The 143096-nt window shown below is 44.0% G+C and overlaps 4 protein-coding genes and 1 long non-coding RNA gene across 12 annotated transcripts; 2 read left to right on the top strand and 3 right to left on the bottom strand.

Moving 5' to 3' along the window:
* Window positions 1-64795: 64795 nt before the first annotated feature.
* UPP1 (uridine phosphorylase 1) lies at window positions 64796-75010 on the bottom strand. Of its 4 annotated transcripts, none has more exons than XM_083407962.1 (8): window positions 74123-75010; window positions 72651-72713; window positions 70880-70997; window positions 70499-70657; window positions 68417-68531; window positions 68102-68311; window positions 67398-67544; window positions 64796-66369 (listed from the first exon to the last, which is right to left on the bottom strand). In XM_083407962.1, the coding sequence occupies exons 2-8, from the start codon at window positions 72695-72697 to the stop codon at window positions 66230-66232; spliced, it is 936 nt and encodes a 311-aa protein (XP_083264088.1). In that variant the 5' UTR covers window positions 72698-72713; window positions 74123-75010; the 3' UTR covers window positions 64796-66229. The 4 variants fall into 4 exon arrangements, with proteins under 4 accessions (XP_083264088.1, XP_083264089.1, XP_083264087.1 ...); XM_083407963.1 differs by having other exon boundaries at window positions 74137-75010; XM_083407961.1 differs by lacking the exon at window positions 74123-75010 and adding an exon at window positions 73062-74080.
* Window positions 75011-78314: 3304 nt separating this feature from the next.
* Window positions 78315-96960, bottom strand: LOC310661583 (uncharacterized protein C7orf57). 4 transcript variants are annotated; one of them, XM_083407944.1, is made up of 10 exons: window positions 96719-96960; window positions 95831-95887; window positions 94092-94289; window positions 92937-93057; window positions 92634-92790; window positions 87366-87413; window positions 85954-86054; window positions 84333-84448; window positions 83488-83638; window positions 78315-79120 (listed from the first exon to the last, which is right to left on the bottom strand). In XM_083407944.1, exons 2-10 carry the CDS (start codon window positions 95883-95885, stop codon window positions 79078-79080), a joined length of 990 nt encoding a protein of 329 aa, XP_083264070.1. In that variant the 5' UTR covers window positions 95886-95887; window positions 96719-96960; the 3' UTR covers window positions 78315-79077. The 4 variants fall into 4 exon arrangements, with proteins under 4 accessions (XP_083264070.1, XP_083264072.1, XP_083264069.1 ...); XM_083407946.1 differs by having other exon boundaries at window positions 83621-83638; XM_083407943.1 differs by lacking the exon at window positions 96719-96960 and adding an exon at window positions 96320-96469.
* LOC310661700 lies at window positions 87430-92180 on the bottom strand. Its single transcript, XR_014504079.1, has 2 exons — window positions 91828-92180; window positions 87430-88731 (listed from the first exon to the last, which is right to left on the bottom strand). It is a non-coding gene; the product is annotated as an uncharacterized lncRNA (long non-coding RNA).
* On the top strand, window positions 96517-113362 carry SUN3 (Sad1 and UNC84 domain containing 3). Its single transcript, XM_083407889.1, has 13 exons — window positions 96517-96632; window positions 98608-98748; window positions 99535-99632; window positions 100640-100730; window positions 103486-103541; window positions 105529-105617; window positions 109146-109174; window positions 109836-110007; window positions 110483-110567; window positions 111052-111167; window positions 112059-112226; window positions 112758-112850; window positions 113124-113362. Exons 2-13 carry the CDS (start codon window positions 98633-98635, stop codon window positions 113238-113240), a joined length of 1230 nt encoding a protein of 409 aa, XP_083264015.1. The 5' UTR covers window positions 96517-96632; window positions 98608-98632; the 3' UTR covers window positions 113241-113362.
* Window positions 113363-113556: 194 nt separating this feature from the next.
* HUS1 (HUS1 checkpoint clamp component) lies at window positions 113557-125819 on the top strand. Of its 2 annotated transcripts, XM_083407979.1 has the most exons (8): window positions 113557-113648; window positions 113734-113861; window positions 113946-114122; window positions 114796-114903; window positions 116119-116193; window positions 117717-117816; window positions 124243-124362; window positions 125532-125819. In XM_083407979.1, the coding sequence occupies exons 1-8, from the start codon at window positions 113597-113599 to the stop codon at window positions 125612-125614; spliced, it is 843 nt and encodes a 280-aa protein (XP_083264105.1). In that variant the 5' UTR covers window positions 113557-113596; the 3' UTR covers window positions 125615-125819. The 2 variants fall into 2 exon arrangements, with proteins under 2 accessions (XP_083264105.1, XP_083264106.1); XM_083407980.1 differs by lacking the exon at window positions 116119-116193 and having other exon boundaries at window positions 113590-113648.
* Window positions 125820-143096: the final 17277 nt, after the last annotated feature.

Below are 143096 nucleotides of genomic sequence, written 5' to 3'. Positions count from 1 at the left end.
TGAGTGGTTGTCTGTGGAGACTCACCACTCTTCCTGGGGTATGCGGTTCAAAGGCAGACGGAGGGTGTGAAAGTGTGACTGTGAATTCCAGCCAGTGCTTAGAGGGGTAAAGCAACATGTAGAGGCTTGATCTCACTATGAAAAAACAATTCCTTTAATTTCCACAAGCAGAGGTGACTTGGTCTGGCATGTCTCCTTGAAGGTGCTGCCAGGATCCCTAAAAATAAAACAAAAAGTTGTGCTGCTTCTGCACAGGTCGAAACCTTTTCTGTTCAAGGATCCCTGAAGGGAGACTTGTCAGGTTGCGTGACTCAGCAGCAGCTTCACTGCTCCACATGACTGCTGCTTCCTGCCTCAGACCCACTCATGCGACTCAGTAAGCTTCCTTGGAGTAGGCAGGATGCCCTGAAGATGCCTAGGAGACATGAGGACCACCAAGAAAGCAACGGGGAGACAAGAGGTTGCCCTCAGGACACCCTGCCTGGCTCCAGCCCTCTCTTGTCCCAGCCTCCATCGCCCCATCCTTCAGCAAACCTCCCAGGGACAAGCCTGGAGTTGGGTGGATCCCCATGCTCCCACAAAAGTACCTGACTGGAGCCTCTCTGTTACACTGGCCCTGTTATACTGCCACCCATTCAACATGCAGAAGACCTCATAGCAGACCTTTGTATTGTGAGGAATGATGCACAGCAATAGCCCCTCAATGTCTGGGCTTAGCAATTATAATAGTGTAGGGTTGAGTCCTGAAAGGTTTGATTATACTTTGCTGGACCCAACACTAATAACTGGAATGCACAGTAGATGAATCAAAAAGTTGATAACCCCCAAGTTGATGAACAACCCCCTCCTCAGTTGACAATCTCCTGGAAACCAGCTGGCTGCAGTCATGGGATGTGGCCTTGAGTGGCAGCTACACTCTCATGACCTGTCCTGTCCCTTTGACCCTGGAGGCCTGGCTCATGGGGCATAATACACCTGTTAGCTGACTTACCAGGATACATGTTATCATTATGAGAGCTGGAGTTGCTGTTGGAGAGAACCCAGGACAGACCAGGAGACCTTGAGAGGGTGCTATGTATCTGCCAGCTCCAAGCGGGGATTTGGGGGCAGTCACTGTCTGTCCTGTCTGAGGCTTCTCTGGTAGGAAATGGAACATGAGAACAAAGCACCCTGGCATGGGCTTCAGTAGCTTGCCTTGCCTGCTCTGAGTAAGCTCTGTGCTTGTGTATTGTGCACATGGAAGCTGACAAAAGCTTTGCCCGTAAGTGCGCTTACTGATCTCAAATCCAAAAGAACCCCTGCCTTTGGCAAACAAAATCTTTGGCACAACAGAGGTACGTCACTCTTTCAAATCCAACCAAAGAATAATGATGAAAGAAACTTCCGAGGAGGTCTCAAAATAGTAAATCTATTTAAACCACAAAGGGTATGTTAAAGAACATTTGTGACAATCTTTTTCCAAAGATCAAAAAGCGGTATCCATCTAGTCCCAATTATCTGCTTACAAGAAAGAGAGAAATTGTATAGATGTATAGCAAGAAGAGAATGCTTCTTTGGCAATAATCTTTAAATATCATTGGAAAGGACCAGCCCCTTTCAGTGTAATTGTCCACTTAGCTCTGAAGCTCCTTTTCAGAATGAAGCTTCCTGTTCTTCCACTTAGACTGAGTTGTGGCAATTCTGTCACAATAGCTTATTACCGTTTGAACTCTTGACTGACTTGCAGCGGGGGGAGGCTTTTGAGAAATTGCTAGTTTCCTGCATCTCATCCTTAAAAACATTTCCCATCACGTCAGGGCTGGAAGAAAGCCTGTATATGTAGCTTTGTGGAATTGCTTTTAATTTTTAAAACCCTTTGCAACAATTGCATAGTTAACATTGATTTTAATGATGCACACTTGGGAGCCATTCATAATACCTAGGGAAATGATTGCTTTGGCTTCTTTCTTGACTGCACCACTTCAAACTGTGTACATTATGTGGAATTCTCTTTAATAATGCCATGAAACCAGTGGGTGAGCAAAGTGTCCTCAGGATGCTGATAATATCCAGTTCATTTATCCATCCATCTATCCTTTCACCGCCTGAATCAGGTGAAGTTGTGCAAGTGCTGGATTGATCCCTGGATTCAATAATGGGCAAGTTGAACAGAGGCTGAATGGGTCTGGTGACTCTCATGTTTGGTGGAAGAGATCACTCCCAGCTGCCACACACACACAAAAGAACAGTTTCACAGCTTTTTTCTGGATTCAGTTTGTCAGAGTTGGCTCTGGATTGCTGCAATATAATCTACATGTGGCTGCCTTAGAAAAGCACTCAGAAACATCTATGGTTTTGTTCACGAAGAGTCGGACACGACTGAACGACTAAACAACAAGATTGCTGGTTACAGGGAGGGCACGACTCCTTTGTTACATCAGCCCCACTGGCTACCTGTCTGTTTGCAGCAGAAATTGAAAGTACTAGATATGACCTATGACCCCTACACAAATTAGGTCCAAACTATCTGAAAGACTGTATTCCCTCATGTGAACCCTGCCACATTTTCAGATCTTCAGGGGAGGCCCTTCTTTCGATTCTGCCGCCTTCACAGGCATGCTTGGTGGGGACACAAGGAAGGGCCTTCTTGGTGGTGGCTGCTCCCAGACAACTTTGGAACTCCCTCCCCAGAGAAGCCAGACTGGCTCCCTCTTTGCTGTCGTCCGACCAGCAGGTGAATACCATCTTGTTCCAACATGCTTTTTGGAACTGACTGCTTTTAATGGAAGGGCTGGTGCTGTGCTGCTTTTACTGTAATTATCCGTTTGTTTTTAAATATATACTGGTCTGCAGGGGCGTCATCTCTAGGGGGTCCTGGGGGCCTGAGCGCCCACAGATTTTGTTGCGCATGCTCAGGATCCACATCGCAGGACCCCCGACACAACTCCCAAGTGCCTCGCGAAGCACTGGAAGTCACGTACGAGGCCTTGCAAGACCTCACAGATGCTGTCTGAAGCCTTGCGAGGTCTCAGAACCTGACTTCCTGTGTCACCAGAATTCAGGTTCTGAGGCCCCGGGGAGCGTGATATCATGATTTCACTTCACGCGCGCTGGGCACCCATAACCTGGGGCCCAAGTTGGCCCCCCTGCTGGTCTGGTTCTGGCGTAGTGCATCAATCTCTTCCTGTGCATCCTCCCCCCACAGGCAAGCTTCAGTGGCTGGCATCTGCTCAGTCTCCTCCCAGGTGGAATGTTCTAGGGGTTGCACTGACCTTGTGAGATGGGACAATCCTGGGGCTGGAACATCTTCGTTGGTCTCAATGAGCATCTGACATCTGGCTCTGGAACCTCATCAGTCTCTTCTTCATCTTGTCAACAGTCTCCTCCCCTCTGGTGCTTCCTCTTCTTGGAATCTGCTCCTCTGCTCCTTCCTGTTCAGCATCTGGGTAGGAGGTGTGGCAGTGGAAGGCAGATCTGGACTGCCAGTTTATGAGGGCTTGTGTTTCTTCCTCTGATTCCTCAGAAAAGTCTACCACAGTTCCTCTCTTGTCAGTTTTCCCATGTTCATCAAAATGCTGCTTGCCTCTTGGGGGACAGCAGAGGTTGTGGTCCTGGAGAGGCTGCAGTGAGCCAGGGGAGGGGGGTCCGTCACCCGCATGGCCAGCTGACATCATCACTGGCCTTGGATCTCCCACACAATTCTGTTTGAATTGGCCATTCATGGCCTTTGATGGGAGAACTCTCACCAGTGTAAATGCTGGCCCCACTTGGTACAGGCAGGGCAGACGGCAGACAGACAACTCCGGGTTGCTCAAAGGTGAGCAGGCAGCATGTGTGTTTGGCTTCGCTGTGGAGTTTATTCGTGGCCATAGTCAGGGCCAGGAAGGAATTTGTATGCAGACAAACTGGGCCAGTCTTTGGGTTTTGACTTCCTCACAACAATTGTCACAACTTCAGCAGAAAAAGGCATAAGGTTCGACTCCACTAATTTGGAATGAAATTCAGGTCCCCGCTAAAGAGGTCCAGAGGGAGGGTTCTGTTTCTTGGTCCACATGGGGGGAGGGGCATAGAGCCCCCTAATGGCATGTTGGCAGGATCACCTCATTTTAGGTGCATCATAGGATGATCCCTAAACCTAGAATCAGCCCTGAAGGATGTTCAGCAGACAGTCTGGTTGATTTAGGATACATACCCAATCTCATGCCAAAGCCTACTACATCTGTAATCAATAAAATTGTGGCCAGTTTAATCCCAGACTGTTTAATTGGTGTTTGTTTGATTGTTTCTTATGTGCTAGTACTGTCGATGGCTGAGCAGCTATCTAATTTATCGTGGGCAGGGCTCTTTTTAGTGTTTTTTATTCTTCAAAGAGCTAAAAATCATAAATCAGTTTCAAAGGGGGCTCAGCAGCTGTCTCTTTGGCATTCTTGGCATTTATCTATAGAGGTTTTAAACTTTATTCTAAGGATTTAAGAAAACCTTTAGAACCTTTTAAACTTTTCATTGTTCTACCACCACTTAACATAACTGCTTATCACTGCCTGCCAACAAACAAAATACAAGCTTATTTGCTTGACTGTTTGCTTGCTTGGAAAAAGGGGGAAACGAGCTTGAGGAGATGCTAGCAGATACCGCTGTCATACGTATGAGACATTTTGTAGTGCTGGCTGCCCAAGCTCAGCCACTGCACATGCAAGCAGATAAAGCCCACACGAGGCTCCAACAGAGACTAATTACAGACAGAAGTAAACCTCTCACAATTTAATCTAAACTCCATTATGGGCAGCCAAATTTCAACTACAGCTCAGGGAAATATAATTAATCCTGATGCCATGGATTTGGGAAACGAAGGGATTCATCTAAGAGCTGAGATACAAGAGTCCTGGCATGAAAATCTTCCCTGCAATTGGCCCTCAGACCCAGAGTTTCTGAAACGGAATCTGGCAGACCTGCTAACTGACTCTTTAAATTCTACCCCTCCCAGGACAAACAGTATGCCAATAGTATTTTTCTGGTGCTCTTGATAATCCAGATAGAGCATCTGCTGGTTATAACTACATGATTTTGAAATACATGGGCTATCTATCAGTGCAGACTAGCCAGAACATCCTCATGTGCTCTATAACACAAGAGATTTTAGGTCTGAGGGCTGTTTTGGATTCCATAGTGACCCTAATAGAACTAAGGATGCCATATGAATTTTGTGAGAGAATCAGAAGCAGCCCAGGCTGATAAACCTGGAACTGGACTGGTTAGGAGTGAGAATGGGAACATCTCCGCCCATGAGCTCCCCACCCCATTCCATCTAAGGAGAGATAAACAAGACTGGTAGTCCATAGTTGGGGCTGAAATTTCAGAATGGATCTTGGGGTTTTTTAATGAAGAAACTTCCCTAACCAATTCCAACTTCAGCACCATCTCTAATGGCTCTCCAGTAGGATAATGCCTAGGATGCAATCGGCTTCTGGTCTTTGCTCCTAAGGGTCTCGTGTAGGAACTCCAGATGGATTGGTTCTCCAGGAAAGTCAGGTTTTAATCACCATACTTTATTGCATGAGGAAAGGACTTTAACACATTCTAATTGTATTACCATCTTCACTTGGCCACTAATAGGTCCCGATAGCAAGGTTTCTGGAGGTGCTACAGGACATTTGAGCTACAACAAGGAAAGACTGGAATCCATTAATGAACATAAACTGCTTCTGCATATACCCCACTAGGTCTAAGCTACAAAGAGTCATAGCCAACCTGAGATTTATTAATAGTCATCAGGCCCAGTTTTTTTGGAGCCTGTTATAGAAATTGGATGGGAGGAACAGTTCCTCTGCATAAAATCAACTCCCAGAAGAATTGGATAATTTTTTTATCAAGGAATTGCAAGCTTGTGTCTAGTGAGAAGACCTATAAATCTAAATTTCAGAAGGCTATGTCCCAGAGTAATTTGTCCCTTAATCCTTATTTTGAACAGGACACTTGTGCTTCTTAGGTATAACCACCTGATAATATCCCCATAGGGTACTTTCAAGGCCCACAGGCTAGATCTAATGTCCAAAAGTATAATTTCAGAAGATTTCCTAACATAAGAGAAATCTATTTGAAATAATCAGTTCTTCTCAAGTCACAATCTACAGAAGTTGTCCAAAAAGAGGGACCTTATATTAAAAGGATCAAATAAAAACCAGTAGTTGTCGATTCCTGATTGGCCCATAAGTAACAGGTATGCTTCATGGTATTTCCCTTACCTTTCCCGCCCTGACCTGGCCACAGTGATCCATGCGATGGTCACCTCCAGACTTGACTACTGTAACTCGCTCTACGCAGGGCTGCCCTTGAAGCTGTCCCAGAAACTCCAGCGGGTGCAGAATGCTGCAGCGAGGCTCCTCACGGGGTCTCTGCCATGGGAGCATATTCACCCAGTACTTTTCAAGCTGCACTGGCTCGTACCCACGGGACCGCCTCTTCTGGTATGCCCCACGGAGAGCCTCAAGGTCCATAAATAGCAACACCCTAGTGGTCCCGGGCCCTAAGGAAGTTAGCTTAGCTTCAACCAGAGCCAGGGCCTTCTCAGCACTGGCTCCGGCCTGGTGGAACGCTCTGCCTCATGAGACCAGGGCCCTGCAGGATCTGATTTCTTTCCGCAGGGCCTGTTAGACAGAGTTGTTCTGCCTGGCCTCTGGCTTGGAGCCAATTTGATTCCCTCCCCCTCTTTCTTTTTCCTTTTACCTCCTGTGATGAGGCTGCATTTTAATATTTTAACGTTGTATTTTAATCTTGTTTTTAAGTTGTATTCATTCAACTTGTTTCTATTATAGGTTGTTAGCCGCCCTGAGCCCGGCCTTGGCTGGGGAGGGCGGGGTATAAATAAAATTTATTATTGTTGTTATTATTATTATTGTCAGATTCTTCTGCAGATTGACTAACGATTGATAAGGAATCAGCCCAGGCTCTAAAATTCTTATCTTGGAAAATTGCAGGCTGGAGAAACAAATTATTTGACTTAGGTTTTAAAAGGTACTTACAAACTGTTGACATGGTGTGTCTGCAGCAGACTTGGCTTTGTACTCACTAAAGATATTCTAGAATTAGGGGTATGCAGACATAATTTTCACAAGCTTTCTTTTCATTTTTCTGCTTAAGCTAAATCAACCTCAAATTTTGCTTTAGGTAGGGATATGTTGAATTTGGTCAGGGGTCCCTTTACCTTTATGTTGAATTGGTTTCTCCCAAATACATCTCACTGGTCTAACAGAAAATAGTTTTCTCTCTCCCTGAAACTCTGATATTTAGTTGAAGTGGGAGCCCTACAAAGTCCCTTTGGATTTACCCTTCAGACAAAACATAGTAGTAATTGTGAGAACAAATAACCAAGCCTGCTTGTATCCCTAACCCCACATTATGCTGTGTGGATCCTTTTATCCATAGTCACTGCATTACAAACATACGGGACTCACTTCAATTGTTTGAGGGAATGAGCAAGAACCGCGCAGCCTCGCTTTGGATTCAAATAAAAAGACAGCTATTTTTTACAAGTGTCACAAACTGGCATTAAAGAGTCAGATGGCTTTGCAGCTTGAATCAACAAAATGTGGTGTTTTCTGATGAGTAAAATGATTAAAGCAGACTTGCACACTGGCTGCCCCCGACCCACACTGCCTGAACCAAGAGCTGACCAAGAGGCCAGGGATCTTGGAGGGAAGCAGGCCTGGGGAACCAGAGGCGTGCCGGCGGCAGTGCGCAGTGCGTGCCTCGGGGCACTGCGTTTCAGGGCTTGCCCACACTTCTGTGGGCCTCACCACTTTCCCCTGGGAAAACTCACTCTTTACTGTTGACTCTGATCAACTGTTCTGTAGTAAAATACCACAAGAAGGGGAAAAAGAAACTCACTCTGGAGCTCTTCTTTGAGAGGCATGTTTTTCCTGCTACTCCAACACAGTACAAAGGTTTGGGCTATGTGAAGGCAGAAAGGCAGTGAGATTTAAAAAGTGCATGAGAGAGAAATTAAAGGAGTGAATGCTAATAATTAGAACACTTCACATACATAGGAACATAGAAACACTATGTCTGCAGAGTTGCAAGCATCTGTAAATAAAAGAGTTGTGGGGGCCTTTTGCTCGCTGTTCAAACCTTGCTAAGCTTGCCAGCCCCTTTCCCTCCATGCAGCTGCAAACCCTGTTGGGCTAATTTGTTGTTTGGAAGTGTTTTTTGCATGGCCAGGCATTAAGCGAGTGGAGGATGATTGTCCCCAGGAGCTCTGCCGCTCCTCATTTCATCACGTTACATAACAATTTCATATTTTAAAAGCCCCCGTCTCCAGCAGCTTTCCTCTCTTTCCTGCCCCACTCCCTATGCCATAGTTTCTTCCAGGTGTGGTCGACCCACTTCCTGTTCCCTATCCCACCCCCATGCCAACATAATTTTCCATGGGTACCTAGTTTTAATGCCTTCTGATTATTTTGCATGGCTTGTGGATGCTCTGCGTAGCCAGTTTCCCTTAGAATTGTAATATTGCAGTGTGGTATATCTGCTCCACATTATCATTTGGAAAAGAAGTTGGTTGCAGGGACAAAAGCAAAGCTTTGATGTTAATGGCAAAGGACAGCCTCAAACCTAGCAGCTACTCGATGTTTAATGCAATTCACCCTTCAAAACATATAGTAAACACATACACATATTCTAGGTTGTTTTCCCTCTGTGTTGTAGGCACTCACCGTGTGTCATGTGAAGAGACCCTGAGCAGGCTGGTGTTCGTGATGGAGAAGACTTGACCCTACAGAAATGCAGCAAGAGGCAGACAGGTGTTGTATTAATGTCAGGTGCAAAGGTGAGGAACCCAAGTGGGGCACTCTCAAAGGAAGCATGGCGACTGGCCCAAGTCTCTCAGTTAGTCACACAGCTCACAGGCTTCCCAGAACTTCCCATTCTCTCGCATCTGAGGAATCTTTCCCCCAACTCACTGGGTTGCCACCATGGCCTTGAAGAGGGGGACCAACAAAGCAACGCAGCTGCATCTCGTGCCATCATTTTCAAATAGTGAGAAAAAGTTTATTCCTCAGGCAAACTTCCTACCCAGAAGACAGAGTAAAAAGGAACCACCTTTTTGGACAAGGACTGACAGAAGGCCACATTTATTGACCGAGGGTCTAAGCGAGCTGTGAGGGGTTAGGGTGAACTGTGAAAGGATAGGGAAGGTGGTGGGGGCTGATTTGCTCATTTAATATAGTTTTTAAGGAAAGGCTGGAGCATGCCCTTTAAAAATAAAACCCTCTTAATGTCAAAAGTACATGTCAAGTAAACCTGACCCCAAAATTAAGGTCAGTGTTTCCTTGCGGTTTAGGCGGCGTCAACACCCAGAGAGTAAAACTGCCACCACCCCTGTTTTGCCTAGATTATGATAGAACTAAAACTATGGCATTTCCCATGTATTAAGAAAGGGTTTTGGATACTGCAAGTGATAAAAGTGATTATCAGAGTTCTATATCAGAACCATATTACGTATATACATGAATCCATGAGGCTTTCTGGCCCCGTGATGGCTTCCTTCCTGGGCAGATCTTGAACAGGTGTCCTGTCACCATCATGGACAGGGACACACAACCATTTATCTGAATTAGCTGCATTGTTCCTATTCCAAGCTGTAAAGGTTTGTCAGCAGTTTTAAAGAAATGCTAAGGATTACTCATTATATTTTTTTCTCTATTTGATCACATTTTAACTGTTAAATGTAATGTTGGTGGTGTTTTTCCATATCTTAAAAAAATCAAATGGTTTTGTTTTTGGAATCTGAGAGTCTGTGGACCATTAATAAACTTCATGTACCCTTGTATTCTCTCCTTGCATACTTGATGTACTGCCAGTAAATTGAACTGACATAAATGATTTTGTCTTCAAGAGGACAGCTCTTTTTGGCATCAGCATTGTTGACACCCCCCCCCCCATTCTTTGCCCCATTTAGAACCAGTGGGCATTTTTTCCTTCAGACTTAATTGCTGTCAGAGGCAGGTTTGGCATGATGTGCAACTTTTCCGGCATCTTCTAATCCAAAAGAGTTATTTATTATCCAGTTTTATACCTGTTGTATGAGCTGTAAAAATAATTATAAATACATTTTGAGATAAGCAACACAAGTATTCATACATAATAAATACATCAAGGGCCTCTAAAACATACGGATTTTCTAACATCTGGGTTGAAAGTCATCAAAAGCATATATTATCCTACAATCTCAACGTGACAGGATTACATTGCATAAATGTTTATCAGGTTCAAGATGACTGGGGGGAAAGTTTTATTGTTTTTGACAATTTTTATAGACTGTTAATGAACAAAGTATTTGAAGTGTATTCTGTTGTGGTTGACCTAAAAATCAACCATTTGTCTAAACTCTAAAACCTTCTCTGAGAATGAACCTTACTGAAGCACATAAATTCAGCTTAAATGCAGCATACGTTTTTAAAACTGCAGTAATCAGATCCATTGTGTATATATTTTATTTTATTTTTGCTGTTCACAGGACCATCATTGCTACACTGAATTTTACTTTCATGACATTTTTGCATTTGAAATAGAATTAAATATTGATTTGCAACCCTGTGCAATCTTGCAAAAATCAGAATATTTACCTAAAAATGTAAAAATAGAATGTTTGGGACATCAATGTTTTCATATTTTTGATTTTAGCAGACAAGAAGAAATTCTTATTAAAAAGAAAGAATTAAACTCTTTCGAGCTGTCAAACTGTGTCAGATGCCTTGCATGTTATCTTAATGGAATTGGTCTTCAATTATAGAAATACAGTTAAACACCATCTAATATGGCCTGACAACAATCAAATACCATGAAATATCACAGTGAAATGAAATATAATTGAATGTTAAATACCAGTATGCCTGAAAACTAATACTGTAAAAGATCACATATAAAAATGAAATATCACTGAATGTAAAATACCAAAATGAATTATGCGCTGAATATTCAACAAATGTTCAGTGAATATTTTACAACACAGAACAGAACTTTGGGAAGCAAATTTACTTCCTCTTTGCACCTGTTAATCTTCAACTTGCTCTTTACCATTAGCCCTGACGATGCAGAGCACCAGCCTCTGACACTTGTCTTGTTGCTTTCCTGAGCAGCAAATTTAAGACCTGCATTCAGCACATCTCTCCAGCAATCCATCCCTCCAGCCCTACTTTGACTCAGCCCAGTCCCCGGGATCAAGGAGGTGAAGCACAGGAAGCACACTGCCCCTTCGTCCTCCAAACTAAATTGAGGGGGATGCCATGCGTCTCTGACACACTGCCTCATTTACCCTTTCCCAACCCATTGTCTGTGTTTCAGTTGGCTTCTGCGGCTAGCAGTGCCTATTCCCAGCTTAGGCTTTGTTTTCCAGCCATCGCTGTTCCTGGATGGGATAGCTTGGCCTCCATTATCCATGCTCTACTGATCTCCCACTTAGACTACTGCAATGTGTTCCACATGGAGTTGCCCTTGAGGATGGACTGGAGGTTGCAGTTAGTACAGAACGTGGTTGCAAGGTTGATAAGTGAGCCATTCGGATGGGACCATGTGTCACCCATCTGGAAAGCTCTGCACTTTCTGGTGCAAGTTTACAAAGCCCTAAATGACTTGGGACCCAAATATTTCCAGCCCTACAATCGACGGGGGGGCCCTGTTAGTGGTGGCACTCTGACTGCTGCATGGTTTGCAGGGATTGGGAAAGCAAGCAATGGAGGGACAGAAGGAAACCTTGTTTCAAGTAACAATGTGCTTTATTTATAGACATTGTTCATCCAAAACAGATGCGATTAACTTTTAGCAATAGGAAATACTGAAGACTGAGTCATGCCCACACATAAGGTCACCATACAGTCATCAGTTTATGTTCTCATCAGTTTCTGTTTTTGTTTTTGTTTTTTTATTTAATGGCTCTACTTTAGAAATTAAGATAAAGGAGTAAAAACATGGAATTCTGTTTTGAAGCAGCTAATTGCCATGTTTAATTGCATGGTCAATAATAATAATGAAATATTGTGCCATTTAAAGTTTACTAAGACAAGTCTTTCAGTGGTATACAAGTTCTGGTGGGCAACTAATAGAAAAGGAGGTGTGATAAAATGACATTTTACTAAGAATGGAAAGTTTGACTTGGCTTTTATGTGGTGTGCTAGTGATGCCCTTTAGTAAGGAAATTTCCTCAGTTTTTCTGGAGTGCAAGACATGCCACAGTTTTCATTTGTTTTTGTTTTTTAATAATTGCTGTTCAACAGACCAGTAACATCCTCCTGGAGGTACTCAGACACATTTGCTCTTTGAAGTTCCTGAGTGACATATTTCTCACTCAGGACGCCTTTTTCAGCTGAAGCTGAGCCTTCCAGCAACCCCTTTTGGCTTCACATGGGATGTGGTGAAACTGGTTGAAATAAGGGCAGATTGTGGAATTTGCCCCTATTCTGGTGTTATGAGGGTCATCTAGTCCAGCCCGCTGCAATGCAGGAATCTTTTGCCCAGTGACCACTGAGCACATGTTTGCACTTTCCTCTTATACGAAAGCTGTATGTTTGTGGTCCTATGCACACATCTCTCAAGCAATGTGCTCAAAACATTTGATATTTCTGTGGCTTCTGCAGAGCTGCCCCTGAATTGTTCCTCCCAAATTTCTATGAGATACAGTGTCATTTGCTGCCAGTATGATGAAATGCCTCTGTCACAGCATCCACAGCTTGCAGCAGTATTTTCCAAAGTGAACAGGAAAGACACCTTGCTGTAGCCATTCCTGGAAATGAAAATAAGCAGGTTCACTGCAGGGGACCAGAATGGAAGAGAGGAAGAGGGGTTGTGTTGTGCACTCACAAAAAAATGACATCAGAGGCATCTCTGAATACTGAATAACTTTAGTTTCAGCTGAATCAAAAGAACTACCACTTTTTGTACCTTTTAATTGGATTTATTGCATTTTTTCTGCTTAGGGAAAACCTGCACAATTTAGGAGGGGAAATTGGGAAATCTTCAAATACACGTGGATTGATCCCACAGAAAAAGGATTATTTTGGGGAGTGAAATGCTAGGTGTATCTTTCATGTTCACTTTGCTGTGCCTTCTGCAAGTCCTCATAATACTGCCATTATTAAGTGCTGAACATACATGTGTGAACTGAGCATCTTCCAACATCCAGACATCACTCTTACAACCAATTTTGACATCTGTTCCTCTGTGTATTCTTTAAATATCATTAATTTTAATTATGTTTATTATGCTCAGTGAACAGATCAAATAATAGCTGAGCAATGAATATAACAAATAATTGGTGTCACTCTCACTATTCAAAGACAGATGCAAGCTTGTTCTTTTAATTCTCAGGCCCCCATTATAAAGATTCAGATGGTTCTGAGTGTTCTCTTGGGAATTAGTAATTAGACAGAATTTAATCACTAATAATAATGTACAATATCATTGCAGGAGGTGCTTCTCACTAATAAGTACAGCATTTTGAAATCTGGCTGGAAGATTAAAGTAAAATTGAGCATTTGGAAAATAATGCATTTTGCCCAGTGTGTTGTACTTGAACCAAAAGTATGGTCTCAGATACCCTCGGGTTGAAGCATTCTGGCTACCTCTGGATAGTGGTTGTGAAGATAATGCTGATGTATGACACCCGAAGCATCGTGCATATACATGGTATATTGTAATAAATAAATACATGTACTGGCTTTTGCCATTTTCTGCTTTGATAATTGACAAAGTTAGGTAAAGGTAAAGGTACTCCTGACTGTCAAGTCCAGTCACGGACGACTCTGGGGTTGCGGCGCTCATCTCGCTTCATTGACTGAGGGAGCCGGCGTACAGCTTCCGGGTCATGTGGCCAGCATGACTAAGCCGCTTCTGGCGAACCAGAGCAGCACACAGAAACACCGTTTACCTTCCCGCGGAGCGGCATCTATTTGTCTACTTGCACTTTGACATGCTTTTGAACTGCTAGGTTGGCAGGAGCAAGGACAGAGCAACGAGAGCTCACCCCGTCGCAGGGATTCGAACCGCCAACCTTCTGATCGGCATTGGACAAGTCTGATTCCAGCCTGTCTCCTGAAAGGCATTCAGGCATATCCTGAGTTTGCATAAAGCAAATTTAGTTGCCAAGTACAGTCTATTTAACTCCTTCCATTGGGGCCATCAAGATAGTTGCAAAGCAGGGGGCAGACAAAAGATCGCCAGTTCAGTCCCAGCCCACTAGGGTGATTTTCATTCAAACACTTAATTTGCAAGACGGGAGAGTTGAGTAGCTGGCAGGGAATAGATTCAAAAGCACAGTAAAACTAATTGCTTATACCAAGGTCCCCCTTCCCTCGCCACCGGCATGCCTTGACCCCAGGTTCAAAATAGGCAGTTAGCTCTTCTAGCTCCAACAGGAAGAACCTGCCCAGTGCTTCCCAAGGAATCAGCACACACCTTAAGGACAGGTATATTATTTTTCTCCCCCACCTCCATTTCTTAACTTGCTATTAGTGTGGGTTCGCTGGCAAAATTGCCAGGTCCGTGTTCTATAGGCTTTGAAATAGTTAGGAGTTCTGTTCCTCTCCAGATAAAGTCATGTATGTATGGTATGATTTGCTGCCTGCCTAAATTGTAATTTTGCTGTCTGAAACAACATGTATGTATTCTGTCATATTCATTTCGTGTAATAAACTAAGCGTTCTTTGTTGATGTGTGTAGCAGATCCCACCGCTAACTGCCCCCAGTTAAACCTGTGGTGAACCTACCACACGGTAAAAGTAAAGGTAAAGGACTCCTGACAGTCCTGACCATTAGGTCCAGTCGCGGACGACTCTGGGGTTGCGGCACACATCTCGCTTTACTGGCTGAGAGAGCTGACGTTTGTCCACAGACAGTTTTTCCGGGTCATGTGGCCAGCATGACTAAGCCGCTTCTGGCGAATCAGAGCAGCGCATGGAAACGCGTTTACCTTCCCGCCAGAGCGGTGCCTATTTATCTACTTGCACTTTGACATGCTTTTAAACTGCTAGGTTGGCAGGAGCAGGGACCGAGCTACAGGAGCTCTCGTGGGGATTCGAACCGCCGACCTTCTGATCGGCAAGTCCTAGGCTCTGTGGTTTAGACCACAGTGCCACCCACGTCCTTCCCACACGGTACACCAGTTAATTAAATTTTTTAATTACCACAAGTTATACTTTGGGGGGGGGGTTGTGTGAGGGAAAACTTAAGTAATTTGGAGACTTGGGTGGAAGTTGAACAAAGAAGAAATGTTTTATTTACAAAACAAAGTTGGTTAAACAAAGATGGGTCAGGATATGCTTTCTTTCAGGTAGAAGTTAACTTACTTAAACTAAATATCAAGACATCACAGGCTTAAACACAGTAGTATATGCATAGCTTTTCTTAAACTTCAGTTGCTAAATATCAGTTGTTACACTTCAGGTAGATGTTCAGATTTCTAGAATAGGTGGTAAAATGCTTAACTCAGTTTCTGAACTTCACTCTCGTTGCTTCACCTAGTTATGACAGACATTGCAGTTAAATACTTCTGACACAGCACAGCTTCCTTCTCAGCTTGTTAATTTGGTTCAGGAGCAGGGGGCACTTTTGGTCAGTGTTATGTACTGAAGTTCCCACCCTGGGCCAGCAGGGGGATACTGTAGATAGTTTTCACTCAGGTCCACATATGCAAATAAAGGTTCGAAAGTGACGTTCAGTGATTGGATAGTTACAGAAAATGGTTACAGTTGCGTTGTAGTGGTGCTCTATATAAGCAGGCTGGCTGAACCCTTCAGTTCAGTTCTGTTCTGGCCTGTGAATAAACAAGAGCTGTTTGAAGAATCGCTGTGTCGTCTGATATGTTCACCCACAACTTAACAGTCAGTTACCCAACCTCTTAACAATCCCACTCCTGAGGTACTTTCAAATAATACAACAGACCCATGAGATCTCCACAGCCTTCTTAACTGGACTTGGGTTCTTCTTCTCTTTCTAGAAGATGTCTCCTCTCCTGACTGGAAGGAGATCCAATGAGATGGTATCCTCCTCACAGTGTCACCTTCTTCTGGCTCAAACTCAGTCCTCCAGTTCACTGAATACTCTCCCCAGAGACTCAACATGGTCTTCCTATCTAGGCTACAAGGCTCCTTCCTCTAGCTATAGATATTCTCAGAGCGGATGTTAAACTCAAATTTGAACTAACTCTCTCTGACAAACCTTATCCTAATCACTATCTCCCATCTCAAATTAAGCCCTCAGAAATGGCTCCTTTTATTTTCCACTCCCAATTCTGAATTTTGTATAGATTTCCAAGAACCTCAAGGAGCTGCACAGGAACCGTGGCTCCTCTCAGTCTCTGGGGCCACCAATTGTCATTGTCAACTGGTATGATATGTTTTAACGTTTTGTTGACTGCTAATAAATAAAGTGAGCTTAATTATAGGAGGGCCCTGTTTTCATCCACATTGTTTCAATGGGGTTGATGGGAAGATTTAAACCTCTGAAGCTATGACTGCCATGGGGGTGAATGCGCCCACTCCTCAGCTGATCTGCACTGTACCCTCCTTGTTCTCATATCTTGCAGAGAGCATTATGTGTATGAGGTCTGCCACAGCAATTATTTCAGTTGATTTGCATTCTCCCCACTCCCTTGAACATTACTGAAGCACATGTATATACTGATAAAAACAGCAGTGATGTGATTTTTTGAAAAATAAATACGTGTAGCAAGACTCTTTTGGGGTGGTGTTTTATCAGTGCACAGGAAGGAGCACACCTGCACATAGGTGCGACATTACACAAGAATAATCTTGCCATGGATTATGCAATAATAAACTAAGCAATAATATCATGCTCACCTAATAGCATCTATAACATGGTGGACAGAAATGCAAATAAATGGAAGGAACTGAAAGTTGTAGCAAATGCTGCCTGCTCTTCCTATGCTGAAGGAGACCTCATGCAGTTCCCATGGCGAAGGCCTCACCCAGCCAGGATCAGGCCTGCTGCTCTTCCACATGTTGCCATGGAAGTTGGAATGGATGAGACCCAACCGGGAAGGGGGTGACCCCCGCAGCTGCTTCTAAGTGCTTGAGAAATGTGATGTCGCCCTTTATTCACAGTCATGAAACAAACCTTTAGTGTGAAAACCCTGGCAGCTGAAAAGAGTACATATCAAGCAGGCATTGTACCTCCATTATTAGTACAAAATTGGGATGGAAATTTGGTACTTTAAAAAAAAAAACATTTCATAGAAACTTGAAGAGAGTGGCTTTAATTTCTTGGCCTAGAATTTTAAAGTGAAAATCGTATGACTGTAAGACAAAAAAAATCAATTCATTTTTCAAATTAACTCATTTTTTTAAAAATGGAATAGGTTTTTTCTGAAGCTTGATAGCTATTTAAGTGTCACTGAGATATTTTCTTAGAACATGTGAAGTTCTTCTCACAGTTAATAAATAGGAAGGTAGAATTCCCCTTGCCTTTGCCCCATGTGCTTCTGAATAGATATATATAGTTTAACTTACAATGTCTATTCCATTTTTCAAGCACACACTCGATATGTGTGTTATGTGGGGGGAGAGGATCAAACTACTCATGTTAAGAGCAAGGCATAGCAATTAAACCTATACAAAAATAAAATAAAAATAAAAATCCGAGTAACGTTAACCAGCATAAGAAAGCAACTTGCCTCCAAAATAATTTCAGTTTCAAGGGGAAGGGCTGTAGCTCAGTTGTACAGCACCTGATTTGCATGGTTCCAGGATCAATCTCCAGGCACATTATTGGGCAAAGACTGGTTTGGGGGGGGGGGAGCAAGTTTGTTGTTCAGGGACTCCAGATCAGCTTTTATTGCACAACCTGAATTTGCTGGTATATGGTTGAATCTCATCTGAAAATAGCAGCAGTCTGAAAGTGCCCTGAGTCTTCAGTCCAGTCTTTGCATTTCACACATCCTACTCATTATTGATAGTAAACTAATAGATCAAAAATTACCAGGTTGCTCTCTGTTTCATTATATATAGGAATTATTATAGCTTTATTGCATCTTAATGTGATTCTTAATAATTTGTGAATAGCTATAAACAAGGCTACTGTGGTAGACAGCTGAGCTAGACCAGAGTCTGGTAGTGCAATTCCTCAGAACTCCACCAGAGGGCTGGAGCTTCTCTTTGATTGGCTACCAATATAGCTAGTCAGAGGGGGTGGAGCCAGCACTTTGAGAGGGAGTATAAAAGGACTCATTTCTGAGAAAGAGCTCAGATGGAGAGATGGTTGAAGAGAGAGCCGGAGGGAGAGAAGGAGAGCTGGTTCTGGTTTGTGTGCTCAGGAAAATATCTACAGCTAGAAAAAGGAGCCTCTGAGCTTAGACTGGAAGACAATGTGTAGTGTCTAGGGAAAGTATTCAGACAGGAGGGAACTGGAGGGCTGAGTCTGAGCCAGGAGAAGTAGAGCTGTGAGGATAGCATCTCCTTGGGTCTCCTGTCAGTCATGAGGGGAGAGAAGAATCCCAAGCCAGCGAAGAGGGATGAGGGGACCCCCGGGTCTGTTATCCTGCTAGAAGTACCCCAGGTGTGTGATTGATATATGGTGGGGAAACTGACAGAATGTAGTGCCTTGTTTAAGAACCAAAATATTAAGCTGAAACGCCTACGTAACAAAACTGGAAACAAGCCAAGCATTTGCCATCTAAAACCTAAAAACCTGTAACATCCGAGGAGTAATAACTGAAATAAGCAACTGAACCAGCTATTCTTTGGGGAAACAGTGTTATCTACCACTACTTCTAGAAGCAGGCATTGCTTCCATAATCACCGAGAGGTTGCAATACTGCATCAATTTTCTCTACTAATTGGCTTGTCACAAATAGATCTCTGAGCCTGCAAATTCCTGCTTCCTCTCAGCTTTGGGACTGCATATATGTCTCTAGGGACAGGGGAGAATTTTGATTACATTTACATTTAAAGGCAAATCTACTGAATTCATACTTTCTGAAACAATATATACAGTGGTACCTCAGGTTAGACGCTTCAGGTTACAGACACTTCAGGTTACAGACTCCGCTAACCCAGAATTAGTACCTCGGGTTAAGAACTTTGCTTCAGGATAAGAACAGAAATCGTGCGGCGGTGGCACAGCAGCAGCGGGAGGCCCCATTAGCTAAAGTGGTACCTCAGATTAAGAAGCGTTTCAGGTTAAGAACAGACCTCCAGAACGAATTAAGTTCTTAACCCGAGGTACCACTGTAAACTAAAACACCATTATCCTTCTCTTAATTTTGCAGTGTACCTAATTCTCCAGCCAAGAAATGTGAATAAAGATGCAGATACTAGAACAAAGTGTTCATAAGAATGCATATATTAGTAAAGATTGCATACAAAAATGCATTATATTAGAGGAAATTGCTTTGCAAAACTGTATACAGTGGTACCTCAGTTTTTGAACAGCTTTGTTCACGAACAACTTGGAACACGAAAATTGCAAAACCGGAAGTTGGTTCCAGTTTTTGAACTTTTTTTCGAAAGCCAAACATGCTCCGTTTTGAGTCCCCCTGTGTCTCCTGTTGCGCTGCAAATTTGCATCCCCCCCCCCCACATTGTAATTCAAGCCTTCTGTTTCTGATTATAGTGTTCTAAGGTGATATTTGGAGCTTATATTTGGTGTTTTTGTTTTTGCTATTTATTTTGCGTTTTTTGTTTTGAGGCTTTTTCAGTTAATTTGTTTTTGTGACTGTGTGGGTTCAGCTACTGATTGATTGATTGATTGATTGATTGTGTGACTGTGGAAATGGATAAAAGCCCCCCATCCAAAAAATGACTATCATCAGTGCAGGTAAGAAAAAAAAAATATTATAATTTTAATTATCTACAATACTCTTTTATTTAATTTATAGTACAGTACATTGTTTATTGCTTTCATTTTATGGATCAATGGTCTCGTTAGATAGTAAAATTCATGTTAAATTGCTGTTTTAGGGGTTGTTTTTAAAAGTCTGGAACAGATTAATCCATTTTGCATTACTTTCTATGGGAAAGCCCACCTTGGTTTTGGAACGCTTTGGTTTTGGAACAGACTTCTGGAACAGATTAAGTTTGAGAGCCAAGGTACCACTGTATACTAGAGGATATTGCATCAAATTTGTTTAGGAGTAGAAATTCACACTAAAATGCTGGTAATTTTCTATGATTTAGTGAAAGTCATTTCATCATTTAAAGATGTCCTGCTGTGAACCTGAAAACAAAAACAGGTGGTGATGGAAGAAACTGAAAGATAGTGGAGGAAAATTTGGTCCTCAAACTCTAATTAGAAGGGAAACATCTGTTGCAGTGATGAAAGCTACACTGTTTGAAAGGATGAACTGAAGACCACGGGATGTTCGCTTATACAGATGCTTGCCCTTTTAATGTTTGGAAGAAATAAAAGAGTCACCTGGGGTAGGTGGAAGGGACATTTTCGAAAGAGGCAGAAAAATACTTTATTTCTCTTTTCTGAGAGGCAGCTGTCATTTCTATAGCAGCCAGTTCCTGTGGCCCTCCTGTCTAATTGTTACACTCTGGGCTGATGAAGAAATAAGAAGAGCCTATGTTAATAAACCTACAGAAATGTCATTTGAGGTATGTTAATAGTTTATAAAAGGCATTTATTCAAACCCACCTGAACTAGAGAGATGATGAAGTAGCACACTATGCCCTTTCAACTGCCTTGGGAGCAAATAAATAAATAAATAAAATTGTAGTGGAATACTTTATTTGCACATTTATACAACCTGAGCCTACTATGGAAGGGCCTACAGTATCAACATCCCAGGAAGGTCTTTCTTCTCTCATGGTCACAGCCTTGGAGTCAAACAGAAATTGAGCCTCTCTCTCTGGTTTCCTAGCCTGCTGCTTCTCCTCTAGTTCACATCACTCCACTCTCTGATCTCCAACTCTGCCTTTGCCCTTCTCACTGAGTTGAGAGAGGGGCCCCAGCCACCTGCTTGATGCCAGAGTCCCTTCCGCTCTTCCCCTCAATGGCCCATCACCCAAGCTATTGCCTCACCAGGAAGCTGGCCCGGCTCTTCCAAGAATTCCAAGGCATTCTGCCTGCCTCGCTCCCCCTTGCAAACCCATAACAATATTTTAGAAACTTTGTGTGTGTGAATTTTAGTGCAGATTTTTAAAAGCCCTTCAGACGTATGCAGAAGAGGGATTTACAGATGAATGCATGTGAGAGTGACGCCTACCAGAAATAAACTAATCTAGTTCTCATTCCCCAGTTTTGCTCCTTCTGTTTGTGGTTCTCTAACAATGCTTCAACTCCTGGTCCAGAAGATTTTATTTCTGGCTGTGCTTTATACCTTCCCACCCAATATTAAATCCAACGCTTTGCAGGATTCTCAGTCAGGCAGAACCCCTCAGAAGGCGTTCAGTTAGTAGTGTCATTTGCCTCAGACTGAAAGAGGCCAGCCCTTTGTGAGGATATGTGATCATCTATCCATATAATTATAGGCACCGTCCTATTGGATCCCTTCTTCAGCCTGACAGCCTTCCTCCGCAATCCCTGCCAGCGGTCTGGAATATTTATTCCACGCAGCCTTTTAAACAGAAGCCTGGAGTAATTGCACCTACTTATGGAGATTCAGTGTCTTTCATTTGTGTTCAATTACTAAATATTTCTGACTCACTGATTGTGAAATTATTCAAGAATTTTGCATACACACACAGTCAGATGGCATGATTTTGATGGGTTCCTGTGTAAAGGTTTCAAAACATCCTGCCCCCCCCCCCCCGCAACTGCTGACACTTTTGAAATTTCTTCACTGCTACTACAGAGCCCTCCAAGCAGTCTCTTTCATATAAAAAAACCCCTGTTTGTGAACCCAGAAGGTCCCACACTGAATTGCAGCTGGGGCTGCCCTTGTGTCCATGTCAAGAAAAGGTTTCAGCAGGAAAGTTGCACCTTGACTTGTCACATGCAGCGAAGTCCGTGCTGGTTCACCTTTTCAGGCAACATGGAGCATTGGGGAGCTGAGATGTCAGGGAACCCATAAATGGTGAATGATCCATGTGGAATTATAACATTATCAAACTGACTTTTGAAATTTACTTTAAAAAATGTAATTGACATGAAATCTTCTTTGTAAAACTGAAGGGTTTATCATCTAAACAAAAGCTGCAAGCTCATTGATCTCCGATGCAAGGTAGCCAGTCTCCCCCCAGCTTCCTGTGCTTCAGTTGCGACATGCCCGAGGGCGGGGAGCGCCACGTGGGGCTAAGGAAGCCCCCTGTCTGAAACTTGGAAAGCTGGTGCCAGTCAGATACCAGTCAGTACCAAGCTAGATGGATCCTTTAGTTGTGAAACAGGCATTGCAGGGGGGTGGACTGGATGACGCTCTGGGTCCTTCCAACTCTACGCTTCTGTGATTTGATGATAAGACTTGGTACAAGGCAGCTTCCTGGGGAGCGATGTCATGAGGTAATTTCTCCCAGATCAGGACCTTTGGGCCGCCTGCCAGGCCAAGGAGTGCTGGAGAAATGTCCAATGGAAAGCAAATCCACCCACTGCAGTCTCAAGGTAACCTCAAGCTCCCACCACCAGCATTAGAGGGAAATTCTGGGGTGTCCTGAGAAAGAGGCCACATAGGGGAAGCCCCTTTCATGGGGAAAGAGCACTTTCAAGAAACTGGAGGACTGGAAGACAAGATTGGAGAATGTGTGTGGCATTCGACTAAGTGTTACTCAGAGTAGACCCACTGAGATTGATGGTGTTGACTTAGTCATGTTCATGAATTTAAATGCGTATCCTCTGAGTATAGCTTAGCTGAATAACACCCCATGTGTGGGATAACTAAAACATGAGAAATAGGGATGGCATCACAATAAAGGGAGCAAAGAAGATGAAGCGGGGGTTCCCCGGGCTCCAGCCCCCAAATGGAAATGGTTCTGAATGCGAATCCAGCTGAAAGTGATGGCCACTCAGCTGGCAGAGGAGCCCTTTTAGGATCGTGACCCACAGCTATCAAATCCTGGAGGCGCAAAATGCAAGTGATGCCACAGACTCCCTTAATAGGCTGTGCAGTCCTTTCCTTTTTCAGCCTGTTTTAGACTGGTGAGACCAAACCACTGAGGGTCTCCTTTGTGACACTCCGCTAAGCTCCATAGAATTTTTCAGATTTCTACCTGCTGAGGATTTGCCTATAAAACCCATAAAATGTAAAGAGGTGCAGCCAGAAAGATTAAAAGATTCAGTGAACCCAATTTAAAAGGGAGACTTGAAACATTAGAACTCTGCGCTCTTAAAAAAGAAAAGACGGTGACCTCATTTCCAAATGCTAAAGGGAAGGAAAGGGACAGATGCTGAAGATGAAATGAACTTGTGTCAGAGGCAGTAACCCGGGGCAGACTCTAAAACTTAAGGAGGGCTTAAAAGCAATGAGGCAAAGATTCCCTCTGGGGATTCTCCAAAGGTCTAAACATGCTTGAATAGACACATTTCAGATTTCTCATTGGCTAGTTGTCACGGACCCCATAGGTATCCATTCTCCTTCTGCCTCTGAAATGAAGCACTAAAGCATTAGGCAGCATAGGAATGTGCTAAACAGTCTGTTTTGTAACTGCAGTCTAACTGCTCTCATTTGCGCAGAGCTGTTGTTTCTTTCAGAGAGGAGAAAGGAATATGATTTTTAAAACTAGTTGTTCCCTATGTGCACACTCAAGGGTTGCTCCCAACGCTTCAGGCCTCAGACACCTCTAGAACCATCAGAGATCATCGTGCTGTCCGAAAATGTGTGTGCAGTATAGTGTAAGAACAGTTCTGTCCCAATGCCTTCAATTCAACTTCACTAACATGGGACCTTGAAATTCTGGATCCCATCCAAAAAAACCTGATGCCAAAGTTTTGTGCTAGTTTTGTGCCATTTTGTGCTGCGAACCCTGCCTTTTGTGCCATCCCTCAAACTGAGAAATTGACAAAGCAAATCAGGCTCACAAGTTAATGGCAAAAATTCCAATATTGTCTGAATGGCTCCAAACAGGTGCCAAGGTTTTGTGCCACAAACCCCACATTTTGTGCTGCCCTCCCCCAAACTGAGTAATTGACACGCAAATTTTACACTTTTTCATGACAAAAAGAAGAAAGTGAAGATATTATTACTTGGCACCACCATTGTAATTCCTTCTTTCTTGCTTGCCTCCTCTTGGTAGTGTTCTTGTGCTTCAGGTGGGGGGGGGGGAGAAGCCCCATGTGCCACCACAAGACTCCTGCCGCCCTTCTATGAGCAGCTCACATGGGAGGACCCTCGCTGAGCATCAGTGGGACTGGGAGGACAGTGATTGACATACCTACGACAGCTTTTAATTTCTAATGTTTTTGATTTTGCAATTGGGAGGGTGCAGGATCACAACTCCAGTGCACTGCTGCCACTGCTGCCCAGCATAGCAGAACCACAGAAATGGCAGGCCTGGGTCAGCCCAGCTCTACTTCTGGGCACATTTGTTCCTATATATGTGTTTAATAAAACAAATACATCTATTCTAAACACTATCTTCTAAATACTAATGCAGTTTTGATTGCTAAGTTATTTATAATGCATTTCTTATAATCTACTTAAATGTTTTATTACAATCAAGAGGTATAATGAATTTTGTTAAATTAATAAATAACAGAAAAAATAAAACATTTCATGCTTTTTAAGTCTGGATCAGATTTCTTTTGGAACATATCTATATCACTCCTCACTCCCACCCCACCACTGCCAAAGGGCCATTTATTCTGGGAAGAAAAACCTTGGGAGAGAGGGGACTGGATTTTTTTTAATGGGATCTATATTTCCAGAAATATTGCAGCTCTGTATTGATTACATTTTACTTTGCTTTAGTGTTCCTAAATCCATTGATCTTGCTAAAGAAGACCAACATGTTTTACACAAGGATCAAATGCACTCCTTGTTCTTCTGACTTTCTTTTTACAGGACACCCAGGAAAGAGAAGTTTGGCTGCTGGCTCAAAGTGGACTCTCTCCCACAGTCCGAGTTATCCAACATTACCGTACAGGACTGTCATGGGGCAAACAAAGCACATCGCCACAATACAAGGTGCTTTTCTTCTGCTCTGAACCAGATTTGCTCTGGATAGAGGATAAAAGGCAACCTGTGCTGTTTTAACAAGAATCTTCCATTCCCCAAGGTTTTTCTTTTTATGGTGTCATTAGAAGATACTCAGGAAAAAACCTAGATCATTAATGGATCTGGCTGGGGTGGGGGAATCAATGGTCAAATGTTGCTTCTGCGTATCTCCATTGACATTGGAGCAATGGCCAGGAGCACTTGGGACGATGGGGGCCACTTTGGGGGGTGGCTAGCACCATGGTAGAGGGGGGTGACCAAGACCTCTGAAGCTGAGACCAGTCTTGGCATCTGAAGCATGGTGCTTGTTGCAGCCGCAGTGCCTGCTGGGATCTGCACTGGCTAACTAGCTGCTTCCTTCACCACCACCATTACTGTGGCAGCCAGATTAGACTTGGAGGTCAGCTTGGTGGATTTCCTGGCGGGGACCTTCTTCCTTGGCCTTGCTTCCAGGTCCCCAGGAGCCTTTTGCTCCTTCCTCTTGCAAAATGCCCAAGTCCTCATCTGAGGCAAGCCGCTGAACTGGGGGGTACTCGGGGGTCTGCTTCACAGCTCCTACTCCCTCCTTTTGCCTAGCCTTTTTTAATCAACAGGAGTGAGAACTCTGAAACGGTAAGAAAGTGCAGCGCAGTTACAACTCGCACCAGCCGGGTTAGCAGGCCTTCCAGTCTCGACAAGAAAAAGGGCTAAAAGCTGAACTGACAAAAGAAGAGAAAAACCCTGCAATCTGCTACTTGGTGCAGTGAAGAATGGCACAAAAGCGCCACAGTTGCTAGGCAATAGCCAGGAAAGAAGCAGCAAGCTTGCAAAACACAATGCCATTAGAGGAGGCAAAGGAAAGGGCTCTGATACGGAGAGCCACTAGAGGAAAGGCACACACCTGCCAAACTCAGTCCCCCCACCTGCCACATCAAGAGCTATGGGCAACTTTGGCTGAGGCACACCCGCCTGCCAGAATGGTCCCAGGATACAGAGGCATGAACTCATGCTTGGGGCTGTGGAAGCCTGCAGGGCACACCAGAGCAAGCCTGCTTGAATATGTGGACTTGAGGCAGGCTGGGCGGAAGGGAGACCACGGGGATGGGAGACTGAAGGGAACTGACCCTTTAAGGTGCAGGCAAGCAGGGCGCACAACCCACTCACAGGCCCAGCACCCACTGCCTGCTGCCTCAGCCACTTGCAGCTCTTGCTCTCCAAAGTATATTATTATTATTATTTATTATTATTATTATTATTTGTAGTAGTATATATCAAATTTCTGAACTGCCCTTCATCCAAGAATCACAGGGCAGTTTACTATATAAAAACACAGAAATACATAACACAGTATCACACACACACACCCCCGCAACAGTTTAAACAGCCATAGATTTTCACCTGGTGCCTAAAGATATGTCATGAAGCTGACAGAGGAGCCTTCCTGGGGAGAGTGTCCCACAAATGGGAGGGGGCACTGCAGAAAAGGCCTATTCTCATGTCTGACTACACTCAGTTTTCCCTTCCCTCTGTATCAAGAAACTCAAGAGGGCATGGCCACGTTCCCTCAAGTTCCTAGCACTTCCACTTCATTGACCAGTTCCTCCCTGTTGGTGAGGACCAGGTCCACGACAGGTGATCCCATTCTGGCTTCTTCCATCTTCTGGGAAATGAAATTGTCAGTGAGGCAATTGAGGGATTTGTTGGCAGAGTTTGAATTCCAACAGATATTGGGGTGGTTGAAATCTCCCATGACTGCTATATTTCTCCTTTCTGCATTGCAGCAGGTTGGACTGGATGACCTTCAAGGTAGCTTCCAACTCAACTCTATGATTCTAGACTCTGCTATGCCAGTAGACTGCTAAGCTACTTGTGTGACATTCTGAGGATTCAATACATACCTGGAGCAAGCCGTGTGGGACAGAACAGGCTGCCCCCTTTCTCTGGGTGACTTTGTGGGTCCTCAGGTGATTGGGAAATGCCAGGACTTCCTGCAGGCATTCCCATCCAACTTTGCTGCGCAAATTTGCCTTCAGACATTATTTTCCACAGCACCAGGCAACCTGGCAGCAGCCCTGCATTTAGCGTTGTGAGGAGACAGGTAGTGGCGGGCAGGCAGGCAGGCAGCCCCTCTCTTGTGAGACTTCCACCGCGCTGCCAGGGGAAGCCGGAAGCAGCAGCTGAGGAGGTGGCCTGTGGAGCAAGAGGAGGGGATGGGGAGGGACACAGAAGGGCGGCGCTTCAGTGGCTGCCGCAGCGCCGCAACCGCCTCATGTCGGGCTCACTGGCGGCATGGAAGATAATCTTTCTCCCTCCCTCCCTCTCGCGCGGGGAAGGGCCAATGGAACTCCTCGCGCCAGGACGACGGCAGCCCCGATGTGCTGCTTAGCATACCCTCCAACCAGTGCAGCATTTTAATTTTTATAAATCATTTGTCCACCCAATTCAAATTTTTACTTCAGGTTTTCTGTCAATCCTACCAATGTATGCAACTCTTTACTTTTCAAATAAATTATAAACTTCCCCCATTCTTTATTAAAGAGGTCCTCTTCCTGGTTTCTAATTCTGCCTGTAAGCTTTGCCATCTCGACATCGTTCATCAGTTTTGTCTGCCACTCTTCTATGGTCGGAGTTGTAGACCTTTAGGATCATCTAGTCCAACCCCCTGCAAAACACAGTCGCAGCAAAAGCAGCATTGTTCCATCAGTGCCGGATTTCTGCATAAGCAAAGCAAAATCCCTTATTTTGGCTGCTGATCCCTTTTATCAAGGCTGCTGGTCCCTTATTTTCAGCTATGACAGCTATGACACTCACCACATTGGTATAAAGAGCTAGGCTCATCTGCACATGTGTATCTTTCCTTTCTTTCAATATTCCTCAAAGTTGTTAAAATGGCTTTTTATTTTTATAAAATCATCTTCAGGTGGAAGTTCCCCCAAGGACTATCTTTCAGTTTTAAAAGAAAGAAAATAAAAATAAGATCAGTAGAGGATAAAGTAAAGTTTTTCTTTAAATACGAAGAAGGCTGATGGATTATATGGAATTGGCAGAAAGGACTGGCAGAATCCGGGACCAGGGAGAAGAGTCGGTGGAAGAAGATTGGAAAAAGTCTAAAGACTATTTATAGAAATATTGTAAAACTATGAATGTTAGAAAAATGTTGGAATGAAGTTACATGGCTTTAGTAGAAATGTTATAAGGAATTAAGTGTAAATAGATTAATAGAGTATTAAAGGGAAAAATAAGGTTAGAATGTATTAAGATGATTACAGGATAGAAAACAGAGGAAGATGGAAAGGAATTGCTGAAATAATTAATAGAAGTGGAATACAAAAAGGGAGGCGTGAGGAGGTCGTGGAAATAAGTGAATGAAAAATAAGATATTGAAACTGTTAGATGTGTTAGATGTGTTTGATGTATTTTAAATTGTTTTTGTATTGTATTGTATTGTATTGTTTTTTTCTCTCTTCTTTTTTTTGGTCTTTTTTATTTTACTTTTTCTTTGTAATTGTTGGAAAAGTAATAAACATTATTTTAAAAAAAAACACCAAAGTTGTTAAAATGCCATGATAATATTAGGAAGAAGAAATGCTAAGCTTTAGATGTTGACTTTAAATAAATGAATGGGAATCTCCAAAATGCAGGGCAACAAAGGCAGGGTGTGAATTTGCTTGCTGCTGCTAAATCAATTTAATGGTGGAGGAAGTATATGGTCTAATAGAGCAACTGAAAGTATCAAGGAGCACCCCAGGGACAGTGAGTGCCTGAGGCATGAGTTGTGGCTGCCAGAAGAGTCTTTAATGAAAGCAGTTCCCTGGGTTGTGTGCTGCTGATCGCGGCAAGATGTGTTCATTGTGTTTGGGAATTAAGAACTTCTAAAGTCACTCTAGACTGCCTTTCAGGTTTCTAATTGGAGCAATAACAGAGAACAAGTCAATGGAAAATGACATATGTGACCAAGTTAGGGGACAGAAAATGGAGAAAATCACCATGGTTGAAGAAAAAAGTCAGCACTTAAGACACCTAAGATCAATAAGACTTAGTCAATGCATGTCTAACTCTACCTAAGTGCAATATAGCAAGAGCAAGTCATTACTAAGTCCTTGTTCCACTGATTTCCTTGGGGCTGTTTTATTAGGGCACAGCCCTGCCAGGAAGATTTGCAAGCAATTAAATAAAATATCCACACACACCCCAAATTAGCCAAATCTCAAAGCCACACTCTTTCATATCACCTCACTCCTAGGGGCCCAGGTCCCTTTGCTCACCCCCCCCCTTTTTTTTAGGTCCTCTCATCTAAAAAGTTGGTTAGCATTGCTATATTTCTTTCTTTTCCACAGTTGCATTTCCCAACAAGCCCTGTAAATGAACTTGTAAAGGGTTGCTGGATGGCAAGAGAGCTGGGAATGGGCAAAAACCTCTGACATCCTTTCTTGTGGCTCTTGTGACTGGAGCAGAGAGAGGGGGGTGGGGAGAAAGAGAGAATGCAAACTGCTTGCTCTAGACTTCTGGGGAGACATCTCCTTTCTGTGCTGGTAGTAATGTGCAGCTACATGGCTGCTTGCTGTAAGAGAGGAATTCTAGGAATGTATTTCTGATAAGCAAGGACTGTGTGGATCTCAGAGAAGGTACTCAGTATGTTGAAAATACTAAAAACACAGCACCAACTGTTGGTGTCATGCAGCAACTACTGAATGAGCAAATGAAAGAACCCAGAGCATAAAATGGACTGGACAAACGCTGGAGAAAGCATTCAACCATGCTCTTCCTCTATATATTGTTACAATTAGTTATTATTAAGAGCTTCCACTGGTCATTTCCCTGATTTCAGCTAAACAGATCTCCTTAGCTGAGTTTTAATAATAGGTGGAATGAACTCATTCTGTTCCACCCAAACTCCAGAGTGGATAACAGGATCCAATTACATCTGTTGCTAGTCACGTCTTTGAATATTGTCCTTGAGATCCTCAAAGGTGCAGAAATAGCAGCTTTGAAGGCAAACAGTAGCTGGGAACATGAGAGAGAATGACACGTGGCTATAATACAAGCATCGTGGTATTATTATTTTTTTTGTATATTTTTATTTATCTTGAAGAATAATAAAAATGTCTTTAGAAGTACAGATAGATATTTCTTATATTTGAGTCAATAGCAGTTATTGCAAAGGTTGAGAAATGCAATGCATCAAGTAAAAATAGAATAAATAATTATTTACACACACCCCCACAAGACCTCCCCCAACAATAAAGTCTTTTTTGTTGTTGGCAAGTCATACACAGTGCACTCTGCAAAATAACATTTCAGCAAAACTCCAGCATTCTGACATTAATAAGTTAATTATAATGAATACATGCTGGGGGGGGACCCCACCTCTAAACTCTATTCCAGCCACAGGTGACAAAACAGAACTTCCTGATGAATCCCAACTCAATGGTTCCACACAGCAGCCTCCCTTTGAAGCTGCTTTGCTGAAGGAGGGTCACCTTAAGGTCAGTTACAGAGTTCCACAGAAACCACCTTCGCCTTGTCAATTGTCACATAATTATCCCTCTCAGCTCTATTTTGTACTTTGTATTATTTTGAACCCCCTCACTCCTGCATCTTATTTGGCTCTGTTTGACAAGTTGGGCCTGCCTCACGAACCAAGGCTGAATGGAAGCATGTGTGCTCAAAACTGCTTGCTCCAGTTGTCTGGGCTCCGTGAGGGTCAGACAGCCACTTTGCCTGCCTGCCTCATCCCTCCAATGGTGTGCAGGCAAAGCTATACCATCCCTGACCTCCACTGATGTCCAGGAATGCAGGTGCCCAGGAACCGTTTTTATTCCCCCCTAAGTGTGGCATTCCTTTCATAGGTCTCAAGCTCCTGAACCGATACACAACTTAATGCAGCTGAATTCTTTTTGTGTTATATCTGTGATAACTACTTTTATGCATACAAGTCATTACCTAATATTGCAGGAATTAAGTGATGTGTGAACATCATGATATCAGGAGATCCTTGGAAACCAAATTTAATTTCAGATTGTTACTCCTAACCTGATTCTCAAGAAAGGAGTACAAGGAAGTGGACAATATCCTGTTTAAATATGCTTAAATTGTTATAACATCTAAATTCCCATTACTGTACTTGGAATATAGATGTCGGGTGAGCAGAACACAACAAATTCAAAAGGCTAAGATCTAAAACTAGATATAAAATGTATCTTATCTGTCCATTAGCAATACCTTGTAGAGTAGGCCAAGTCTGACCCTCAAGCTAACTCTTAACTATGGAGATCTAAAACCCCATCAAATTAGGAATTTCAAAGCACAGACTAAGCCTTAACTCAAGCGCTTAAGGGAGACTATTGCTATGATAAAAGGAAGCTCTCCAGAGCTCTTCTTGGTCTGATTCTTAGCAAGTTTTACTTTGATGGTTGATGAAGATCCCAAGACAATGTAGCCCTTTTGTACAATTGCTCGGTCTAAAAGTATTGGGACTTTTCTTTAATGTTCTGAGTCCTGTGCTCTATTTCTGATAATTTTATCTCCTCAATTAAAATTGCAATACATGGGGTGGTGCAATGATGCATCTTTCATTCTGTGATGACATTTTTGTTTTGTTCCTGTGTGTGGGTTGAATGCACAATGGCAGGCTAACTGTGTGTGTCAGGTGCTGTGAGGCTTAAACATGGAATCTGTGGGACAAGTGCCAGTTCCTTCCCCCGGCAGGTCAAGTCAGGTTGCAAATGCCATGGAGCAGAATTCTTTTGTGCCACTTAGGGCTGGCGTACTACTAACTCGTTCTGGAGAAAACAGATCAGTAAGGTGGGCTTCCTCTCTGTGAATCTAGAACATGGTTTCCCCTGCCTGCCTCTCCTTCCCGCCTGATGCCCTGCCCCCCAACAGACATGGATTGCTCTGGGTCATCCGGCCCGACCGGCAGTGATCCATAGCTGTCTGTACCAAATTCATACAACTCCCCAGCCCCTCTGAATGTGCCAGATTTGGCTTGGGACCTGGCTAAATCCAGTGCACAACCCAAATAATCATGGTGAAGCTTTCCCCATAATGTGTTTCCAAATGAGAAAAGGTTTAATCTGTTTAATTTCTCTTTAGAAATAATAATGATAATTTTATTATTTATACCCAGCCACTCTAGGCGGCTTCCAGCAAAATATACAAACATAATAAAATGTCAAATATTAAAAACTTTCCAGTACAGAGCACTTCCCAATACAGGGAATAAGACCGAAGCAGGAAAAGTGCATTAAAGAGGAGGGGGAAACTTCTTGAGAACCTCAGAGATCCTATCACTTGGTGTCCAAATTCACATCAACTCTGGCTTCATTTGTTGGTCTAATACTATAAATCACTGAGAAGCAGGAGCAAACAGGCTTGCTCATTTCACAGAAATTACTTAGAAGAGTACCTGCATATTTTGTTTCATATCTTTATTGTAGGATGCCGAGAGACCTAGCCCCTTTCCTCTTTTTTTAAAACAAAAACAAAAAAACAAAAACAGGTTATCAATGAAAACTTTCATGCGCACGGGCTGGCAACCCCTGCCTCAAGCAACATAAGCAGAGTTCCACTACAGAACATTGATGTTTATTTGTGAAAATGTTTCATATTCCGCAAAGAGAAGCACATGCGCTGTCATCTGAAATATACTCAGTGGGGGTATTTGGGAGGAGACCCATTTCCTGCAGGTGACTATTGCAGCATTTCTAGAACCACTTAATGATTTTCAAAATATTAAGTGGTTTATAAATACATAGAGATAAACAGATAAGTGCAAGAGCTTGTGCTTCGAGTCATCTAAAAAGAATAAAAATTGAAATCGTTGCTGATCATCCTAAACCTGCTGATTAGAGTTAGGGTAAGGGTTATAAGGGATGTGGGTGGCGCTGTGGGTTAAACCACAGAGTCTAGGACTTGCCGATCAGAAGGTCGGCGGTTCAAATCCCCACGAGAGCTCCTGTTGCTCGGTCCCTGCTCCTGCCAACCTAGCAGTTCGAAAGCACGTCAAAGTGCAAGTAGATAAATAGGTACCGCTCGGGCGGGAAGGTAAACGGCGTTTCTGTGCGCTGCTCTGGTTCGCCAGAAGTGGCTTAGTCATGCTGGCCACATGACCCGGAAGCTGTAATCCTGCTCCCTCGGCCAGTAAAGCAAGATGAGCGCCGCAACCCCAGAGTCGGTCACGACTGGACCTACTGGTCAGGGGTCCCTTTACCTTTACCTTTTAAGGGTTATAAGGGCCACTTTTCCACAGAATTGTATGTCTGCATTTTGCTGATGGAAACTGCAAATTGGGGCTGTTCAGAGTTTCCTTCCAATAAATTAATAATAATAATAATAATAATAATAATAATAATAATAATAATCTTTTGATCGGTAAGATTATCCTATTGATAAGAAACATTCTCCAACTACCTTAACATTTATTCATACATCACAAAAAGAGTTAATGACCATTACAAAAACTTACATCTTCATAATATAAACTTAAAATCAAACAAGTTGGTTGTTATCAGGGATAACATACACCATAAGAAGCACAATGGTGCTACTATTGCTTCTGAACCTCTTATTATTATTGGCACTGATATATTGCCACAATTTTTGCAAACAGCATATGGCTAGAGGTTAGAAATGTCGGCACGTTGCTGCGAAGGTGAGAAATCCCATATGGTGTTGATGTAGCAAAGTGCACCTTGTCAAGCTGGGCTAGAACAAATGTTCCCTAAATCCGTACTTGATTAATTTTATTGATTCAACCCTTGCAATACCAAACATGAACTTCATGGCCCACATGGAAAGTTTTTTGAAGTTTTATGCATGTAACACGAAAACAATTATCCTTGCAGATTACAGCTAATCAATTTGCAATAGATTAAGCAGAACATGTATGTCAAGGTAGTTTACAAAGAGGGTTACAGAAAAAGAAATTGAGGACTTCTCCTGACTACTTGGGACACACATCTGCAGGATGAATTGTTGGTAAAGGAGTCTAAAGTAATTCCTTGTTGTCTACAGGATGCCTGCAATAGTCATTTGCTATGCTGCTTTTCTGTTGTGACATTTTGGTACATAATATAAAGTAGGTCCATTCCTTCTGGTCTGGCAGAAGCACATTGTTTACTCCTTAAAGAGAGAAGTGCCACAAGTAAAAAAGGATTTCAGAAGATTGTGTGATTTTCTGAATGTCTACAAAGAAAATCTCCTTGATCAGGTAAAGCACGTTGCCACTCTACAGTAATCTTTGAACTTTGGTCTTGGAATCTCATTTTCAGTGATTTTTAGTTTGAGTGCTGCTGTCAGACTTTTAGTTTCTCTTACAAATTCACTTTCTAGAACCTCACCAGTTTCCTGTGGAACAGAATATGTTGCCAGGGTCATTTTTTTGGCCCACCATTGTGACTGGTTTACTGGATCCCTGAACTCTTCTGGACTCATAACAGGACATTAAACTTTTGTGTATATGAAGTCCTCTGGCTTCTGCCAGACCACAAGGAATGGACCTACTTTATATTATGTACCAAAATTGCTGCATGCATGGATCCAGGTTTTTAAAAATGGGTGCCCAGATATTCTTGCCAACCATCTTTGGGAGCTCTCTGGTGGTTATAGGTTGCAAATGAAATTAGAGTTCTTCTGACCAGCTCCATATTCTTGAGAATATCATTGGATGCAGCCTGTTGGATTCTAGTTTCCATGAAACAAGACTTGGCAGACTTGGAGTCATGAGCCTGTACAAGGGATATGAAGGACCTGGCAGGGAAAGCCAGCACCAAAATCCCTGTAGACAGTTGCTGAAATAGGAGGGAACCTGACCACAAGGAAGGACGTCTGGGTGGAGAAAGAACTTTTCAGCCGTTTACTAAATTCTTGCAGTCTTTTTATGTTCCATTCTCTTTGAGAGTATTCTATGCATTTAGTATTTGAGCAACTGACTTAATTTTTTGAGTAATAAAATAAAAATTTCCCACATATGTCATTTGATCTATTATTTATATATCTTACATCATTATTTTTATTTATCTTGAGCTTCATGTCCTCCCCCTACCCTTTTAGTTCATGTACAGTGGGGGGGGGGGGTTGTAGCAGGGGGTGGTGAAAAATCGGGATTCAGCTTATGTTGCTCTACCAAGAGTGTTTTCCTTCTCGTCCAACTGCAATGTATTTGAAGACTATTCCAGCAATACAAATAAAAAACTTGTTTGTGTGTAATTTCATTTTGACTCCTTTCAGTAACTACCTCAACTGAGTTAGATAGGAAAAATATTTAAAAGGTGGGAACATGGTAAGTTTAAGGTAATCATAAAAAGGAGAAATTTAATCCACACACGTGAAAAGGCTTTGAATGGGGAGAAGGGGAACAGTACATTCAAAGTGCCATGAAGATTAAATTTCACTGGTCAGAAAATGGCTCTTGATTTGAAAAGCTTTTGTATGTCCCCTTGTTTGTTTTGAGGGTCATTTCAAAAGCCACAGAGACACCTCTTGTCTTCTGCTCATCAGGATTTTGATTTATTTGCATTGGAACTCCACCACATACAGCAGCCTCATTTTATGAGACTGCTGAAGGCGTCCACGTCAGCCAGCATTTTTGCAAACTGCAGCTTAACAAGGGCTCTGTATGTGGATGCCAGAAGACGGAAATAATTAATGATCTCTTGCTAAGGCTGCCTCAGCTTGGTTCTCACCTAAATTAAACATCCTTGTTAACTCTATCCATCTTTGCAACTTCAATACATCACCCGTATTTCTGTAGAGACAAATGGTGATGTATTTAAAATGTTTCATTAGAGATCATGCAAGAGTGAGCAATCTATTGCTTTCTCTGTACTACACAGCTCAAAAACTGTGAAAATCTACAGCACAGATGATAAAGGTGGGAACTATTGGCCCAGTCTACTCCTCTCTGGGGCGCTTGGGGAGGGGAAGTACGTACTTTGACTTCACCCTGAGGGGTGCACTCCATTGTCTCTCGAGACAGACAGATGCCAACAACTCACTTAATCCATACATGCTCTGCTAAAGTGATGTGGGAAGAAAACAGCATGAATTGGAGCACTGGAAGGTGCTGGTGTTTTCTGGTGCTTCCAATAACAACAATGTCTTAGTGTCTTGCAAGTTGCCAGTGGCTTTTGTTCCACATCTAGGAAAATAAAATTGAATAGGCACAGGGGGTGTCAAGGGAGCCATGGACTCAAAAAGGTTGAAAATCTCTCCTGTAAGGAGACTGCATTCTGTGTCTACAACCGTATGCTGTTTGCACGTACCTGGAATTGCATTAGTGTCAGTAAAAGCAACTGACTCTTCTTAGAAGTGGCATTTCTCTGGTCTTTTGCACTCTGCACATGCCCCAACACCTATATGGAGATGCCAACAGGGTTGAACCCGGGATCTTCTGCCTGAAAAGCAGGGGCTCTGCCACTGAACTTACAACCCTTCCCCTTCCTAAAGTATACAGCAGATTCTGGGGGGGGGGGGACTCTTAACACATGCTGCATTTATTCAGTTCTTCCAACAGATTCATTATCCACTATAAATACCTTTAATAAATCTAATGAAGCCTATAGACACCAAAGACTCTTCCCCTGCCCCAGCCCAGCCACCCTCAGCATTTGGGCACACACTTTTGTCTCTTGAGACAGATGGATGCCAACAAGCAACAGCCAACATCATTTTATTATGGTATTTTAATTTTATTATTTTACTGTAAGTCGCTTCAAGACCTTCATAGTGGGAAGCAATGAACATTTCTGAAAAACCCAAACCTATTTTAGGGAGCAATCTTGGCTTAGTGGAGACCATGTGTTTTGCATGCAAAACGTCCCAGGTTCAATCACCAGATAAAGAGAAAAATATAAAAGGATTAGGAAGAAGGACCTCTGCTGAGTTTCACTGGCAGCCAAAGTCACCCCCATCATTCTCCCCGGACACTGAGGTCCAGCTCCAAGGGCCTTCTGGCAGTTCCCTCACTGCGAGAAGCCAAGTTACAGGGAACCAGGCAGAGGGCCTTCTCGGTAGCGGCACCCGCCCTGTGGAACACACTCCCAGCAGATGTCAAAGAGAAAAATAGCTACCAGACGTTTAGAAGACATCTGAAGGCAGCCCTGTTTTAACGTTTGACGCGCTATTGTATTTTAATATTTTGTTGGAAGCCACCCAGAGTGGCTGGGGAAACCCAGCCAGATGGGCGGGGTATAAATAATAAATTATTATTATTATATAACGTTGACAACGTTAGACTGTATAGACAAACAGTTTAACCTGATCTAAGGCAGCTTCATATGTACATTATTATTATTATTATTATTATTACTATTATTTAATAGAATGTGTTTTTCAGTACCTTTTCTTCCACAATGACCTATTGTGGAAAAACTGAATTAGTCAAGTAATTCCCCCACCTGCAGCCTGAAGTGGTGCAGTCCAGGCATTTTGTGTAGATTCAGAGTTTCATCTATGGCAGCTGTTTCACATCTGCATGTCACTGTCATTATGATCTTGCAGTAAACGAGTGATGGGTATGCATGAACAAATTCACTGCTATTTTAAAAATGTGGCTTTATTTTGACTTGCAAAATTGGTACTTGATTTTATAACATAGCCCTCCCTTTCTCCATGTACCCAAGTTTGATAATATTTTAAGCACTACTCTCATTTAAACTGCTTGAGATTTAAGTCTCACCTTGCTTAATTTATGAAACATGAAAGTTCTCCCAATTTTTTTCTGCACCTCCTGAAACTTAATGTACACACTCAGATTTTTTTAACCCATAGTGTAACATTTCTGAAAATCAATACAGAAAATAAGGTACTGCAAATAACCCAGGAGCTCACTAAACAATAAAGGAGTCTATAGCACCAAAGAGCCTTACTTCAAAAGATGATTAAATGGCCTATTCTGTAGTGGGGGGTTTTAATATAAAAAGGTATTTTCTTTTTCATGCTGCTCTCATAAAAAGATACCTTAGAGGTGCAATTCCATCTTTTACAAGAGGGATTTAATGTTTGTAATTTCAGACCAGAATAATTGAGATGATAGGAAAGGAACCGGAGACCGTTAAGGAAAGGACTCAGTGAGGCTTTTTAGTACGAACAATTATGGGGATGTATGCCTTCAATTTAAACAGTTATTTCCAGGCATTAACACAAAGAAAAAGAAAAATCCTGCTTTTACCATCAACAGAAATCCACAGTGCCATTTTGAGATTTTGCATACAGCAGCAGATTATCTGGTAAGCGCACCTGGCATCTCTTGGGATCTCATGGCGACTGGGATGGTGTGTTACGATATAAAGTGCTAAAGGAAATAAATCAATTAATCAATCAAAGTATCCCTGACCAACGTGGGAGCCTGTGAAAGACACTTTAGTCTTACATGAGTCTGGAGACTGGGAGGTATTTAGGACTGGAGACCCAATACATGCACAGCCATATTTCCAACTGGTTCCACAATGGCCACTACTATGTGCTTTTAAATACAAGTGTTCTTGGGCAGGAAAAATAACTCTAGCATCTGCAGCAATGTTTGCAGCAGCAGGCGCAATTGTAAATGCCACTCATCCTTTATGCTTAGAACCCTTCTGTGAACCTGGATGTGGGGAAGGTGAGCTACTGTACTTGCAAATTATTTTTCAATTCCCTTGTGTTCAGGGAAGCTGCATGTGAAGGAGCAGCACTGAGCTGGTTGCTCCAGGCTTAGACCGCATGGCTCTAACAAGCCTTTCTTGTGTTCCTATACCAATAATTTAGGAACTTTCACCACTGCAACTAAGTCAAGTTTCATTGCCTGATTTTTGTTTTGTTTTTGTTTTGTTTTTACTGCTATATGGAAAAGCACTCTTTGGAGAGTTTGTAAATAAACTGTTTTTAACTTCCCAAATGCAGTCTTTTTCTATGCTGGGGAGGAGGGAAACATTAGAAGGAACTTAGAAGGGGATATTTTAAAGGTCTATCAGCCTATATTCCCACGCTTTACTTTGCTGCACGTTTTGTGATTTTAAATCTTTGCTGTGTTTCTCTCACCAAAGAATCCTTACCCCAATCCTAGATCTCGGCATGTAGCTAAATAATATGCCAACAAGGTTTGGCCAGATGGGGAGTTCACACCAGCCTATCTCCAGCTGAGCTGGGATAAGGAAATTATGCAGGCCCAGCCTCAAGTAGCCCAGTAGCCCAACCTATTCCTAACTCACTCATTCCAGTGGATCTTGGATTTGGATTGTACCATAGGATGTAGCAATGCAACCTTTAGATCACAAGGACAATGCAGCCCATCAGCCATGTTTCCTAGGTGCTTAGAATTGGGTTTGCAGCCTCCTTCAAAATGCGCTCAGTTTGAAATGGGACTCGCATCTCCTCCCTACCTTTGTCTAATCCTCTCTTCTAGTCTCCCACAAGTAGAAAACTACAAGCTCCATGATGCCTGAGAGGCCTTGTGGAGCATCTACACAGGAGCTAATCTGGTCACATTACCTCCTCCCTTCCCGAGAGTCAAGGTGTATTTGCTGCTGCTCCTAAGAAAGGGTGCCCTTTAAAGTCTTTTATAAGCATACCATCCCAGAAAACACAGTTTTCAACCTATCCAACAAACCAATATGTTTAAACAATTTAGAGGACCTGTTTCAAACATGGTTATGGTGGTAGCTGTCCCTCAAGAGGCAAATTTAATTAGCTACCTGCTGTGTCACAAGCTGTCAAGGAGATTAGTAGGCAGTTGAAGCATTATCTCAGATCAAGGCAGACTTTGATTTAACAGGATCTCCTCACCTGAGGCTGCTTCATCTAGGTCAGTTGGGACTAATAATATAAAAACCATCTAAGTTCTCAAGTGAGTCAGCAATACAGGGTGGAATGACAGAAAAGTTACCCCTGACAGTCAAAGATACGTCACATCAGGTGCCAATTCAGTCTACTTTCAAAAAAGTTAGCTATCTATCATGTGTATTAAAGAGTTCTGCTCTGTTTATTCTTATTTGGAATTCTGAAGACATGGACAGAATCTTTTCCAATGATCTGTGAATGTCACCCCGTGGTGATTTGGAATTGGCTCGGTTCCATATTTTTCTGCGTACTTCCACCCCTGCAAATTCTTACAGCTCCAAAGCTTTAACTAGTCTTGACACAAGCTGATCGTTGCATGTTTTATCAATGAATAAGTCCTATTCGTATTCAGTTTCATACGGGACTAATTTGGCAACTGATTCATAGAAAGCTTGGCTATGAGCGGTTTCCTCCTTCCCCACTCCCTTCCCAGGGAAAACCTGCACTTTAGCTTTAAATAAGAAGAAATGGAAATCTGCAGAAAACCCATCTGCCATAATTCACTGCAATTAGGTGCTAAAGAGAGGTTTTCCCTGGTTGGGGGGGGGGGAGAGAGCAGGACAAGAGGAAGTGTGGATAAGCCCTAAGTGAGTACAGAATTGTATCCAATGCTTTAGTTTAGGGTTGGAAAGCAGGGTTCTTGCCATCCTAACAGCTGTGTTATCATGCAAAATTTCAACCGGTTAACCTTTTCTAATATGGAAATACAATTATGGGAAAACCTTCACCTGCTCACATTCTTTCTGTCAGATTTTTTGTTCTGTATGAGAACCCCTGTTTTACTTGGGGGTCCTCCACTTCTCCTGCAAAGGAAGATGCATATATTTATACGGCACATGGCACATGCAGCCCTCAGGTAGGTCAGGGGGCCCAATGCACACAAAGTGAGCTGGGCCCAAAAGATTCTGTGGACGCCTTTGGGCAGCCGTGCCAGACTGGGCCCCAGACTGTGTTTCATGTATTTCAGCCTTCCTTCAAAGAACTTATAGGAAGCCTCGTTTTACCTTCACACCAGCTCTGTAACTTAGAACGAAGAAGAACTTTCTGCTGGATACCTCTGAAGGTGGTAGGTTTTTAAGCAGAAGTTGGATGGCCATCTTCCACGAATGCTTTAAGTGAGATGAATCAGATGAAAGGTGCTTCTAATTCACAGAAGGTCTGTTCCCTCTCTGCAAGTCTATGAATTCTGAGCGCCTTTCCTAGGCCCCAGGTGGGCTTTGGCACTGCAGCCTCCTTCACCCGATGCTCAATCCATAGACTTGTGGTGGATTATTTGACTTGCTTAATGCTTCACAGCAAGTGCAAAATATCATCCATGATACACACTGGCTTTCAGTCTATTTTCTTTACTTTTGTTACATCAAAATATAACTCTGATAAAAATAGTCTTGATAAGAATTGCTCTTTTTTAATTCATCCCAATTAGTTACTCTTCAGAAGTATGAGACGCACCTAACTTTCATCTTGTGTATTTTATCATCTACTCGGGAAAGTTCTAAACTCTGAAGTTATAACTTTAATAAATTAAACCTAATTATGGATTCCACTCAGAAAAACAAGTCACCTGCCAGGTTGACAAATGCACTGAGAAAGGGGAACAAAAATGACTCCTCTTTCCTTACTCTTCACTTTGTATTCAAGCCATTTTACCTCCATGGCAGAGACAGTATCATTTTGCTGATAAACTCAACGGTACACACGACACGATTCATACTTGCAATTATCCACTTGATTACCTAAAATTTTGAAGCTGATAGCATCACTCATCACAAGTTGAGTCATCATGGATGATTACTGCTTGTTGCCATAAGGGAAAAACTTGGGAGCTAAATTGGGAGGTGCCAGTGGGGAATGTCTGGGTGGTAACTCACCCCACGATGGTTAATGCCACTTTGAATGTATTAACTCATGTTCAGAGTGAAGGCGCTTAAAACATAGATACAAGGTTATTTTATAACCGCCCTGCAAAACTTTATTCAGCTTTGTGGGTCACAAGTTGTTCACAAATACGTTACTGTAATGTCATATAATGAAAAAGGATCAGACACTGAACTATATCTATTGTTATACAATTGGTGGCCTCCAAGCCCCGTCCAGCCCAGCAGACACTTGCCAGGGGCACTTGGCTGGCAGAGGGAACAGCAGAGCTGTCAGCATTACAACAGAGAGTCATTGAGCTTGGTCCGCAACTCCTTGTCCCAGGTGTGACCAGAGACTGGAGATTTGGAAGGCTGCCAGGGTAACTGCTCTGGGCGAGGGCAGGGGCCTCTGGGAAGAAGAACGAGGAAGAAAGGCCAAGATCCATCTTGGCGAGGGTGAAGGAAGGACGGCCTGCAGTGCTCTGAGCCAAGGTAAGATCTGGACTCCCTCCGTACAGACTGAGGGTGTAAATAGGCGAACAACCCCTCTTCCTTAAACCACAACAGCCTCCACCATGTTTTCTTTTCTCCAAGTGACACAGACCCTGTGTGGGCATCTGGGATCCCATGCGCTCTTGCTGCAGCTTGGCAGAGAGTGAGACAGGTGCTTTTGTAACCCTATTCTGGTCTCACGGGGCCAGCCAGATGCATACGGAAAGCCCAGAAGCAGGACCCAAGTGCAAGAGCACTCTCCTCCCCTGTAATGGGCAGCAGCTGTATTCAGAGGAACACTGCCTCCAACAGGGGAGGGAAAATATAGCTGGCAGCCACTGTCCTCCATGAATTTATCTAATCCTCTTTCTAAAGTCATGCAAGCTGAGGGCCATCACTATTGTTATAGGAAAAAAACTGCTCCTTTTCCCTTATGGGGTATCCAAGAGCCCGTATAGAGTCCTTAAATAGGTTCCCTATCAGTAGGAGAAAATAACAGAGGCCAACCAGAGAATATTGAGAAGCAAAGCAGCTCGTAAGCCTGATCTTTATTAAAGCTGTTGCAAGAGGGGCCTCACTCACCACGTGCCAGAGGGAGGAGGAACCCAGAACAATGGTGCACAAGCCCTTATATAGACTTCTGAAATTGCCCACCCCGTAGCCAGATACCACCCCCAAAACATCATACATACATCACAGAAATAGGTGGTCTACAGCAGAAATCCTGTCTGCCAGGATACCTGACAATGGACACCTGACTACATTACCTGGACAGCCCGGCCATTCTTTTGTGATGGTAAATACTTTAGTTCCTGGATCCAGGTCACAGGCTCACCCTATTCATACACAAAGACGCCCTTAAGACAGGTAAGCAAAAGACAGTGGAGAGGCTTTCCCATTTCCTTCCGCCTTGCAGAGAAACACTTGAGGTCACTTTGGGAGAGTCAAAATGGCTTCAGGGTTGCTCTCCTGTACTGTTTCAGACACAGGGTTTATATACTTATGTATGTGTTTGCCTTGTACATTTATGAACATATGATTATATATATATATATATATATATATATATATATATATATATGACCTTAGGAATTCTAAGATCTCATATATATACACTCTGCAAGGAGGAAGGAAATGGGAAAGCCTCCAGATTGTCTTTTGCTTGCCTTTGTGGGAGCAAATTCTGCAGTTTAACTTTGAAGTACTTTCTTTTTTCTGTCCTGAATCTTCCAACATTCGGCTCATTGGATGGCTCAAGTTCTGGTGTTCTGAGGGATTATGCACCCACTTCTCCACTTCATACACCTCTAGCCTGCCCCACTTCTAGTCACTTTCAAACTCTCAGATGACCTCACCTTCATACAATTGTTTAAAATCTTGTTGGGCAAAATAGATCCTTGCAGGATTCCACAGTGCATGCCATGGAATCAGGAAAAAACCCTGAAATGCTACTTTCTGAAACTCACCTTCAGTTAGGAGAGGAACCATCTTTTCACTGTGGCCCCAACTCCCATTCCAGGGTTGAGCAGAAAGATTTCGTGGCCAATGGGATCAAACACTGCAGAAAGATCAAGGTGAGGAACCCGGCTTGTCCTCCTCCGCCCCCCCCACCCTCCCGGTCTCTGGGTCCAAAGCCGGGACCTGGCTAATCTGCTGCATCCAAAAGAAGCTGGACTTGCTTTTCATGCCTTTTGCTTTCTCTTCTTCCTCCCTTTGTTTTGCAAACCTCTCTTACTGTCCCCTTCACCCACTGCTGTGTCTCTGTGTTTCTTGCTGCTTACTCATTTCCAATTGTTTTTCTCCTGGTTTTTTCTAGTTGTTTTCAAAGTTTCATCCTCCTCTCTTTAGTTTGCTCTTGTGGAAAAATCTCTGCACCTATTGTTCTGAAAATTGGCATGAGCATCCCCTCAGAAAGCACAACCATGCAGACAAATTGCCTCCAACTCTGGCAGAAAATAATTAAATTAGAGGCTTACTTTTTTTTAAAAAAAGTATCCCTGCATATAAAACCCACTGAGTTGATTTGCCTGCAGTTTGGCATGCTTAGAGTGGCTGGGGAAACCCGGCCAGATGGGTGGGGTATAAATAATAAATTATTATTATATTATTATAGTCTGGAGGGGCTCCTGTGCCTGCCACATTCCATCCAGCTTACCTGAAAAGGGGGGGGGGTTATGATCAGTCAGTTGCGGGGGGCAGAGTTTTGGATTTAACATATCTGATTCATATCTGAATAATGTGGCACTGAGACATCACTTTAACTGTCAGCTTTCAGTTTCTGTCTGCTGTGCTCTCTTTTGCTGACCTGTGAGCTTACTCCCAACTTGCCCCCTTTTCTTTCCTGGGGAATCTTGCCTTGCACTCCTCACTAGGCAGATTTTCCAACTTGCCTAAGTATTGTGATAAAAAAACTGACCCTTTGCAATGGGCTCCCAAAATGGGTTTCACACTTTCCTTCTGACGCCATCATTTTTATCATAATTTTGTAGCTGAACAGTTTCTTTAAATAGAATTCATTGCCAAGGCTTGATTGCAATGGTGAGTCATTAAACATAATGACAGTAAATGCATCCTATTTATTCCTGCTGCTTAATCCAGCTCTTGGCTTTAGAGAAAAGCTCATCTCTCGCCTTCTCAAAATCAACTAAATACAAAGACTTGGGCACGTGAAAAGAAAATAGCTCTCACATTTTGTACTAATGTTATTTTCTTCACCAACATTTGTGTATTGCCATATCATAATCAAGAAGGATGTAGTTATCGGACTTCTGGGGAGGATTCAGGGCTGGTTATATTCACATCTGCTGTTGACAGGGGTAATTAAGGGGTGATTAACAATAGCTTCCAGTGTGACATAAGGTATGGAAAACTACATGCACGTCCAGACCTTGCCTGCCTGCTTTAATATTAGGATTGGGACTAAGAGAAGGGAAATTAATTTTTAAAATCTGTTTGTATGGGCTAAAGACTTCTATCCATCCTTCCTTACAGTTCACCCTTCCGATTCATCCTGTTTTATTAGTATACGTGAGAATATATATTAAAATAAAAAATTGAAAATAGGGAAGAAACACCTCTTTTTTCTTACTCGTCCCTGGGAAATCCAAGGCTAGTGGTGCTGTGGCTTCTGCGTTTGAGGGAGGGGGTCTGTCAGGTAGGAGGCTTCTGATCCCAGACCAGCCATGCAGGAGTCTATAGGGAGAGAAAAAGAAGACAAATCCAGCAGAAACCAAATACTGAAGTGAAAAGGGAAATTAAACAAATGAAGTGGAAGTTAATTAAATAAAACTTCTCAGTAAAATTGCCAGAGTTCAGATCAACGTTGTAAAGGAATGAATGCCAAAATATTCAATGCCACTAATTGAATTGTTCAATGCTATTAATGAGGTGCATAGATTTTTTTAAAAAAAGAACAGTGACAGAATGAATACGGTGGGGATGTTTGATGTTCATTATAATAAATTTGCTTTAATTCTCCTACTGGAGCACCATTACTTGATATATTAATTACAACTATAATTGGAAAGGTCATCACTTGCCAACAGCTTTCACATCTAAGAAGAAATATTACTGGTTAGAAAGTCATCTTTTGGCAGTCAGACAATTGTGGAGATGAAAAATTTCAGTGTCATCCATTGAAATAATTAGGCAGGACACATTGGCAAAATATTTTAGTATTATGTCCACCTCATGTCTCCAAGCTTGAGACGTTCCAGGGGTCCAGCACTTAGCCAGGCCCAGTTTCCTCTGGTGGGAAGCCACAGGCGCCTTGTAATGGCTGAGTTCATTCTCCCATCTCGACTGGAGCATCATTTGACAGAATTACAAGCCTGGTAGATGAAGGGAACGCAGTGGATGTAGTCTACCTTGATTTCAGCAAGGCATTTGACAAGGTGCCTCATGATATTCTTGTAAAGAAGCTGGTAAAATGCGGTCTTGACTCTGCTACCACTCAATGGATTTGTAACTGGCTGACTGACCGGACCCAAAGGGTGCTCATCAATGGTTCCTCTTCATCCTGGAGAAGAGTGACTAGTGGGGTGCCACAGGGTTCTGTCTTGGGCCCGGTCTTATTCAACATCTTTATCAACGACTTGGATGATGGACTCAAGGGCATCCTGATCAAATTTGCAGATGACACCAAACTGGGAGGGGTGGCTAACACCCCAGAGGACAGGATCACACTTCAAAATGACCTTGACAGATTAGAGAACTGGGCCAAAACAAACAAGATGAATTTTAACAGGGAGAAATGTAAAGTATTGCACTTGGGCAAAAAAAATGAGAGGCACAAATACAAGATGGGTGACACCTGGCTTGAGAGCAGTACATGTGAAAAGAATCTAGGAGTCTTGGTTGACCACAAACTTGACATGAGCCAACAGTGTGAGGCGGCAGCTAAAAAAGCCAATGCAATTCTGGGCTGCATCAATAGGAGTATAGCATCTAGATCAAGGGAAGTAATAGTGCCCCTGTATTCTGCTCTGGTCAGACCTCACCTGGAGTACTGTGTCCAGTTCTGGGCACCACAGTTCAAGGACACTGACAAACTGGAACGTGTCCAGAGGAGGGCAACCAAAATGGTCAAAGGCCTGGAAATGATGCCTTATGAGGAACGGCTAAGGGAGCTGGGCACATTTAGCCTGGAGAAGAGGAGGTTAAGGGGTGATATGATAGCCATGTTCAAATATATAAAAGGATGTCACATAGAGGAGGGAGAAAGGTTATTTTCTGCTGCTCCAGAGAAGCGGACACGGAGCAATGGATCCAAACTACAAGAAAGAAGATTCCACCTCAACATTAGGAAGAACTTCCTGACAGTAAGAGCTGTTCGACAGTGGCATTTGCTGCCAAGGAGTGTGGTGGAGTCTCCTTCTTTGGAGGTCTTTAAGCAGAGGCTTGACAACCATATGTCAGGAGTGCTCTGATGGTGTTTCCTGCTTGGCAGGGGGTTGGACTCGATGGCCCTTGTGGTCTCTTCCAACTCTATGATTCTATGATTCTATGATCAATGGAGGCCCTGCATAAACACTTCAACAGACTGGCCCAGGCAGAGTTCACTGCTTCCGCCTCTTATCTCTAGGGAGGAACAGCAAGCAGCTCGTGTTTTAAGCTCACAGAGCTTGCAGAGTTTGCCATCTTTCATCCTGTTGTAAGTTCAGTTCAGTTCAGTGCAGTTCAATTTATTGTGTCTAGCAAACAGCCACTACACACGTGAAAATAATAATGACAAGAATACAACTGTGAATAGTGGTTTAAAATTTCTACTCCCTGACCTTGAGAGGATAAATCATTTCCCATTCCCCTTTTAAGCTTTATTACACAAATTTGTAAAGCCTTTGCAAGAAAATTGGGTCTTCTAAAGGATATATACCTCTCCACATCGGACAGCATAAAACAGGTCTTTTCAAAAGACGTCCTTCTCTTCTGCAGTCTTGACAATGGACAGTTGCGGAGGGAGGGGGTGCAGTGGGTCTGCCCTGGGTGTCATCCCGGGGGGGGGGGAGACATTCAGTGCGCTGCGAATGGGTACACTTGGGAGTTGTGGGTGGGCAGCCCACAAATGTCTGCCATTGGGGGCTCGCTCCGCCCCTGAGCAGCTATCCCATGCTCCACCCCCCTCGGGAGCACGTCTGCCCTGGGCAGCGCAGGCCTATGCTCTGCCGCTGACAATGGATGCATTGTTATAAACCCTATAAATTTATAAATGGTAGGGTTTTGATTATTTGGGATGTGAAGGGAGACGTACGGCAGAGGAATTTCTGAGCTAGCCTATGTAAAAGAACCAGGCCAAGCCAGGGCCATTAAGAAGTGTCCACCCCAGGTGTGAACAGAGGCTGGGGATCTCGAAGGTCACTGGGTGTGAGGTGACGGGGGAAGACTGTCTTTAGCTCGGGTGCCATATTTCAAAATGTGAAAATCCAGGCACAAAAGTTGTGGAGTTGACCATGCTGTGAAAGCTGGGCTCCCTCCCTCTAAACTCAGGTGTAAATAAATCCTATTTCTCAAAGCTGTGACAGCCTCTGCCAGGTTTTCAATTCTCCAAAAGCAGCACAGATCCTGGCTGAGGGCTGCTCACAGCTTGGCCGGGACTGGGGTGGCTGGTAACAATCCTGCATCTCAAACCGCAGTCCCAGCTGGTCTGCAATATCCTAAAGTGGGAGGGGGGATTCCTCCTCCTCCTCCCTTTCATTAGCGCTCTTTTGCCAAGATCAGTGCAATTTGGTTTGCGTTACAGAGACCTGGCTGGGTGAAGCCTGGCTTAATCCCTCTCATCTCTGCAACAGCAGGTGAGACCTCGTGGCGGAGGCAGGTGGGGGGTTGCTGCCTGCAGGGAGGGGGCATTGCAGGGAGAGGGGGGCTTGTCCCACAGTCTACTGGCTTCCAGGGCAGGCTGGGTTTGAGCAGTTGCCCAGGAAAGATTCTGCTGCTGTGCCACCAGCCGCCCAGCAGTCCAACTGTCTTCTTTATGTTGGAGAAGTAATATGAGGAACTTTGCTTTACAGTAGATCTTCTGCATCTGGAATGATGAAATGGAAACAGCATACTCATTAGTTATTTCATTTGGCTATATTAAAGATTTGGTCTTGACAGATAATAGAGAAATTGTCCTAAATTAATTAATTGCAGCTCATTTGACCATTTCTCATAAATGGAAAAATATAAGAAATCCAGTACTCAATGATTGGATAATAAAGTATGGAAGATAGTAAGTTTGATCAAATTAACATGGTCAGAGTCAGAGAATGAAGAGAGCTATATAATGATTTCATTGACAAATGGAAAATCTTTATAATGTATTAGAGAGAAAAAAGAATTTTTTTTAAAAAAACCACTTTGAAGTATGATGAAGTCTGCTTTGTGCATATGTATTTGTACTTTCTCTAGTTCAGTATACAATTCTGTGTTTATTCTATCCGTTTTCAAAACTAATAATACTAAGCATCAATAAATAAATAGCATCAAAAGAATAATCAGTAGATAAATGTCAGAAAAGGGAGTCAATGGAAATTCACAAAAGTTGAATACCTGCACCAGTAAGGTGTTTTGAGGGGAAATATCTCTCCCTCTCTTCTGAAAAACAGGAAATAGGAGAACATTTGGTAGAGTTTCTAATCATATTATACAATAAATGCACATCTTCAGCATGTGGCTGCAATCCTGTACACAGTTAGGTTGTTTAAGAAGGTCCATTGATGTCCAAGGGATTTCGGTAGCCTGTGCCTAAGATTGCAGGTAATGTTTAACAGTGCACCTGTTGTACGTTTTTGTTTTTAAAGTGACAATTCAACATAAAAATGAGCCTAGCCGTTTCAGCTTCTACAAATAGGTTTTCTTAAATTTCTAACTGGCTTTCCTAATATAACAGAACCTTCTGCACTCACGTAGAATCCCCAGGCGGCAGCTTGTACTGCATAGCAGATTAGAAGAACAGAAACATTTTCACGACTCAGTGAACCTCCGTGCTGCTTTAGTGGCCTCTAAAGCTGGGCTTCACCTGCGAATACCCACCTCCCCTCGTTGCCAATAACAGACGTCCTGGACTTGTGTAGGCCTACAGTTGTGTAAAGAGTCTGACACCCCCAGCCAGCATTTTGAATCAGCAGCATTATTTATTAGATATCATTTTAATTACTGGCCATTCATCTTTCTTTTAAATCAGTGCAATTTAACATAGTGAACTGAAAGAGAATTTGACTTGCTCCTTTGCCCATTAATAAAGGAAGCAGAAGGACCAGATAAAGTTGAGCTAAGCCTTCAAATCTGCTTCACTCTCCAAAGGATCATATGTGGTGTCGTGTAGCCTGGGGTGAGGGGGGGGGCTTGGTCATCTGAGGGGCTCCAGGCTTTGAAAAAAGCCCGGTGAAGACTGGAGCACAAGTGGTGCAAGCCTCCCTGTGAAGTGACCAAGCACTGGCTTAATCTTGCCCACCATGCGGGCTGCAAAAAGGGCTCATTCTACAGCCTGCATCGCATCCCCAGTAGCCGGTCAGCGGAGTTATTTCAGACAGTCGAGAGGTTACTGCCTCCCACTGCAGTGAGGGACCTCTTGAGCCCCCAACGGCCCCCTGGGACCAACCAGCGACACACAATGAGAATAAAGTGGCTCAACTTTGGAGATTCTGCACCTGCAGCCAGTGCCCACGTGGAGGATGTGTTGTGGGACCAGTTTCATTATGCGATCAGCTGGTGTGGACAAAGTACTGGCATCAATGCATCCGACCACTTGCCCTCTCTTTTTATATATATAATTTTTTATTGGTTTTTTCCACAATTTTATACATTTTAACATAACCATTTCAAACATTCAGGTACTGTACAAGGTTCTTTTGAGCCTTCAGGCCTCCTTCCCTCCCTCCCTCCCTGGGTTCCATGTTTAAGATTAAATTTACTGCATCTTTTACCGTTATCCATCTGTTAAATATCCATAATTAACATTAAAAAATTCCACATTGCAAGCGTCATTACATCCCTGCCAGTGATTTTAACTGTTTACAGTGGTCTTTTAAATAAATTACAAATTTACTCCAGTCTTTGGAAAATACTTGATCTTCCTGGTTTCGGATCTTCCCCGTCGGTTTCGCCATCTCTGCATCTCCATCGGATTCATCTGCCGCTCTTCTTTGGTTGGGACTTCTCCTTCCTTCCATCTCTGGGCTAGCAGCATTCTCGATACCATCGTTGCATACATAAAAAGTATTTTATCCTCTCTTGGTAACACTTCACCTATTATACCTAGTAAAAAGGCTTCTGTTTTTTTTAACAAATGTATTTTTAAACATTTTCTTTAGTTCATTATATACCATTTCCCAGAAAGCCTTTACCAATGTACATGTCCACCACATATGGTAAAAAGGACCCTCCCTCCCATTACGTTTCCAACACAGATTTGAACTTGTTTTGTACATTTTTGCTATTTTACTCGGTGTTAGATACCAATAGTACATCATTTTCGTATAGTTTTCTTTCAACAAACAGCATCCAGTAAACTTTATTTCCTCTTTCCATAACTTTTCCCAAGATGAAAGTTGAATATTGTACCCAAAATCTCTAGCCCAATGTATCATCACTGCCTTAACTTCTTCATCTTTTATATACCATTCTAAAAGTAATTTGTACATTTTTATAACACTTTCACATTATTTTCCAGCAGTTCTTTTTCAAACCTTGATCTCACTGTATCAAAACCTTTTTTTTAATCAATCATTTAATTGGTGATGCTGTAGCCAATCCGTTAATAATTCTCTAATATCTTCAAATTTTCTCAGTTTTAGTTGGTCTCCTGCCTCTATTAACAAGTCTTTATAGGTGGCTCAATCACCTCTCAGATTTAATTTTTTAACCGAAATTGCTTCCAAGGGAGAGAGCCACCATGGTGTCCTCCATTCTAATAAGTTTTGGTACTTATCCCAATACCTCGTAGATTGATTTTCTTATCAAGTGGTTCAGGAATCCATTTTGTGCTTTCGTTTTATCATACCATAAATATGCGTGCCACCCAAACAACCGCGTGGCCTCTCAACCCCTGTCCTTCCTGGCTTCTAAGATATTGCGGAGGGGGTCTGACTGGTTGCATCCAGAGCCTGGCTATTGCTTCATTGCCTGAGGGGATTGCCGATCGAAAGGTCGGCGGTTCGAATCCCCGCGGCGGGGTGCGCTCCCGTTGTTCGGTCCCAGCGCCTGCCAACCTAGCAGTTCGAAAGCACTCCCGGGTGCAAGTAGATAAATAGGGACCGCTTACTAGCGGGAAGGTAAACGGCGTTTCCGTGTGCAGCTCTGGCTCGCCAGAGCAGCATTGTCATGCTGGCCACGTGACCCGGAAGTGTCTTCGGACAGCGCTGGCCCCCGGCCTCTTTGAGTGAGATGGGCGCACAACCCTAGAGTCTGTCAAGACTGGCCCGTACGGGCAGGGGTACCTTTACCTTTTTATGCTTAATTGCTTTTTAATGATTGCTTTTTCTATGTTTTTAGCAGTTCTTGTTTTTATCTCTAAAGCATATTGAGCCCTGTCATGGAAAAAGCTGGGATATAAACAAATATATATTATTGTAATAATTTGCACCACCCTGACTCTCTCTCCCATAAGCTGAACTGAAGTTATTTTGGCCATGGATCGGGTGGGGTGTGTTGGGGGGCATTTTGAGGAGACCTTTAGCAAAGGTAGCACACACTCTGTTTCTAATAATGAAATAATATCCATATGTGTGTGTGGATCTTTTGAAGCTTTTCTCCTAACGAGTGTGGAAAATCTTCCCCACCTGCTCCCCCACCCCACCCCCCGCCTGCACTGCGCATTAGGCCCCGTGCAGCAACTTGTTCTCTCAGCCTGTGCTGTGAAGCAGTAATCATCTTCAAAGTGAGAATATCATGTTCCTAAGCAGTGGGGAATGGCAGCCTTTGAGATTTCTGCTTCTGTAACACCAGCCCTGGTTCTGGAGCAGCGTTTCCAATCACCTACCCAAAGAGAATCCGCAGGAGAGCAGCAGCTGCCAGGTTCTTGTGGAAAATGAAGGCTGGTAGCTGGAAAACAGCAATAATGCCAGTTGCAAAGGCTGGATGGAACCAGGTACAAAAGCTGCAAAAATAAAAAATAAAAATAAAGCACAGCATTAATGTTGGCACCCTTATGCATATGCTATCAATTCAGCCGAATGCTGTTTCACTTTGTCGTATAACACAATCATATCCTAGAACAGTAAGCACACCCAACTTCTCCAGAGTTCTTTTCCTGGCTTCCACTGGTAGCCCCGGGGCTTCCACACACCTCCATTTGTTTTGTCCTAGACGGGTCTTGGTGGTTTTCCGCTTGACCCACATTTGCGTGCTGACGCACCTGAGCCACAAAGTTCCCAGGAGAACAATAAAGCACATGGACACAGAGTATTTTGGTTTATGGGTTCAAATAGGCCACAACTTTATTGGTTACAGATGTGAATGGTTTGGCTTAGGCATTGGGGTGACGCCAGGCTATATCTTGACTCCTGCCCGTCTGCAGGGAGTCCACTGAAGGGTAGACCACTGATAGGAGTGCCCTATGCCTTACATCAAATAGGGGCACCCCGAGGGGTTCCCATTGGGTCTGTGACACGGCCTTAGCCCATGCCCAGGCTTCAGACAGGATTCACACCCCGGATCCCTTTAACAGGGTACCCTTGGTGAGGAGGGGCAGGCTAAGGCTACAACCTCCCCTCCAACCAAACGACGGCTTACCCAATGCCTGACCTCACACAAAGTTGTGACATTTGCTGCTAGGTAGGCGAAAACCAAATGGCCAGTGACAATTTGCCAAGTGGAAAAATTCCTACCCGGCCCCAACAATATGGCGACCAACAATTGTCCATAGCAAGGTCATATCTGAGCAAAGCATGAAAAGAGGGTGGGTGAGTTGGCTGATCCGGTGATGGGGAGAGAGGGGGGGCCAGCCGGCAGCACAAGTGGCCACACCCACACAGAGAGCTGATTGACTGGGGTGTTCCCACAAGGGCATGACGCAGGTAAGAGGTGGCAAATCATTGAACTATCCATTCTGACCCTAAGGTCACATTCCTGGTGAAGCCCTGCCAGTTCAGACTGTTGTGTATTGAAGTTCTCCCCCTGGCCACCAGGAGTATCGTGTGTAGTTTTCACTCAGGTCCACGTCAGTTACTTTAGGCGGGAAACCCTGGGTTGTTGTTGCTACAATGTTGACAGCCGGCTGCCTATAAAAGCAGGCCGGCTGAGCTGTTTGCTGTTCAGTTCTGTTTCAGCTTACAAATAAAGAGCTGCTTTGGAGAAATCGCTGCGTCGTCTGCTATGTCCACCCACTATTTAACACAGACCCCATTCATATACATGTGAAATTAAAATTTTGGGTTCAGTGTGCATCATTTTGCAATTGCTTACAGTGAATTGAACTTGCTATTTTACTGCTCATTTCCCCAGCTTGAAGAGATGCTTCTGGAGTTCCTTGCAGACTATTTTTGTGTCCATCTAAGCTGGGCTGCGTTGAAAGGCATTTTGTGAGAATCTACTCACAAAAAAGTATCTTGCATGCAGGCAACTAGGCTTCTCTCTCTCTCTCTCTCTCTCTCTCTCTCTCTCACACACACACACACAAACTTATATAAAGACACACTGTGATTTACTGAGTGATTCGTTTTGCAACAGAAGAAAAGTATTTTGTAAAACACTGCACAGAGGTGTTCAAGATTACAATGACTCATAGAGCCATTTCCTCATACCCTAATTTACCATTCTTCTTCATAAAATTATGGCTAAATTATAACATTTACTGTCAGATTAACAGGCCCTAAAAGGTCAAAGTAGAAATGTGTCCATTAATTAGTGAAAGGTTAATGCAATAATTTGATACAACATCAGTCAAAAGGCGCTCTCTGACAATAATTTACATTATAATGTGCCCTTCTAAACTCTAATAAACAACTGTTCAGGGCAGGGAAGGAAGCTTTCTCAATAACAGTTTGGCTGTGATTTATTGCTGAATGGATGGATGATTCAAGAGTGTGTGCCAAAGATGTTAGAAATAAAGACAAAGGCTGATTTTCTGGGTTACTCCAAAACATGCCTAAATTATTTATATGGTTTTATGTCTGTATTTACAATCGCAAGATACGACATATTGCTGCTAACTGCACCACTTTCATTTCCCATTAAGTAGATCAAGGACAGGTGACATTTTAAGGCTCAAAAAATGTATCCAGCAAAATGACAGACTAGCAAGAGCGTATTGCAGAAAGGGAGATCCTGCAAATCCTATGAAATGAAGCGTAGTAAGTCAAGTGAAATGCAAGGATGGAGGAGAGACACAGAGAAACAAAACCAAAAGGACAAAACAGTTTTATATCAAAGCTACAGTCCTTGTGATTCTTTCACTTGCCCTCTCTACCTTTTCTTTATCATCTTCCTTCCTTTTGCAGTTTATCCATAGTTTTCTCTTTTCCATTCTCCCCTTCTAGCTCCTTAGCCATTTCCTCCCTTCCACAGTCCTGTTACTAGTTTTGCTTGATATTATAAATAAATAAAAGCTAATTCCCATCTATGAGTTAAACCTTTCTTCCTTAGCATTCTAGTAAGGAAGCTCCACTTTTTCTTTTATGTGGGTTATTGGTGAAATACCTGGGGGAAACAGGAATTCATGGCCATCTGCCATTGCCAGCGGATTCTGCCTCATCACTGACATCAAGGTTTCCTTCTCCTAAATTGCAGTAGAATTCACTTTTAATTTATTCTTGGCCCTTTTTGAATTCTGCCTGTCTGTGTGCTCTAGTTGTGCCGCTTTTACCACTCTCTTGTTTCTAACATTGCACCAAGCAGCTCTTCCAAAAAGGCTTCCAAACCTGGTGCTTCTTTCAATCCTCTTATATTTATTCCCAAATCTACATCCCAATTTATCTCACATTCTTTTTTCTAGGTCTGCTTCTTTCCATGTTCCCCTGGCTGCCTCTTCTTGTTTCACTGTGTTACAAAAGTCGGGTGTCACTCCAGACTCTCTCTGCCGAGGGGGCGGGATCCAGGCACTCTCCCGGGGTCTGGGTTCCTTTGGAGAATGGAGTCTGGAGGAGAGTGCTGTAGCTTTCAGAAATGTGGTTTATTCACTTATCTGCACCTTCAGTCTGCATAATATTTTGTACAAAAATCTCTGGCCATGCACATCTTATATTTACAGTGAATTATAATTAGTTTGAAAGCACATCAAAATGCAAGATGAGCACCGCAACCCCAGAGTCGGCCAATGGTCAGGGGTCCCTTTACCTTTTTATAGTTAGGGGGATGGATGCTCCCTGGCTCTTGAATTGCAAGGGGAGAGAATTGAAGAGGTTTATCATTCGCAATATATTTGCATTCAAAATGCTTAATTTTGGCCAGATAGTGCTCTAATCATTTATAAGCCAGATGGTTAATCATTTTTTTAAAAAAAATAAAAGGTTATAGTAGCACTATAGGCCTATTTAAGAAGTTTTCCTAGCTATTTTGAACAATAATAGTGTCCTCTTTGGCAAACAAAATGTTAATATTTTGTACAAAAATCTCTAGCCATCTACACCTCATATTTACCATGAAATATAAATAAGGGGATGGATGTTCCCTGGCTTTTGAACTGCAAAGGGATAGAATTGAAGAAGTTTAACATTTGCAGTATATCTGCATTCATAAACTGCCATACACACAAAATGTGAAAAGGAAAAGCAGCAAAACCCCTTTTCAGCTCATTGCTCCAGGATCTTTTCTCCTGAAAGGCATCTATTTCCTTCCTAGCCTGTCACTTTAGATTGTAAGGATCAGCAAGAAGCAAGCCTAACAAACTCTAAAGTGATATAACCATGCTCCAGACAGCTCAGTTATATAAATGAGATCTTCTTCCAGCCCTATTCCAGATAATTGGTGGGAGTCCTTGCCCTGTATGTAAAGCAGAGAATGAAGAAACAGATTTTGGGCCATGGCAGTCAGCTCCTCAGCCGCCAAGCAGCACTTAAGACAGAACTGGGCTGGTGAATCTAAGCCCGCTTTAACTGCGTGTTCAGACCCAGAAACCTCCCCCCTAAATAAATTCACACTTGACTCAAATTTTGGTTTTGGTTTTTGGCAGAATTTAGGCCACAAGTTTATTGATTACAGAAAGTGGCTGATTGCATAGGCTCTGGTTTGACTAGCTCCCTGCCATGTAGGTAGCGCTGACACAGGGTTCCAACATAGGTCAGCCTGGGTGAACACCTGGATACGCGGAAAGCCGGGAACAGGCTATCTCCACCACCCAAATGTCCCCCTGGACTCAGGCACGGGCACAACCCCGTCTCAGGGGTTGACCAAACCATCGAGGCCCTGGATTCCTTTACCGGAATACCCTTCACATAGGGATGGCGAGAGCATTCTCCCATCCCTATCACCTGAACCAGAGCCTATCTGCAACCTTACAAGTTGTGATGATTTGCTATGCGGCAGGCAAAACCCAAATGGCAACAGCCAATCAGCCAAGTGGGGGAAATTCCTGCTCGTGCCCCTGTCCCAACGACAGACGACACACGACGGCATAGCAAGGTCAAGCACAAAGCCCTAAAAGTAGGGAGAGGTGGGCGGATGTTCCGATGCATGCACCGAAAGAGAAAGCTCTGGGTCACGTGCATGGGCATAGATAGGTCCCTCAAACCATTTGGACTGCGTCCCATTGGCCAGATTGCACCCAGCTACGAGGGACCTACCAATCAGGTGTTGTGACTGACCAATCGTACCCACCCACAACACAGGGAGTCGGTTTTCCAGGTCTCACCGCAATACGCGCCCTCTTTAAGGGAGGACCCAATTTCTTAAAGATTACTGCAGTCTCAGTTTTCATGCTATGTGTATGAGACAAAAACCTTAAGAATAATTTATTTTATCCACACATCTCCCAGTGTCCCAAAAGGCTTGTCTTTGGCATTCAATGTGAAGTGGAAAATCTGACTTCAGCCAGTCTGCGGAATTTTTTATTTCTCTTCTGGTTTTGCAGCATTCGGGTTTCAAGTTGTTTGTGCACTAAGCTGTTCAAAAACCGAGGTACCCCTGTATTCTCTTTAAGCTTGAGTAGTTCTTCGGAGATGTTTAGGCTGAGATCCAGTGTCTACCGCCAAATTTGCGATGTCTTCCAAATGCACACCTAAGTCAGTGAGCTGCTTCCTAGTGGCTTTAGAAATGTGCTCCAGCTTTTGGCTAGCTCTGCTTCGAAGCTTTGGAGCTGAGCTGTCCAGTCATCCTTGAGACTGAGTGCTTCTGGCTCCAAAGAAGTCGTCCCTGAAATATTTTTGTCCTTGCTGTATTTAGCAGGTTGGGCTGTCAGTTTTAGTCAAATCCCCTTCTTTGATCCCCAGTGTTCAGGCAGCCTGTCCTAATACTCCACTGATGAACTGTGAGTAAAATATGTTTTTCTGCTATTGCAGGAGGAGTTTGTATACCAAAGGACTGATGAAATTAGGGAATTAAGCAGCTATTCATCAGCTGACAGCAATTTCCCACCTTCAGTGTTGTTATGAGTGTTTTTTGGTGGAGAGTAGCTGTAGGCCAAGACTCTCCTCAGCACTGGATCCAGCAAGCATAGGAGCCAGCTGCACCTAGGTGCTGAGGTCTCTTCACCCCCCATAAAATATTCAGTGGGGCTGGAGTCTGGACCCCCCAAAGTTGATGAGCATTGCCATTCAAATGTTGAGTGTGTGCTGAATCTTGTGATTGATTATGCAGGGCACGGCTTACCTGCCCCCCTCATATATATTTCTTAAGTTAGCACTCCTGCCAGTAAGTGTCCAATATAAGCCAGGCTAACTTCCTATTGAGGTGGAATAAGCCATTATGGGGAATAGAGGAAAGTGGCTCTCTGCAAGTCGGCAGGTGGGTGGCCCTCCCACGACTTATGGGTAGTTAGAGCGACAAAGCCAGAGTTGAGAGTTTGGAGTGATGTAAGCTAGAAGAAAATCAGCAAGCAGGAGAGAGTCAGAATGACCTTTGATTTCTGTTTGAATTTGAGGCTGTGGCTATGGGGGAAAGCAAGGCCCTCTTGGGGTGCTAATGCTGTGAACCCCCCATCCTAGGCTCTGGGTGTATATATGTGTATCACAAAGACACCCCAGTCTTCGCTGTCCCTCATTCCCAAAAGGAAACACAAACCCTGGCTAAGCACCTGCAACCCCTGGAAACGCCAGAGCAACGCACGGAAACGCCATTTACCTTTCCGCTGGAGCGGTACCTATTTATCTACTGGCACTTTTGACGTGCTTTCGAACTGCTAGGTTGGCAGAAGCTGGGACCGAACAACAGGAGCTCACCCCGTCAGAGGGATTCAAACTGCTGACCTTCTGATTGGCAAGCCCAAGAGGCTCAGTGGTTTAGACCACAGCGCCACCCGCTGTGTTGACATACAGCTGTACAAATCACCACTGGATTGACTAGGCATTCAGACAATTCTCATAGCAGAGGATACAGGTTTTGCAACTTTAAAAAGTCACTGTTTAAAAGGGACCCACCAAACACATAGTTATTAAAATTTCTGAACCACTGTAATATTTACATTAATAATTTAGCTGATCAAAAATCAAAAATCTGACCCAATTGTTAAAAGTTGTCATGCTTGACGTATGAATGTAATTACATGTAACAAATGCAATTACATCTACAATTAAATTATACTTTCTAATTCATCCCAATTCTCCCTTCTCATCTTTGAAGTGAATATGATTGATTACTACTTAGCTTTAATTTAAGCAGCTGTTATTGCTAGGTATTATTTGCCATGTCTCCCTTTTTGTACAGTTTTCAGCATACAGGCAACTCTCCATTTACACAGGGGTTACAAGGCACCACATGTTTAAGCAAAATAGCGTATATTTGAAACGACATTGGAAAAGTCTGCAAACAACCTCTAAACCTCTGGAAGCCCTTGTAATTTCAGAGCCTTTGATTGGTTGACTGACCAAACCCAAGCAGTACTCAAGGTTCCTGGTCATCCTGGGGAAAAGTGACCAGTGGGCTGCCTCAGGGCTCTGTCCTGGGCCCGTTGTTGTTCAACGTCTTTATAAATGACTTGGATGAAGGAATTGCGGGGATGCTCATCCAATTTGCAGGTGACACCAAACTGGGAGGGGGAGCTAATGCTGCAGAAGACAGAATCAGAATTCAAAATGACCTTAACAGATTGGAGAACTGGGCGCAAGCTAACAAAGTGAATTTCAATAGGGACAAATGTCAGGTTCTGCACTTAGGCAGGAAGAACCAGGTGCACAAATAGAGGATGGGGAACACCTGGCTTACTAGCAGTACATGTGGAAAGGATCTGGGGGTCTTGGTGGACCACATGCTTAACATGAAAGTGGGATGCAGCAGCAGCAAAAAAGCTAATGCTATTCTAGGCTGCATCAACGGAAGTCCAGTGTCCAGATCAAGGGAAGTCAGAGTCCCACTCTCTTCTGCCTTGGTCAGACCACGTCTGGAGTCCTGTGTCCAATTCTGGGCACCACAATTTAAGGAGGATGTTGACCAGCTGGAATGTGTGCAGAGGAGAGCAACTAAGGAGAGCATGGGTCTGGAAACAAAGGAGCGCTTGAAGGAGCTGGATTTGTTTAGTCTGGAAAAGAAGAGACTGAGAGGAGATATGATAGCCATCTTCAAATATCTTAAGGCTTGTCACATGGAAGAGGGAGCATGCTTGTTTTCTCCTGCTCTGGACTCAAACCAATGGCTTCAAATTACAAGAAAGGAGATTCCGACTAAACATTTAGAAAATCTTTCTGAGAGTAAGAACTGTTCTGCAGTGGAGCAGACTCTCATGGGAGGTGGTGGACTCTCCTTCCTTGGAGATTTTTAAACAGAGGCTGGATGTCCGTCTGTCATGGATGTTTTAGCTGAGATTCCTCCATTGTAGGGGGTTGGGCTAGATGATCCTTGGATCTCTTCCAATTCTATGATTCTATGAAAAACCCTTTACAAAGCCAGTAGCACTTACCAGATGCCAAAGTCCACCACAATCACTTCCCCCAAACCTCCTTGCTGAAACTCCAACTCTTCATAGGCCTCCACAGGGTTGCTAGGTGCTGGGTTGCTAGGAGCTGTTTTTGCTTTCTGGGCTCTTTTAGGGCTGCTTTTGCCTTTTTAAAAGTCACTTCCAGGTTTGGCATAATGCACACAGTTGAGCATCAATTGGACCTGTGTAAATTGGGAGCTGCCTTGCCCAACCTGGTGCCCCCTATATTTTGTGGACTACAGTCCCATCATCTCTGACCATCAGCCATGCTGACTGGAGATACTGGGAGTTGTATCCAAAACACCTGGAAGGCACTAAGTTGGGGAAGAGTCAGTTAGTACAAATGCAGCACTTCAACACTTATTTTTTAGTTCATTAAATTAATTTCATTTATGAAATATTTTTTATAACTTTAATGTAAATCTAAGGCTACATTCCTATAGGTTTTTGCTGTTTTCCCTACACTACTGTGCCCTTCCGTCCCTCCTCCACCATAACATGCCAGACTACAGCACTGTTCACAGGGAAAGTCGCTGGATGATTGCACTGCAAGCTGACAATAGCATATTGATCAGGTGCTTGTAAGGATGAGTGGGGAAAGGCCATAGGTACCCACGATACAAAGAAAATACACAAATCACAGGCGCGAAAGAACATAGTCCCATTTTCTTGTTGTCTCAAAGTAAAGCTGAATTCCAGACATCTGTGTCAAGATTTCAGCACAGGCTTCAGCTTCTCAAATCCATCCATTTTAATCCAAAACTCGAAAGTAGCCAAATGTCAGGACATTACTAAGAAAGTGACATACAGTCCTCAAACAGGGCAGCAGCCAATGGTCTGAATCACCAGGAGATTTATTGTAGCCCATCAATTTAACTCCTTTTATGCGGGGGGGGGGGGGCTCTACTTGGGCATCTACGAAATAGGACATTTGCTCCTGGCTGCCAGTAGATTAAATCCCAGCAGCAAGAACACAGAAGGGAAATGGAAAGCATTTTGGAAGAATAAAATGCACATGTGCCCATGGGCTGTTTATGGTTGTCAGTCATATAAATTTACTAGGTGCTAAAAGGCAGGCAAATATTGATTACGATATGTCCAGGTGATAGAACTGTTCAAAGAGGCTCGTCCTCTGCTTGCTGAGGTCTAAAACTCTTTCACATACCATCTTCCAGCAAGGCAGCTGAGAAGACACGAGAGAAGAACTGCTGCAACGGAAGAAACTTTACAATTCATCTGAAGAGTGTGGATGTCCTCATTCACACACACACACACACACACAGAGAGAGAGAGAGAGAGAGAGAGAGAGAGAGAGAGAGAGAGAGAGAGAGAGATGGAGATGGTGGGATTTCTTGATCACCAACACCCATGGCAGCTGGTGAGACAATCCAGTGCTCTGTCTCCTTTTCTGCAATTTACTGGCTTCTATTCCTGCGACCACTGCAGAAGGAATGAGTCAGACTCCATTTCAGCAAACGCAGGAAACACAGTTGTGCAAACTACACAACAATTCTCTCTGTAAATTCTAATTGTGCAACTATTTTGGATGTCTGATTTGTTTTTCCCTTTGAAGTGTCTCCATTTACTCTTTTCATGGCAGCCAGTAACGTTCTTCATTGTCTTTCAACTCCTGTCTGCTGCAGGAAAGCCAGGTCTTTGTGTGTGTTCTGCTAGTACCTGCCTAGGTTGGCATCCTTCTATCTTGGGAGACAATGGAGGAGGTGAGGCCCAACTGCTGGCTGGTTGCAGGACCTGCTGTGGCTGTAGAAACTGATGGGGATAGACGTGTTTTGTTGCAGAGCCCTAGAATAAATAAGCTAGAGTTCAAAGGGGCTCTCTCATTTATGACCCAAGGCCCTTTGACGCTGTTTGAAGTGTGGCTTACTCATCTTCTCCGCCACCTGGGTTCAGACCATCCTATACATGCACAGGATCATATAATACATAAGTGAAGGTGCTCTCTTTGCCCCCGGTAAATTTGGGACCCAGCAATCAGGGACTGAGACTGATGGAGAGGACTGGGGGCGCAGTTAGATGGTGATACTGATTTTTCATTAAGATTTTTATATTAATATTTTATTTGGTTTCAAGATTCAAAATTTCATTTTAACACTCAATAATTATAATCCTATTCTACCTGTAATTACATATAGTTGCATTTTAAAGTTCCCTCATACTGAGTTTCAGGTCACTTAATATAATCTACTATTTCCCCCCCTTAAACTTCAAACCCCAATGTGGACTTCGTATATAAACAGAGCCGTCCTTCCCATAGAGCTTAGTGGTGCGCCGCGCCAGGGCGCCGGCCTCTCGGGTGCCCCAGTAAGTGGGGGAGCTGCGCGGCTTTGCCAGCAGCCTCCCCTTTCCCAGCATGCCCCCCAGCTGCACCCCACCAACCATAAGGCTGGCGGACGCGCAGCTTCCCTCCCAAGTCTCTGCAGGGATTGCTCTCCCGCAGCATAAAGATTTCATGCCGCTGTGGTTACATACATAAAAACAGTTAAAGAAAAGAAATGGAAAAGACCACCAATTTGTAAAATAATAATAATAATAGTAAAAGGAACTCCCCACCCCCACCCCCACAAGGGACCATTAAACCCGAACAAGCAAAAGATGGCAAGAATGCAGGATCCAAGAGGAGAAAACAAATTGCAGGAAGGTTGTTTATGGAAGTATCAGGTGAGCTGAAGGAACACCTCCTGCTTAACCGAGAACTCCATGGCTGCAAGACGCCCAGGGAGATGGCACTCCATGATTAACATTAGTAGAACCCGCGTTGCACAATTAGTTGTGCAATTGGCCCTCAGAACAAACGGTTTGAAGTCAGCTGCATAAATTTGACACAAAAAAGTTTGGGGACAGTTAAAAGATAATTTGCAAGCCAAATGAATAAACAAGCCAAATACTGGTGGAGAAAAAACTCTCTTGTTCCTTTCTTTGCTTTGTGGAGCACCAGCGACATCCAGTGGCCACTAAATTCCTGTTATCTCCAACAAACACAGAAACAAACTAGCTAAAGCTATGAGAAGAAACTCAGAACTCCACTGATGCCTGCTGTGTTGTGTAGCCCAGATGGGAACATTTTGCAGGGAAGGCAATGCCTTTCCAAGCCAGATTAGTGCAGTGGGCAAGAGAGACAGGAATATGGCAGGAGTGGACCATTGGGTGTGCGCTCTCGCTCGCTCTCTCTCTCTCTCTCTCTCACACACACACACACACACAGACACAACAGAAGCCTTCCAAACTGAGAACTTATTTTCCCCAAACTATACAATCAATTAAAACATTCATTCATTCATTGATTTTAAAGGTAGAATGGGCAAAGTTCCCCGCTTGACCTCTGGGATCAAAATCTGCCAAATCCACTGGCCAAACTCAGGGTTGAGAGCCTTGGCATTGATGAAAGGGAAGGTGAAACAAGCTGCCTGAGCCAATCTTCTCCCCCCACCCCATTTGGATAGCCCCCTCTCCCAGCCCTCTTCCCTGGGCCGACCCCTGAAGCAACTGGCCAGGAAGCCTCTGCTCCCCCAGTCTGCCCATTGGAGGCACTGGCTGGAAAAAGAAGGCTGGGAGTCCACAAGGGATTTGTGCCGTGCTCAGAATAAAGCTGGTTACTACCCCAAAGGTCCTCTCTGGCAGGATCTTTCTCTTGCTCACAGACCAAGCAACACAAAGGCAAAAGAGAGTTGAAGGCAGAGTCTGTTCCACAACCTGCACAGGGAGCCTAGGCAGGATCAAAACTGGAGCAGCTGCCCCCCCCCCCCGCCGCCCATCAAGGTAAGAGTTACTTAATTTGCCCCGTCCTGCCAGGTGGAGTCAGCAGGAAGGACAACGCTCCTCCACTGCAGGAAAATCTGTTATTTAAATGACTAGTAATTCTTTAAGCAAAATAAAACACAAAATATTATTGACTACTCCTATGGAACCACCAATGGGATACTGTGGTACTCAAAAGGCCCCCCCTCCCAATTTTTCCACATTTTTAACATGCTTTTTCAAAATTAAAATGAAAAATCACTCATAGAAAAAAAAACCATCACAAAAAGAGGCATGAAAAATCAGAGCAAGAGACAAAAAGAGGGCCAGAGACATCAGCAATACATTCCAGACATTTAATTTAATAGAAATTACAACAAGCCTATAAAAAAATTAAAAACACAATGAATGAATGGATCTTTATTACTAAAAGGTATAAGGCTGTCGCAATTGGTCACAATGCGTAGAATACAAATAATTGATTTAAAACTCAACAACAGCAACAGCAAAGCAAACTTACAAAAATGTAAAAATCACTCTTGCCTAAGTGAAGTATTACACGTCTCACACACACCCCTTATGATACTTGTCTTGGTGCCTGGCTCTCAACTCACTTGCAGCCAAGACAAATTCTGGAACCAGTGCAGTAATAAATACATTATTGCCGGCAAGCAAAATAGATTTGCTCAAGGGGAGGTCGGTTGGAAAGAGAGCAAAGGATGCAATCGAGGAATTTTTGTCTAGGGGATATATATATAAAGGGCATCGTAACAAATAGTGTTGAATGTCCTCCACTTCTCCCAACCAACTCTTGACTCATCCTGATCCCATAAGAATCTTTGGTAATTAGTCCTGGAAATTAGACCTTTCATGGTCAACTCTAAACCCAACTATTTAGCTACACAACTTAACCATGGCTGGTTTGATGCTCAATGTGTCACTCAGAAGAACATTCTACCAACACAACAAACATGGATCCTCCTTATTTTGCAAGGGGGGGTCAGCTGCATTTCCAGCAACCCCTAGTTTGTGACGCTCTGGATGTATTCCTGCTCTATTGTACTATCCACAGGCTGGAGGTTGGCGAAGACTGGTTATGTTCTGCATTATTAACGTAAACAATAAAATCATACCAAACAGAAAGAAAATTCTCTTCTTCTTTTTTAACCTCCAGAGGCTCTCAGTTTATACAGGCAACCCCTGTTTTGCATGGGGGTTGCATTTTGGCTCATCACACGTGACGGCGGAGCGTGTATAAGCCCATTCTGACCCCTTTTCTGGCCACATCCAGGACACCAAGATGCACATGTGTGCAGTGGGGTAAAAACTGAACACACGCTAATTGGTCCTTGCCTGTATATCCATTTTTATAGTAGAGCTTACCCTCATACACCAGAAAGAAACATCTGCTGGGGTTAGAACTCTGTAAAACCAAGCTATTTTCCCATTTATAATCAATAAATTAATTGATTAAAATTATTTTCCCTTTACTGTTCTCATTGGCTTCCTTGCTGTGATTCTAAAAGGTTTTTTCTGGCCCTTCCAAGCTTTCTAACATTGCCCATTAAAAAAAACAAAACACATGTCCACTTTTACACCTCAACCATGCCTACGTTGAAATGTGATCCCCAGGAGCTTGAGCAGGGGCAAATGTGCTCTCAGCCCCAAAAAAGCTTGTCACCCCTGAGTTACAAGATTATTTATCATGAATTAAAAATGAAGAAATGTTGAGTTTTGTATTTATTTACAGTATAAAGCTAACTAAAAATGGCAAGGTCACTTTTTCCCAAGACGTTTCTTAATCCAGTGCCCCACCAATATCTGCGGCCTCTTCTGGTATTCACCCAGCACATCGTGGGGGGTGGAGATTTGGTCGCCCTCCAGTCGGTTCAGGAGTGTTACACAGACCACAGCACCTGCATTTATAAAACAAAACCCAAGACCAAGACACAGACGAGGTTACTTGAAAATAACACTATGAACCATGTGGGGGAAAGGACACTTTACCCAGGATAAGATGAACTGAAACTGATGAACTGAAACCCAGCAAGCAAAGAAACAGTCAAACATAGGGAAAAGTGACAGATAAAGCCAATTCACAATGGAAACAAAACCTTCAAGCAGGAATTGGGCATTTGTTAACTAGCCCATAGGCTGTTTTACCTCCACCTTCAAAAAACAGAAGAGCAAGGAAGTTCCTCTGTGCACACAGGGTGATTATTTTGTTCCTCAGGGAGCTGTGGTCAGCAGGACAGAACTCATCAGATCTTTGCTGTGGTGTATTTGCTGCTACCTCACTTTTCCCCACAGAACCAGCTCTTGTGATTTGTTCTTATATTTAAAATAAAATATGATACTTTAAAGCTTTCTTTCTGTGGTTCTGAAGTTTGGATCTAGTTAAAGGTTCTTCACCTTCAAACCTAAAAGTATGTTGAACTTTGACTGAGATCATATTAAGGGTAACGGGAGATTATCAAGCATCCCACATGAGCTGCTTAGGACCAGAAAAGGGCCAAATCATAAATATCAAGCAAGAGAAAGAAGCAGTATAAACTGAAAGTGGCATCAAATCAGCTGGAAACATCAAACATGAACTGTGATGCATGTTTTGGTCAAAATAAGAGAATTTCTAATGGACACAGCAATAGTTCTGAAATATGCTGTTATTCTGGATTCGGAATGTAGGGCAAGAGGCTTAGAGCTTTGAAAGAAAAACTGAGCCAAGATTTTCAGACTTAACTTTTCAAACTATTGTCTGTCTCCAGCCTTAGATAAGCTATTATGGATTGCACCTGGAATTACTGATTAAAAATTATACTAAAGCATTAAGATACTCAGCATGTATGATCAGTATTAAAACTCCTCTGTGGCTATGAATTACATGATAAACTATTGACTGTTGAAACTAGTGAATTATGTAAGACTGGACACAAGTGCTGCTTACCTTTGATACCTATAATATTGCACATGGCTGCAAAAACAGAAGATTCCATCTCAATATTTCTGACTCCGGCCTCGTAAGCTGCCGTTAAATATTGTGCCTTCTCTTGCTCAGTGTATGAGCAGATTGCACCATCAAGACGAGCTTGGCCTACAAATGTATGAAATGCAGATTTTAATACATGCAATGAAATCTCTACAATAATACCCCATGCAGTTGAATTGCCTGATCAGCTATACCCGGCTCACCGCTTGAACTTTGGCCAATGGATGGAACCAGAGCTACTGTATGGCTGGGGAAGATTTCGGCTCACTCTGCATTTGGGACCAAACCATCCCATTTCCCTCCACCCTACTTGGACCAATGTGCAGATCAGAACATAGTTCTGAGAATTAAGCCACACCATCAGTTATATGTGTTATTTTTCATGGGGAAGCATTCAACTATGAGAATAATCCCCTCACATGTAGTCTAAAATGTAAGGTGAAGCTGTTCCTTTAACCTATCAAGATTCTGCTTGTGTAAACTAGGTCAGACTTGTGGGGGACTATTGGTTTAATTATCCAAATATTCTGATTTTATTGTTTCAATATTATTCCGTTTTGTTTTTAAATGCACACGTTTAGCGAACGTTTTAAATGTTTTGCTTCTCTTCTGTTTCCTTTGCTTTGTTGTTCATGAGTATGGTTGCACCCTTTCAGCCTTACCTTCATAGAAATCCAGAGTGCACATGGTGTTCCCAAAGACTGTTTTGAATTGATCCAGTTCCTTGGCACACTCCATCAAGTCCTGAGCCAGTTCCTCGTCTAGGTTTGTGCTACGATATACAGGCTTTCCCAGAACAAACTGTTCAAACTGAGGTTTGAAGGTGGCATCTACAGATTGCTTGGTGATCACCACAGATCCTGGTGCCAAACCTACATTTCAAATATATGTTTCATCATTATATCTAGAGCTCACAAACCAATAACTGTGATTTCATTTCATTTTTTGCTTTAAAGTAGTAAGGTCATGAGGAATACCTATTCCCCCAGATGTGCCGATACGAATAATGGTTACATTGGAACACTTGGAATGAGACAGCAGCTTGAAGAGTTCGTGCAGCATGATAGCAATGGAAGGAATCCCCATTCCATGCTGAAATGAAAAAAGGGGGGTGGGGAAAATTCATAGTGAATAAATCATTCTGTTCTAGGTTATTGTGGGGATGTGGGAAAGGAAGAAAATAACTATTTTGATGGTTACAACCTTCTATTATATTGAAGCATTGAAGCAGGAAGCCAGCAAAGCATTTATCCTGAAAGAAAATATTGCACTAAAGCCATTTTTTATTCGGAGATTTTCAAAATACAGTCTGCAGATAACCATAGTAGCAAATATTAATGATAAAGAGACTTGCGGTTGCAAGAGTGTACAATGTGAAGTCAAGTATATTAACTAAAAGGGTCTCTCCCAAAAGTGGAGGAGCTATAGTGTGGCTACATTTATTCACACCAGCAAGAAAGCAACATCATGCATCATCAAAGGCAATTTTATTTAAACCCTTCAGAGCTTTTAGTCTACCTGTTAATTTCTCAGCCAGGACCATTTGCCAAAGGTTAGTGCACCATCTAGAAATAGGCCATTTCCCCAGTGTTTAGCAATCAGTTGGTAAGCCGTCACTAACATGAAAGTTATCAAAAACCTTGTAAGGTATATCAGCATATTGATTATCAAACAGAAATAGCAACACAACTATGGAAGCTTTCAGCTTTGCCAATTTCCTCAAATACCTTTCGCAAAAATTGATTGACTGTAGAGCAATCCCATCACAAGTGGTAGAAAGTTCCTTTTGTGTTATAGCCTCTCCAGCATTCTTGGTATATCACTCAATCCGTATATAATCCGTATATCACTCAATTTAATGGGTGTAACATGCCACCTGTAAATTAATTTGGGAATATTTTCATGGATTCCTGGGTAATTCCATGAAAATGTCAATAGGCTCGTTTTTCATTTTATTATATTATTAGCATGTTCTATATAATTTTAAAGTTATTTCCCCAAATTTTATCATTTGGCAACAGGTTTTCACAATGGCATTTTACATGTGAATAAAAACAATCAGAAGTATGACATGCAAGGTGACTCAGGATTTCGCCCCCTGAAGCTCAGTTAAGCACCTCTGCAAGAAAATAAAGAACAGGTTAATGACCCTTTAGTGTACTGATAGCTTTGCCTTATCATTTGGTGAACTGACAAGACATTTTATGTTAGGAGGAAAATCAGATGAGCTTAGGAAAATAAAATGTACATTGGTTTAGTGTGTAATGTTGACCACAAAACATGTGCTTTTTTCCATCTCAACAAATGTAAAGAAAAATCTATATTCTTTAACTTTATTCTTTTCTTTTTTCCATTTTTACCATTAAGAAAATGTGATGAGATAGTAACTAATATGTGTTTTACATGCAAAATTTCTTGTGATCATTGTTCCTCTTCCTCTTTAAGACTGATTGTGCTTAAAAGGGAAGGGAAGAGATTTTTCTCTGTTATTCAGCGCTGAGTTTGGGCGCAACAGCATTCTGCAGGGAGCTGATTGGCACATCTGAATGCTTTCCTGAGCCCAGTGCTAAGGATCACCCGTCTCCTGACAGTGTTCCTGGTTAGTGCTGAGTTTGGGCATGCCAGAAAGCTCCCTTGGATGGTTTTAGTTTCTGCCTGGAAGCCAAAGGAAGGAACCTCTCCACTGTGAGAGGCTGCCCTGTCCTGGAGCCTCCGCAATGGTTCTCAGTCTGTGGGTCCCCAGATGTTGTTGGACTACAACTCCCATCATCCCTGAGCTCTGGCCTTGCTAGCTAGGGGTGATGGGAGTTGTGGTTCAACAACATCTGGGGACCCACAGGTTGAGAAAGGCTGCTCCAGAGGAACACAAAGCACAAGCCCAAAGCCCCCATTAGCCCACAGTTTTGTGTCCTTTGTCAATTGTACATATGCAGTTTGTTTATATACAAATCTAATCTAATAATGCATTAATGATCATTTAGAGATATTTTTAAAAGAGAAAATTCAGTTTTAATTGATAGACAATGTATTGCATGCCCACAAATATCTGGCCCACTTACACTGATGGATAGCACAGGCCCTGCTTTGTACATCGCGTAACGATCGGTTCCTGCACAGATGTTGGGGTAGTCCTGGCCTGGGCTGCCAATTCCCAGCTCTTCAGCTATGTAGGTAATAAAAGCTTTCATTCGCGAAGGGCTTCCTCCAACACACACAAACTAGGCAAGATCAAAGAGAGGAAACTGTAAGAATATTAACTATGGAAATATTTAACAATGCATTTTTAAAAACATTTAAAAAATAGAAATATGAAAAGCCTGTTCATGCTACAAAGACACCTTTTAACAATTCACACTAGACAATGCAGGAATGTGCAGCTGCCCCACATGGGGATCAACCCTGCGACCTTGTTGTCACCAGCACCATTTGCATCTCCAAACCTTTACATCTCCAAACAAGGCAGGGAAGTCATGGGTGCCAGTCCCCAGAGCAAAATGGTACAGGATGTCATCGCTCATCTTCTCAAGATGTTGATTTGGGACACGAATGGGGGTTTCCCTGGCAAAAGAAGGGAGAAACTTAGTATGAATTTATAGCAGCAGAACAAGCATCTTTAAACGTCTGGACAATGAGGATTCTTCTGGATCACAGCCTTGAATGTTTAGAATTGTCTCACATATCGTATTACCAAGAGTGGAGTTGGGCCCACCTAACTCAGCTGAGCCTGCCTAGGAACTCAGTGAAGGAACCAGCCAGATTGGAGAAGGGAAGGAGATGGGCTGGAGTTCGTTCTGTCGCCATCCAGAATAAAGCTGATATGCATTTTTCACCATTGGAGTGATGGCCTTTTTTCTGGCTTGCAGATATCACTTCCCCGCAAATGTAACAAAAGTTATCTGCACTATTAACACATTTACGAGGCATCACTACAGGTGGATTTACAGTGCAGGGATCACTTGTGACGCAGGGTAAACGGGAGAGTAGCCCACAAAGTCACACAAATGACTTGCTCACCAGTTGATACTTTGCTTTATACTAATGATTGCTTAGTTATTTATTTACCACTATTATTATTATTATTATTATTATTATTATTGACATGGTTCTCCTCCTCCCCATTTCCTTCTCACAACAACCCTGTGAGGTAGGTTTGGCTAAAAGATGGTGACTGACTCCAAGGTCACTGAGGGAGCTTCATGGCTGAGTAGGGATTCGAACCCAGCTTTCTCAGGTCCTAGTCCAACACTCTAACCATTACGCCACACTGCAATCATGAAGCCACAATGCCATGACTCAGCTGCACTACTCAGCTGCAGGCCATTGGTCCTGGTGTACCTGATGAGCCGGTGCAAGATGGCACTGTATGTCGCAACCAGAAGCTTGAAATGCAGTGTTACCAAATGAAATTCTGTACTCAGTGTGGCGTGAGTTGCTTATGCATGACCATCTTTGCATCTTCTAAACAGGAACCAATCAACAGATCCCACCCCCCGCCCTCGTTTTTGTGTTCAGCATCTCAAAATTAGTAAAGATTGCTTATTTTCCTTTCAGAGGCATCTTGTGTGTTGTGGGGCGGTTTAGTTGGGATCTCCTTTCTTGTAGCTACCCTTCAGAATGCAGAGTGATGAGGGAGCAGGATTATATCCGTCACGCCAGCTGACCATGCTCTCTATGCACACACAACGTGATGTATGGGAGATCTGTGTGTACATAGTTAATATGCATGTAGGTGCTTTCAGACATTACACGGATTGCACTAAGGTGTAAGGCTAGCAGGCACAATCCCACAGCTTCTTCCACATCCATTCAAACAAAGGCCTGAATACTTTCTAGCCCTCATGTGCAAAATTCCCTAATTCATTGATCTGCTGTTTGCAGAATTACATTTCTATGGGCACAACTGCATGATTGTTATTTAGAAGGCAATCAAGACAAGATTTCTTAAAAACAAAGGTTTCGCAGCAATAAATCATGTTCTTAAAGGTTACTTGAAAGTCAAGTAAGTGTAAGTATAAGAACAGGCGGAGCAATTGAAGAAAGGGCACAATAGCAAGCAGATGTCCCTGTCCCACGTCCTGCCTTATCCACCCCCACTTGTGTGATAGCAATATAATGGAAGTTTGAAAGCAATGTCCCCCTACTCCCCCCTCCCACAATTTGTGAGGCAATTTATACCTAAACCTATTAAATAGCACTTGATTCACTTCTTACGTGGAAGATGTGTTCACGGTCTTCTCCACAGCATCCCCAGAAGCCATGATATTCAGTCAGACTCTGAGGAAGGAAATTTAAGAAATGGGACATATACAATCACATGGGGCAGCACTGTGAAAAATTGTATAAGGAACAAGATGGTTTGCCAGCTACAGAAATAGACAGAAACAGATTATTATTATTACTGGTTACTATCAGTATTATGATTGCTCTCATTATTTTACTTTCTTACCCATCCTTCACTGTATTGTCCCAGGGCAAGTTACAATTTAAAATGCAGCTTAAAAACTTACAATTAAAAATGCAACTACCAAAAATAAGATGGGGCCTGCAGATATACATCTCAGGTGTCAATGGGTAAGCATTCAGCATTCACAGAAACCTGTATAATGAGGTTGGCAGATGTACCTTTGTAGGGAGGGAGCTCCGCCTCTTAGGGGCTGCCACAGAGAAGGCCCTCTCCAAGGCCCCCCGCTGAGAGTCTGGAGAGTGCTGGAACTACCAAGGGGGCTCCCCCTGCCGGTCTGGGCACCCAAGAGGGTTTGTAGGAGGGAAGGAAGCGTCTTTCGGATATTTTGGGGCTGCGTGGTTTAGGGAGTTAAACACTAATCTGAGCACCTTGAATTGGGTTTTGAAACAAAATAGCAACCAAAACAGGAGTTACAGGGGGTCTGCGTGGAACCCCAGCCAGTAATACTGCTGCATTTTGGAGCAATGGAAGTTTCCGAATTGTCTCCAATGGGAGTTGCTCCAAGTCAGGTAAGGAGTTGGAGTTGCCCGCATGAAAGGTGTCCGCTTCCCTTCCCTTCCTCTCCTTTTCTTTTCCTGCTCCAGTCCGTGAGAAGCCTGTTTTAATGGAGGTGCTTTGAGCAACAGTAGCTCTGTCCACAAGTTAATTAAAATACAGTGAGCATGCTTTTTCAGCAACCATCAGCGGGGCTGCATCTTTTCCCTTTGGGCTGCTGAAAGCAAAGTGGGATTAGCGGAGCGGGGCAAGAGCCGCATCCAGCCAAACACAAAAGACACGACTAGCCCGGTTCCCATGTTGCAAGATGTGCCTTTCTCTGGTGTTTCCTCCCTTATTGAACGGGGGGAGCGGAGTTGAGCTGCGGCGAAGCGCAGGCTGCCCAGCGGATCCCATAGCAAAACAAGAAGAGACCTCGAAGCCTCTTCCCGAGCGAGGCGCCCTCCTCCGCCCGCCGCTCGGGCTCTTCTGGGCCGGGGAAGGAACCTGGCCAGGGTTGGGCGGCAGGTGCGCCCGGCGCGGACAAGCACCAGCTCCGCCGCCTCGCCGCCCGGGCCCGCCGGCAAGGAAGCGCCTCCTCGCCCTTCGCCCGGCGCGGCCACGCACCAAAGCGAGCGCGCTCTCGCCTTCGTCGCCGCCCCCCCCCCGGAGGCCTCCGGCCGGGCAAGGAGACCCGAGAGGCGGGGCGCGGAGAAGTCCCCCCCCCCCCTCCCCGTGTGCCCACCTGAGAAGGAGGACCCAGACGAGCAGCCGGGAGCCGAGCAGAGATGCCGCCCCTTCCTTCTTCCCTTCCTTCCTTCCTGGCGACTGCCAGGCGACACGGCCGGCCGCGCTGCCAAGCGCTCGGGAAAGGGATCCTCCCGCCGCCGCGGCTCCTTCGCAGGAGCGCTTCCTCGGCCGGCGAGGGCAACACGGGCTGAGCTTTCCGAAGAGCGCGAGGCAGTTCTCTTGGGAAGCCCGAGGGTCTGCGCTTCCAAAGAAAATGGTCCGCGCTTCCCTGTTTAGAACACTGTGCGAGGGCAGGATCCGGCCTGTGGGAACGGCGCCTCTCTCGGAGACCTGCTCTGAACTTGCCCAAAGAGGCAGGGAAAGGTGCTCTCAAGGCGAGCAGAAATCTCTCCTCGTTCAGGGCGTGGACTTTCCTGAAGTTTACTTCACAATCTAGCTAGTAGTTTGACACAATATGCCGGAAGCGCTGAAGGACGCAACGGGGGAAATTCTGAAATGACATCACACAAAGTGACGCCAGAGATCTCCGCCGCAATCCCTTTAGCTAGCAAACATCCTCTGAAGAAACCAAAATTTCTTCAACAGAAAAAAACATTTAACAGTTATATTACTATCAGCCGTGATCACAAATATTAAGTAACGATCTAGAGAGTAGGCAAAATGTAAGATGATCAGCGGAATAAACTTCCTAGACAATTGTGAAACTACATTCCTATAATTTACTTGTGAAAAGGCTAGCTGGATTATTTTGGGCAGACAATGTCCCGCCCCAGCATAAGTGGCTGAACATTTTCCAGTTCCGTGGCAAGCAGTTAGAAACATAGCAGGCATTCAGACAACCCCCAGCCACTGAAAGAACACATGGGGGGGGGGGCAGGTGCGGGTCAGCCAGTGTACCCAGCGCGCACACCCACACACCCTGCCTTGCAGGAAAGGGTCGAGTGTCCTTGTCGCCTTGCGGAGGTCACCTCTCCTCAGATCACATTCCTCAGTCTACTTGTGCGAAAGCCCCTTCCAACGCGCTCTCTCAAAGCACAACCACCTCGTCCCCTGGCAGGGAAATGAAGGTCGAGTAGGCATGCAGGACACTTCTACAGGCGGCCTCTGAGTGAGCGTCCAGAAAGAGGCAATCGGATTTTAATTTGGTCGGAGAAAGAGGCTGGCATTACCAGCTTAAAACAGGGAGATCAGGTTTCTTCCCCCGCCCCCCACTGTGTTTCAGCTTGAGCTTGAACATTGTTGGGTTCCTCACTGCTTTTTCACGTTTCCACGCTGTCTGCCCACACCTGTGGGTGGCGAGGAAGTGGGGATCATGTCTTAACCTGAGGTGAATTGACTGACTGGTTTCCCTGCCCCAAACTCATCCCAAACTCCATACGGCTGTCATCTTCCTTCCAAGTAAATGTGCATAAGATCACAGCCCATGGTGCAGAAGTAAGTTTCAATGAGTTAACAGGCTTTCTTCTCAAGGAACGGAGCTAAGCAATCCTATTCCCATTTATCTGGGAGAAAGTCCAACTGAATTTAATAGGCTTTGTGTTTGAGTAGGACATGGTTAGGATCACACTGAAAAACTCACCGTTGCATATGCTGCAAAGCAGCCCTAGGATGCTCTTGAACTAGGATGTCTGTTTTTAATGGGAAAGCATTTTACAGAGGGGCACAGAGACACATTGACTCCCTCCCTTTGTGGGTGCAAGCAAGTATCTTGGATTGTCTTTTTACTGGCAGAATGAGCTGTGTAGAGACAGAAACATCATCATCATTATTACCATCTCTCCCCTCCCCCCAATTTTGCCATAGGCAATGCGGGGGACATGAAAGACCACCCACCTGCAGGAAATTTGGGCTTCAACTGCCAGTTGAACATAGCTAGTTCTCAAATCAGACTGAAGCTGGTTTAGAATAAAGCATTGTTTGAGAAGAAGCTAAATGAACATCTGCAAACAGGTACCTGCTCAGCCAGCTCCTCTGACTGCAGAGGCCCTAACATTTGTTTGCTGCTGCCCCCATCACCTGCCACTCTCCACGTGGCCCTGAGGCGGAGTCCCAGCCGTGTCAAGACTAGCTTTGCTTTCTCAGTCTTTGCATGTCTGGTGAGCAGATACTATAAAGACATTTTCTTATCTTAGAAATGTTCATATCTAGTGGCTGATACACCATCCTGCAGCACAACTCAGTTCTTAAATGGCAAGCTATGTAAAAATGGTCCTGGAGATGAAGGTTTTGGAGAAAGGAACAAGTGCCTCCAGTTTAATATTTCATTATAAATTTTAAATTAAATTGTATAATCAGCTATGATGCATAGCCATCGTATGATAAACCAATAGCAACAAACCAGTTACTAAGTAAGAAAAAAACTATTGAGTTATTCCATGTTGCATTCCATTTTCCATTTCAATCGTGGGTTTAGTCCAGTTTTGACCTTGAAACTGCCTTGGCTGCTTCATATAATGAATTTTGTCAGGAGTGTGTCACTCAGTGGCTTCAGTCTCCTTGAACATGGTATCCTCCTATTGTAGCTGCCTGAACTGGGGGTGGATGGCAGCACACTGTGGTAGTTCCAATCCTGCTTGGAAGGTCATTTTCAGAGGCTGATGCTCTGAAAGTGCTTTTCAGCCCCGTAGAGCCTTCAGTGTGGGGTTCTGCAGTGTTCAATTTTATCCCCCATGATGTGCAATATCTACATGAAACCACTGAATGGGGGCCAACCAGAGATTTGAAGCATGCTGCCAGCAATCATCTGGTAACACACAACTCCACTCTTCTTTTACACCTGCAGGTGCAGCAGTGGATATTCTGGACCAATGTCTTGCCTTAGTAATGAATCACATAAGAGCCAATAAACTGAAGCCTGGTCCAAACAAGAGTGTTAGTGGGCGGTTCCCTAAACCAGATGAGTGGGATGAGCCCTGCTCTGAATGGGGTTACACTCCCTCTGAAGGAGCAGGTGCATAGCTTGGGGGCACTCCCAGGTCCATTGCTGCAATTTGGGCCTCAAGTGACCTCAGTGGTACAGTGCACCTTCCATCAGCTGCTACTGACAGCTCTGCTTCACCCTTCTCTGGACAGGGAAAGCCTAACATCTGCTAGCTGTGCTTTAGTAACCTCCAGGCTAGATTATTGCAATGCATTATACATAGGGCTGCCTTTGAAGATGAAGAACAGTGGTGGACTTGGGTACTATGGCACCCTGTGCGAGGCCAAAAACTGGTGCCCCGCCCAGCCTTCCCAAAGGCAGGTAAGGAAGCGCCTGGCTTTGGGAAGGAGGTACTGAAAAGGTGAGTAAGGAGGCACCTGGCTGGGAAAGCGCTAACGGCTTGGGGAAGAAGGCCTGAGGGCTCATGCCTCCTTATCAAATCCCAGTGTCTCGCTTACCTGGCTTTGAGATGGTGCCCCCCTCGGCTCAGTGCCCAGTGCATGCGCACACACACTCCTAAATCTGACCCTGTTAAGAAGCTAAAGCTTGTGCAGAATTTGACAGCCAGGTTGCTGACCACTGCAAAATGGACTGGACATACAAAACCAGTTGTGTCACTCACTACTGCACCAGCTATTAGAGAAACATCAAATTGTAGAATTGAAAGAGAACTTGAGTCATCAAATTGCAACTGAAGCATCCGCAAAAGATGACAGTCCAACCTCTGCATAAAAACCTCCAATGAAGGAGAGTCCACCGTCTTCTGAGGGTGTCTGTTTTATTGTCAAACAGTTATTCCCATCAGAAAGTTCTTTCCGATGTTTAGTCAGAATCTTTTCTTGTAACCTGAATCCACTGGGTCAGGTCCTACTCTCCAGAGCAACATAAACAAAGCTTGCTCCATCTTCCATGGGGCAACTTTTTGGATGTTTAAAGATGGCTACCATATCTCCTCTCTTCTCTAGGCTCAACATGCCCAACTCCTCAACTGTTCCTCATAGGGCTCAGTTTCCAGACTCCTGGTTGCCTCCTCTGCACACATTCTAGCTTAAATTGTGGCTCCCAGAACTGGACACAGGACTCAAGTACTCCAGAAGCTATGTGATATTCTCATTTGATATGCTCCTTGTTTTAGGTGAAATGTAACTTTTGAGTAGATTTTGGATCATAATTTTGTCCTTTGCTGTTGTAACATAAATTGTCTTGGCTAATGTGCCTAGTCGATAAAAAAACCACTTTAATGTTTTAAGAAATAGTTAAAAGGCAATTGTTATCATTCTCTTATGATGTTTATTCAAACAGAATTCCAAGTATATATGCAAGTTTATATGATGTGAGGTATACATCAGAACAAAATGAGAATGGTGTTGAAAACGATCATTTCAATCCAACCTCCTGAATAATAATCTCAATGCCAATATACATACAAGTTCAAAATATATAAAACATCACAACAATCTGGCTTTTTACTTACCCCATTCAACACTTGGAAGCAGAAAAATAAAGACTCAGCTTTGCAAAGGTTATGTTGCTCAAACTGGTCTCAAGTGTTTTGTTCCACTACAGACTCTCTTCAGTAGTACAACCCCATAGCAAAGCATCCATTAACCAGGTCCCGGGACTGCAGAGATGCTACTGTTCACCAACTCTCAAGCAGCCCACGTAGCTTTAGAACATGAGGTTACAAGGCAAACCTTGGTAGAAGTGGGTGAAAAGTAGAAGCAGAAAGCAGGTTCAGATACAGACGGAGGCATTAACAGCAGAAGCAAGCATCCAGGCTTTAAAAACTTACTGGGGTAGATTATTGGACCAAACTCATGTCAGTTGCAAACTTACTGAAACAAAGAGAAAAACCAACAGGAATGAATGTGGTCCATTGTTTAAATATCCTGGTTAAAAAGACACATAATCTAACACATCAGCATATAATTATTGAAGCCTGCTTCCTAAGCTCTATTATAGTCTTCTGCACTCAGTGCTGTTTTGAAATAGTGAGAATTTTGCCAATTCTATGAAGTATCTGCTTTTACTCATTGTCTGTTTGTGTTGATTCTGGCTGGGATGTCTCTGAATCTGAAAAACAAGAGGTGACAGAAAAATGAACATTTTTTTCCCACTCAAAGACATTAAATATCAATTTCTTTCTTGTACAAAAAAGCTTCTTTGAGGTCAATTAAGGATGGCCCTGCACAGCCCTAACAGCAATGAAACTGGGTTGCTCCTTGTACATTTGGACTGCCCTTCCTCTTTTTAATTTCCTTTTCAGTGTGAACAGTGTTGCTTTAATAGTACATTCTAGGGGTCTTAGGAGGAGGGGACGACAGAGGACGAGATGGTTGGACAGTGTTCTCGAAGCCACTAACATGAGTTTGACCAAACTGCAGGAGGCAGTTGAAGACAGGAGTGCCTGGCGTGCTCTGGTCCACGGGGTCACGAACAGTCGGACACGACTAAACAACAAGGGGTCTTGGATTACCATAAGCCTAAAATGTGATGCAGCAACAAAAAAAGCCAATGCTCTTCCAGGCTGCATCAACAGAAGTATAGTGTCCAGATCAAGGGAAGTAATATTCCGGCTCTATTTTGCTCTATTATGGGACGCGGGTGGCGCTGTGGGTTAAAGCCTCAGCGCCTAGGGCTTGCCGATCAAGAGGTCGGCGGTTCGAATCCCCACGGCGGGGTGCGCTCCCGTTGTTTGGTCCCAGCGCCTGCCAACCTAGCAGTTCGAAAGCACTCTCGGGTGCAAGTAGATAAATAGGGACCGCTTACTAGCGGGAAGGTAAACGGCGTTTCCATGTGCAGCTCTGGCTCGCCAGAGCAGTGATGTCACGCTGGCCACGTGACCCGGAAGTGTCTTCGGACAGCGCTGGCCCCCGGCCACTTGAGTGAGATGGGCGCACAACCCTAGAGTCTGTCAAGACTGGCCCGTACGGGCAGGGGGTACCTTTATTTTGCCTTGTTCAGACCACACCAGGAATACGGTTTCCAGTTCTGGGTGCTACAATTTAAGAAGGATATTGACAAGCTGGAAGGTGTGCAGTGGAGGGCAACCAATATGATCAAGGGTCTAGAAGCCAAACCTGCTGAGGAATAGTTGAGCAAGTTGGATATGTTTAGCCTGGGAAAGAGGAGACTGAGAGAAGATATGACAGCCAGCTTCAAATATCTAAATGACTGTCAAATGAAATATGGTGCGCTCTTGCATGGAAACCTGGAAGGCCCTGAGAGCATCCCAGAGCCTGCATGCTGAGGAGGACTTGTCTTTTAAGCAATCTGGAGAGTTTAAAAGTAATCTGCTTTGCTTGAGGGGAGGGAGGTAGAAGCATAGAATTGTAGAGTTGGAAGGGACCCCAAGGGTCACAAAATAGCAACATATGATGCCCATCTGACTGGGTTGCCACTCCAACAAAATCTAAAGAACACAATAAAACATCAACCATTAGAAAGGCCTGCTCAGCACACCAGCTATCGAAGGTAAGGCTGCTGGGGCAGCTGGCCCATTTTTGCATATGTGCACCACCCCAGAACATACCCCGCCCCCTCATAAGATGCAACCATACCGTATATGATTTTTTGTATGTTTTTCTTGTTGGTGCTTTTAGTGTTAAACCACTTCAAGAGGTTACATAGGAAGCAATTCATAAATGCAACCAAATCAATAAAAGAAATGAAATGCAAGCGCTGTTGGTTGCAGCTTCAGATACTAGAACTGCACTTCTTCCCCTGAAGGGTCAGGTGTGCACCTTGGGTGTGTTTCTGGGCTCTCTGCTAACACAGGGAATTAGATGTGGTATCCAGAAGAGCCTTTAACCAGCTTAGGTTGATAAGCCTGTTGTTACCCTTTCCGGATAACCTCCTATAGTTATTCAAGCGCTGTTTTAGATGTGGCTACCCATCTATTTGTGGGGCCCAAGCAATCAGTTATGTGACATCAATATTGTGCCAGCTACAGTGGCTGCTAGTTTGTTCCCAGTCCAAATCAAAGTGCTGGTGATTGCCAAGGAAGCTCTAAAATAGTGGTGGCAAACCTGCAGCCTGTATCTGTATGTAATAATGCATGATTAAAAATGCTTTAAAATAGTGCAGAGTTGGCGGGAAAGTCTTTTGGAAGGCAGTACTGAGAAATCCAGTGCTCACCACACCAACTTTTGCCCCTGGAAGGATGACCATGGGCCAATGTGGTCCTTGGCCCGAAAAGGGTTAACCGCCCCTGCTTTAAATGGCATGGGACAAGGTTACCTTAGGGACCACCTGCAGCAATATGGAGACCCTGTTGAGATGCCTACAGCAAAATGTATTAGTTTGGCGGTCATAAGAAACAGGGTCTTTTCTGCCCTGGCCCCTTACCTATGGAATTCAATCCTTGGGGAGATGCCCTCCCCAATTTCACTTAAACTAGCTTCAAAGTCACATCTGTTTAGAAAGGCATTTGGAGTTTAAATTGGAATGCTAGATAATTGGGGTTCTTTGAACAGGGCTTGTTTTAGTGAGTTTTATGGTTAGATGGAAATAGGGTTTTATTGCTCTGTTTATTGTTCTGTTAACGGTTTTGATGAATTGCATGTGAGGTCTGTTCTAAATGGTAGTACTGAAGTTCTTTAAAATAACAAAAATACACTTTTTTATATCCTCTATTCTATTACATTGATGACTTCCACATTACCCCCCCCCCCAAATCTATGGAAATACTGTCGTAGAATAGTAAATTCCATGTTTAACCAGCACACATGAACCAATGGAGATGGTGCTGATGTGGGGTCCATTAGCCTGCCAAGCACACGGCATCCCATGTGTGCAGGTAGATTATGAATACCTTTAAACTAAATTCCTAGGCCGGGTGTATGATTCTAGTCATGGCATGTAATGCTGTGCACCTTTACTTGGAAAAAAACCCCTGCTGTCAGTGGATCCTACTTCTAGGTAAGTGTACAGGACTAGAGTGTCACAGTGCAATCCCATGCATGCCTGCTCAGAAATATAAAGAAACATTGGCTGAATGGGATTGCAGCATAATTTTTAAAATGATGGGTTTTATGTAATAATTGAGGCATATAACAGAGTTGTTATTCTGACACACAAGAGTTCATTGTCGTAATTTGGATTATTGTCCTTTTCTAAAAGTATTCTGCTTTGCTTTAGTAGACCTCAGCTGCATGAACAAGTTTAATAAACTCCATAGAACAACTCTCCCCTTGTCTCAGCCATCCTGGCTAATCAGTTTTCTTGCCTTTTCTTACCTTCTCCAACATAGCACACACATGGTCCCTTTGGAAATCACTGTGGATATCTTAGCTATGCTTGATCCATTCTCTACAGACACTACAACACAAATATAACCTTCCTACCTGTGAGCTTCTGAAATGTGGAATTAAGTTCTAAGAAACAGTTTGCATGTGATAAATCTATATACATGAAAACACTTGAACTACATACGCCTTCCAGCGCTACTATTGTGTATGTGCATTACATCATGGACTCTAGATTCTTCTTGAGTTTGCAGCCTTCTGCATAATGGCCTCATCCAGTGAGGCACAAGTGGAAAATAAGCAAGTGCTGTACGACTTAAATTTTGTTTCTCCAAACAGCAGCATCCCACAATGCATTGAAAGCAGCTACTTAGGGGGTTGGACTAGAATCAGGCATGGACAAACCTGGCCCTCCAGCTGTTTGGGGACTACAATTCCCATCATCCCTGACCACAGGTCCTGGTAGCTAGGGATGATGGGAGTTGTAGTCCCAAAACAGCTGGAGGGCCAAGTTTGCCATGCCCTGGGTCGCTTCCAACTCTACAATTCTATGCTTCTAGTGTTTTTAAAATCAGCCAGTGATGCAGTGCAGAAAAAAATGAGGTAAGCATCACTGCATATATGCTGATCTCCCTCTCATGATTGGGGACCTTGTGTAGAATGTATCATTGTATTTTATTATGAATTTCCAAAGCAAAACTTTCAACCAATTTAAAATAAATGCAGTGTTACTGCCCTCTATTTGGATATGCCCAAGAATAAAAATTGAGAAGAAAATATTTTCTTCTAGGTCTGCTAATACCCAATTGCAAAGACTTGAGGGAAGTGAACTTAAGGGAAGTGTGAGGTATTGAGGAGGACAGGAGAGGCTGCTGCAGAATTTACGAGAGCGCCCACCCCTGGAACACTGAAGGAGATCTCTGCCAGCGGATAACAGCGAATGGGTGGGAAAGAGAAACAAACCACCGCTCTATACAAAGCAAAAGGTTTTTTCCCAATTAATTAATTAAGCTAGAAGTAAAAATTCATATTAAAAACATTTGTAATAAGCTTTACGTTTAAAAAGGTTACTTTCCTTCACTGTTAAATTCTACTGACAATTAAAGAAAAAGACTGTATATGTTTGGAAATGAATAATTCTTAGATCTGTTAAGGCAGAAATGGGCTGGTAGGATAGTGTTTTGGGTGGCATACATTCTGAGGTTGAAGAATGGCTTCTTAGGCTGGGCCCCCATTTCAGGTCCAGATTGAGATCTAGGTTTTCTTTTGTATGACAATGTGTGTTTCCTAGCTTTCTGCCTCTTTTCTATTTTCTTCTGGTACTCACTTGGAGGAAGAAGAGAATCTGTAAGAAACAACAGAAAAGGAATTCTTTCTTTAATATGCATTCATGTCATAAAATAAGCCTCGGTTGCTTTAATAGTCTTACAAGGTATTTGCTAGGGGACAAATGAGCTAAAAAGGTGTCCAAAAGCTTTTGAATACAATAGGATATTTGCACAGGCTTCATTCCGTAAATGCTATTATCTTATTAGAAGGCAAGTCTTTTCAAAAGGAGCATTTTAAAATAAATATTATATTTGGGTGCCATTTATCCCATGCTACCTTGCATCTTTAAGTGGAATTATGATTTGGCATCAGCAATGATGTCAGACTAAAGTCCAGTACATGCTTCCCTGGAAGCAATTTCCGTTGGAGTTTACAGACGTTACATATAAAATTGTGTAAAGGTTTAGTGTATAACATACAGCACTCAAGCAGTTTATTTTCTATATGCTCTACAAATACTGCAGAATGAATGCCGATTAAGTTAGCTCTACTCTATCTGAACAGAAACAAAATCCCAAAAACTTGTCCCAAATAAACAATATACCGGGTTTGTAGGCAATACAATGAATAAGCTATGAGTTGAAGCCCAATTTCCATATATCTACTGGGATGTTTTATGGGATTAATACACATATTTGCATAGGTCTACGTTACAAAGAAAGACATAGGTCAGTAAATACTGCTTATTTTTTTAAAGTCTATAATGTTACCATTAGGCTGCGAGTTCTTTTTCTCCCAGTCATCACGCTGCTGAAGCCACTCATCTCCATAGCCACTGCTGATCAGTTTGCTGAAGTTTACAGGTTCATTTTTTTTGTGAGCAGGCCTATACGGGAACACCAAACAAGAAGCAAGCCTTTTATCAAAACTGGTACCCATCTTTTCTTTTTCTTTACTATGATAACCATTTTTTAAAATAGGCAAATAAAAGTCTTTGACATTTTTAGAAGAGTGCCGTGAGTCCAAATGGTACCTGGCGCCATGGTTTTTCAACAGTTACTTACAGTAATTTACTGTTAGTGTTGACAACAAATATATGTACTGGGGAACCTGATGGTCATCAGAGCATCCCAATGCAAACATACAGGGAAACAGAGAGCCAAAGAATTACATTAGGTGGATCCAAACGTTTGAGCAAGTCTGGTGAGGTTTTTTAAACACCAGGTCTCTGTGCTATATTAAAAAGTGTTTTTGAAGCTTCCTTTGGTATTAGAAGCATTCTGGCTTTGTGGCAAAAAGGCCTCTGGTAGAAGTATGCCAGCTGTATAACCAGCTTTGAATGCCAGCTGGTAAAACATATCCACGTGCAAATCTTCACATAGGGACAACATACGTTGATGCACACCTTCTCAACATCCAGCAGTGAAGAAAAAGTTGTTTCAAGTAACCCCAGTCAAAACAGGAACTACTGGTAAATATGAATAACTAAGACAAGTAACTTATGTGATCGAAAGACGTCAAGCCTACAGCAATCCCAAATGATATCAGGAGCATAGCATGGGGGGGGGGGGAGCATGCATTGCTGAGAGGGCGCAAGATGGCACAACCAGGCACCCCCACGACAGGCTCCCTCCCTCACCAAGCTGTGCCCTGGCTGGGCCTTCAGGGCTGCAGCAGCAGCAGCACCTCCTTCTCCTCATGGCTGGCTGAGAGGGAGGAGGATGGCAGCAGCAGCAGCACCCACCAGGGAGAGGTGAGAGCCTCTGGCAACCACTGCTGGTCTGCCATCACTGTGAGCTGGCTTTGAGCCTTTCTCCCTCCCCTTGCCTCACTCGCTGCCGGCTCAGACCACTGTGGCTTGGTGAGCGGTGAGGGCTTGGGCTCGCGCAGCCACACTCTGCCCCCGCCCCAGCACACACACACACACACACACACACACACACACACATATCCTGGGTGCAGAGAACCTGTGCTACGCCCTTGAATATGTTCCCAAAATAAAGCAAGGTGTACTCTGGTCTCCATTTTCACCTGTTCCAGATTACCAGTCATGTAACATGACATCCAACGAGGCTTCTCATCTGGTACACTGACAAATAACTGATACAGTGTACATATGATAATCTAGGGTAGTTTTTAATAAACTACACTTTTTAAAAAAGTGTGCATACTGCCTCCCCAATGCCTACCAACTATATCTTATTGTGATTATATGCTTATTGTTAAGATCAGCATATAGCCATCACTATGATGCAATACACTAATTCATACAGCAAACTGAACTGGAGCAAGGGTAACAATTTTATGCACAGCTTTACACTGGCAAGTTGAGTACTTGCACATCCATCTGTAAGGTCTGGATTCAAAACACAGTAATTATATTTAGCTAACATTGGAGGGAAGTAGAGTCGGTTTCCTCCATGAAATTCTTTAGTTGCAATAGGTTGTGGTGTTCTGTGTGGGTATCTTGGCGTTATAGCAGGAAGCTTTATCTGTGTAAAAAAGATAATGCTAATTCAGTAATGGACATACATATAACTATGATTAAAACAGGTTGAAATAACAGCTAAAAAGAAAGAATATTCCCTGCAATATATTCTGTAGCAATCTGCACATGGCTCCTGTATTAGGCTCCTGTTTTTGTGATGTTGTCACTCAAAGTAATCTGATCTGTCTAGGCTGAGAAATAAAAAAGTTTGATATGTGATGACTAGAACTTTTGAGTTGGGCTGATCAAGACTGGATCCGTTCCCCATATGCTATAAACCCAATTCAAATCAGTTGTAACAGAAGATGTAGACTGACCCTTAGCATTACTTCCAAAGGGTGGTTAAGGTTGCTTGGTTTCTGTTAGGGCTTAATGCAAGGTTAAGTGCACCTTTAACGTGCAGGTTTTAAATATGTACACTGAAGTGAGAAGGTGCTGGAAGGAGCATGTGTGCAAGTTCACATTTGCAATGCTGTGTCTGCACTACCTGTGTTTATTCAAGTTCTGATTACCAGTGGTATGTGCCATTTGAACGCTAAAATTGTAAGCTTTATCTTAAAATATAAGGGCCAAACTGCCCGTGCTGTTATATGCCTCTTTAAATTTTGTGTGCAGATTTGGAAGGAAATCCCCCACTGGTGACAATTTAGGATTTCCTCCTCACCCTACAAAGCAAATACCAGAGGAAGGGGTTCCCTCGGGAGGAAGGCAGAGAGTTAAAATTGCTTTATAAACCTGCTGTGATTCCAGTTACGATTACCATCCTGCATGTTAAATACAAGAACACATTTAAAATCTTGTCCAGTTTAGTCTCAGGTTTTGAGAAAAAGCTCACATTTTCGAGCAGGTGCATACTTCAGAATGACAAAACTTGAGTACACACAGGGTGGTGCATACAGAAACTTCAGAATTTATTAACCAAGGTAAGAGATCGTGAGTGGAATATGAGCTTACACGTGCCCATCCCAGCCCCTCCACCACAGAGTGAACTCCTTAGTCAGGCTGATTGGAATACTAAAAGAGCACTGATTGGAACAGTACTAAAAAGCTTTTCATGCTAACCAGTTTTATTCTTTACCAGAATCTGAAACTTTGAAGCTGGCTAGAAAACTACTAAAAATACAAATGCATCCAGGAATCAACACTGACTTTTAAAAGGAGGGGAGACCACAACAGTAACTTGGAGAAAGATTTTGCAATGATGTGCTGATGGAATCGCCAAATACCTGTTTCTTGGCTTAGTCTTTAAAATGGTCAATTTGAGATTTTCCCTCTGTCTTTTATCAAATCCAATTCTAGTTTCAGAAAAACTCACCTCTTCTTTTGTGCTGCCTGGAGAGCCCTCAACTTGTACTCCATTTTCCTGTTGGGATTTAAAAAACAAAAACACAATTTAAGTAATAGATCTTAAAGATAACAGAAAAGAGATTAGGAAAGAGTGTTTAATGTTTTACAAAAATGATCAGCTTGGTCACATAAAGTGTATACTACCTGACTTGCCTCTGTACAAACTTCATTTCAGAAAGAATAGAACCTTTCTGCTTGGGGGGGGCGAGGTAAAATTTAAATCATGAAAATGATGTACACAATATTATGTCTCCTCTCTGAGCCACAGCTCCAGCAAGATTCTGATACTGCTTTTAATTTTTTTAAAAAGGTAACCCTCAACAGATCCCTTTGTTTCTGATTATCCCATTTCGCATCTAGTTCCATACTCTTTAGAAACAGAGTATGGAAGCTTCAATAATAATATAAAAAGATAACCAGTGTTCCTGAAAACACTCCCAAATAAACATTCATGTTCAGAAAAAAGAACATATATTCTGGAAGCTGAAAAGAATGGATCTATAATCACTTGAATAACCTGATCTAGAATGCACAAGAGGCTTCCATGTTTTTAATGAGACCTGAGAAGAACCCTCTGGGATTAAAATGTTTTTGTACTGTGATATGTCCTTAAGGATTTATTTCTTTAACTGGAACCAACACACTTTTCCCTGATAGAATAAACTAAGGAGGCTGAACTTTAAACAGTACTCCTGGCTAGTATTTCTTATACCCTGACAAAACAATTAAAACCCAAAACTCTAAATAAGCAGGTATCTGAAAATAGTTTATGACTGCAATCCAGTAATGTACTTATCTGAGAGTTAGGCCCATTACACCCAATGGGACTTGCTTCTGAGAAGATAAATAAAATGAATGTTTCAGAAAGCTAATGAAATTTAAATCCAAGATTTCAGCAGTTATTTCTCAAGGTTTAGCCATAAGGGTTGGCCATCAGGCAATTACCGGTAAATTAAGTTTACGGTATATGTGATTCCTGTTGACGGACAAAAGCCACACTATCGATTCAAAGTTAATTTCACCCAATTAAGTGGGAGAGGTTTTAATCAAAACAACTTTGCTACTGAAATCAACTACTATGCTTAATTTTGCTGAATTGTGCCCAATATTACTTCAGAGGGATCCTTAAAAGAGCTGGGAGACAAATGCACCAAATTAAGATCCTATGACCTGGTTTGCATGCGGTGCTATGCCAAACTATGGTTCGATGTTACTAAGCAAGGATGCTGGTGCAGAGAGCAAAAATCTCACCTGCTTCACTTCTTCCCCCAGTCCTGCTGTTGCCACGAATGTCCTCAAAGGGCACAAGAAGCTATCCCTGAACAGAGAAATCTCTTTCCCATTTAGTCAAGGTCTTAGTTTCACAAAATTTGTATAAATTAAGCAGGGAAATAAAAAAACCAACAAACCTGATAATAATTTTATTAGTTTGTCAGCTTAATTAATGATACAAAAAGCATCTTAAGTCATAACCAGGATCACAGAATGAGTTGGAACGCCACACCCCCCCCCCCGGGTCATCGAGTTCAGATCCCTGCAATGCAGGAACCTCAACCAAGTTACATAAGAAATTTACACCCTTCAAAGGAATTGTTTCACACTATATTCTTCACTAGTGGGAAGTGCCTGGCACTTCCCAGGAATCTGAAGAAACCCCAAAATATTGTGATTTTTCAAAGGATAGTGTAATTAGTGAGTTTTAGGGCTGTGCCCAACTATCCACTTACCCACCCGGGCTTCACCCTTCCCTGGGGAATGCTTGACCCAGCCCCAAATCAAAGGGAGCTAATGTTGACTTAGCGTTAATTTGGCCTGTCATCTTGATTCATCTGGCATCTAAACATAGACCACCTCCTCCACCTTGGGAACGATCGTGCTGGCGCTATCTCTTCAAAGGCATCTAAGCTTGGCACTGGTTGGCAACGTCACATCACATTTGGCAAAGTCCCACCAAACAGGGTGATAGTATCTTTAGAGGTGTACAATTCTGCGTAATTTGGACCTGTCATGCTATACTGGGCAAAGTCATTTATCAATCCGTCATCTTGAGTCAACATGGTGCCCAGTGTCCAACTGTAACATTAGATCGCCACCTCTACCTTGGGAACTGTCTTGCTGAGTTTGGTGATGTTATCTCAAGAGGCATCTAAATTGGTGCAGGTTGGAACTGTCATTCCAAAATGGGCAAAGTCCTATAAAATGGGGTGACAATATCTTCAGAGGTATAAAAATCTGTGTACTTTGAGCCCATCCTACAAAATTGAGCAGTTACACCAAAGTCACATTTTGGTCTGCCACCTTGATTCAAAATGGTGCCTGGTGTCCAAAGACAGATGAATATGAGACCACCTCCATATGAGGAACCCTGATGCAGAGTTTGGTGACAATATCCCAAGAGGCATCCAAACTGGTGCAGGTAGGAACTATCCTGCCAAATGGGACAACAGTATCTTCAGAACCATCCAAATTGGTGTAGTCTGGACCCATTACGTCAAAAACCAGGCAAACTCACACCAAAATCATGCTTTGATCCGCCATCTTGATTCAAAATGGTGCCTTGGCATCCAAACATTGATGAAAACTACCATCTCCCCCTCGGGAACGCTTGTACAGAGTTTGGCAACAATACAGTATCTTGAGAGGTAGCCAGACCCATAGAGAACAGAGACATACAGAAAAACAACTATCCAAAACATATGGTAGATTTTAGCACCCAAATACCATACTTTTTCCAAAAAAAAAAGTTGATTTCTATAAACTGTAGGCACACTCCAGCTTTTTCTAAAAGTGACAAAAAGTACAAGTGTCTGCACCCCAGCCCCCAAATCTGCCGCAGTTCATGGAAGACATTATACAACACATTCTGGGGCTGGAAAGTAAAGGAAGGGTCCGCAACTAGTCTAGTTTTAAGGATTCTGGAGTCTATACAGAGCCAGCATCAATTTAGCCGCTGATAGTTTCTTTTCAGTTCCAGGACACAGCTTGGTTCTGAATGAAACAGCATCATATGGCGACATTTCATGTTCAGTGCAAATAAACTTGTGTAATTCAATAGGAAAAAATATTATTATTATTTTCATTTATTACCCACCTTTCATCCTAAGGCCCCATGGCAGTGATTATTATGTGACCTTAGGGTGAAAGTTGGGTAATAACTGGTTTCCCACAGGCATCTGGTTGACCACTATGACAGCAGGAGGCTGGAGTGGGCGGGCCATTGGCCTTGTCCAGCAGAGCTCTTCTTACAGAGAGATATATTTTTAGGACCCACCTGATTTTTGTGATTGTAAGTTGCTTTGGGGCCTGAGTCAATCAGAGCTATAAACACTGTGAACACCATGGGCTCAGAAACAAACTGGCAACTAGTGCAGCTGTTTTAAAACAATGGTTATGTGAGATCGAAACAGAACGCCAGCCAGTAATCTGGCCGCTGCACTTTGGACTAATTGAAGCTCCTGCTGTAACTTCAAGGGCAGCCCCACACAGAACAGAGTGCAACAATATGATCTGGAAGTTATCACAGCATGGAGTACAGTTACCAAATTGTTTTGTTTAAAAGGTATCATAGCTGGTGAACCAGCCACAGTTGGGGGAAAAGGCACTCCTGGTCACCAAGGCCAGCTGAGCCTCCAGTGTCAGCGCTGAATTCAAAAAACACCCCCAAGCTGTGGACCTGCTCTCACCAGAACAAGCCATCTCCTCACCTCCTGGACATCAGAACTTGGGACACATAACACCACTTTCAGGATTCAGCTTCAGTTTAATGGCCCACATCCAAACCACTGCCTCTAAGCACCTGTCTAACACCTCAACTGCCTCTCCTGATTCAGATGAAACAGAGAGATAGAACTGGGTGTCATCTGCATACTGATGACGTTCCACTCCAAATCTCCTGATCACAGAACCAGAGACCTCATATAGATGTTAAATGGCATGGGAAACAAGATGCGACCCTATGGGACACTACAGGACACCAAATGCTAGCCTCCCATAACTACTTCTTAGAAATGTCCCAGGAAGTAGGAGTGGACCCACTGAAGCACAAGGTCCCCAGCCCCAACCTCCCTGAGACAATATGCTCCTCTAGAAGGGTATTGTGGTTAACAGGATTGAAAGCCACCAAGAGATCAAGCAGAACAAGCAAACTCAAGCTCCCATCTCTTTCCCAAAAAATGTCATCAACCCAAGTGGACAATGTGGTTTCAGTGCCACAGGCAGGCCTGAAACCAGAGTGGAATGGATCCAAGTGATCCGTTTCCTCCAAGCATGCCTGCAGCTGGACCAACTTATCGGGCACCTTGCCCCCAAAGGGGATATGATCATTTTTAAACACTTCCACAAATTCTATGAAATGAGCCAGTCTGGCTATCAATGTTTTTAGCCAATGAGTGAAGACGGATTTGTGACTGATAAGTGAGCTGTTTGGACACCAGATAACAGGAAACGCTGGGGCCTAAAGAGCTGCTCTTCCACCCTGCCCTTTAGTGCACTTTTCCTGCTTCTGTCTTATTTTTTAGTTCCTGGAATCTCTGTAGTTTGTCCTCTTGCTTTCCCTAGCAGCCAGGGTGCATTTTGTTTGTGGTGGCTTCATCTGAGATCAGGTAGTTTCTAGAGGTTATTTTCTGCAAATACTGTTAAACAATGTTTGAGTGGATGTTAACTTCAAAAGGAAAATTTGAAACATTTGCAAAGAGGCATGTCACTTGCTGTTCAGCAGTTAAAGATCAAGCACTCATTAAGAATTCACTGTATAGTTAACTTACAGTATAATGTAATCTACTCAGAAGTATGGCAGCCTAGGCTTTGGTTTAGGGTTGGCACTGGGGGGAAACAGGCATTTCTGTATCGTAGCAGACAGAAAATCAATAAGTGAAACCTTTTTGGTGGGGAAATAAAGTCATGGGAAAAGCTTCACCATGACTGTACTCTCTAAATTTATGTTATGCCGCACTCTCCATGGCAGCTGTGTTGTGTTATGCCATGTCATTTCCCCATGGCGGCCATTTTTTGATTGGCACCCACAGCAATACCTGATATAGATCTGCCCTGAAATCTATGGATGCAGAGCGGTATACAAATAATAATAATAATAATAATAATATATTTTCAACTGTAAATTTGACAGAGACCCACATTATTAGGCAGAGAAATACAAAACGCCAGGTGTGCTAGTTCATTGGGATTTGCGTGAGGTGCTGCTGTCCTGACCCACTCACCAACCAAGAGGTTCACATACCTCTCTTTTCTCTTTGTTCTCTTTGTCTTCAGCATCTCTTTGCCAAACACTTTTCATATCAAAATCAAAAGGCCCTCTTTTAGGCTCATAGCTGGCAGGTTGATCAGCCTTAAACTCCTCGTGGATCATGTAGTCTGGCATAGCTGAAACTCGAGGCCTGCGGAAAACAGTTTTACCGTTTACTGTGAAGTATTTTGTTGTGGAAGGTTCCAGGTGCTTCCAAATGCTGTGACATTTTCTTCCTTTCAACTCCACTCTTCCTCAGTCACCCAAAAGAGATTAGCATGAAGACAGACTACTTACTTAGACTCATCCGCTGCTGCTGTTGCTGCTGCTGGTTTGCCATGATGTGTATACCACTCAGGTGCACCATAAGACCCCAGAGACACTTTCCGTGGAGTAGGTGTAAAATGTCTCAACAAGTCTTAAGTGAAGGAGACAAAGTTATTTAAGTTTTGTTTTTTTAAACAAGTAGATAACTAGTTTTCTGGACATTCTTAAAACAAGAGGGCAATATGAAAAAGGCTTCATTCTATCCCTCCCCCTGAGATTAAGGGGCAAACTATACTAGGTGGCAGAGACAGGATCTCCTGGTGCTGGCCCTGCCACTAGTATGCAGCCTGCAATCCCATTTCCCTGAGGGAATGTGGTCCTTGGCCCTGAGAAGGTCGTCCACTGCTGCTCTAACCAATGTGCCTTCCCAACAAATGTTTCAAGCATGAATTTTTTTTAAGTAGACAGGGAAACTTATTTTCTCTCTCACACACACACACTCATGCACCATGGCTCACACACAAATCTGCCTGCCTTCACCAATTCCCTACACTACAAAAAAGAATACTGAAAATATCCAAATAGAGGCAGAAAAGGAGGGAAGGGAAACAGATCAAATGATTTCATTTTTTTCCATTTGAATTCAAGAGAAACAATCATTTGTCAGAAGATCTCTACTTACTAACAGAGCAAACCAATATACAAAAATAAAAACACAAAAGCAACTGCATTTATGCCTGGGTTAACTCCCCTCCATGCTGATTTACAAATAAAATTGTTGCCCGAGGCTGTTACTTATTTGGAAAAAAATGTGCAAGTTTCCTCTGATAGCTGCTTTCAGGTAAGGTGATGCATTTACAGCTTGATTCAATGCACTTTTACTCTGAAGTAAGCCCACTGATTTCAATTAGCCTTACTCAAAGGTCAATGTGCAATTTTTAGTTAAGTATAAATTCAACCAAGATTGCCACAAAAGGTTACAGAATACTGCTAAAATTGTGGGTTCTTTCAAAACGAAAGAACCTGCATTTCTGCAACATCACAGCTTTCAAGGTGGCATGGAACATCCATATTTTGTGTGTTTTATCCTCCCCAATGTCCCCAAATTTCTTATAGCACTTTCCAGACCATTTATATGTACAAGCCTCCTGAAATCGCCATAAGATTCATATGAATTTTAACTACCAGGTCGGCCTCCTTGTTTTGCCAGCTTTACATATTCCGAGTCAGTGTCTTTAATCCACTTCCTTCGCCCCCCAAATGTAATCTCACTGTGAGGATCTCCAAAATCACCGAGACCTGGGATCTGGGATGTTGGCTGCTGTTGAGCTTCAGAATTAACAGGCTCCTCTGATCGCTTGAGCGGCACGTGATAGTACCAATCTGCATTAACAAGCAAAAAGATGAACATCACATTTTGAGATTTGTATAAACTTAATTTGATTTTGTTCTGTGAACCACCCTAAGACCTCCAGGTATAGATAGGGCAGTATATATATTCACTAAGTAATAATTATAATTATAAAAAACAATGAAAAACGGGAAAACTATTCCAGTTTTTTTTAAAAAAACCATTTATAAAGAATAATTTATATAACTTCTACTCCCCATTACTACAAAAACCAATGGCCTAATATAACAGGAACCCACACAATTAAAAGCCTGGCTGCCTCTCCTGGTACTGTTCATCAGTTAGAAAGATCAAGGGCATTTCAATGCCAAGTCAGATAGAAATGTCTCTACATCAGGACAGCCCAACCTGCAGCCCAATGGCCACACATACCCCCCCCCCAGCTCTTTCTGTGAACCCCGCAAGGTGCTTGGCTGCTGCTGTAACCCTCCTGGCTTTCTCCTTTAGCTCTACACTGTTCCTCATTTTCTGGTCTTCTTTTCCTGCCCTTTACTGCAAAAACACACCAGTCAAATTGTTTCTTCTTGTCTCCAAGCAGCTCCATGACTGCTTCTGTTGGTCCTCTTTTAGTCTTCTCCTCCAAACTAGAATCTTGGTCAATTTTTCCCTCCTGGACACAACAAGAAGTGTGCACGCATAGGAGCCAACTCCTAGGGGTCAAGGTCCCTTCGGCCCACCAATAAAATATTTGAGGGAGCAGCTACCCCCCAAAGTTGATGGGCATTGCCATTCAAATGGTGTGTGCACACCACATTTATGTGGGGCGTGGCTTACCTGGGCTCCCCCAGTATTTATTCAAGCTGGCACCCCTGCATGGAAGAGAGAATAGGAGCTTTTCTCCTGGTTGCCTGCCTCCCCTTTTATTTTTAAATTGCCAAGCATGTAAAGCTGAATGCACACGAGTTAAATGTGCATAAGTAGTGAGCTTACTGTACAAAATGAAGATGTCTAAACACTGTAAACACCACAGGATCTAGTTCTGAGAAAGGTATTATATAGTCCCGAACGAAAGTTTGAGAAAAAATATATGCACAAAGATGGAAAGATACAGCCCTATCTACTATGGGGAAATGGTTGGTAAAATTATTCGACTTAGCTGAGATGGCAAAGTTAATGTGATTAATTAAATAAAAACCACTGACGTTTATTAAGGATTGGAAACTTCTTATGGACTTAATTGTGTGAAACAGAAAATGAACTTGTAATAGCTGGATTTTAAGACTGAAAAAGTGTTGGCGTATAGAAAACAGAATCGTTGGGTGTTCATGAGCCTCTAGCTGAGGGCTGGCTGGTCGTCAGGGGCCGCCTTGGCAGGTGCTGTGGTCAGGACCACCATTTTCTGCACCTGCCTCTTGCCTTTATTTTGCGCCGAAGACACTGATCCACAGTCATTATACTTTGCTCTGTGCGCCCTATCCAATTCAAATGTAAGCTATTTTCACTAAAATAAAAAAGAGCGCGGTTTTGAAAGGCTTTACATGAGAAATATCACATTTATAAACTGTGTACTTGCCACATGGTGCGTATCGATTTGGGGGTCCACGGGGCTCTTTATTTGTATTCCTCATACCTGCGGAACGGGGAGAACAGGGGTGTTTTCAAAAGGAAGCCTTTGGCCAAATCCCGGCCAAAGAAGCCAGGCAAGCCGGCCGACCCCCCCCCCCCCCGCCATTTCTGACTCCGAAAGGCTTTGCGCTAACTTTCCCGCCCACCTCGCAGCAGCATCCTGAACCAAGTGCCCCGTTCACCACAGCGTCGCTGCAGAGACGGACTCCGGGGCTGCCCGACTCGAGTTCCCTCCTGAATCCCCGGGTCCGCCGACCCGATTCCCCGCTGACCCTCCCGAGGGAGACGCCGCCCACCCCCGACCCAGCCGGGGAGGCTTCTCCGACGGCCGCTCCGACGGGCCTGGGTTCAGGCTGCCGGGGGAGCCGCTCCGAAGGCGAAGCGCGCGGTCGGGGCGGGAGAGCCTCCTCTTTCCTCCCTGGTCGCCCTCTCTCGCCTGGTTCCGGGCGAAGCCGAGGGAGCTGGCCCCGGGGGAAGACACCCTCCGCCGCCGCCGAGTTCGAAGTGGGACGGGAGGCCGCCGGCGCCGCCGCCGCGAGAGCGACCCAGAGGCGGAGGAGGAGGCCGCAAACAATCCCGTCGCCCGGCAACGGCGGCTTCGCGCGCCCCGGGAGCGGGAGGCCGAGCGGGGGAGGGAGGCGAGGCGGCCGGGAGAGAGAGCGAGCGAGCGAGCGAGGGGGTCTCGCCGGCGCCCCACTGCGCCCCACGGAGGGCGACCCCAGCGGCAGGGGGCTTCCTCAGCCGGCGAGGTGAGCCGCCCGCCTCAAAGCGGGTTTCAAAAGGGCGAAGCCCTGGAGTCGAGAGAAGTTGAAGCCCCGAGGCAGATGGAAGTCACCTCAGCTCCCTTAGCCTCTGAGGTGGCTTGTCCGAACAGGAACGCGTTACCACGAGGGTGTTCCTGGATTCACACGTGCACAGCCAGCACTCGTGTGTGTCCCCATATACACACTGCTGAGAGGCGATCTTAATCTTGTCCCCACGAGAAGCTCTCACACCAAGAAAGCTCGGCTTGTTCTATGAAATAGGAGTGACAAAGCGCTGGCACCGCACCAGGGGGCACCCACAACATGCTTGCTGTGTGGGCCTGGCCTCGGCCACCTCTGTCCAGGCCCCAGCCCAGGGGCCAGAGCACGTGGGCCGGCCGGCGTGACAGCATGGCGCCGCTGCGTTTCCATAAGATCAACCAAGACCAAGTCTGGTTTCCTTAAATATATCTATTGGTCTCTTTGAGGCTTTTTGCGACCCCTCTTCTTGGTTCTGTACAAATCTTTTCAAGGAGTTTTGATATGTAAAACTTCAACAGGATTCCTTTAAATTTACTTTTGTTTGATTACTTGTTTCAGGAAATTATACTTTTGTTGTAATTTTAGGTCCGGCATAAGGTGAAGAAATGCTTTTTGCAAGTCTAATTTCAAGTAGAAAGTGCCCCTCCAATAATAGTAATGGCATGTTTGATATGTTTTTCATTCACACTGATATAAGTAAAAAACCTCCTTTTCCCTTGGGGTACCCAAGAGCCCATATAGAGTCCTCTTTATAGGTTCCCTATTGGTAGGAGAACATAACAGAGGCCAACCAGAGAATATTGAGAAGCAAAGCAGCTAGTAAGCCTGATCTTTATTAAAGCTGTTACAACAGGGTGCTCCCCACACACACACGAGGGGGGGGGGGAGACCTTGAGCATAAGCGTGCAAGCCCTTACAGACTTTTAAAATTGCCCACCTTCAAACTCTAGACCACCCCCAGAAACATCATACATAAATCACAGAAGGGGTGGTCTAAAACAGAATCCTGAGTGTGTTGTTTATCTCCTGTCTGGCAAGTTACCTGATTGCATTATCTGGGTTTTGGCCACTCTTTTGTTATTAAAGTAAAGGTACCCCTGACCATTAGGTCCAGTCGCGAACGACTCTGGGGTTGTGGCACTCAACTCGCTTTATAGGCCGAGGGAGCCGGCATTTGTCCGCAGATAGCTTCCGGGTCATGTGGCCAGCATGACTAGCGAACCAGAGCAGCGCACGGAAACGCCGTTTACCTTCCCACCTGGAAGGTAACTTGCACTTGAAGTGCTTTCGAACTGCTAGGTGGGCAGAAGCAGGGACCGAACAACGGGAGCTCACCCCGTCACGGGGATTTGAACCGCCGACCTTCTGATTGGCAAGCCCTAGAACCTAGGTCATAGGCTCACACCCTGTTCATATCTTGAATGTGCCCTTAACACAGGATTTGTGAGGAAAGAGACAATGGGGAGGTTTTCCACTTTGATGTTGCAGAGAAGTATTTGAGGTCAATTTATTCAGGACCTTTTCTGCGGTGTTTCAGACATATGGCTTATATATACAGTTATGAACATTTCACCCACATTTAAAATGGCACATTGTTAGCTATTTTAGGTCAGTATACCCTGCAATTAGGGACTCGGGTGGTGCTGCGGTCTAAAGCACAGAGCCTAGGGCTTGCCGATCAGAAGGTCAGCAGTTCAAATCCCTGTGACGGTGTTTCCGTGTGCTGCTCTGGTTCGCCAGAAGTGGCTTAGTCATGCCGGCCACATGACCCGGAAGCTGTCTGCGGACAAATATCAGCTCTCTCAGCCAGTAAAGCGAGATGAGCACCGCAACCCCAGAGTCGTCCACAACTGGACTTAACAGTCAGGGGTACCTTTACCTTTATGCTGCAATTCTTTTTAGTTCTCTTTTATATATTTCCTTATTCATATTATTTTAGCATCAAGGAATAAGCGCATAGAAATATGTACAGAATCCCAAAGAGCTCAGGGAGTATCTATCCAACAGAAGACTCTAATGAAGCAAACAATGGCTGTAACAATGACACCTCAGACTCTGACACCCAACAACTTTTGGAGAGGTATGCATGGTTCAGAATATTAACTAATTTAATTCAGTGTTCAAGAAACATACAATATGACAAATGTGGTGAAATGTTCTCTATTCTTCCCAAATAGCTGTCCAGCTGTAGTAGCTTGGGGCTGGGGACTGCATGGCACAGACATTACTTTGTATGTCATGTTATTTAAGGATATTAAATCTATTACATGTATTTACTTATATATATAAAATATTTTAAATAACATTAACTATAACACAAACACTTTAATTTACAATATGGAAATTGAATTCAGTGTGTGGCTTTCATGTTCTTGTGTCTGAGAGGTTGCCCCACCCTGCTATAGATAGTGGATAAAAAACTTGTTTTCCTTTCTAATTATTTATTTATATTTCTTATAATGTCTGTGTTACCATCCAAGATGCCATGAAACAATGTAGAAATATCAAAAGCAATACATAGGTAAAGACAGGTAAAATTAGTCCAATAAAACAGAACCTCCTCATAATTTAGAAGCTGGGGTCATTCAATGAAGCTCATTCAGGTTCAGGACAGACAAAAATTGTGACCTGTAGATTAAATTGATTTTAAAAAGAACGGAATAAGCTTAGCCTTTCAGGGATGTACCAGCCATAGCAGCTAAATTAATCTGTGTGTATAGAAGCAGTATATTCTGAACAGCAGATGCTGAGGATGAACATCACCTTCATGCCCTGCTTAGGTTCTTCCAGAAGCATCGGAACACAAGACTTTTGGTCAAATCCACCTGGGCATTTCTTGAGCTGTAACACTTTTTTCATTTTGTAGTTTGTCCCAAGGAAACAAATCACCTTGCAGCTGCACCAACAGCCACCCTCTCTTCTCTCATAAAGGGAAAAATGTTCAGTGTCCGTGCCCACCCAAGAGTAAGTTCAATTGTAGTTATTACTCACTTATAAGGGGGCTTTTGCATTTTTTATGGTTTGTGAACCCAGATGCTGAACCAACATGTTGACAAGATTTCCTTCACTATTTCACATCCTTCAGTCCTGTGTAACAAACAAAAAATACCAAAGCATAATAAGAAAAAAATGATTCAAAATGGTCAGGTTGACTAAATTAAAGTAGTTTGTCCCTTGAAACAGTGTTTCTTTTTGCTCTTATCCTTTTATTTCGAAATAATATTTTTAGAAGCTCAAGAGCTCATTTTGTGACTCTGTTCTAAAGTCATATTGGGCCACTACAATTACATATTTTCTTTTTTAATCCAAATTTACTGTCTATTTTCATAATGCTGTGGGTTTGCAGCATTTCTGTGGGGGAGTTGGTTGACATAAACTTTCATATTTTTTTCTGGTGTCTAAAGAGTTTAATCTTGGATTTTGTTTTGTTTTTCAAATCTTGATTAAAGAGGCTAATAAACATTAGTTCAAACAGCTTGTCAATACAAGCATGATTGAAAATGGAGAACATTTCTTTTGAAATAATTGCATTGAGGTTACATACTGAAGAATGGATCTGTTTTGGATAAGGACAATAAATACAATTAGAATTTCACAGAAATAAGAGATTCTTCAGCTGTGGGAAAATTACATTTCCCATACTTGGCTCCCGTTATAGGTTAGCTTTGCTATATCTTTTCAATTTATAAAAAACAAATTGTAAATTATGTTCCAGTAATTTTCACTAGTATGTCTGTAATATAAGGTGTGACCTCATGAAAGTTAAGCACATTCAATTCCTATTGATTTCAATATACCCCCTCCCCATTTTCCTGGAAAACTGCCAGCAAGTATGGTCTTAACAAATTAACTGCATCTGCTGAATAAATACAACCAATACAGCAAACATGAAATTGCATAGCATGAGCTTTGTAAAGTCATTCTAACGATGTGTTGCATTGTTTAATTGTCCTCTTGTGTGTATTTTCCAGAAAGTTTCACTAGACTCATCTGTAATTTGATAGGGCTGAGCCTAATAACTCCATTTTGCTTAGTGAAAAGAGTCTGCATCACTTTATCAAGGTAAATATGAGGGGCGGGAATGTTTTCTGAATAACAAACTGAAAAAAGGCTGCAATCCTAACCCCATTTTCCCAGGAGTAAGCCCCACTGAATTTAATACGACTTATTTCTAATAGTTAGAATTGCACTGTAACACAGTACTTTCCCATGTTTTTAAGCAAGACCCACAAGTAAACCTACTCATCCTTTCAAGACCCACTAGTAAACTAACTCCACTTCCTTCATACCTGGGCCAGCGCAGATGCTGCCTGTGCTCCCGCCCGCTGCCTGAGATGACTAGAGATCGCCCAGTGAAGAATACACATCCCTTATTGTGCGGACCACCCAGGAATATTTAGGGACCCACATTGTGAGGTGTAACATAACATAATAACTGGAGTAACAAATTATGGTACAGCCTACAGTCAAATTTGATGTGATGTTAATCATGTGGTTCCCCCACCCCTTTCATTACCACATTACATTACTGGAGATGCTTATCAGGATCAGGAGGGTTGCAGGAGCAGGAGAGGCTTCAACCCTTTACCACAGTCGTGATCCAGATTAGGGCCCCTGCGGCTTCTGTTGCATTGGAAGGAAAAATCACGTTCTTTGTAACAAGTGGAATCCCTTCTGAGGCATGCAAAATATTTTGCCATGTGTTAGCACCATGCCGCTGTGCCATTTTTGTACTTTGCAAGGTATTAATATTGGTGATACATTGTACTGCACTGATGTACCAGTACAAAGGGGGACTGACAAAGGAGTAAGCAATACCTGGTTCCTCAGTTTGAGTCCTCCACCTGCACAGAGATATCCACAATGATGCATGCTTATTCTTATTTATTGAATTTACCGTATATGCTACCCTATATAAGGAGGTCTCATGGCAGTTCACAGAAAAGAGCAACATAAAAACCACAGTATATATAATCAAAATAAAAACAACAACCCAATAACACCCCCCCACACACACACACCAAAAAAGAACCACAATTTAAAAGAGCATCGGATGTCAATCAGATCAACCAAAGGCCTGGTTAAAAAGAAACGTTTTTGCCAGGCACCTCAAGGTGTACAATGAAGGCACCAAGTGAACTTCCCTGGGGAGAGCATTCCACAACTGGGGAGCCACTGCAGAGAAGGCCCGTTCTCGTGTTGCCACCCTCCGGACCTCTTGTGGAGGAGGCACATGAAGAAGGGCCTCAGAAGATGATCTCAGGGTTCGGGTAGGTTCATATGGAAGCAGGCGGTCCTTGAGGTATGGTGGTCCTGAGCCGTTTAAGGGTTTATAGGTCAAAACCAGCACTTTGAATTGGACCCGGAAACTAATTGGTAGCCGGTGCAGTTGGACCAGGATCGGTGTAAGATGCTCAAACCGTCTTCCTCTGGTGAGCAACCTGGCCGCTGAATTTATGCACCATCTGAAGTTTCCGAACCATCTTCAGAGGAAGCCCTACGCATTTCAGTAATCTAACCTAGAGGTTACCAGAACATAGACAACAGTAGTTAGGCTGTCCCTGTCCAGATAGGGGCACAGCTGGGCCACCAGCCGAAGCTGATGGAAGGCACTCCGGGCCACTGAGGCCACCTGAGTCTCAAGGATTCAGGAGGAGCCCCAAGCTACAAACCTGCTCCTTCAGAGTAAGTGTAACCCCATCAAGAGCAAGTGATCTCCCACCCATCTGGTCTAGGGAACCACCCACTAACAGTGCCTCTGTCTTATCTGGATTGAGCTTCCCTTTGTTGGCTCTCATCCAGTCCATGACCGAGGCAAGACACTGGTCCAGCACTTCCACTGCAGATGTAAAGGAGAAACAGAGCTGAGTGTCATCAGCATACTGCTGACAATGTACTCCAAACCTCCGGATAACCCCACCCAGCGGTTTCATGTAGAAGTTAAACAACATGGGGGATAGGAGTGAGCCCTGCAGGACCCCTCATTGAAGGTTCCACGGGGCTGAAAAGCACTCCCCAAGTCACACCGTCTGGGAGCAACCACCCAAGTAGGACTGGAACCACCGCAAAGCGATGCCAGCCACCCCTAGTTTGGAGAGTCGCTCCAGATATATGCACTTGTGCCGGCCAATGAATGCTTTTGTGCAGAAACAGGATTCATTCAAAACAGGGGAAATGTGCTCTGCCAATTTCTCCATGAGCTTTTCTAACACTTAATTGGGGTTGAGAAGGAGGCAGGCTTTAAAAGGTAAAGGGAACTTCTCCAGGTTGCATCCACTAACTCTATTTCACTATCAAGCTAGATGCCTCTAAACTGTCACTATTTTGCAGGAGATTGAAAGTGCATACCAGGAAATTTAGATTTGAACAGTTAAAGCACTGTCTCCTGTCTCCACATGTTCACTTTTTTAAAAAGAAGCAGGAAAGTGGTGAGGAAATACATTGACAAGTGTAGAATGAACAAATGATAAATGGAAATGTAAAAGCACCCCACCAGAAAATCAGGATGAATGTTCATTGTTGTATAACTTCCCTGCAAACAAATCAAAATGAAAGCTTAATAAAGACAGGATGAGTAAGATTTGTTCAAGCAAATTGGAGTGAATGCTTAAAAAATCCGGAGGAGCCATCTTATTGAAATTAGAACCAGATTATTGTACAGTATACCTGAAATCAGTAAACAGCATCAAGCCCATAATAGAACCAACAGTCTGGGCTTTCTGGGGTGCCTAAGTTGGAGTAGCTAACTTAGCTGTTTGTTCAAAGTTTTATATGACTAGAATGTTATTCTAGAATAATTCTCTTTGTTGTTTTGCAGGGCGAGCTCTGCTCAGAAAGTTGTGTCTTGGGTGACCCTGTTTCTACTGTTTTTTGGTGCGCTTCTTCCTACGGGGCTAAGTATACACTGAGTATGCACTGGTGTACATTATGGCTAGCCATGTTTACAAGGACATAAGATTCACATAATTCAGTGGAACTTACTGTACTAGCCTATGCTGGACGTGGATGGCACTGTGGTCTAAACCACTGAGCCTCTTGGGCTTGCCGATCGGAAGGTTGGTGGTTCTAATCCCCACGATGGAGTGAGCTCCCGTTGCTCTGGCCTAGCTTTTGCCAACCTAGCAATTCGAAAGCATGCCAGTGCAAGTAGATAAATAGGTATCACAGCGGCGGGAAGGTAAATGGCATTTCCATGTGCTCTGGGTTCCGTCACAGTATTCCATTGGGCCAGAAATGGTTTAGTCCTGCTGGCCACATGACCTGGGAAGCTGTCTGGACAAACGCCAACTCCTTCAGCCTGAAAGCGAGATGAGCGCCGCAACCCCATAGTCGCCTTTGACTGGACTTAACCATCCTGGGGTCCTTTACCTTTCACTAGCCTATGCACGTCTGTTCGCAAGTAACTCCCAGTGGGGCTTACTCACTATGAAGTGTGTTTAGGATTGCAGGTTTGTCAGCATGCTGAGGATAGTAACCTTAAATTGATGGGCACAAAGAGGACTTTGCTTACCTTTCCTTCTATGTACTAGCTATTACTCATGTGATTTAATAACATGTTTTATAGAGCAGGGAATGGAAAGTTGGAGTTACTGTGAAGTGTCTTTCTGGTCAGCATAGAATGGCACATACATGAATGAATTAACTCATCTTCTAGAGGCAGGCTAATTTTTTAAAAAAAATTAAAAATTGCTAAGACCAGCCAGAATGGGAGGTGACCTTCCTGTAACCGCCAGATATGAGCAAAGCTGCTAGCGGCAGGTAGAGGACAGCAGAGTTGTCATGGGGAGCCCTGTCTGACCTTTCCAGAGTACTGTGCAAATGCAGATTGAGAGAAGCTGCCCCCTAATCCTAGGTTTGACCTAGGTGGGGTGCGTACAAGCTGACAGGAACAGGATGTAAACCAGTTTTCACCTGCTGCTCCATGTGGGAGGAGAACCTAAGCCACAACCCACTGGAACATCTTCCTGCCGGAAGCTGCTTCTGCAGAAGCACATTTGTCCACTTAAGCGAAGGTGGACAGGTGAGCCCAGGTGATTGCCCTGCATATAGATTCTAGCAGGGTGCAGGTGTGTAAAGCTGTGGTGGTGATTCCACACACTAAGTGATATTGATGCCTGTTGGAAGACTCTGGGCTTTTGCCTGGTATGCAAGCATGATTCAATCCCTGCCTGACCTGCTGATAGTGTCAAGGTACCTTCCTACTCAGGGACTCCTGTTTGAAGGAGGCAGACAAGGATTCTGATTTTCTTAAGGGCTCTGTGTAAGTCAGGTACACCCTGAGGCCCCGCCTGATGTTCAGTGTATGCCATTTCCTTCCCTCATGGTGAATTGGGTGGAAAACAATTTGGGTGACATGATGGCCTTATTCATTATGAAAGGAAAAGTCTTCTTTTGTTAAGAAGTTGAGTTATGGTGCAAGGCTACCCTGAGTAGCATGTGCAGATAGCAACTGGCTTAAGAGCCCCCTTTGGCTCCCTGGCTACGCAAAGGGATTTGAACTGTCCTGACCCAGTACTCAGTCTAGTTACCTTAACCCTGGTTTCCGCTAGTGCTGATGAGAGAGCCTTTGTTCTTGCTTGGCTTCTGCATTCTTAACCCCTGCACCAGCTCCAAGTGTTTTACTTGGGAACACAATGTGCGAAATAAAAGAAGCAGATAAAGCCATGTTATGGGTTAGCTAACCTACCCACGTAGCAGCGCTTTTTTCAGGAGGTACTGCAACAACTTCATGGTTAGTGCTGGCACCTATTTTTCTAGAAAAAAATCACCGCCATGTAGGATGACATACTGAGATTGTTGCCATGTTTAATCTGCTGAGAAGGAAGAGAATAATCAATCTTGTTAATACTATTATTAATAGGTGCTACCTACATGGGACTATTTGATGGAAACAAATTTCAGATTTTTGGAGAAGAATGGAGGGACTTCTCTATTTGTGATCTCATCCAGGTGATTTTTTGTTTTGCTTTGTTACAACAATCTCCCTAGGTAAAATCTGAGAAATTGTAGAGCACAAATTGTGTTTATGCATTATCTCATTTCAATTTGCAGCCAGAACAAATGCTGTCCTTGAAGGTTTCACAGATGGAATATTTTATGATGTCTTTTGTGTTGGGAGTAGGATTACACCTTTTTCTAATCCTGCATCTGTTCATAGAACATAAAACTATAGAGTTGGAAGGGACCCCAAAGTTATCAAGTCCAACCCCCTGCTTTGCAGAAATCTCAACTAAAGCATCTAGCATACCTGAGCCAGTGAAGCAGGGCTTTATTTCCAGCCGGAGCTCACTAGAGCTCAACTCTGGCACCTCTCAGGTGGGTGCCATTGCTGTTCTAAGAGAACAAGGGGAAAGTTCATGGTGAGCTCCAGCACCTCTTTCTTTCAAAAAATAGCACTGCAGTGAAGCTTTTTCTGACTTCATGCCAGGGTCAGCTTACCAGCTTATGTCAGTTTAAATGCATAAGAGCAGGGCCAGTAAAAAAGGTGGCAACCCTAATTTTGGCAAAACCAAAGATTTCCAGCTTGGCTAATATTAGGGAGTCTCATCCTCAGAGCACCTTACCTTTGTGAGCATTCAGTGATGCTTCCATTAGCTTTTTTGTGATCAGGTTTGTACTGGCAAGATCCCTGCACTAAAGGCAAATTATATGTCAGCTGCAGAACCTTCTGATTTTGAACTTTGAGGAAATACGTTACCTTAGTAAGGGGGTGAATGCAATGAGGACTATCTCCACGGCAGTGGCATGCGGTCAATGGACTAGGGGGACTAGCCTAGTCCACTAAATGTTCCTGGTAAATTAGAGTATTAAAGTATTAAAGCCTTGTGCCTCCTTCCCAAAGCCTGGGAAGCTTCTGCCCAGCTTAGGTAGGAAGTAGGGCTGGGCGATACCTGGTTTTCAACATTACGATATATAAACAGTTAAACATTGTGATATTTCAGTATATCACGATATCTAAAATAAGGCTGGAGCTATGTAGAGGTGAACATGGTCCTGGCAACTGCTATTACTTATGGGTCTAACTCTAAAACTGATAAAATTTTACTTAACATATTGTTACAACTGTTATGTTATAGTACTACTGTACCAATAATAGTACATTTTCTCTAAAATTAAAGCTGTGGAAGTAATTAGTAGCATAGATACCAAAGGTTCGCTAAAAATTTAATTACATTACTAAACAAGAAAAAAGCAAATTCAGTGTCACACTTTTAGATACTCAAATATAATTCACTATCGAGTCTTAGTTGAATGTATACATCGCACAACACCAGTTATTTGATAGTTTGTTAATTTTCTTTTCTAAACGAGGCCAAAATAGAAAGAATGGAATGGATAAAATTTAACGGAACAAAATATAAACAAAATTTATATTCTAATTGTCGGGAAAATTTGCATTTCTTTTATAAACCAGGCCAAACTGGAAAGCATGAATAAAATTTCATAGAACAAAATTATTAAATGAATTTTTGGTGGGATTTTTGCAAGTGAAATTTGCATTTTGGTGTTCTGTGGCAGTAGTGATGCCCTTTGTATTTGAAGAACATTGCCAGCCAAGCTGAACAGATTTCAGATTGCACACTTGTTCTTGGGATAGCCATAAACTTTTTTGCAAGCTCCTTCAACATTGGGAAGGATGCCTAATGCGCCTTCCACCCCATCCGAGGGCATTTGTAAGTGTCCACTCTTGGCATAGCCATCTAGAAGAAAATGGGCAGCATAAGGGGGGGGGGGAGACACCCAGAAGAGGCTCAAACGCAAAGCGGGGGGGGGGTGGGGGGGTTCCTTTTACTCTGAAGCAACTTGCAAGCCAACAAGCATCTCAAGAGCATATTTGCCTCCTGTTTGCGTCAGGGGAGGGGAGAGCTGAATGCTGGCAGAGTTAACTTGGGCTGGCAGCGTGGGCTGCTTCTGCCCCAAAGAAAGGCACACACAGCAAACACTGGGTGTTTCCCCCTTTTATTCTGAAGAAACATCCAAAAACACACACACACAGAGAGAGAGAGAGAGATAGAAGCAGGGAAGGCGAATTGGGGCTCATTAACAGAGCAAGGAAGGGAGAGAGAGACTGAGCTCAAGCAGCCTCTGCGCAGCCCCGGCCTGGCTCCGAAAGAAGCATCGCTGGGGGAGTCAGGGAGACACCATCCCACCCCCAAGCAGGGCAGTTTTAACAAGGGGGTGGCTGCAGCTTACAGAAAACGAAGTGAGAACTGTTGGCTGGGTTAATAAAAAACGCCGTGCTTTTAGCCCGGCTGGTGGCTGCGCCCCCCACCCTGCCATCGGGAGGGGGGCAGACACCCGGACACACAGGCAGGTGGAGGGGGTGGCAGAAGAGGGCCAAATGCCAAAGGAAGGGGTAGTAAAAGGGGCTCCCAAAGTCTGAAGCTGCCGGCTTGAAGCCAACTCCCAGCCTGGCGCCTTGAAGCAGGAGCCTGGCGGGAAGAAGTCGCTGCTGGCTGGCTGGATGGCTGGCTGGATGGCCAGGCAGGGAGGCGGAGAGCTAACCGGTTCTCAAAGCTCTGCTGGGCGATATTTCACTCAGCCGGCTGCAGTTATTCGTAGCAATTTCTTGCTGCTGCAGGAGGCAGGGAAGAGCTGACCGAGGTGGAGTTAGCATCCACAGGAAGAAGCATCAGCTTCCTGGTTTTTCCAGTATTGTTATTTTTTAATACCACAAAAAAACATGATATGCAATAAATTGCAAGCAGATTTTTTAAAAAAACGATTATCACAATTTGATCTAAAACCTGGTATCGGATGATATAGCACAGCCCTCCTGGGGAGGCGTGATGCTCCAACGAGGTCCAAGAGCCCTTCTGCATCCTGTCAGAGGCCTGGCGCCTCCTTCCCAAAGCCCAGGAAGCTTCTGCCCAGCTTAGGGAAGGAGGTGCGAGGCTCAGGCACGCGTGCGATGTTGCCCCCCATCACCCTTGCAAGCTGGTGCCTCTGTGACCCTACAAAAAATTTCACTGCACACCACTGCTCTAAGCGCCAAACCAGATCAGCTAGATTAATTCAGTTAGCATATTGTTTAGTATGGCCCAGCATTTTTTCCTACACCAAGATTTTCTGGCATGGGTTACTTAGATCTGACCCTACCCAAAAGCCACTGGGTGTTTTGTCTTTGGCATCAGTGACTGAATTATTTAAAAATGGGGGGGGGGGGTAATTAAAACATCCAATTTAAACATGTTTACTCAGAATAAGAGTTAGTTTGCTTATATTCCACTTAGAGCTGCTTACCCCTCCAAAGGATTGTTTAACTTCACTTAACCTCAGCAAAGCTACTGCATTAGTTGCTTCAAGACCATTCGCTGGGACCCAAATGTGCATAGGATACTGGTGTAATGAGAAAGCATGAGACTCTTATTTCCATTATTTTACTTTCTTGTCTTTGTGGAATGATCTCTTTGGTGGAAGCTTGTTTCTAATTAAACTTGCTTCTCCCCCCCCCCTTTTTTTTTTATATATATACAGGGTGAAACACAAGATCTGAGATCCCTAATGTAAGAACAAGTTTAAAATAATTTATGTAAATATTTGGCAAGTGCCTGTACCTTCCTTCCTTGTCCATCTGACACACCTTCCCCCTCGCTCCTGGCTCCCACCCAGGGCCTAAACAAACTCACAGCTCACCCACAAAAGTCTCACAAAGATTATGAGACTGCCCTCAGGCTGCCCACAGCTGTGTCCCATTTAGCCAACTGCACTCCCCATACCCAGGTCTGAAGGGACTTGGTAAGAGGATATATTAATTATATTTTAATGGGGGGGGGGCTAACAACGAAAGAATGGCTGGTGCCAGTTTTAAAAACATGGGGCTAGCACATAGAGAGCACTACTAGTAGAGTATTAAGCCCCATTGTTAGATTAATGAAGCCTAGGAATATTAACTTTTTATTCCATTCAGCTATATGAAGCAGCTGATTCCCCATTTCGGCCCCTTTTCAATGAAACAGACCACTGGCTGCAAAGTAAGTTTAAAATGCTTTAGTTTCTAGGTCCCAGACATGCATCTTTGCTTATGCAAGAGCAATAAAAGAATGCAGGTAACAATATTCTTAGAATTGCAGCAAGGCAGCCTCAGACACATACACTCCAGAACATATATGCACAACTAAAGGTACAGTGCTTTGTATGGTACTTTCCTCTATTATTTTCCCCCAGCAAGGCAAATAACATCTTGGAAAGAAAAGCACTTGAAATTGCACCTCTGAAGGAGCAGGTGAATAAGTTACAATTGCGGCTTCATGATGTGAGATCTGGTATGAAGGACATTGCCCATCATGCTGTCAGTAAAGTACTGGAAGGATATACTAGCAAAGGCATTACAAGATGGGTAAGATGAAGTAATGTGTTTTGTAAACAACTGTCAGACTTTTGTATCTATTTTACTCTAATCAGGAACGACCAGCCTACTTGACAACTTTACCATAAGTTGGATGCTAACACTATGCCACTCCATTGCACACTGCAGCACATACGCACAACCTTTTGCCTTGTGATTTCTTGGCTTCCATCTCATGAAGCTGAAGAACAAGCAACATTCCAAGGGAGGGAGGCAAGAGTGTCGGCCTCATTCTACCTATGCTGTAGTCAGGCATAATAACAGAAATGCCAACAACAACCCTTTATTATCTGCACCTTCTAAGGAGCAGGTTGCCTGCCCCTGCCCCCCAATGAATAATTATAGTTTATGATTTCTGAAAAACTGCAGTCACAATTTAATATTATTCTTCAGGTTGCCCATTGTTTCTTTAAAGTTTTTCTATTGTGGTAATGATAAATGAATTATACCTCTTATCCATTGACAGAGTATTGAAAAGATGCTTAAAAAACTAATGGAAAAGCTGGATGAAGATGACGTTCAAATGCCTGACTATGCCCTCAAATCAGCAGGTATTAGAAACAGTTGTTAAACAAACTTGCCCATGGTATTTTGGACATTTTTTGTTATTCAAACACAGGAGTCTGTCAATATCACCGTGATCATTACGATGTTAGTTCTGGTAAGCAGTTTCCACCAGTAAGATGCTGCAGTATTCTGCCCTTAAATTGGGAAATGCCTGCTGACATTTTCCTGATTATTATTATTATGCATTACTAACAGACCGACTGGGGACATAGCCTTTAAAAATTCCTCCCATGCATAAATGCCCTTTTCAGTAGTCTCCCATCTCCAGAGAGTGTTTTCCTTCTCTAGACTGTGAGAAAGTGCATTTGTGGACAAACTGCCTCCATTAGCCACTCGCACAGCTAAAAGTAAACACACACATGCACTTTGGCAGAGCCTAGACTCTCTGCATAGTCTTCTGTGATAAGCAATACTACTGTTGTGTGCCTGAAATATCAGAAGTATTATTCTACAACTGTTTAATTTTAGGTGCCAACATTGTTCAGTCCAGAACTACTAGAAGCTACCGCCATGATGGAGGAAAATACTTCTGGATGTCCTTCGTTATGCTTCCTTTTGTGAGGTCTCCAGATGTAATTCTTGAGGTAGAAATCAACTTTCAAGAAAGTATTCATGTTTTCTTATTTTGGATATTTTCTTTCTACACTACTTTTTCCACTTATGTAACCATTTTATTCCTTTTCAGTATCTTCTGTCCAAAACCTTTGTCACTGCTTATGCCTGGCAGGCCAATGCTCTTGTAAAATCCTAAGGAGCGTTTTGTAAATTCTCTGGGATTTAGGAATGATTAATTTGAAAATTGCCTCGAGTTACAACTTTTTCAGGGTTCATCTTGCCTTTTAGTGTTCAAAACAGAATGTACAGTGTGAGCTATGCAATTTTGTAGACAAGCAGAGAAATGAGTCACGAGTGTGACAGTAGCGAAGAAAAAGGGAGCTATAAGATAAATGTCAGAGCATGAAGTCAAATAAAAGATTAATGGTGGGGTGTTTTCTCTGGATATTTAATTTTTAAAGTCATGCACATATTGAATGCATGTAAATGGGGGGTTCCGTGTACTGCAGAACATTGGGGTAGTGTACAGCAACATAAAAATCCATTTAGAAGCAATATAGAATGACTCAAGCACCATTTAAATAACTGTATAGGCCTGCTGGTATAAAAAAGGGATTAAAGAGACATTTGAAAGTTAAATGCAAGGAAGCCCAGTGAATTTCTGCTGCAGGAGTGTTCCACAGCATTGGGGCAGCGATGCTTCATGTCTGACTTTTGACTGTTTGCTGGCTTTTTCAATGGTGTTTCAAATATACATGATTTCACTTAAACACACAGTGGCTTGGAACGTAACCTGAAGTAAATTGCCTGTAATGTCAATTTTAACTACATGGACCAGTTTAAATTCATTTGCTTTGGCTGAATTATAACCTTAGCCACATAATATATAACCCATTCAGAATTTCTCTGCTCTCTTGCAGCCCAATTACCACCCTGGAAACTGCTGGTCTTTCCCTGGGAATCAAGGTGAAGCTGTTGTCAGGCTAGCCAAGGAAATTATTCCAAAATCTGTTACAATAGAGCATATTTCTAAGAAGGTCTCCCCAACAGGAGAGATTTCTAGTGCTCCCAAAGACTTTGCCATTTATGTAAGTGTAATATTCCAGTTTTCAGATTTGAGTTAGGGAATGAGTATTTTTCAAAGCAAATTATGAAATTATTATAACATGCAACTTGGATTTTTTCTCTTTAACATTTCTCTATAACATTTAAACAGTAGTATTTTTAATTGTATTGATAACTTAAAGAAATTAGCTGAAATAGTTTCCCAATGCTTTGAACATCTTATGTGCATGCAGCTACAGTTCAGGGATCCTGAACATTCTTGCTAACCCATTAACAGCAGAAGCATATGTATCAAAAGTAAATCCTAGATCTACTTACCTGGGTGTTGGTAGGCCTTACTTCTGAGTAAACATGCTGTAAATGGTTTGTGCCAGTTATGGGGAACTTTTGGCCCTCCAGATGTTGCTGCTTTACAAATCACATCAGCACTAGCAAGTGTGGCCGATATGTGGGCTGCTGGCTAGCATAGTTGTCATTGGAAACTGTGCATTTGTTTTCTGATCTAACCTATTTCTTGAGTGCTGATGATATGCTTTTTACTGCCCCCCCTCAAGGGACTAAAAGAGGAAAAGGAGGAGCAGGGAACTTTCCTAGGCCAGTTTCTTTATGACACTGAAGGAGATTTAATCCAAACATTCCAACTGAAGGTATCTTGAATATGACGGGAAATTGCCACAAAATTCTAATAAATGCAGTTGTTAACTAGTTGGGTAATTAATACTCTTGACCCATGTGATCTGTGTGTCTTTAAGATCACCAATACCTTGTGGGTAAAAGTCAGAAAAACAGAAGTCTGTTTCTGGAAGTCTGGCTATATGATTGTCTTATATTTGATGTCAGGGAAAACTTAACTGATGGATAATTTCATTCAGCTGCACCAATAGGGCAAGGATTAAAATGCTTACTTTCTTTACTTCCAGAATGAATCGTCTGAATCTATGAGTTATGTGAAACTGAAAGTGCTGAGCAATTGGGGCCACCCGAACTACACCTGCATTTATCGCTTCAGGGTGCATGGAAACCTGCAGTACATCTAGATGCTCTGCGAAGGGGGGAGCCCGCTGGTGTAGAAATAAAGCCAAAGCCTCATAGTGCTGGACTGAAGAGAATTTGCTGTGCTGCTTTTTCAGTTATAAAAGAAATATGCAACAACAGTTAACAGCTTGTGGAAAGTTGCTTTATTTGTCACTTTCATAACCGCATAGAAAATGCAGAGCTGAATTTAGGGAACAAAAATTGGGAAGGGGGTGGAGATGTTTTGAGGCTTTTCTGAGCACTCGGGGTCGAAAGGAAGTGGTTGCGAGCGAGCTGCGGAGCCCTCTCCCGCGGAACCGCGTCCTTGGCGACACTTCCGGCCCCCGAGGGAAGCGGCGAGAAAGGGCCGCCATCCGCGATGCGCTTCCGAGCCAAGATCTCGGACGCCGGCTGCCTGGCGCACTTCAGCCGTGAGTGGCGGGCCGGGGGAGGGAGGCGCCGCTGCTTTCCGGCGGGGCGGCGTCTGGGCTAACGTGGCTCTCCTCCCTCCCGCAGGCGCCGTGGCGACGGTGGCCAGGCTGGCCAAGGCGTGCGCGCTGCGCCTGACGGCCGAGCAGCTGGTCTTCGTGGCGGGCGCCCGAGGGGCGGTGGGGGGCGCCCGCCTGTGGTGCGAGGTCCGCCAGGTAGGCCGGGGCCGGGGCGGCGGGAGTCCGGAGCCGGGCGGGGGGGGGGGGCGCCCCGGTCTCACCCCGCTCCCGCTCTTCCAGGGGAACGTCTTCGACGAGTTCCAGATGGAGGGAGTCGCCGCAGAAAAAAACGAAATCTATCTGGAGGTGACGCCGGAAAACTTGTCCAGAGCCTTAAAAACGGCACAGAATGCGAAGGCGGTGAAAATCAAGTTGACGAACAAGCACTGCCCTTGCCTCACTGTGGCCGTGGAATTGGTGAGGAGAAATGGATGCGGGGGGGGGGGGGGGCGTCTCTCTCTCTCAGGAAAAGAGGTGGATTCTTGCCCGTGAAAAGTGAGGTCGCTCAGGAGGAAAGCCGGCATTCCTCCCCCCCCCCCCCCAGTGGCAGGTGGAGCTCCATTTGTGCCCCAGTTCCAGATCGTGGAAGCCCGGGTGGGAAGAGGTCCCAGTGCCCACCCCCCAGGGCTGCATGCAGGCGTCAAATAGTGTTGGGGACCAAACAGCGCCCTGCAGGGCCCCATAGCATTTGTACCAGGGGACTGGAGCACACTCCGGCAATGCTGTTCTCTAGACTCACCTGTGCAGGTAGACATGAAACCGCTGTAAGTGTGCCTTTGAGCCCCATCTGAGCAGTTGGGCTGAGGGCACCATGATCAATGGGATCAAAAGCTGCTGAGAGTATGAGTCTCCGCGGTTGATCAGTACCTCCTGTCCCCACACTCATCCCGGGGATGAGTCAGTCCCAAAACTAGGCCTGAACTGAAGTTGCCAGAGAATCATGCCCATCCTGGAACACCTGAAGTTTCTCTGCCATAGCCCCCCCCCTTTTTTTTTAAGAAAGGCGTCATTCTTCCATATGTGTTTATAGGATTACAGCCTTCACTGTCGTGAATTTTGGTTATGTGACCTTTTGTTTTCTTCTCTCTAGCCTTCTTTATCCAGCACTAGCCGTGTGGTGACTCACGACATTCCTGTGGGTATTATCCCAAGAAAGCTGTGGAATGACTTCAGGGAACCAAGTGTGCCGGACTTTGATGTGAGCCCCTTTCAGTTTCCACAATATCAAAATTAAATTGTTTTAACAGTATTCCAAATACTTCCCATCTCAAAGGTATTCCACTCCAACAACAAAATTAATTTCCTTTTAGTTAAAATGATTGATTTCATTCAATCTAAAAGTGTTGTAGACTAATAAGCACATTGTGATAATGTAAACATTATTCTACCAAGGATTGCAATTAGTGCAAAAACTTCTTTTTAGAGAGAATGTGTATTTTACCATCTGAGACCAGTGAAAATTTACAGTCTCTCCTGAGTCCATTCCACATTCACTCTTTCATGCACTGCTGCCCATTCATATGACTTGCAAACCTAACTAATGTACCATTCACACAGCCATGCACACCCTCTTCAGAATACTCAGCTTAACGCTTGGCTGCCAACATACCTACCAACTGGTCCTCCCTCTTGAGTGCTGCCCATTTAAAAACAACACAAACTTGGGGCAGTTGAAATATTTTCAGAGCCAAAACTCTCACAGCCAAAAGCAAATGTGTTTTCAAATAATGCAACCTGAGTTTACTTCATTTCCCCCCCATTTCATTGGCTTGGTTTGCACTTAATGTGAAGCAATTGTTTATTCCCCACAAGCAGTTAACAAATATACATACCACCAATACAATTCATTGCTAAGGGAGGCATCCATATTTCAGCCAAAAACTCATCTCCTCAAAAGTGTTTTAAGGCCCTGATTACAGTTTTGACAACTGCAAGGACTTCAGAAATGTATCTCTCTCCAAATAAGTTACTAAACATAAAACAAAACTTTAATTATCTTATTCTAATTAGAAGAAAGGGAGAGTAAACATTCCCTTGTGAAGAATGTTTTTTACAGTTATCTGAGGAAGTTCTTTGAAACAGGACCTTATTCAGAAGCCTGTGGCCAGCTGCTTAGCATTCTTCAATACAACAACAACATTTTTTGTGCTATATAGTTCATTGTAAGCCTTGCTGGAATGTTCACTTTCTGCTTATAATGATATATTGTTCATTTTATTGCAAACCTTTCTCATTATCAATCTAGTTTCTCACAGTCTTACGCCCTTCAACATTCTCGTAGTTGCTATATAGAACTGTGCCCTTGCATGTGACTTTATCCCTTTTAAATTGACATTGGGGGTCATTGCCCAGTAACAGTGTGGGGCAGGCGTGGCTCATCTGCACTTTCAAGGGAGTTGATTTGATTTTGTAGGTCAGCATTTATTTACCAGCGCTGAAGACCATGAAGAGTGTTGTGGAGAGAATGAAAAACCTCTCCAATTCTATAGTAAGTTCTTATATTCTTAACGTGGGAGTAGAAGTGGGGGGAGAGAGATGCATCACTTGGGATGAGTTTTTATGCAATCATTTTAACCGCTGGGTCAAACTGGACAAGACACCATACAACTGGAAATTGTGCGTTTTGTCTTACTTTTTATTTATTTGTTTTTTTAGTAAATAGCAGGCTTGTGTGGCTAATCTAGTTTGGGACCTTGGGGGAAGCTGGAGGGCTTTAATTCTTTACCCCCACTGTGGTACTGATCCAGATTGGATACCCGTGCTTGGTATTTACTTTAGAAAAGACCATCTTGCAGTTGCTAATTGTGTGAATGGTGCCTGGTCTTGGCTCTCACTTGATACTTTGCGCGTAAGACTCCCATCAAGGTTTAGTTATCCAGGATTGCTCTCTGAGTACACAGCTGGTAAGCAATTGGAGCCACTGGAGATGACTAGCATATCATACCTATATGATCCCTCATCCCAGAGGTTTTCAACCTTTTTGAATCCACTGCTTCCTTGACCAGCTTCTTGAGTTCCTTATGGGATACCTGGTAAAAACCAAAACTTGACCATCATTCAAAGGGCACCATGGCACCACTTGAAAACCATTGGCCTATGCCAGTAAGTAATGTAAGGAAAAAGGATCCACACTGCAACATTCCATCTCTTTTAGACTTTGTAAGTGATAAGTAAGCATACACAGGGCTTTTTTTTTCTTTCTAGAAAAAGTGGTGCCAGAACTTGACCTTTTTTAGGGGAGCACCCACCCAAAGTTATTGCACTTTTTAAAGGGGGGGAATCACCCAGCCAAAGTTGTTAAGTTGGAACGTGCCTAAGACGTGCCATATGGAAAAAAGCCCTGAGCATACACATTTTATATAGAATGCTTTACCTGGTTGCATGTCCTGTATACCTGTACAGCCTTCATTGCGAGATGGTGCCAATAATTCCCAGGCCACTGTCTGGTCCCTAAGACTATACAAATTAGTTATCCCTGCCAAACTGACCTTGTGAATGTACAATATTTTCCTCTTTTTTATTGCATGTTTATGAAATGCATGTTTAACTTGTAGCTATGGAATTTTGGCTATCAAGAATTTTACCTGCTCTTGTGTCTTAACAGCAGCTTGATCTGAAATCATTAGTAGATTGTGGTGTTATCTCAGCACTGGAAAGCTTCACTTGCCAAATCTGCAGATCAGTCTGCTGGTTTACCAGCACCAGAGAAGGCTAGGCTTACTTATTTGTCTGAGTCAGTTGACGCTTTTGTTCCTTTGTTCACAGTACTAGAGACCATCCCATGGATGATATTTTTACACACCTCCCTAATTTATATAACTGACTTTTTGATGCTTGGTGATTTGTTGATGCAGAGCTCTTTAGCAGAGTTGTCTCCGTTTGTTTATTTATTGATGTGTCTGGAGGAATAGAACCTTAATTGTTATAAGTGCATTCCCTTGACAAACAGGTGTTGGTAGAATACATTTAGTAGTTGTGAAAAGCATATGAACTGTTTTGTTTACATTGTAGGTAATAGAAGCAAATCTAAATGGAGAAATGAACTTGAAAATAGAAACTGATCTAGTGTGTGTTACAACCCACTTTAAAGACCTTGGGAATCCTCCCTGGGGTAAGCCATTTTCTTTTCTTGTCAGATAACAGATCCTAACAAAAGTACACAACAAAAGCTACAGTCCTGTGTACACTTATCAGGCAGTAAGGGCTTGCTTCTGAGTAACCATGCATAGGTTTGCAGTGCTCTGAAAGTAATCGCCAACAATTTTTAGCCAATTTTATAGTTGTTGTAAAATAGAGCTAGCTTGAGTCTGTCTTTAATAGTTTTCTTTCCCCACGCTCAGAAGTCAGTAACAAAGTGAAAGGAAGGAAATACTGATTTGCGGGTCAAATAATTGAAATAACATTGTAGCTTCAAACAATGGACTAATATACATAGTTAATTATCATGAATGGGGAAAATACAGGTGTATTATGATTCGCAGGGGACCACATATACGTGCAGTGCCATGAAAGAAAGAAAGAAAGAAAGAAAGAGAAAGAAAGAAAGAAAGAAAGAGAGAAAGAAAGAAAGAAATTCAAATCTGGAAATGGCAGGAGAGAGCTGGAGAGCTCTTGTAGCTGGTGAGAAGACCCTCCACAGAGCCTGAAGAGGACGTCGGAGGAAGCCCAGAAGAGAGCAGAGGCATAGCAGGGCTTTGTTTACACTGCTCAGCCTCCCTGAGTAAGAGCTGATGTGCACGGTAGCGCAGCAACAGCAGCCACTTTCCCACATGTCTTCCAGCCTCCTACCGGCCCCAGAGCTTCAATTCTAGTATTTTTTTGTATGGATTGAAGAGAGAGCGGCAGAGAGGGTGCTTAGAGAGCATTCCCCACTTTATGAGAATTCACTTATGTACATGGGGGCCCAGAACATAATCCCCACTTCTGCAAATACAGAATTAGAGGATAGGGTAAAATAGCTATTTGTCAGTATTCTTGGGAGTTCACAAATTTTAACTGATCTTAATGATTAACCAAAAAGGTGTGGTTGCCAGGCTCTTGCTGCTCCTGAAAAGTGTTGTTCCTGATCTCATATGCTATCACAGCCAGAGGTGGGCCACCCATAAGGGGACTAAGGCAGCTGCCTTGGGGGGTGGAATCCCAAGGGGCAGCACTCTCGCAGGTGCCCCACCCCTGCCGCTCCCACCACCAGAGAAGCGAGAAGAAGTGGCAGCTTCCTGCAAGGTCTCACAGAACTCTCGTTGAGTTATACTGCAAGATCTCACGGCTGCCTGCTCCTCTTGTCTCCAGCACTACCAGAGAAGCACGGAGAAGTGCCGTGATCATAGCACAATATCCTGTTCCTTTTCCCAGCTCCAGACTTGGGAATTCCTTCTAGTCTTCTTCTGCAGCTTGTACTGTATAGAGAGAGGTGGAGACTGTCACTGCAGTTGCACAGTCCTTTAGAAGGGCCTCAGAAGTCGGGTGCAGTTGCCAAAACAGTTTGCTCCTCTTCCACAGATCCAATATGGACACAAAGATGGTTGTTTGTAGCGCAGAAGCAAAATATCCTGCTGATCTCCATTGCGGCAAGGGAGGGTTGGGCTTAGTTTGATTTGCTGGTGCCCTTTTAAGGCACAGTACTAGAGTTCCTTTTCTTGCATCTGTGAAGAAGAGTGGGGCTTCTCAGTTTGCTCCTGTGCTTCGGAGATACTCGGAGCACCTTGAAGGTACATAATTGAAGCCAGTTTCCTTCCCATCCTTGCAGCTGGGGCAGGGATTGCTCTCCATAGTTGTGATGGGTTTCTGAAGTTCTGTGCAACTTGCAGAGATAATCTCCACAGACAGATACCACAGCTCCAAGGTTGGGATGGTGGCTAGGATTTGTTAGGTGTGACAGAAGATGGTTGCGCACACTTCATGGTAAACATGATGACTAGAACTGGGGGCTCCTGGTGGTCCTGCTTATTACCTGATGCACTATGAAAAATCATTTTGGTAACACACACTAGTCTTCTCCTTTTCCTGAATGTATTGCAATGATGACCAGTACACACAGGAGCCTATGAACAGAGACATACCATGGGGTTGGCGAAATTGGTCCCCGCTGCCCAGGCCCAGGGGGTGCAAAAATCACCCCAGATTACTCCAACCGAGGAAAGAGAGTTGTGTGGGGTGAGAGACACAAGAGGCAGATTGTATGGATAACAATTGCCTCAGAAGAAGTTGAGATGGGTGATGACTGGGCAGCTGGTGTCTCTGCTGCTGTCTTCGCTTCCACTACCGATGGAGGCTTTTAACTTCTCCCAACCTTCATGTGCACACACAGCCCTCAAAGTCCCCACTTTTCAGGGGCCTGCCTGCCTGCCTCCCTGCTTGCTGCTCTTGTGTGGTACTTGCTCAGCTGGTGGCTGTTGTGATGAAGTGATTTTTTTCTGGGGTGCAGGTGTGCCAATACAGCACATCTGCCTATGCACAAATCTCTGTGCGTACAGAAGCCTCTGGCTGGATGCAGTACAGGGTCTGTCAGTGAGCCCCATTCCAACACGTTCATCATCAGTGCCTGCCACTGCTAGTTCCTCCCTCTCTTCCTTCAGCCACTTCTGGCAGCTTTGGTAGCTCCTGCCCCCCTGCCAAAAAAAATCTATAGTGAAAGCTAACTGGGCAGAGTTAGAGGCATTCTTAGAGTCCATAGAATCTTCCTACCCTTCTACACCGATCATAATCGGGGGGGGGGGGGGGATTTCAACGCCCGTATGGGAACTGATGATAACAACCTTTACAGCCAATATAATCAGATTCAGGACTCTGAAAGCCCAACCGAAGAATGCGTCTCACAACTTTCTAAAGATAATAAATGTAATTTCTCGGGGCTATGCCTAGCCCAGGTCGCAAAAAGAAGGGAGCTGATGATATTAAACGGTAGTAGGGTAGTAGGGAAGAGGACCACCCAGGGGAGTATACCCATCTTTCAAAGATGGGAGGAAGTGTGATAGACTATATTCTGATATCAAGATTCGCCTATAATTCTGTATCGATGTTTCAAGTGGGACATAACACCGAAAGCTACCACCTCCCACTAACTTTAGCGCTCAATGGCTCATCGTTTAACAAACCCACGGCTAACCTTTACTACACCCCCATCGTTAACCTGGGATCATTGGCCCCCAGAAGCATTAAATGGTCCCCCATGCTTAATACAGAGTTAACTCACCTCCTCCATTCGGAAGACGTGAAGACCATCTACTCAGCCATTGTATTAGCCAACACCGGGGCAAAGGCCATGGACTCGTTCAACGAGTTATTAGCAAGACTAAAGACCTTCCTAACAACTGAGATACTTAACTCTGTTACAAAGCGGGCAAAGGATCAAGAAAGTTGGTTTGATTTGGAGTGTAGACAAGCAAGGAAACGTCTGAGATCAACCTATCGGAATTACAGAAACACCGGAGCACCCTCGCTATTTATGGCCTACATCTGTTTAAGACGAAATTACAAACAGCTATTAAAGGTAAAAAAACAAAAAGCCGAGAGAATGGCCTGGTGTAGACTAGTGAAGGCCTCGAATGACAAAGACTCAACCTCCTTCTGGCGTACCATTAGGGGGATCCTGGGCCAAGAGCAGATTGGTCCCACATGCACTGTAGAACCCCAGGAGTGGATGAAATATTTCCAAACCCTCTTCTATGACGACAAAGCTCAGCACAACGATCCAAGTGCCTACTCTGAGAATTTACCATATTGGCCTCTTGTCTCCATAGAGGAGGTGGGGAAATTAATTGCCCAACTGAAAAACAACAAAGCCCCGGGCATAGACTACATTCCAGCAGAGCTCCTGAAGAACAATACCAATTGGTGGGCTCCTATAATGGCGTCAATATTTACATACATCGATTCAACAGGCATAATCCCTGGTTGCTGGACAGAGGCAGTAATCATCCCAATCTATAAAAAGGGTCCTATGGCAGATCCAGCGAGCTACAGACCCATCAGCCTCCTCCCCATTCCCAGCAAATTGTACGCCAAACACCTCCACATTAAACTAATTGACTGGATGGAAACTGAGGCAGTTCTGGCAGAGGAGCAAGCCGGCTTCAGACAGGGCAGAACAACAATAGACCATTGCTTCGTATTAGCACATCTCATTGACAAATATGTCAATAAAACACGTGGGATTCTATACGCAGCATTTATTGACCTAAAGGCAGCCTTTGACTCGATTTCACGAGTCAAACTTTGGGCGAAACTCAATGCTACCAACATTGACAAAAGATTACTATTCTTGATAAAAAGCCTATATAAAGACTCCAAGTTATATGTAAGAGCCTCAGTAAATGGGCAACTAATTGGCCCTGTACCAGCCACCAAAGGAGTCAAGCAGGGTTGCATTCTAGCCCCAGCCTTATTTAACTTATATATCAATGACATGGTCAAACACCTAACATCCCCAGAGTTCCATGCCCCCAAACTGGCCGAAAAATCAACTTCAGTGCTCCTCTATGCGGACGACGTGGTTCTCTTATCACGAACTAAAGTAGGCCTCAAAAGGCTACTAAGAGAATTCTCAGCTTACTGCAGGAGAGATCAATTGGTGGTTAATCACCAAAAAACTAAAGTCATGGTCTTCGCTAGGAGACACAGACATCACAGATGGGAGATGGACAATCAGCCAATAGAACAGGTCAAAATTTTCAAATACCTCGGAGTAGTTTTCCAGTCAACAGGGGCCTGGGAGGCCCACCATAAATATGCTAGGGAAAAAGCATCTCAAAGCGTCAAAATACTGTCTCGCTTTTACTTTACGAAGGGGGGCAGACATATCCCAGCAGCTTTGGAGGTCTTTCAAGCAAAACCCTTGGCACAACTACTCTACGGGGCCCAAATCTGGACGGGAAATCATTGCCGCACACTCGAAACGGTCCAGTCTAAATTCCTAAGACAGATTCTAGCCGTTCCATCATGCGTACCAAATGCGGCCCTACGGCTGGAGACCGGCCTCCTCTCCGTCGAGACCCGGACCTGGATAAGAACATTCAACTATTGGCTTCGTTTAAATTTAAACCCATCCGGACTATTACCTCTAGTAGCACGAGACGCTCATAGAAGTCGGTGGTCCAAAGTAGTGCATCAAAAACTACTTACATGTGGCCTACAAGCACAGCATCTCCTGAAAGTGGGTCTCCCCAAGGCAAAAACCATTATTGATCAGCGCTTGAAGGATATTGAGCAGCAGAATAATCTGGCCTATATTAAGAAATTTAGTGCTTGGTACGCTTATCTGCCCCCCTCCCATTTTGATTTTCGGGCACCTTATTTGTCTACCTTAACCATTCCAAAACTTAGGCGGGCCTTTACACTGGCCAGACTAAATATGTTACCGTCAGCTGTTCTTGAAGGTAGATATCAAAAAATTCCATTTGAGAACCGGCTCTGCCCCTGTGGAGCTGGCTATGTAGAGACGGCATCACACGTTCTCTTGTCTTGCTCCCTATATAAAGATCTCAGGGACGAGACCATCACGCCGCTCCTATCTGCCATCCCCGGCCGCTCTTGCGAAGCCAAATTGTGCTCACTTCTAGCCGACCAGAACAGCTCGACGACAGAGAAGGTTGCCAAATTTATCGAGAGAGCAATGAGACTGAGAGCTGGTATCTGAATGATATCAGTGTGGTCACCCGGATTCCTCGCCTGGGTTTTTATGATTATCATCATTATGTTTTATTACTATTATTTTATTACTTCTGCCAAGTTTTAAGTACTGAGATTATTAATTTACCTAGGGTTTTAATAGGTCACAAGATTTTAACTATATTTGTAATGTACTCCTGTTGGTGTTCGTCCATTGATGCTATGGCCTGTTGGCTATGCAAATAAAGTTTTATTCATTCATTCATGCACGCATCCGTGTGAACTGGCTCTTGGTCCACCCCTCCCCAGTGGCTGAGATTGGAGCTGTGAGCTGGTCTCACGTGGTCCTTACTTTATTTTTTAATTATTGAATTTATATGCTCCCCTATACCTGGAGGTCTCAAGGCAGTTCACAGAAAAGATCACAATATATAAAAACAAAATAAGAACAATAACCCAATAACACCCCCCAAAAAAGAGCCACTGCCCTGCTGACAAGTTAGCTACTAGCCTTGGTTTGTTCTCTCTGAAATGGAAGTATGAGGTGGTTGTCACAATGAGGAATAGAACATAGTACCTACTGGCTGCTTGATCATGTTCATATGTACAGTGGTACCTCTAGTTACGAACTTAATTCATTCCCGAGGTCTGTTCTCTTAACTAGATGCGTGCTTTCACTAATGGGGCCTCTTGCTGCCGCTGCGCCGCCAGCACACAATTTCCGTTTTTATCCTGGGGCAAAGTTCTCAACTCGAGGTAACTTCCAGGTTAGCGGAGTTTGTAACCTGAAGTGTTTGTAACCTGAGACGCTTGTAACTCGAGGTACCACTGTACTTGGAAGTAAAATGCACAGATTACAGCCTTAAACTACAACCCTTTAAAAAACTTGTTCTAGTTAATAAAAGTTTCTATTTTTTGTGAATTTCTGTAGGCTCCCAAAAGTCGAGTCAAGAGAGAGATCTCGAGACCATGGCCGAGGCCCGCATTGACATTAAGAGACTTCTCCAGTTACTTGCAGGGCAGCAAGTGAATCCCACAAAAGCACTGTGTAGTAAGTGACCCTTTGGGCCTGTTGCTTGAACAAGTCATTTGCCACTCTATGAAGAAGATGCCACGGGTTTGGAAGGGATTGGCATATCCTTCCTGCAAAACCTAATTTCAACATTTCCACACACCACTGTATTTGGACCAGCATTCTTAGGGCCAAACCAGACACCATGGGGAGATTGTTGCTGTTATTGATAGTAATTTTTTCTTATCTTTATTTTAGATGTTATGATTTATGTGGAAATTTGGTTGTGTATATTTTGATATTTCTTTATTGTTTATGACTACTTTCGTTATATTTGTAATTAGGTTCTGTTTCCCACACACACACCATGTGTGGAAAGGTGGCATACGAAAAAAATTATATATGTATGTATGAATCATGTTTATGTACCGTATTTTTCGCCCTATAGGACGCACTTTTTCCCCTCCAAAAATGAAGGGGAAATGTGTGTGCGTCCTATGGGGTGAATGCAGGCTTTCGCTGAAGCCTGGAGAGCGAGGGGGGTTGGTGCGCACCGACCCCTCTCACTCTCCAGGCTTCAGGAAGCTATTCGCAAGCCACGGGAGAGCTGCGCGACTTCGCACAGCTCTCCTGTGGCTAGTGGACAGCTTGCCTGCACCCAGAAGCTTGGGGCGCACTGAGCTCAGCCCCAGACTTCGGGCTTCGCGCAGCTCTCCCACGGCTTGCGGATAGCAGCCTGTTCTGGGGTCAGGGGAAGCTCGGGCTTCCCCCACCCCAGCCCCGCACCTGGGGGGGAAATAAAAAAAAAAAATCTTTATTTCCCCCCCAAAAAACTAGGTGCGCCCTATGGGGCGAAAAATATGGTAACTCACCTCAGCCCTCCCTTGCCCAGCTCCACCAGGGCATATGCATCTGTAGGCAGAGTCAGGTCTGCTGTCAAGTGGCTGTTGTTGAAAGTGCCTTTTGTCTAGGAGGGAGGACCTGATGCAGCTTTTCTTTTTGTTGTCTTTCTCTTGGTTGGGAAAAACAGTTTTTTAAAAGTTTTGGAGGTTGATGGTAGCCATGTTCAAAATATTCCAGACCTCCTGCAGCTTGGCCTCTGCATCTGTTTGGCCTTCAAAACTGGAGAATGTTGGCTATTGTTGAACGTGATATTTTGGGCCCTCTGTCATCCTTTGAAGTTTAAAATATGGACTTGTGTTTTGCAGATATTGCAAGCAAAAGGATTGTTCACTTCATCTTGCTCCACGAAGATGTTTCTCTTCAATATTTCATTCCAGCCCTTGTATGAATTGAACAGTTGTTCCAGCTCACCTGTTTCCAATGCTGCAGTGTCTTCTCAAAGGCGCTGAACCAGGCACAGGAAGACGGGGTGGGGGACACGAGTGCTCGCTATGCTTGTTTAAACCCCTTTTGTAATCAGATTCTGTGCAGAGAACTGTATATTTAATACCTTATATTTGGTAAATAGAAGAAGTAAAAAAAAATCTGTTTGACTGGGCTATATATTTTATTAAAGAAACAATCCATTAGATCTTTAGTTATTCTGGTTCTCCATGCAGCAAAAAACTGTTGGTTTTTTCTTTTAAAAAATCTTGTTTCTCAGTCACCTATCAGTTCCATATATTCTACGCCTCCTGTCCATTCCATCATTCATTACTGCATATAGGTCACTTCAGTCATATTAAAATTCTCCAGTACCCTCAGAGCTTCCATTTAGGCAACAGATTGATCCCAGTTAGGATTCTGACTTCCAAGTAGCTATGGACCTCTAGGGTCAGGGCACACACATCAGAAACTTTAACTGGGCAATATATATATACATTGGCAACAATGTTTATCATTAAGAGAATCATCTTTTCTAAGCAATAAATGAAGTTTACTAATTTATAGGTATGTAAAGTAATTCTAAAAATGTATCATACTGTTAGAGGTTTGTAGGTGCTAGAATTTAATTCAGGCTTGGGCATCAAAAGCTTATTAAGGTAGGCTAGTCTCTGATGTGAGGTGAAAGCTAGGCCCATTCCTGTATTTGAGCTCTGTGTTAGATTCTTTTAATTCTCTGAAATAAAGGTGTGAAATAACTAATTTAGCTAGACCAGGGGTAGGCAACCTAAGACCCGGGGTCCGGATGCGGCCCAATTGCCTTCTCAATCCGGCCCGCAGACGGTCTGGGAATCAGCGTGTTTTTACATGAGTAGAATGTGTCCTTTTATTTAAAATGCATCTCTGGGTTATTTGTAGGGCATAGAAATTTGTCCCCCCCCCCCAATATAGTGTTGGGATACTGCCAGGGAGACAAAGTCCATCATGACTCCACGTTGTCTCCGGACGTTCATCGATCTCCTGTAGACACGCAGTATCAGCAATTAGCGACACGAGCTCCAGAAATAGCTTGCTACATTCCAGAGCCGTGCACGCTCTATCAGCAGATAATGCACACAGCGAAAGATGCACTCGAGAGCATTATTTACAAGTTTATTTCTGCGTTGATCAGAACAAAGAAAAACATGACTGCCTGCTTCAATGTTCTGGCATAGAGAGAGAGGGAAACGAAAGCAAAGACACAACATAAACATCCTGTGAAACAGGAAATACGCAGGCTGTGACACAAACATCCTGCTCCCTTTTAAGGTGGAACGGAAATATCCTAACATATAGTCCACCCCCCAACAAGGCCTGAGGGATGGTGGACTGGCCCATGGCTAAAAAAGGTTGCTGACCCCTAAGCTGGACAAACCTCCTAAATTGTGTCTTAAAGACACCTTGCTAATCCATTGGAATTTCATTGCTGGCATCCAGCTGTCTTAGGAAACAATGGAGGAGAGTGTTTTGGGGGTGAAATCAAATGGTTGAAAGATTGCAGCGCCTGCTGTGGCTGTAGAGACCAATATGGGAGAGACATGCTTTGTTGCAGCTGGGGCAGGTGAAGGCATCCGGTTGCACTGATTCAGATGCACCAGGGCGTTTATTTTCTCTGCTCCGCTCAATAGTCATTCCTCCTCTGGTTACTGCTATGAATGCATGAGCTGACTGGCTGTCTCTAGGCAGGGCAGGGTTGGAGCAAGACAGGCACTCGGAGGCAACAGGATTTCTCTCTCTTAGAACACGCTGGTTCCCAGGATTCCTGGCTCATCCTGTATGGAGCGGTTATCCAAGATGTCTGTCTTGTGACAGATTCAGGCTGGCCAGAATAAATATAGCCTCTCAAAGCATAGATGCCATCAGAAACCCTGTATGTTTACTGTAAGTTTAAAAGGGAACTCCCACTAATATTGTGTCCTCACCTTTCAAAGTACTTACGTAATAGAATCATAGAGAGTTGGAAGAGACCACAAGGGCCATCAAGTCCAACCCCCTGCCAAGCAGGAAACACCATCAGAGCACTCCTGACATACGGTTGTCAAGCCTCTGCTTAAAGACCTCCAAAGAAGGAGACTCCACCACACTCCTTGGCAGCAAATTCCACTGTCGAACAGCTCTTACTGTCAGGAAGTTCTTCCTAATGTTTAGGTGGAATCCTCTTTCTTGTAGTTTGGATCCATTGCTCTGTGTCCGCTTCTCTGGAGCAGCAGAAAACAACCTTTCTCCCTCCTCCATGTGACATCCTTTTATATATTTGAACATGGCTATCATATCACCCCTTAACCTCCTCTTCTCCAGGCTAAACATGTCCAGCTCCCTTAGCCGTTCCTCATAAGGCATCGTTTCCAGGCCTTTGACCATTTTGGTTGCCCTCCTCTGGACACGTTCCAGTTTGTCAGTGTCCTTCTTGAACTGTGGTGCCCAGAACTGGACACAGTACTCCAGGTGAGGTCTGACCAGAGCAGAATACAGTGACACTATTACTTCCCTTGATCTAGATGCTATACTCCTATTGATGCAGCCCAGAATTGCATTGGCTTTTTTAGCTGCCGCGTCACACTGTTGGCTCATGTCAAGTTTGTGGTCAACCAAGACTCCTAGATCCTTTTCACATGTACTGCTCTCAAGCCAGGTACATCTTATCTTTATTTTAGATGTTATGATTTATGTGGAAATTTGGTTGTGTATATTTTGATATTTCTTTATTGTTTATGACTACTTTGGTTATATTTGTAATTAGGTTCTGTTCCCCCCCACACACACCATGTTGTAAGCCACCTTGAGCATGGTTTTAACTGTGGAAAGGTGGCATACGAATAAAATTATATATGTATGTATGAATCATGTTTATGTACCGTATTTTTCGCGCTATAAGACGCACTTTTCCCCCTCCAAAAATGAAGGGGAAATGTGTGTGCATCCTATGGGGTGAATGCAGGCTTCAGGAAGCTATCCGCAAGCCGTGGGAGAGCTGCGCGACTTCGCATAGCTCTCCCATGGCTAGCGGACAGCTTGCCTGCACCCAGAAGCTTGGGGCGCACATGTACTGCTCTCAAGCCAGGTGTCACCCATCTTGTATTTGTGCCTCTCATTTTTTTTGCCCAAGTGCAATACTTTACATTTCTCCCTGTTAAAATTCATCTTGTTTGTTTTGGCCCAGTTCTCTAATCTGTCAAGGTCGTTTTGAAGTGTGATCCTGTCCTCTGGGGTGTTAGCCACCCCTCCCAGTTTGGTGTCATCTGCAAATTTGATCAGGATGCCCTTGAGTCCATCCTCCAAGTCGTTGATAAAGATGTTGAATAAGACCGGGCCCAAGACAGAACCCTGTGGCACCCCACTAGTCACTCTTCTCCAGGATGAAGAGGAACCATTGATGAGCACCCTTTGGGTCCGGTCAGTCAGCCAGTTACAAATCCACTGAGTGGTAGCATAGTCAAGACCGCATTTTACCAGCTTCTTTACAAGAATATCATGGGGCACCTTGTCGAATGCCTTGCTGAAATCAAGGTAGGCTACATCCACTGCGTTCCCTTCATCTACCAGGCTTGTAATTCTTTCAAAAAAAGAGATCAGGTTAGGCTGATTTGGACTGTCTCCATATTTTTAACATTTCTGGGAAGATTACCTGAAAAATTTGGTGTGCTGCATATTGATATTAGACAACTCTAAAATTTCACAAGGCATCGTATGTTGCCTCTTTAGTGCAATATTTTTTGGAAAACGTGCTGAAATTCCTAGAGGGCCCACCATTTTATCTGCAGGGCCCTGGCACTCTGTGCTTTGGGGGAAGCAAGCACTCGAGATCTATGTCTTTAAAGCACAAGGAAGCTGCAGAATTCAAACATTCCCACCCTCTTCCTGTCCTCATATCTCATCTACAGCAGTAAAAGGGGAAAGGAAAAGAAGCACCAGGCTTGTCTGTACTTTTATCCTCTTTCCTTTCAGGCATAGGAACCGTAACTTTAGGAACTCTTCTCATTTATACTTACACTTGCTAAGATTCAGTGGCCACCAATCAGCCATGGAAGTAACAGAATTTTTTTTAAATGAAAAATTGGCACTGACAGGAGTCCAATGTCTCTCTCAAGGCATGAATAGATCATGCGGCCACCCTCCTTCCCTTGGAGTAGAGAATGGCGTCAGAAGGCAGAACATACATTTCCCTAAACTGCTACACAGCCTCAACTTTATGTGATGTGGCAGGCACAGCGGGGGGCGTCCCTAAGCTGAATGAATTACAAGGCAATGCAAGTGTGCTTTGTCTGTGCTTGGAGAAACAATATTTTGGTTAGCACTCCGTGAATAGCTGGACCATGTTTTCTCCTGTACTTAAAAGCTTTGGGAGTTGATGCAAACTGTTATGTTGCCATAGGTGGGCCCTGGAATAACATCCTTCTCTTTTTCTGGCAGAATGTGTGTCTGTCTGTCTGTGTGGGTCCATGCTGTTTGTTCTGTGTCTCCAGAAGGCTTTGCAAACTGCAGCGTCAAGTGGAAGTGGAAAAGCAGGATGTTTTCTTTGCAGGAAGGTCCCCTGTGCAGTTCGTCTGCCATCAGCATTTGACTTTCAAAACAGGAGTTGCCTGGTGCGAAGCAGGCAGGGGAAAGTCCAGAAGCCACCACCGAAATCATCTTCCCCTGTGTCAGTTCTCAACTGACAAAGCAGAATGAAAAGAACACAAGGATTTTCCACCCATCAAGGCCTTTTAAACCTTTCCTCTGCTGAAACTCTAGTAGTGGTGTTAGAAAGAAAGTTCTTGACTTGGTCAGTAGGTGTTGGGTAATTTGTTCAGACATTTTGAAATGAATGTCAAAATTAGGGATTTGTCCTTGTCTGAATGGGCCTCCCAGTAAATTAAACAGCAAAAAAAAAAAAAAGGGGGGGGGGGGAGAAAGTTCCAAGCTGCAGTTTGGGATGGGGATCCACCCCTTGTACGCAAATCACTTTCTTGCTCATCAAGTGGATTACAAATGCCGCTGTTGTTTTCTCCAGATAAAGTTATTTCCGATTTTGAAGTAAAGCTGCAATCATAGGCACACTTATTTGAAAGCAAGTTCCACTAAATTTAGTTCTGTGTGATTTGCTTTCAACTAAGTGTGCCTTGAACGACAGTCTTACTTCCAAATCAGAAATCATGTTAGCCAGAGGAAACCACGGCTGCAATTATCATTAATAATTTTTTATACCGCCCTTCCTCTGATGATCACAGGGCAGTTTACAGAATAAAGACAAAAGCATCCAGTTGCCTTAGATGATTTGAGGCAACGCATCACCGGGGGGGGGGGAGGGATGGCGGCCTCGCCGGGGCCCGGATCCCCCTCCTGGGCAGGGCGCTTCCTCGAGGGTCTGCCTGCGCGGCACAAGCCCCGCCCGCCCGCCCGCCGGCTTGGGCTGCAGGCGCGGCTGGGAGAAAAGCGGCAACGGAAAGACTCGGCGGATCCCGCCCGGGGGCGGCGGGGCGCGCTTTCTCCGGGGGCGCCTGGCAGGGGCGCGGCGAGGGCAAAGCCAGCAGGTAAGGCGGCGCTGCCTTCCTTCCTTCCTTCCTTCCTGCAAGGAAATCTCAGCCGACCTCGCTTTGCTCTCCGGCTGCTCCACATTAAGTTTGTTGTCGGTTTGCTTCTCGCAGTTGCTTCCCAGTGTGGGGCGAATTCAAGAAATGCGGGGCGGGATTCTGGGGAGGAAAGGCTTTTGTGGGGCGCGTGTGCTTTCTGCTCCTAGTGCCTGGTGCTCCTAGTCCCATCAGGAACTGTGGAGCCAAGAACTGGGAGCTGCCAGCGAGGCGCCACGGGGGATGCAGGTGGAAATCTTTGCAGAGCTCTGAGCTCCATTCCGTGGGGCGCACACTCCAGCAGCCCCTGGGTGTCCCTTAAGGAGGAAGAGGTGCAAAAACCTCTGGGCCAGCCTTTGCCTTTGCTCGTCTGCACAGTTCCTTGTCCTGGGGAGTCCTGCCCCCACTTTCTCACTCTCTAGGGTGCCTGCAGCCTAGCAGCACACCATGGGGAGCCCCACTCTTTGACCACTGCCCGGCTTTGGAGACTGCCCACCAGCTAAAGGCAGCGAGTGGTGGATGCCACTAGGCTGTTTCCATAGACTGTACTGGTTCCAAGGCACATGCAGACATTATTCCCGTGTGCGGTTAGGGACACTGAGCATTCCTTGGGAGCAGAGATGATGGCCCTGAGCACCCTAAGCCCAAACCCTATTTGGCCGTGAGAGTGAGGTTCCATGTCTCCCTCGGAAGTGGAGGATTTCATGGCTGTGGGTGACTTTGCCGCTGGAGACAAGGCTCCTCAGAGAAGCTGCTTGTGACTGTCAGATGTCTCTGGAAGACCTTTCTATACCTACAGGCCTTTACAGCTGATTGGCCAGCAATGCTAATGATTATCTATAGTGCTTTATGTGCTATAGTGGCACACCACCTTGATGTTTACAGGGTGTATGAGGTGTAAGGAGAGGGAGAGACCTCTAGTGGGAGACACTTTTGGTCCCCACCCTGAACTCAGCTCTCACCTGTGGCTCTAAGAAGCCGTCAGCCTGTGACAGCCGCCACACACGGGAAAGCTAGCTAGTGCTCCTCTGTGTGCAATGGATGGAGCAAGGTTTCTTTGCTCTTCAGAAAACAGTGTGTCCATTTTGGGGGAAAACCCCTCCACCAACAGGTTTGTTTTAATAATTGGATGCTCTGTTTCTAAATTTCAAACTTTCATTTGCTTGTGTCTTGCTACATTTCACACACTGACGGACGGGGATGCTGTTCCCGCCCCCCTCCAATACTAGTACAGTCATACCTTGGTTCTCGAATGCCTTGTGACTCGAACGTTTTGGCTCCCAAACACCGCAGCCCCGGAAGTGAGTGTTCCTGTTTGCAAATGTTCTCTGGAAGCTGGTCGTCCGATGCGGCTTCTGACTGAGTGCAAGAAGCTCCTGCAGCCATTCGGAAGCTGCGCTTTGGTTTTCAAAAGTTTCTGGGAGTCGAAAGGACTTCTGGAACAGATTCCGTCTGAGAACCAAGGTACGACTGTAAGCCCATCTTTCATGCATTGTTGAGGAAACATTTGGACCCTTTTAGTAGTTGCGTCTTTTCTTTGCTTGCCTGGGTTTTTCTCTTCAGCAAAGCTTGTCTTTGATGTTGTGCAAGAGGCCGGGTCATCTTTACCACCATTCTGGTTGCATTTTCTTACCAAAAAGGCTTCCATGACATCCAAAAGGATTCAGCTGTCCCTCCTCATCTGCATCTCCACTTGCTTCCTGTTCCTTCTGCCGCCTACTTTCTTTCTCCATCATTCTTTTCTTTCCTTCTCTTATTTTTGTCCTCATGTCACCTGCCTTGGTCTTGCCTTTGTTTCTCTCTCTTCTCTTTCACCTTCTGCCTTTTTGCCTCCTTCCGGCAATCTCTCAGACTTGCCGCCTTCTTTCACAGCCCTCCAAAGACCAGCAGTCTCCCCGTTGCTGTTTCCTGCCTGCCAACATCTTCTCCCACGTTTCAGTTCTTTCTTTTTCTCACCACCTTATACTTCCTTTCATCTGTTCTTGTTGCCTTTCCTATGAACATTCAGTTATCCCATCCGTGTTGAGCAGCTACAATTCCCTCTCCACAGCTACCCCCCCCCCCAGTGAGCGTTTGGCCTGAAAAGATATCCTGAAATGGGCACAGGGAGGAGGAAAAAGGCATTAGGAACTTTGCCACTGCAAGGAGGGAGCTTTTCGCTTAACCCAGCTCTAGCTCAGGGTATAGGCAGTGGGCTGAGGATGCTGTAGGCATTGCTAGAAGAAGCTGGGCCAGAAATACCTATTGTATTGCAAAGGCTCACTTCCGGCCCTTCTCCTGCCACACTGCAGCACTGCTCGAAAAAAGGAACCTTTATGGCATCAGTCCTAAGGCCAGTGCTCCCTTGGTGGGTGGTGGGATTACCTACGGGGCTACGATGCAAGGGGGTGGAGGGGCACAGACAGTATAAACAACTTTGAAAAGCTAGCATCACTGGATCAAGTTAATCTTGTTGAATTAATTAAACTAAATAGTTTTAATTGGATTTTGAATAAATGTGCAATGAATTATGACTGAATTTTATTGTTTCTTTAATGGGTTGTGCAAACTGGTATTCTGAATAAAAGTGGTCTTTCTAGGGTAGGGCACTGGGGATGCATTTATGGAACCAAGGGGGTGTCCCCCCCAAAAAGAAGTTTGGAACCACCACCTTAGACCATAGCACAGAGTGTGATAACAGCATTTCAACCAGGTAACAAAATTTACATAAACTTACATTAAAAAATCACTACTCGCTCACTATTCAAAATTCATGATAAAGCATAAAGCATACTCTTAAAACAACACACATTATTTATTTAATACAAAACATCATAAGCTTATATCAAGGTTCATTTCTCTTGCTTGCAAAACTTCAGGGCAGTTTGCAGCCATTATGCCCGCGTCCTTTTCCCTTGGCATGGCAGCCTTTTCTGCAAAGGAAGCTACCCTTTGTGCCACATAATGATGAAAACCCAGTTTCTTTTTAGCAGCCCAGAATTTCATTTTCCTGAAACATGGGTCTAAATAACAATTTCTGATGTCAGTGTATAATCAGCATTCAAAATAGAATGTGCCAAATCCTGCACTCGAGGAAATGGGGCAAAATGAGTGCCTCATCAGAAGAACATGTCACAGCCCAGACATTGTGCTCCTCTGGTCTGGTCAGCCTTAAATGGAATCTAATACACATTTGGAACTACAGTGGTACCTTGGGTTAAGTACTTAATTCGTTCCGGAGGTCCGTTCTTAACCTGAAGCACCACTTTAGCTAATGGGGCCTCCTGTTGCTGCTGCGCAGCCAGAGCACAATTTCTGTTCTCATCCTGAAACAAAGTTCTTAACCCGAGGTAATATTTCTGGGTTAGCAGAGTCTGTAACCTGAAGCATATGTAACCCGAGGTACCACTGTATGTCCCTTGTGATTTTGCTCTTAAAGCGATATTGTCATGGATTTGTGGGGTGCCTGGGATCCCCGTCCAATTCCTGGGTGCCAGACACTGGATTTAGTATGTTAAAATGCAAGCAAGCCTACTGATGGGTCCTCGACTGGAACAAAGGGAGTGGCTCTCTGCCAGAGGGCAAATGAGAGGCGACCCACTTTCAGCTCAGTTCAAAAGACAGAGTGTGGAGAGTTGGAAGGAGAGCAGCTGGGGGTGATGTGGGCTGGAGGAAAAGTCCTGGCCACCCTGACATGGGGAGAAGCGGGACCCTCTTGGAGTCTGAGGCTGGAAGCCCCTCCATCCCAGGCTCAGGTTGTGTATATGTGGAAAGACACCTCAATCTCCGCTTCGCCTCGTTGTCCAAAGGGAAACTCAGAACCTGGGTAAACACGACTGGCGCCCCTGGAACCTCACACTGCTCAGAGGGGCAGCGCGTAACACTATTAAGCAAACAAGATTTCCCGCTTTATGAAGGGGAGCATTCACTTCTTTAAAACAGGTGTTTTTTCTGGTGTTCAGCTGCAGTTCTGAGGCTGTTTGGCTCTCTTCTTGACACAGAGCGCTTGCTTTTCAAAAGGGGCAGAAACAAATGCTTGTAGTGCGAGGGTTGGAGGAAAGACACAGAAAATAATGCAATATTTGGTATTCTTAATCAAACACCCGGTGATATAACAGAGGTGGGCAGCGTTGTACCACATGTGAAATGCAGCCTTCCACTGCTCTTCCTTTCTTGGGCTTAGTGGCACGTTATGCTGGAAGAAGAACAACTACAGTACTATAGTGTGACATTATCTGCTTGCGTTGAGCAAATGTATTTAACTGCATTAGTAACTGCTTACTAATTGTACCTTTTTGGGGGTGTAACACTGATATAAGAAAATATATTGGTTATCTTATCGCTGTTGACATGAGCCAACAGTGTGACGCGGCAGCTAAAAAAGCCAATGCAATTCTGGGCTGCATCAATAGGAGTATAGCATCTAGATCAAGGGAAGTAATAGTGCCACTGTATTCTGCTCTGGTCAGACCTCACCTGGAGTACTGTGTCCAGTTCTGGGCACCACAGTTCAAGAAGGACACTGACAAACTGGAACGTGTCCAGAGGAGGGCAACCAAAATGGTCAAAGGCCTGGAAACGATGCCTTATGAGGAACGGCTAAGGGAGCTGGGCATGTTTAGCCTGGAGAAGAGGAGGTTAAGGGGTGATATGATAGCCATGTTCAAATATATAAAAGGATGTCACATAGAGGAGGGAGAAAGGTTGTTTTCTGCTGCTCCAGAGAAGCGGACACGGAGCAATGGATCCAAACTACAAGAAAGAAGATTCCACCTAAACATTAGGAAGAACTTCCTGACAGTAAGAGCTGTTTGACAGTGGAATTTGCTGCCAAGGAGTGTGGTGGAGTCTCCTTCTTTGGAGGTCTTTATGCAGAGGCTTGACAACCATATGTCAGGAGTGCTCTGATGGTGTTTCCTGCTTGGCAGGGGGTTGGACTCGATGGCCCTTGTGGTCTCTTCCAACTCTATGATTCTATGATTCTATGATCTTGACCATGATTGCTGCTGCCAGGATACAATTTGGAGCTTAGTTTTGAGTGCAGTTTGGTGGTTAATCTTAAACTGCATATTGTCACAACAAGCAGGCTGGAACCCATAGTTGAGACTAACCACAGTACATAACACGGTATTTAGTAATCTTGTGAGAGTTTTCCAATATCCATTGTTTAAAGTTCACCAATAAATATTTTGGCTTTTGTTTCAACTCCAATCCCTGGGAATAAATACTCTCTCAACAGTGAGATCATCAAACTCCCTGTCAATTAAACACGCAGAGCTCTTCCCCCCCCCCCCACCCGCCCGTTTCGCTCAAAGAGGACATATTTAGCTACACAGAAACAAATATTTCCTAATAAGTTTTTCCAGATGAATGAACAGTTACAAAAGGCTGCCTCCGAATGTAGCACAAAACATAAATAAATCACAAGATAACCTCTGCAATATAATTACAGGCTATTTTCCATCGTTAGCAGGGAGTCATTTGGTTCTTTGTACTCTGTCTGAAGATATCTGAGGTTTTCTTGTTTGCTCCAGTTGCTTGTTAGACAAGCTAAGGTCAAACTCAGTCCCACACCTCTTGTGTACTTACGTGCACAGAAGCAGACATAACCAGAAAAGTTAAAGGCACAACAATTATATTTCAGTTCCCATGCATAGTATCTTTCTGGATTGCACCGCTCTGGGGGGTGGTAACAAGGTGGGTCCCCCTTACTTGGAAGATGTGGGGCATGCCAACCGAGAGTTTGCCTTTTTGTGCAAATGGCTGGGGACAAAAGCTACTTCAGCCGGTACTCCACAACCTCAGGAAGTCAGACAAAAGATAAGGACATTGTCTATGCCCCTTAACATGTTCTATGAGTGGGCTTCAGGTAGCTAAAAAGTCAAAATGTTGCCTTTCTTTCTGACAACTGTGCATTGAACATGTTTTTCTACAAGCACGATATGCAAATGTCTATGGAACTGTTGCTCAAAAATTAAGTTGACCGTCGGCTTCCAGGTTTTTGCAATTTCTAGTTCAGCATCTAGTATCAGAGACCCTGCCTGCTCCTCAAAGTCTTTGTTTGACCTTTGGATTCTCCATGCTTGGGACCAGGTCAGGGCCACACATGATGTTTACCACCCCTGCTCCACAGCAACGAAGGATAAGTACATAAGGATTTGTCCTCTGTTACCCCCCAACTCTCCATTTCTCTCTTGTCAGGGGGCTTATCAACCATAGTTAGCAGTTATGTCCAAACTGTGAAGCTATTGTTGGCGTCCATCTCAAGCAACAGTGGAGTGCGCCTCCAGGGATGAAGTCCAACCCCTGCATTAGCAGCATCAGAGTGACCTCCCTGGGGTGCAAGCCTGTGTACAGAGGTCCTGGGCAGCCCAAACACAAGACCCGCTCTCAGCCACGCTGTTGTGGTCCAAAAGAAAGCAGAGCCAGACGTTTGGCACCAGCTTGGCTGCAGGAGTTGCTTGAAGGAGGCGGACAAGGCACCATCCAACTGCCTTGGAGTCTCCACCCTGGATTTGTGAAGGGTTTCCTTCTGAGCCTTTTCTTCTCCTGAAGATACCCCGCAAGGCAGTGGAGGTTTAGGACCGGATTTTTCTTTCTCCTAGATGGGCTCCTTTCCCAGGCGGTCGAGCCCCATCTGCCCCTCACTGCCCTCTATGGCAGGGGCAGAAACCGCTTTCTCGACCGCTGGACTCACCCACTATTGGTCTCATCTACTCAATCCACCAGAGCCCGTCTTCGCATGCAGGGACGTCCCTAACTCCCCAAGGGTTTCAGACCCATTGGCTACCCTCCCCTGGTTTAGCTGGCAGTCAAAGCCGTTTCCTGGGATTGTGGCCACTGTTGCATGATGACAGCTTCTAGGAGTCACAGGTAACCTGATTACAGTTTATTTATATACTTCTCCTTGACCCAAAGGCTGCCAAGGTGGTAAAGGACATAATCAAGCAAAAATTACAATATTTTATAATAAAATGTGATAAATCGATCAGTAAGTAAAGTAATGTAAGAGCAAAATCAGAACAGAGGTCAAACAAAAACCTCATGGAGCTCTCAGCAGCCCTCTATCTCTCACACCTAGGGATTAAAAGTATACCAAGGCAATAAGAAATGGTTTTAAAATGGGAAGAATTAAGATTGACAAAATTGAGTGAGATGTTGAAGATGTGGTCTGAGTGGATCAAGGTGGTGTTCAGCATGTATCAAAATTTCCATCTTTAAATATGTTGTCCTGCTTTGGAGTCTTCATTAAGATGCTCATTGAAGCCATCCGTTACCTGCAGTGGGAGAGCATGTGGGGTTGATACATGCATTATGTATAGGCACAAGAAGATTTCCCCTGGCTTTCATTTTATAGGTTCATTCTGGTTCATTTCATTTTATAGGTTCATTGTCAAGCAGAGGCTTGACAACCATATGTCAGGAGTGCTCTGATGGTGTTTCCTGCTTGGCAGGGGGTTGGATTCGATGGCCCTTGTGGTCTCTTCCAACTCTATGATTCTATGATTCTGCTGTGTCATCTATTTCTCCTGAAAGCTGGCTTAAATTAATTCTGGAATCTGAGCCTATGAGGTATTCAGTTCTTCCTGCTTCCCCAAGGCCATCTCTCTCTTGGAAGGTTTTCAGTTCAGGAGGCCTTCAACCACAGTCTTTCAGAGAGCCAATGGGCAGTGTGAGGGTTAAGCTGAGATGCAGATGTGCAAACTGAGCCATCTGGCCAAAATGTGGCAGTGACTCCTCTAGCGTCAGCCATGTCTTGAAGCAGCTGTACATACTGGGCTGCACCTGCACCTGACTCCCAGACAAATCTCCCCTGAACAGCTGTTGGGTGAACAATGAGAGTGGGAAGACAGGTGAACTTTGTTCAGTTGATCTTGGCTCAAACATTAAAGCTCTCTAAGCCTTCACTTTTTCTTAAATGCGCTTTGAACTTTGTTATGGGTTGAACTGTTCATTTATGTTCCTTTATGCTCGTATAAGGGCAGGGGTACCTTTACCTTTATGCTCGTTTAAAAGGTAACACTCTCAGGAAATGTTCTCTTGCAAAATGCATTGATGGCAGCCTGGATCAGAACAGCAATGCAGGAAGACTCCTGAATCCCAGCTGTAGATGCCTGGCTGAATAAGGCCGTGGCTGGGGGTGGCTGGGCCTCGTTGCACTTCCACTCTAGTCTGGCCTGGCCAGCACAGCCGATGGTCAGGGATGATGGGAGTTGTGATTCAGTAACATCTGGAGGGCCTGACCCACCCAGTGGCCCCGCTTTCTTTGAAGGTGCCCGGGCTCTGCCTTTCTCCCGGGGTGCCCCATTTCGCATGGCCTCTGGATGTGGGCCACGGAAGCAGCTCCTGGATGGCCACAGGGTAACCTCCACTGGCATAGATAAATGGTTAAGAGGGTGCCATTGCAAAGATTGTGGTGTCTGAGGGTTAGGATTCTTAAAATGTGAGACATGCTAATTGGAAGGCAGAATCCCATGTGTTGTTATCTGCTCAAGAAGACGGATTAGTATTTTGTGTTACCTAATTAATAGATGCATGTTTAGATTATAATGGTTCTTTACAACTTTGTCCCTTTTTCAAAAAATGTGATGATGTGCTGATTCTTATTTGTAACAAGGTGTTATTATTCCTATTGTTATATTTGCACAATTGATAATGCCATAGAGTTCCATGACATTTTTGTTTTGTTTTAAACGTAAATAATATCCTTTGATCTGAAAGGTGGTTTACGATAAAACACGCTTCAGTCCATTCTCACGTGTTCACAGCTGCCAACTGCGGAGGAAACGGCAATAAGGCTCAGCAAAGCCCTGTTCTGCCTCATCTTTACCCCTGCCCATGCTCTGTAACAGGAGCGGACCTCTCCTGTCTCCACGCAGCCCTCCCTGAGCACAAACATATCATGTATGGGCTGGTTCATATATGACTGCAGCCTCAAGTGAAGGCTAGCAGAGGGGAATGGGCTATCATAGATCATCACCTCAAATGCACATTTTGTTGTCTCACCAGTACCATCCATTTACAGTGGTACCTCGGCTTAAGTACTTAATTGCTTCCGGAGGTCCGTACTTAACCTGAAACAGTTCTTAACCTGAAGCACCACTTTAGCTAATGGGGCCTCCTGCTGCTGCCGCACCACTGGAGCATGATTTCTGTTCTCATCCTGAAGCAAAGTTCTTAACCCAAGGTACTATTTCTGGGTTAGCGGAGTCTGTAACCTGAAGCGTCTGTGACCTGAAGTGTATGTAACCCGAGGTACCATTGTATATCTAAACCTGCCTAACATCAGGGCCGGCGCGGACTGTAAACTTGCACAGAGTTCGCAGAGAACCAAAGCATCTTAAGTTCTGTGTCGTTCCTCCACACTGAGGAGCTTTCTAAAGGTAGAAAGAAAGAGAAGGCAGGAAGACCTGAACACTTTATATTCTGAAATAGACTCTATCAAGCAGGTAAATCAGAAGCAAGGAGCCCTCCTTTTTCCAGGGTCTGGGTGGGGGCTGGCCTGACCTTCACACTCCACCCCTTAAGAAGTTGTGCACCATTTGCAAAGCTGTAGAATGTCTGGCTGAAGAGTGACTCTCAGCATGTGGTGGCGATCCATTGCCAAGTACCGTAAGTGAGCTGTACCTGTGGGAAAAGGAGAAGAGGCCCCATGACTCCTAAAAGGGGGCAACTGCACCCAGAGAAATTGCCTTATGCACTTAGCATGTCCACAGGATCCCTGCAGGGTTGTGAGCCTGCTAACAGCCTGCTTGTTTGGGAGCACGGGGGGGGGGGGGGGAGAGAGCCTGGAAGCTGCTCTGCATCTCATCTGTGTCTTTAATCTGGGCTGACTAAGGTCCTTTAAGTGGAAATCCTGCTTATTCCTCAAGCAGATTAGGAGCTCTGCAATTGATGATGATGCTGGAGGAGGTTCTTGATAGGGATGAGGCCTCTTTTCAGAAAGAACAGTCAAGGTCCTCTGAAACCCTCTGCTTTCTTAAGCTTTTTTGCCTTCTTTCGCTCCCTATAAGTGGTTCTAAACTTAATATCTTTCCTCCTCACTGGATGCAGATGGCATCTCCTGAGTGTCCACAAGGCTGTGCTGTTGTCTTTGGACAGGCCTCTGAATGTGAGAGCATCTGTGTCCCTCTGTAGGGAAGAAAGTTGGAATGGCCTATTCCTCATTGCCTGAGGGAGGGAGGCAGCCTTGGTTGTTTTTAAATGTACTCTTCCTCTGCTGGAAATTTGTAGGACACCTCTGTGAACTGCCTTCTCACCTTCCATGGACACTATATAATCGACTCTTCCTAATCTTGGAGACTGTATTCAGTGGGAATCATAGAATCCTAGAGTTGGAAGAGACCACAAGGGCCATCGAGTCCAACCCCCTGCCAAGCAGGAAACACCATCAGAGCACTCCTGACATATGGTTGTCAAGCCTCTGCTTAAAGACCTCCAAAGAAGGAGACTCCACCACACTCCTTGGGAGCAAATTCCACTGTCAAACAGCTCTTACTGTCAGGAAGTTCTTCCTAATGTTTAGGTGGAATCTTCTTTCTTGTAGTTTGGATCCATTGTTCCGTGTCCGCTTAGGAAAGATTCCCTACAAAGGCTGTGAGATGCCAGGGAGAAGCGTAGAGGACGCCTGCCCAGTCGCCATCGGAACGTCCTCCAGCAGCATCTGGCAAACTCAGAAACTGACCTTGCTGTGGATTTCTGTTTGAAGATGACGCAGGAGGACATTCTGCCCAGCTCTCCTTCCTCTGCTGTGGGGCTGGTGGCTTCTTCTGCCACCTCACATACTGTCAAAGCCTTTCTTAGGCAGCTGCTCCTTAATTGGAGGTTTCCACTTTTTCTTATAGGGGAAGTTCTTTTTGTTACTGAAATAAAAAATTTAAGGTCTTATATATATATAATAAATGTTCATAAATGTACCAACCAAGCGCATACATAGATGTGTGGACCACATGTCTGGAGCAGCACAGGAAGAACGCCCTGAAACCATTTTGACTCCCAAACTGACCAAATGTTTTCTCTGCAAGGAGGGAGGAGGTGGGGGAGACTCCCCATTGTCTTTTTGTTCACAAATCCTGTCTTAAGGGTATGTCTTTGTATGAATAGGGTGAGCCTGTGACCTGGCTCAGGAACTAAGTATTTGTCTTTACGAAAGACTGGCCAGGTTCCCCAGGGTATCCAATCAAGTAACCATTAACAGGTAACCTGCCGGACAGGAGATAAACAACGCTCTCAGATTTCTGTTGTAGGTATGATGTTTCTGGGGGTGGTCTTGGACTCCAGGGCAGGCAATTTAAAATGTCTCTATAAGGGCGGGCACACCTTTGTCCGGGGTCCTCCTCCTTTCCTGCATGTGAGGGGAGCACCCTGTTGCAACAGTTCAATAAAGATCAGGCTTACAAGCCGCTTTGCTTCTCAATATTCTCTGGTTGGCCTCTGCTATTTTCTCCGACCGATGGAGAACCTACAAAGGACTCTATAAGGGCTCTTGTTTCCCCCATAAGGGAATCAGGGCACATTTTTGTTTATTACATTACCCTTTGTCTTCTTGTTCTTCCCCTTTTTTCCTTCTCTGTAGAGTTGTAATTGTGGGACTCTTGTCTTTGTTGTGGTTCCAGTTACATGATTGTTGAGGCGTCCGGGAGTTGTCGGCTCTGCAGGTTGGTCTGCAGAAAGGGATGACTCCTCCTTCCCTAGAGATGACTCCTCCTTCCCTTCCCGTTGGAGGAGCCACCAATCAGGAATGTTCTCCAGCAGCATCTTCAAACAGAAATTCTTGCTAAAACAAGTTTCCGTTTTTCAAAAAATCAGCTGGTTTTGTAGCAGTATCACTTTAAACCAGGGGTCAGCAAACAACGGCCCCCGGGCCAGCTAAGGCCTGGGGGG

This window comes from Podarcis tiliguerta (assembly GCF_965153285.1).
Source record: "Podarcis tiliguerta genome assembly, chromosome: 13".
Classification (NCBI taxonomy): domain Eukaryota; kingdom Metazoa; phylum Chordata; class Lepidosauria; order Squamata; family Lacertidae; genus Podarcis; species Podarcis tiliguerta.
Note: the sequence above shows the minus strand (reverse complement) of the source record. Positions and strands in the feature narration are given on the sequence as shown.

What these genes read in the sequence shown, in the direction of transcription:
- UPP1 (XM_083407962.1), bottom strand. Translation starts at nt 72,697, where the DNA reads ATGGCTTCTGGGGATGCTGTGGAGAAGACCGTGAACACATCTTCCAC. An exon ending in ACCGTGAACACATCTTCCAC is followed by an intron (nt 70,998 to 72,650) that starts GTAAGAAGTGAA and finishes TTCTTTTGCCAG; the next exon opens with GGAAACCCCCATTCGTGTCC. An exon ending in CCTTGTTTGGAGATGTAAAG is followed by an intron (nt 70,658 to 70,879) that starts GTTTGGAGATGC and finishes GATCTTGCCTAG; the next exon opens with TTTGTGTGTGTTGGAGGAAG.
- LOC310661583 (XM_083407944.1), bottom strand. Translation starts at nt 95,885, where the DNA reads ATGAGGAATACAAATAAAGAGCCCCGTGGACCCCCAAATCGATACGCA. An exon ending in CAGGCAGCACAAAAGAAGAG is followed by an intron (nt 86,055 to 87,365) that starts GTGAGTTTTTCT and finishes TTTTTTACACAG; the next exon opens with ATAAAGCTTCCTGCTATAAC. An exon ending in CGACTCTACTTCCCTCCAAT is followed by an intron (nt 84,449 to 85,953) that starts GTTAGCTAAATA and finishes GTTCCCGTATAG; the next exon opens with GCCTGCTCACAAAAAAAATG.
- SUN3 (XM_083407889.1), top strand. Translation starts at nt 98,633, where the DNA reads ATGTACAGAATCCCAAAGAGCTCAGGGAGTATCTATCCAACAGAAGAC. An exon ending in GTGTCCGTGCCCACCCAAGA is followed by an intron (nt 99,633 to 100,639) that starts GTAAGTTCAATT and finishes TGTATTTTCCAG; the next exon opens with AAAGTTTCACTAGACTCATC. An exon ending in GCAAAGGCATTACAAGATGG is followed by an intron (nt 110,008 to 110,482) that starts GTAAGATGAAGT and finishes ATCCATTGACAG; the next exon opens with AGTATTGAAAAGATGCTTAA.
- HUS1 (XM_083407979.1), top strand. Translation starts at nt 113,597, where the DNA reads ATGCGCTTCCGAGCCAAGATCTCGGACGCCGGCTGCCTGGCGCACTTC. An exon ending in TCACTGTGGCCGTGGAATTG is followed by an intron (nt 114,123 to 114,795) that starts GTGAGGAGAAAT and finishes TCTTCTCTCTAG; the next exon opens with CCTTCTTTATCCAGCACTAG. An exon ending in CCTTGGGAATCCTCCCTGGG is followed by an intron (nt 117,817 to 124,242) that starts GTAAGCCATTTT and finishes GAATTTCTGTAG; the next exon opens with GCTCCCAAAAGTCGAGTCAA.